General features: G+C 49.6%; 3 protein-coding genes across 7 annotated transcripts; all 3 read right to left on the minus strand.

Annotated features, from left to right (window-relative positions):
* Positions 1 to 832: 832 nt before the first annotated feature.
* On the minus strand, positions 833 to 15179 carry SNW1 (SNW domain containing 1). Its single transcript, XM_061579815.1, has 14 exons — positions 15067 to 15179; positions 14064 to 14217; positions 13096 to 13257; positions 12155 to 12250; positions 10935 to 11041; positions 9985 to 10089; positions 8598 to 8667; positions 7641 to 7706; positions 6785 to 6901; positions 5093 to 5234; positions 4134 to 4236; positions 3578 to 3698; positions 3029 to 3186; positions 833 to 1890 (listed from the first exon to the last, which is right to left on the minus strand). The coding sequence occupies exons 1-14, from the start codon at positions 15081 to 15083 to the stop codon at positions 1683 to 1685; spliced, it is 1626 nt and encodes a 541-aa protein (XP_061435799.1). The 5' UTR covers positions 15084 to 15179; the 3' UTR covers positions 833 to 1682.
* A 3737-nt stretch (positions 15180 to 18916) lies between these two features.
* On the minus strand, positions 18917 to 60645 carry LOC133360939 (endothelial PAS domain-containing protein 1-like). 4 transcript variants are annotated; one of them, XM_061579841.1, is made up of 17 exons: positions 60511 to 60645; positions 41612 to 41802; positions 35755 to 35894; positions 34953 to 35037; positions 32721 to 32833; positions 30442 to 30647; positions 29184 to 29290; positions 28043 to 28190; positions 27397 to 27620; positions 26954 to 27189; positions 26433 to 26543; positions 25620 to 25751; positions 24688 to 24843; positions 23788 to 24056; positions 22926 to 23025; positions 22132 to 22240; positions 18917 to 21665 (listed from the first exon to the last, which is right to left on the minus strand). In XM_061579841.1, exons 1-17 carry the CDS (start codon positions 60534 to 60536, stop codon positions 21514 to 21516), a joined length of 2505 nt encoding a protein of 834 aa, XP_061435825.1. In that variant the 5' UTR covers positions 60537 to 60645; the 3' UTR covers positions 18917 to 21513. The 4 variants fall into 4 exon arrangements, with proteins under 4 accessions (XP_061435825.1, XP_061435818.1, XP_061435828.1 ...); XM_061579834.1 differs by having other exon boundaries at positions 32721 to 32830; positions 41612 to 41805; positions 60511 to 60641; XM_061579844.1 differs by having other exon boundaries at positions 23788 to 24053; positions 41612 to 41805; positions 60511 to 60641.
* Positions 60646 to 99068: 38423 nt separating this feature from the next.
* LOC133360967 (homeobox protein six1b) lies at positions 99069 to 119269 on the minus strand. Of its 2 annotated transcripts, none has more exons than XM_061579854.1 (2): positions 118563 to 119269; positions 99069 to 100968 (listed from the first exon to the last, which is right to left on the minus strand). In XM_061579854.1, exons 1-2 carry the CDS (start codon positions 119126 to 119128, stop codon positions 100458 to 100460), a joined length of 1077 nt encoding a protein of 358 aa, XP_061435838.1. In that variant the 5' UTR covers positions 119129 to 119269; the 3' UTR covers positions 99069 to 100457. The 2 variants fall into 2 exon arrangements, with proteins under 2 accessions (XP_061435838.1, XP_061435845.1); XM_061579861.1 differs by having other exon boundaries at positions 100809 to 100985.
* Between the last annotated feature and the right edge of the window lie 24910 nt (positions 119270 to 144179).

Raw genomic sequence — 144179 nt, forward strand, 5'->3', positions numbered from 1 at the left:
TTTGCATTTGTTACCAAGCCAGTGGTGCAAGAATTTTTAAAATAAACTTGGAAGGAACTTGCCCCGAAAAAAGTGCGAGTCAAATTCTGATCGTTAAAACAAACGTTTGGTAAAATGTACCCACCACCTACTAAATGTTTGACTCGCGTGTCTTGTTGGACATTACTGCTGAGTCCACGAAGCCAAATCTGGCCTGGCACATTTTGAGATGGATTCACGGCCAACTTGACGACAGAAAAAAAAATACTGAAACATGCTGCCAGGGTGGCAACACGCACGGTGCGCGACTCCACCCAAGACACACCACGGGGTCTAACCCAACCACGACCCACACCACGGGGTCCAACCCAACCACGGCCCACAAACTTAAACTGCTGACAAAACATTCCGTCCTCCACAAACTCTCTCATCCCATTCTCGTTATCTGGTTACACCCCACACTTGAAATTGGTAATAAAAATATTTGCAGGCCTGTAAATCATCAATCAAAATGTTATTTACAATGTATTTCAAGGTAGATTGTATAAACATGCATACACGTCGCTAATTATTGTGTTGTAATGTCAAGAACGCGTTTCGCTGAGAATGTTGTTGCTGCGATAAAGCGTTTGCAGTGTGGCACAAGCACAAATAACTAAAAAACCCAACATCCGTCGACAGAACACTGCCCCCCCATCATATATTTTCCTTCTGGGGCAGTGTTGTTGATGCATGTGTAGAGTAGCTGAGAAAACAGTGACACAATTTTGACAAAAGAAGCATTTGATGCATGCAGCCGATACACTTACCGGGTATGTTTGTACAGTTACACAGGCCAACATTGTGAACAGAATTTACAATTCACGGTTTTATTGAGTAAGGGGCGATATGAACACACGAGGGCTTGTGAAAACAGACTGGGTTATTACTGACCAACCCATATAAAACACACACACACACACAGACGCAACGCCTACAAATCCAAAGAACTTTGAAACAAGTCATCAGGAAATAAAATACGCATCCGATAAAGAACAACGGTGGGTAACTTATGGACAATGGTTTATCAATACAAGTGTAAAGGTACGCATTTAAATGCAGTCGGAAATAGCACGACAATGCCGTCCGTGGCTTTTGCCGTCGCAAACGCCGCTGAAGCAGTGGCGTGGCTGCCGAGTACGAAGGCCGCGCCACTGCGCCAGGGCCAGTGGCCCAGCCGCCAGGCTACGAAGGAGGAAGGGAATTGGACAAGGGGGCAACCCCCTCATTTTATTTCTGGCACGAGGGCCCACTCCAAGCGTTTTAAGGCATCACGATTCGTTCGCCTGGATACAGCGACGAGCCTTGGGCGACTGTCGCCCGGCCGGCGCCGCAGCGTGAACACGCGCACCACCACGTTCCGAGCGTACAAAACGCCGACAAATATTGGGACCGCCGCATGTAATAAAAACCCCAGACATTTTTTTTTTCTCACCGATCGTTTTCATAAGCCGCTAGTCGAGTCTTAACGAAACCAAAACAACGGCGCCGGACGGCGGCGACCCCTTCGACGCGCCGCGCCCTCCATGCGGCACCGCGGCATCTCGGCACACGAACTACCGCAGGAGGAAGAGGTCCCCCCCCCTCGTGTCCCTGCTCTCTCTCTCTCGCTCTCTCACGTCTCACGCTTCATCTCCCCCCGGATCGCCGCGCCCGGATCGCCGCTACTCCTTCCTGCGCTTCTTGCCGTCGTCGTGGTCGCGGGAGCGCCCCTCGGCGGCGCGCTTCCCCCCGCCGCCGTGCTGCTTCGCCTCCTCCAAGAACTTGTCGAGGCCGAAGGGATCCTCCTCTTCGCGCTCAAACTGCACGGGGCCGTCGCGCCTCGACCGCCCCTCGGCACCCTCAAACTTCTTGTCGGGCACGAAGCGATCCCTGCGAACGTGAGACGCGCAACGCTGTCAGGCAAGCGAGCCGTCGACTCCAATAGCACAATCATCGCCAAAGGACACCAGTGACAGGTCCACCATCGTTGTCGTCATCGCCACCATTGAACTGAATTGCAAAGTGAAACGGCCATGACAACTGGAAAGGATGTCAACTGTTGACAGGGAGCTGTCCAGTTGAATAGTTTTCAAAGTGGTGGTTGGGTGGATCAATGAGGGACTACGAATAGCCAGATTGGAGCAAGCACAGAGCCAGAACTGCTGCTAAATTAATTGACTTGACAACCCATACCATGCCATGCAGCACCCTCCTGCTGAATAAGAGACTCCGTGAGGCTTTCACACATAAAAGGCCATATTGCTACGATTGGATTGGTGGGACAGTGAATTAGTAGACTGAGTTACAAAACAGTGACCTGAATCCAATTCCGGCTGCCATCAGTGACGACCGAAATCCTGCCCCCCCCCCCCGCCCATCTTCCCGAACCAGCATCAAGATGCCCAAATGGCCTGATGGGATGTCTTCATCCAGCAGTGGCATAATGGCTGATAACGATGACGACCAATGGAGACTAGGCTCTAAGAGAAGCTGTCTCGGGTGTGGACCAATCAACTTCAAGGGCAGTGCATATCATTATCAGAGTTGTTTATTTTTTGTTTGCATTTTGACTGCTTGTGTTGTGGTTATTGCAAACAATGATGCCTTGTAAAAAGGTGTCAGTTTTTGTACCAGTTGAAAGGGTAAAAACCTATCACTAGACTATGATGACATTATTACTCCACCATTGGAACCTCATTTGCCAGTAAAAATATAATTGGTTTTTTACCTATCTATCTGGCAACAAAACTGACACCTTTTGGCGTCATCTGGTCCAACCCATGTGAGACTAGGCTCTAAGGAAAGCTGTCTCGGGTGTGGACCAATCAACTTCAAGGACAGTGCACATTATCAAAGTTATGTTTTTTGTTTGCATTATGACTGCAGGTATTGTGGTCTATGTAAACATGACTCCTTGTAAAAAGTTGTCAGTTTTGTTGCCAGATAGAAGGGTAAAAAACCAAATGACATTATTATTATCAACTGACATTCAGACCACACAGCGAGGGACATCGGCCACGCGCCTTACCTGCCACTCTTCACCAGCGATTCCACGTCGTCCACGTACTGCTCCTTCTCCTTGGTGGGCCGGTAGATGCTGTTGCCCACCTCCTTGTGGCTCATCCAGGGCTGGTCAAACACATTGTAGGTCTCGTCCTCTCCGCCCGCAAAGCCACTGTCCAAACCCTGTGGAGAAGGGGCGGGGGGGGAGGGAGGATGATGCTGGGCTCACGGCGGGCTGTGTGACCGCGTGTGTGTGTGTAGATCCTGCCGTCAGTTACAGCTATATCTCACCCGGGACCGGGCACGTAACAAGTCATTGGTAGACAGATTCTTATGCTCACGATACTTGCGTTGCATCATCTATGTCTCAATCGCTTTGTAAAAGCGATCAATTTAATCTGCGATCGGGATGACGGTTCCGTGTACGAAACGATCATCTTAATTTGTAATCGGGGGGGGGGCGGGGGGGGGGGGCTGCCATTGGAGGGTCGTGGTAGCTTCAGAACCAGAATCTTCACTTATACTGGAGGAATCCGATGAGATATAAAGCTCCTTTTTCACAAATGCCCAGTACCTTGCTCTGGTTGAAGAGGCGCTGGTCATACTGAGCCTCGTTGTTGGCCCCACGCGGGTTCGGCACGTTCAGCGCGATCATCTCGCTGATGTCGCGGTCCTGGTCGCGCTGCAGCCGTGACCTATGCGAGCAAAGTGAGGGGGGGGGGGGGTGGCAACGGTGACGCGTGTGCCGTGTACGACTGTGCACAAGAACACGCTCGCGCGGTATGGTACACGCTCACGCAAGGGTACACGCGTGGGCGCACGATACAAGTACGCGCTCTGGTGCGGTACGCACGCAAACACACACACGCAAGAGGTACGCGTTCACTCACGTGGAGGAACACTTCCTGTCTGCGCGAACACACGCTTACACACGCACGTTCATGAATAGGCGGGACGTGCTCGAGCACGGAACACGCTAACCTGCGGTACACGCTAACCTGCGGTACACGCCAACCTGCGGTACACAACGTCATTGCGTGCGGTCCGACGCTGGCACCCAGCGGTGCACTGTTTACACGTGAGACCCGAGCCCGGTGGTGTTTCATGTTAAAATTGGTGTAAGAACCGACCTCCTCTCGGGCCCAGCCCTGGCGATGTTCCTGTCGTGCTGCCTCTCTTTCCGGCGGTCGATGCGGATCTCATCGCGTTCCACTACGTCCGGGGCGTTCTCCTCTGCAGGGTGGAGCAGTAAAAAAAAAACCACAAGGCCGTGAGCTTCACCGCAGGACGAACCCCACCACCACCGCCACCCTTGCGAAATTGTACAACAACCGTCCCCTGTACTGACGCGAGGTTTTGCAATACCACAGGCTCATTAAAGATGCAGTCCCAGATACAAAAGAGATCTTGTTTCAGGCACAAAAAGATAAAAATCCCCCATATAGCCTTCACAGACTTTTGGAGCAAGTGCTGTTAGCAAGCAAATATGAAGGGCGGCACGGCAAACGAGGGGGTGGGTAGCCAGCACCATGCCCGGCCGCCTTTGTCTCCCCAGTAGTGATGTTTACACACCGCACCAGGTACTCATTTGAAGCTGAGTCGACCCTGGAGAGGACCAAGACTGGTTCCAACATTCGCTGCTGTTATTGGTCATGAGTGGGAAATGAACTAGAGTCAGCGGATTTGTAGCGCAGCACGCTAACCAGTAAGCCACCGTTGCCCTTGTTCACATACACATATACACACACGCCCACGCTGTGCCATGGACTCTGTGACATGAGCCCGAAGCTACGTCGATGAGAGGGGAAACTTAAAAATCATAATCAGGCACTCCTTCATAACACACTACAGTGACAACACTGCACGGGCATATAATAAAAACGTGCACGCGAGAAACACCACGTTGTCACGAGAGTTCATTAAGATGTACCTAAGCCATATTATTAAAAGTGAAGCTTTTAGTACCAGACAGCCCGGTGTCAACGAATATTGGTTCCGCCCGCCCCACCCCGAATAAATGTATCCCCCGTGGTGTCCGGCACCGTTGTCGACACCGAGCGGTGACGGGTGAAAGGCGTTGGGGGCCGACCTTTCTCGACGTGCCCCTTGATGCCGGCGCGCTTGTCTCGAGCGAGCTGCGCCAGCTCGCGCAGCTTCTCCTCCTTCTTCTCCTTTTCCTTCTGCGCCATCTTGCGCTCCACCTGCGCTCGCATCTCCACAGCCTCGCGCGCCTGCGACACGGGGACGGCACGGCGACGACGACGACATCGACGATGAAGACACACGGCAAGTGACGTCGTAGAAGATTCATTATGAACATTTTTGGGTTAGGCTACACGTAATGATGTGTGGCCAGGTTATCGGTAGAAGACATCTCCACAACCCAAACAAATAAAACGGTCAAGCGTAGAAGTGTCGAATGCACCCAACTGCTGTTATTTGAACTCGCCAGGGAGTTTGGGAGAACGATTCTCACAACCATATTTAGCATTTAAGTGTGCTCGTTGCTAAATTGGCGCAACATGAACACAAACACAATGCAGCTCAAAGATAATTAAATTACAGAATACAACGTGAACGCAGTGCAGCATAAGAACAGGAAGACAGGAAAACAACACAGTATAGAACAGTACAACACACACAAATGCCGTGTAGCACAAGGGCAAGAGATTTAATTCACAGAATTGGATAAAACCCAAGCACGGTGCAGTGCAAGGACTAGAAAAACACAACAAGCACAAGAGAAGACAACACAACATACAACATGGTGCAACAAAAACACACACATGCAGTGCTGCACAAGAAGAATTTACATAACAAGATAAGACAGCGCTTCAATTCAAACAAATGCAAATCACTTCTCTAGGGGGAAGCCTAGGGATTGTTATGTGGGAGGAAACTGGAGTCGCCAGATAAAATGTACATAAGCTCAGGAATAACACTCAAGAGATGGGTAACGAACCAATATGCTGTACTGCCATCTCCTGGCAAGTCTGGGAGCTTCACAAATCGATGTCATCGATAAACCTTGGCCTCCACAGCGCTGGCTTAAGGGTGTAAATATAGCACCACACTCAAACTACAGAAATTGTGTGACTGCCCTATTTGCAATAATTCATCCCATTGTTTTGGTTATTTGATCTTACAATGTGCCTTTTGCTCAGCCTTACTGCCACAAAGTCACAGGAAATTATTACTGGGTTTTTTAAGTAGTAGGGTGCCAAAATGTTCTATTCCCTGCCAGGGGTAAACATCGGTGATGAGCGATATCTAAACCAGTCCTAGGCGCTCCACCCTTCCCAAATTCACACTTAACCAGCGTGGTGAAGTATGGTCAAACAACCCTCGCGACTGACACAGCATCGAAAGGGCTTCATCCAGCAGTGAATTGACAATTTTCCATAAATCTTGCTTTGTCTACATAATAACAGTCCGCCAATAAGAATGCGTTAACACGAGGGTTCCAACCTCGGTTGGAGTAACTGGTGGGGGGGGGGCAGTGGGCGCGGGGTCAGAAGGTCGTGGGTTCGATACAGACCCTGATGCCAGTTATATATTTGGAGTTTGCGCGTCTCTCCCCGTGGTCGTGTGGAATTTTCTCCGGGTGCTCCCATTTTTCCCTCCACACTTATTTAAGAGTACTAATTTCCACGTGCCAAGCCATTTCGTTGAGTATGACTTACGGCCAGGTCGCTTCTGAAAAAGATCTATACAGCTCAGTGGGCCATCGTTGATGAAAATAAAAATGTAGTTTTAGTTGACTAGTAACGGCGCGCGGCACCTTGCGATCGGCGATGTAGAGCGCCTCAGCCAGCTTGGCGAAGTTCTCGTTGATGTGAACCGTCTGCAGGCCTCGGCCGTCGGCAGCCAGGCGCTTGTCCAGAGGGATCGTGTAGCCCTGCAGAGCGAGACACAAAATCTCGGCGTGAGAAAAAGACACGTAGCACACTGCTCGACTCGCGGGGGAAGACGTGCGGATATTGAGGATAGCGGTTTGCATTCATTAGGATCTTAAACGTGGTAGCATCTCTTAAAAGTGCCGAACAGAAACATCACACCGTAAAAATACACACACGCATGCATCATTAGGGGAAGAGATTGGAACGGAGGGAAAAAAAATGTGTGAAAGAACGGCAAATGAGGGACATCACGGACACACGGACAAATTATCTAAACACACAATCAGGGGCATGACAGAAAAATGACAGCAGAGATGCCAGTTCAGCGCAAGCACCCCACGCAATCACCACCACACATCACCACCAACTCACACCACACCCAATCACCACCACACATCACCACCAACTCACACCACACCCAATCAACACCACACATCACCACCAACTCACACCACACCCAATCAACACCACACATCACCACCAACTCACACCACACCCAATCAACACCACACATCACCACCAACTCACACCACACCCAATCAACACCACACATCACCACCAACTCACACCACACCCAATCAACACCACACATCACCACCAACTCACACCACACCCAATCAACACCACACATCACCACCAACTCACACCACACCCAATCAACACCACACATCACCACCAACCATTAACCTACACCACCATCAAGCAGCAGTGGTAAAGCCCTGGGAAAAGGATTCTCACCTTTGCATTCTTCCAGTTGGAGATGCAAGGAGGGATCTTCCACTCCTGTTGCTCCTTGACAGTCATCTGTAGATGGCAAACATCAACGTGGATATGCGATCATGTTGCAAACAGCTCTGAATCCTGATTGTATTGACTTACACAAGAGACCCATAGATTGCAAAGAGGTTAATATACTCAGATGCACATACCCCCCATGAGGACCCCAGGACTTTCAATAGAATCCAAAGACTCACAAGAAACGTACAATCGGCTGCCTCTATAAAATACACCCACTGTTTCTAACACACAGTATCTTGAGATGCGGTCACATTTCGATACTATACAAATTTGATTGTACTATTCACCTTCCCACGAGTAACACGGAGTAGGAAACTACCGTCTTCCTACCGGAAAACAAAGCGTTCGCTCTCATAACAGTGGCCAATGGTTATGTAATAAAGGTCGTTGAAGCGACTTCTGGAATCCGGTCTTAATTCGTCTTTCATTACAACACTCCTTCACGCTGCTGACAGGCAGCGTGAGAGGGATAGAGAGAGACGCGCGCAGCCACGTGGCAGCCTGGACCCCACTCCAGCGTGGCCTCTACCCTTCGTTCGTTCCAGTTCTGACCACGTGTTGTTCGTCTCCACCCCTATTTAATACCCGGGTCACGTGGTACGTTTCCACCAATCCTGGTTAGCCTCTATGGAATCTTCCAGACTCCACCGTAGGCTCCCAGGACCGCGCCCCTGACTCGTCTCCCCATTGGCTGTGGCTAAAACCAGCAGAACCATTCCTCTACCTACAGCTGTCACCTTTCCATTACGTCAGGGCCACGCCCATAGACTTCCTCCCATTGGCTATGGACCAGGACCGGCAGAGCCAATCATCGTGACGAGTTGTAATCCGTCAACGACCCGGATATATCCTCACATTACAGTTACGAGAAGTCTGCCAGTGCCTGCGACGCGCTACCTTTCGGCTGGGCGAGTGCATGACGGGAGCCGGCGGGGACGGAGGGCCACGTGGGATCTTCTTGTTGATCCTGAGAAAACGCAAACACGGCCCCGGTTACAGCGGCACCCCAGGGTTCGACGCAGATCACGCTCACAACGCGCGACACTGCACGTGAAATAGGCCCATGGTTGTGTACACCACCTGCCATCATATACATACATACGTATGTGGAACTTGTCGTATTGTACATAGCCAACCATGCTAATTGGAGGTGCGGGGGAAGAAAAACTAAATGCACATATGGATTTTTTTACTATTTTAAACTATTTTTTATTTTACCAGGTAAGGCCCACTGAGCTATATAGCTCTTTTTCAGAAGCGACCTGGCCACAAATGATAGCTCAACGAAGTGGCTTATCACGTGGAAATGTATATCAGCCAAATACTCTTAAACGCACGTTTCTAAATGTGGAGGAAAAAAACCTAAGACCCGTAGAAAAATCCACGTGACCGCAGGGAGAAACATGCAAACTGTCCAAACACTCTCCAGCAGGTATCAGGGTTGGGATCAAAACCCACGACCTCCTGTATACCAGGCAAGGTATTTAACATTTCGCCAGTGTACATATGCATATTTTCAGCCCTTTTGTCAATCCGCCTCTTGATAAGGGCCTGTCCCACACCTGCGTGGGTCATGTGGGGGTGTTGAGCGTACTTTACGTACACACGACACAAGGGAATATTTTAAAATAGCATAACCAAGTAACTGTTTAACTACCTCCTTCGAGTGTCTAGTAGGGACCAACTCTGATAAAGTTTAGGAGTTGGAGCAATAAGGAATGTGAATCAATGTGTGCGTACTGAGTCTGTGTGTGCAATGTTTTACCTTTAGGTAATGTATCTGCGCACAAGCAGTTTATAGGTGGTGGACAATTGATTCATGCCCGAGAGTGTGCGATGCCAGAAAGTCTGGGTAAGAGTTAGCACCAGTGGTATCTGGTAAATTAACCTAAATAGAACTCTGTAAGCACTCCCCACTAAGTACCCAGTCCAGTGTGTCATGATACTGGATACGTAACTCCATTTGCCTTAAAACAAGCGCCTGCAAAGGTTATCCAAGAGTTTTTTGTCTTTGTGAAGACAGCAGCAAACATGAATGTGTGCATACGACGATTGGCTATATGAAATAATGGACTAATTTATAAATGCATTGCTTTGATTTACCAATTCATATAAAAAAAACTACCATGCAATTTGCAATTTCGTTAACACAAACACGGACGCCTGGCATAGGACATCTGAAAATGACTGCCAGGTAAGCGGTTACTGAACGTTCTTGCTTCAAGTAAACGCTTTCACAGTTTGTCGTCGGCACGAGCGTGCAAGTGCTGCAGCGCCGCTTTACTTGAATCTTGCAGGCTCCATGGGGTCCTTCTGCATCTCCACCATGCGGATGACGCGCTGCTTGGCGCCCGAGTTGTAAGCGACCCCCTGCTGGGCCGGTGTATATCTGCATGGGAAACAAAATAGATACGAGCGTCAACAGTAGGTAACATTGCAAGGGCAAAATAAAAACACAGAATGCTGATTAAAAAATATATACTGTACCCCTGTATTCCGCTATTTTAAGTTGCATTTTTATGTAACGCCGACCGAATTAGAAAAATAAACCTCTAGTCTCATTGGGCTCTTAATCACAGTTCTTTTGTCAATCCACTGAGGGATGCAGGTTTTCTCAAACCAATTGAGTTATGGAGGTTGTTTCACCATGCTTCACCATACTGGTCATTGCAGGTTGCTGAAGGGGGGAAGGACCCAGCACCAGTTCAGGCATCACTCGCCACTGACGTTATAGCCATGGCCGGGATTCAAACGTAGGTCGCCAGAATCATAGCACAGTGCACGAAGCATTGCCCCACCGCTCCACCAAAATTGCTCTAACCCAATTCAGAAATCAAGGACTTGATTGATTTATGCGAAAAGAATGTCAGTTCATAAGAAACCCAGTCAGTCGTTTATATTAATTAAGACTCGCGGCAGGCAAATTATGGCCCACAGCCTCAAGACCACATGAGGCCTACCACTTTGAAATGGCCCACAAAAGATGGTTTATATGTCATTGCAATCATCTTAGCTGCACTAATTGGGACACTAGAGAGGAATACATTCAAACCAGAAACATTGTTTAAAATGTTTACGTTTTCCGCCACTTCAGTCACTGAAACAAGTAATTCAGATGGGTGCTAAAGCGTGGACCACCCAAATGTAACTGAAAGTGATGTTTCAATTCTCAGTAATGAAGGAAAAGGTTCCCCAACCAGTTAATTAAGAAGACGGACTCGGAGAGGTACCCACCTGATGTACTGCGCCGGTGCCAGCTTGTCGGCGGCTCGCACTGGCATGGCAGCTGCCACCTTCTCTGCCACCTGCTTCTCCAGCGCCGTCCGCGTCTTGTCTGTGAGCTGGGAGGAGCGCAGCGCACGTGCGGGAATTCAGTGTCAGGCAGCGTGCAACTACAACACACAGCCCCGAGGATCGGAAGCAGTAGATAAGCTTTTGTGGTTTAGTTTGTTGTCCTTCCCCACACCTCCAATTAGTACGGTTGGCTACGTATGGCGCAAAAAAAGTTGAACATATATACGTACGAGCTTTGATGCCTCTGGCTTTGCCGATTGCTGGTGAGAATTGTGGCCCCCAAATAGTGACTTGTTGAATGATGGACAAGGAGCCGGTGTGGAATTGTTACGTACCTAATACTTAGACCTCCACATTATAAATATATAGAATTATAATATAATTGCACTTCTACTTTACTACCTTCAATATTATTCATACAAATTATCCTAAAAGCTTCTTCCAATCAGTGATCTAAATGTCCTAAACTGTGAGCAGGCTAAGAATATAATATAAAATCGGTGCGTGGTCTTCTAGCATATGAATCCAGAGTTTTCACCGGGTTCAGTATCCACACATCTCAAGATTAAGAAGTCATCATCATAGTAAATGCTGTCCGATGCCACCACACACTGCCATTGCTGTTTTTCCTTTTTCTAGTTCCTGTAGTTTTAGCAGAGTTGAACAATACCTTCAATGTCTACTCCACTCCACCATCAAGCTTTAGGTTCCTTAAAAAAACATTCTTTACAGTCTCATTACCACCACCATCTGGCATTTGATCTTTCCTTGGGTTGCCTACCTCTGGGTGCCACTCTCCCATGTCTATCCTGGTAACCTGCCCGCCTCCACCTTGCAAATGTGTCCAACCCCTCACAACCTCTGCAAGATTTCTGACTTACACCTACAATTATTTGCTCCCACTTTTTATACCCAACCTTCAAGGGGCTTACTCCATCCTCTTCCATTTTGCATATGTTTACAACTTCAACTCTTCTGAACAACTTCCAATCACTGTCTAGATTTGAAGCTACGTGACTCTACCGAAAAAACCTAAGAGTATGAATCACTGTCTATTTCGTGACATGCCACCATACACATTTTCAGCCGTTTTGTCAATCAGGTGCCTCACAAGGGCCTCCCCCACACCTGCGTGGGTCAATTTGGTGCACTGCACTCACCTCTTTGACCGATTCCTCGTCAGGGCGCTGCAGCTCTGGGTCTTCATCGTTCATCACCTCCTTTGGCAGCAGATCTGTGTACCGGCTGTACACCACCTGCCATGATAACACACACATTCGGATGCGTTGACATTTGCGAGCTTTATTTATAACCAGGTAAGTGTCTGTTGAGACTGCACGCCACTTTTTTGTGAGGGAGACTATGGTAAAAAAAAATTCAACTACAACACAATTCAACTAAATACGGGAATACACAAACCACAAAGGGACAACTAGAAAAGGAGATGACACAACGGGAGTCCAACCTCAAGAAAGGGTGAGAGGTAGGGTTACATAAAAGAGAGATGACAACCAGCTCTGCGTTTAAACGATGAGGTCCTAAGTGGTGACGAAGGGGAGTGAAGAGGAATGTTTAAGTCTAGCTTCAGAGTAACACCTAATTATTATTTATATTTCTCCCCAAATTTTATCTCAGTTCTGCCGTCATCAAGTCGTGAGTCAAATTATCCTATCGGATCTCTCAGCAGAGCAGTACAACCCATTTTGTTCGATAAATGCCAACACAGAAGCGGATATCACAGATCTATCTGAAAACCCATCATGTGTCCTCTGGTCCACACAGGAGGAGGACTATCCCATCAGCTCTGCCACTGAGAGTAATGTTCGCCGCATGAGTCAAACCGATATATTAATTATTCGTGCTAGAATTGATCCAATTAAGTGCAGAACCAAATGTAATGGTACACATTTGTTTCAGCGCCTATCAATGATAACCTCGCCGAGACCATTCACTCATTAGACTTGAGAAGCTGCTTTCATCAAACCCAAGGCCTAAGGAATGGCAACTCTGCTCCTCTGATGTCTGAGCCACCTGGCCACCTCTGAACTATTATTTGTGCATCTCAAATGGTGCCAACGCTTCGCTTCGGCCCCACGCCCACCTTGTCCTTGGAGGCTCCCTGACGTGCAATGGCATCGAACTTGACCTTCCCCTCGGCGTCCACCTGGAGCGCCAGAGCGTTGGAGGCCTTCTTCTTGCGGCCCATGTCAAGTGGGTACTGGGCCACGTGGATCTCGGGGAAGGCACCGCCATCGCAGAAATCCTGTGGGCAGAGCAGACGCGCACATGCACACCCACTCACTCAGTGCAGCCTCACAAAGTGACAGATCCCAGGCAAAGATGCTACGTGGTATGGCACTGTGTTGTATGTTTGAGGACGTAACAATGAATCGAGCCACGATCAAATTAATTGCGAGTTTGGTATCAGTGACTCGGGAATTGGTTGTGTTTTGTCTTGTTTGTACTTTGTACCAGATCTGGGGCTCGATTACAGCAGAATTACTGCCTAAAAATGTGTTACATTGTGCTTGCAATTAATGTGGAATTACACAATGACGTATAGCCTAAAATTATGAAACTCACAACATGCAAATTAATAGCATAATAACACAATCACCAATACCACTGTTCGAATAGGAAACATTTCGTGATGTTTGGGGCAAAGGCCCTTCTTCTACATACACTCGATTTAAAATAATTTATTTATAATCAATGTTTTGTGTTTAGTTTCTTGTCCTTCTCGGTTCTTTCGTTAAAGTCACGTAGAAGGGAAATAATAAAATAATAAAAATAAAACATAATAAAATACAATTCTCACGACGTTTCGGCCACAACGCAAGCAGCCGTCCTCAGGTGAAGAACTGCACCTCCGATTAGCATGGTCGGCTACGTACGATGCGAAAGTTCAACATACATACAATGGCACTTTTATAATAGCGCAATTACCTTAAACGTCGCCCATTGTACACACACACATTCTCTTTAAAGGCAGTAGCATTGAGGGATATGTTACATCTTTATATATATGTGTCGTAAGGGTAATAACATTCCTAGTGGAGAGTAGCTTACATCGTTGGCGCGAGGAATCCAGCCGCTGCGTTTGCCATACTGAGGCGGCTCTCGACGCGAGCCGTGCACGGCGAGCTGACGCGACCGCTGGGCGCGCAGTCGCTCCTCAGCTTCCACCAGGTCCTGGGAGATCTGCGTCGGGGGAGGCAGCAGCCTGAGGGGGGAGACAACGCGCTTTGTGTTTATCCACGAAAGCCTCTCGCTCGAGTCTCAAAATACTTTTTTTTTCCTTCCAGGAGCATCCTGCCAAGCCGAGATGAAGAGGTATACAATGGGGTAACACGTGCAGGCCCTTTGTTAATCGACTGCTGTGTGTAGGGACGTCCTCCCCCCGCTGTTGGATGAAAAGGCAGAGAGCCACGTTTAAGGGAGCGAGGTCGGTAACAATTGAGAGGACCACTTCGCCACTGATGGTCGCCGTGGTTCGGGATGCGACTGTAGCCTAAGCACATAACGCAGGAGAATTACTGCGCAAACACTTCCCAATATTCAAACTATGAACACAAGAAGAGCGTTGGGAAGTGTCCATTATCTTCCGAGCCGAGTTAAAGCTGATAATAATAATAACATACCAACCACAGGCTCACAGCGATATGACGCGCTACCGGCGGTGATACACATGGGAGGTAAACCGCGCTCACGTTCATCGACGCGCGCGAATCGATGGGCGGCGAACGCATTAACGAATGGCAATAACAACACGTCAAGAAGGGTTAAAGATGTGCTCGCCTCTGGCAGCGATGTTAGCGAACGGCGGCTTCGTCTTAATCGCGCGCCGCGTTCTCAAACACACGGGCCGCGGCCTAGTCTGGCCTAGAAGCCTCCTTTGGCCAGACGCGGAGGCCAACCCGACTGCCGACGCGCGTTTTAAGAGCGCCGGCGCGCGCAACCGGGCCCCGTGTCCCGGCGGAATTCGATGTTGTTGCCGTTGAAACCTTTTAAAGAAACGTAAACGGACAAGAATCTTCGACAAGAGGAAGCCCGCCACGGACACGAAACTCACCTCGCCAGCGCCGCCATGGTGAGTCGATGCGTGACGTCACACCGGCTTCCGCCTCCACTTCCGGCCGCGACCGGAAACCACGTGACAGCGATAATAACCCCGACGCGAATTATTAAATTCTACAACTCGATTTTAATACTGCGGCTTGGCGCGAGACGTGGATTCTTGTCTTGGATTAATACACGGCCGACGCGGAGGGTTGGGGGAGGGGGGAATGCGTGACGTCAGCAGGCACACTGCGTGACGTAGGCAGGCACACTGCGTGACGTCAGGCAGGCACACTGCGTGACGTCAGCAGGGACACTGCGTGACGTCAGCAGGCACACTGCGTGACGTCTGCAGGGACACTGCGTGACGTCGGCAGGCACACTGCGTGACGCCGGCAGGCACACTGCGTGACGCCGGCAGGCACACTGCGTGACGTCGGCAGGCACACTGCGTGACGCCGGCAGGCACACTGCGTGACGTCGGCAGGCACACTGCGCGACGTCTGCAGGCACACTGCGCGACGTCGGCAGGCACACTGCGCGACGCCTGCAGGCACACTGCGCGACGTCTGCAGGCACACTGCGCGACGTCGGCAGGCACACTGCGCGACGTCTGCAGGCACACTGCGCGACGTCTGCAGGCACACTGCGCGACGTAGGCAGGCACACTGCGCGACGTCGGCAGGCACACTGCGTAACGTCAGCAGGCACACTGCGCGACGCCGGCAGGCACACTGCGTGACGCCGGCAGGCACACTGCGCGACGTCTGCAGGCACACTGCGCGACGCCGGCAGGCACACTGCGTGACGCTGCCGCATGCGGGTGACATCACAGATGTGACGTCACCGCCCACTTGCCGTGCAAAATATGAAATCTATTATTGTGCCCCCCCCCTTCCCCAAAAATACAAAAGTCTATTTTTATACCTTTTGCATTGTGTACAGTCTGGAAGCTGCCCACATGGCAAATTTCAAGTTTGTTGCATGTCGGGAAGTATGCTAAGGGGCCGTCCATAAATGACGTCACGCACCTAGGGGGGGGGGGTCAGATATTTGTGACGATGTGTGACGGGGGGGGGGGGGGTTTGAGAAATGTGACGTCACATCAACATTTGCAACTTTAAATAAATATAGACAACGCGTTCTACTTTATTAAATAGACCTTTTAATACATGTTTCATCCTGCAACATGAGAGTGCAGCGCCACATTAAATACGCACTACAATGACAATAGTTTAAAGCGATTTGAAGCGTGTTTTATTTTGGGGGGGGGCAGAGCTTTGTGACGTCATATTTGATGGGGGGGGGGGGGGGTCTGACTTTTTGTGACGCTGTGTGACGAGGGGGGGGGGGGGAGTTCAAAAATCGTCCAAAATCGCGTGACGTCATTTATGGACGACCCCTAAACATTTCCAACAGACACACATTCACAAATTTCATTTTATATATATAGACTAGCCTTTTGGTTGTCCAAGGACGGGTGTATTTCAGTAAATCTGAAACCTGCAAGCGAAAAGCAGACCGCGACGTGATATTCATTGCATCAATGCGTGTGCAATTTCTAAGGGCGCGGTGACACAGACCTATTTCATTTTAAGGTTATAATCCCTTGTTCATCACGACGTCCTTTTTACTTAGATGTCTCAACAGCGTGACGGAGACCACGTGATGACGTGAGGGTTCTGCCTTTGTAGTGAGGGTTGTGAGTTGACGCCGAGGAGGGGGGAGGAGGCGCCTCGCCCCCCCATGTGGAGTGACGTCACCCGCTAATTATTATGAATGGAGGGGGGGTGTCCATTTGGAGGACGTCACCTGGTTATGATTATTAATGAGGGGGCTGGTCGACGTGGAGTGACGTCACACGCGGGACACACAGACATTCTTGGCTCATGATAGTAGTAAATAAGACGTTTTTTTATGGGTGAGATCGCGTAAATATGCAATTTGTGTCGTGAAACCCGCCACCACCACCCGACACAGTCAATTAGTAAGGTTTTTGTCACGTAAACTGAACGTGCCAATTCGTTACGAGTAGGTATACCCACGTGACTTTACCGAAAGAACCAAGAATATGAATCCCTGCAGTCACGAAAGCTTTAAATCTAAATCTTAAACCCTGTTTTATTGCCGGAAAGGGAAAATCTATTCTTATTTTTGATACTTTAATTCTCCACAACGACGCTAATTGTTTTTCTCATACATCAATTCAAGAACACAATTTGGCGTCTATACATGTGAAAACACATATAGCTTTTAGCATCCCATCAGTCGCGCAGCATTCTTGTAGTACACTTTCTTGTGTATTTCACTTCAGTGTATATAATCGCCCCTTAAAGGCCACGGTGGTTGTTGACGAATGTTTTTATTTTTAAATCCTTTATATTAAGTTCGCTTGCTTGCTTACGACCGTGCAAATCTTTCGGTCGTTTTTTAACCCACTTCCCGTGATCCAATCGAGCTGACATTTTACACAGACTCGTTGTGCGTGACAATTAATGTTCGTGAAAAAAGTCCAAAATTTTACACTTTTTAGGACAAAAATATTATATTTAATTACCAATTGCTTAATGGTGCAATGCAATCATCTGACCCATAGGTGGCAGTCATCTCAAGCCAGAGGACGGGAGGACTCTAGCCGCCACGCATATAAAGGATTGGTAATTAAATAACATTTTTGTCCTAAAAAGTGTAAAATTTTGGAATTTTTTTTTCACGAACATTGTCACGCACAACGAGTCTGTGTGGAAAATGTCAGCTCGATTGGATCACGGGAAGTGGGTTAAAAAACGAGCGAAAGATTTGCACGGTCGTTAGCAAGCAAGCAAGTGAACTTAATATAAAGGATTTAAAAACAAAGACCAGTGGTCCGTCCTGCCAGCCTTGCATTACTCATACCGCCCTCTTCTGTTCGAATGTGTTATTACAGGTCACTGCGGGGGTGGGCTGGTAGGAACGAACAAATGAATGGCTATAATAAAATGAAATGGCGGGGGTATGATACGAAGGGAGAGTTTGAGGCCTAGTTCTAGGCTTTAGGCCTAGCTGTAGGCTTTAGGCCGCTGTGAGTTAATTTTTTATTTAAATGTTTTAATTAAAAACTATCTCAGGGAATTATAAGGGAATGTTACACTTGTTTAGCCAGGAAAGCCTCACTTGAGTCTAAAGGTTTTTGTAGGGTCCTGCCAAGTGTTTGCAGTAGGGGGCGATGTTGCTACACCTAATCGGACATCGGACGGACGATATAATCTATTGTAGGCTGGTTCACTTCGTTCCTACCAGTAACAGTAGCACTTCTAACAATTAAGAGCCCTTTGTCAAGCCACACGCTGGATGAAGCCCCCCCCCCCTCCACGACTTGAGTCATTGTGGTGTTATTTGGCCATACTTCACCAGGGAGCATAGACATACAGGGCAATTATTTTTGGTCTGCTCCCTCCACAGCTCAAGCTATTACGATGGTTGTCCATCCAAGCACTCGCCCATCTCAACCCCGCTTAGATTCCGAGATCGAGCTTGGAGCAGAATGGACACTGACCGTACTCAAAGCTTCCTGTAACCACAGGGTGTTTTTTCAAACTTTGTTTTCGTTAAGCTAGCATTCACTGACTTTACTCGGAATGCTTCTGTTCATTTCACTCAAAAGTCCCAAGGCCAAAGAGACCAAACGAAATATGAAAGCACATTGTTACTTAACCTCTTTGCTGTGAACAATGTCCATTGCCCAACACGTCCGCCCATTATATATCCACACAAGTTTCCTTTTGTCGGAACGACTCGGGCAATGCATGACGTTGATATTGAACCGTGTAAATTGTGCCAGCAACACTTGCGGAACGGAGAAATAAGTTTCACAGAAATATGACTAAAACTATTCGTTTATTTCATTTTAAAATACAGATGACAACTAGAACGTACATGTCACAAAATTACGTCTCTTAAAGGTGATAGTGCGTGGAAGAGCTCGTGTCAAATTAAAACCAAGGAAACTTACAAGGTACAATACACGAAGTTAGGATTGTAACAGCCTGTTATTGCTCCCTAACAAGACCCAATAAACAACCCAACTAAATTTATATTGTGTGTGGCATTTACATACTAGTTACTATAACCAGCAGTCACACCCTAGTCACACCACAACACATGGCTGCTGCTCAAGACAGTTCATCGAGATATCATTTCGGGAGAAAATATTCAACGAGTGAAAAGAACCCCCATTGTAAATGGTGCGCGATGAAGCGAACATGACACTGGCAACCATAATTATCAAAATTGTGCAGCCTTGAAAATAAATTGCACTCAAATGAAAACAAACGCGCTCACTCCCTTTAACAATTACACTCACAGATATTGTAATCAGCTACAAATGGTTTGAAACCTTACTGCAAACAGTTCAGTATGGTTAAATTTTCAAGGTGCTTAGTATTCGGAAGGGAAACAAAACAAACCCTACTTAACGCATGCATCGTATCGAATGCGAACATTGTGAGGTAAAGTCAAAAGCAGAATCCTGGATTTCCACTCGGCACCCCGCACATAGAACCCTAATTTTCATCCCAATTGGTCGACGTTAACTTACGGTTGTAAAAATCTTTTGGCATATGAAAGATCCGAGCTCGGAAACGAGGTTTTATCGTTTCTCACGACTGCACTTTTGTGAGACCGAACCGACATTCCGCTCTTTGCTTTCTGTACTGGGCAGTGGCAGATGCCGCTTTTAGGGCGAGCACTGTCCCAGGTTGTGCGTGTCAGCGTTGGACAGCCCTTGACCACCACCACCCCCCCCCCCTTTTCCACTGGCACATATGAGCCGCGCCACCGCGGGGAGAACCCCCTCACACACCCATACACACCGACCGGTTTTCCACCTGCAACTTTACAAACCGAAGCCAGAACACAAAAAACCGTGATACGGTGAACTCGCAAAACACCGGAATTATTGTCGTCATACATTGCGTTGAAACGGCACGCTTCAACGCAAAACGCCGACGACACGCGTACAATTCAGTGCGTCCCACGTCGGCGGCATGGCTCCGGTTCTGCGCTAGAAAAACCTCTCCCGAGCTGCTCCGGGCTGGCTCAGCACGGGTGTGGCTCGGTTGTACAGTGGAAAGAGAAGCATTAGAGAAGCAGGCAGACGTGTGGGTTTCGTATTGCCGCACCCTGGAAGCCGGTTCGTGATCCTCGTGAATTCTCGATGTTTAAATGAACCATTATTATTCGTGGAAGCAATGGGTCGCCACTATGCCACTACTAAAGCAAGCATGGAAACTTAAAAAATACCACCTTGAAGGTCACCATAATATATATTTGAGCAGAATAACAATACACTCAATCAGGCATCTATGAAAAAATACTCAATCTAAATAAAAGCATTACTTCTGCGTATTATTTTGTAAAAATGTTTCCATTTGCGTATTGATCCAAATGGTGATAAATGACAGCACATACACTCAACCTACCCTGGTGTGTTTAAAAAAAGATTTTTTTTTCTCTCCCCCATTTATCTATTAGATTGTTATTCTAACTTTTTTTTATATAAGTTAACCATTATATTTTCTGGAGAAAAAAAAAAGCCGGTATTCATGAGTCCCTCTGGACTTGTCCATTCACGTCCTAAGAGGACGTCTGTTGCCACAAGACAAAGCCGTGCAAGACAGTACACGGACGCAAACACAAAATTAAAAACTCGGCCAGATCATCTGGTCTGCTTGGGTTTGAGTCACAGGATCATCTCCTCTGTCAATTGCCATACAGGCGCTTTGAAACGATACAACAAAAAAACGTGGAAATAATACAGGAAAATACAATTCATAGCTGCACAAACAAGGGGAAATGTAGAGATTCCAACATTTACATTTGCAGCGTTGCTGCCTCTGTCGGTTTGTACAAGCCTGGCTGTCGTCAAACCCCTGACCAAGTTCTGACACCCATCACAATTGTGGCAAAGAGACAAAAGGAACGGATTGTATGTAGGGGGTGTACGTATGTGTGTCCATGTCCGGGTGAGTAACATGCTCACATGTTTGTGCAAAGAGACAAATTGCTCGATGGACCCATCTCTAAAAGTTTACATAAGGCATTGTCCTGGAGGGATCGTCGGTTGAAATGTTGAACTGTTATGTTTTTACTTTCATTTTTCTCTCTCCGTCTCTCTATACTTGACGGCGGAAAGTGACTGTTGCCAACTTGTTCCGCCTGTGCCACGCGGGAAGGGGGGGGGGTGGAGGAAATCACACACCAACCCGTGGCGGGAATCACCGCCAATGTTTTTACGAGTGACCCAAATGACTGACAAACACACGGAGAGGGGGGCAAGGCGAGAGACACTTAAATGAACATTGGTGGGGGGGGGGGGGGGGGTCGAAAGAAAAGTTTGGATGGGGAGATATATTGGGCTGGTGGTGGTGGTGGGAGGGGTAGCAGAGACGTTATGGGGGTAGAGAGGAGGTGAAAGGTCGGCTCAGGACAGCTGGTCCAGGGCCTTGAGCAACTCCTCGCCCTGCAGGAGCGTGCGGCTGTCCTGCACCGGAGCGTTCACCTCGCAGTCGTAGCTGTTGAGCATCGGCAGCGTGATGTCCTCCAGAGTCGGGCCCAGCAGCCGGCTGACGAGGTCTGTGCATTGAACCACGGCGAAGGGAGAAACTTCAAAAACGCACGCACGCATAATATTGCACAGCGTCCATGGAGCTACGGATACATTTTCAGTGCTGGGTCACATTTTCTGCTTTTTATACGTTTGGTCTCTATCTGCTGCAGGGTGGGGGAGAAAGTGCTGCCCCTCTCAAGTGTAGATCAGAAGTAGTTCTGTGGTACCAGCTTTCACGGGCCGTGCGCTCTAACACCAAGTGGGAGTTTTGTAATGCAGCACAAGAGTTAATAATTGATTCTTCGACTATTTTTTTAGTTTAATTTGTTGTCCTTCCCCCCCACACCTCCAATTGATTAGCGCGGTTGGCTACGCATGTTGCAAAAGAAGTTCAACATCCATACACACATACGTGACGCCAATAAACAGCACAATTCGAGATAAAATTTGGGGGGATTTTTTCTTTAATATAAGACTATATAAACGGCTTACCTGACGTAAGTGCCTCCGCTTCCACGTCTTGCGATACCTTGCTCCGTTTCAACGGCAACTCCGCCAGGAACTGCGTCTTGTTGGCACCTTCCTGTTTGTTAATGACGACCTGGGGGCATCCGCAGAGGACAAGGAGATCGATTAGAGTGGCGGCAAGCGTTGATCTTCATCCGACGTGCGGTTAAAAGGTGCCGACCTCCTCAAGCGACGGTGCAATTAAGCCGAGGTGGTGCAATGTGGCCTCGTCCTTCAAGATGCGAGCCTGTGAATGTGTTCGATAAAATGGGTTGGCAACACTGAATTAAAGAGTACGTTCTTGTTCAGAATTTTATGCTTTTGGTGTGGCTTTAATTAGCCAGAGATTATTAAACGATCATTGATTCTTACACTTCTGATACATTGCATTATGCCTGTACAGACATGTATTTCTATTCGTAAGTATATGAAATATTGCATATCACAAGGATAATTATAACTCTAATTGTCAATATTCAGACCGTTGACTTGATTCTTTGATGTCTCATTTGTACCAGATCATGTTCACTGTTTCTCATTTTTAGTTTTCTACTAATGTATGGAGGTGCGGTTTTCGTGCTCCATTGAGCTTAAAATGTAAAACAAGCACATCATTGTCATATAACTTCTACAAAACCGTTAACGATCCCCACACACGACAATTGAAGACGCGTCAATCACGAGCGGAAGAATGCGTTTCAATCAAATCGCATCCACATCTGTAGGTGCGGGTGCCGCGCAAGTGTAGCAGCTGGTGCATTGTGGGCAAGTGCCGCCACCTGCTGGAGGAAGGGCCCCGTGGTGCCCGTCTGCCACTTGCGCTTGACGGCGCTTGCGATCGTCGTCAGCGACGCCTTGGCGAGACTCACGTCGCTGCCGCTGCAACATCGACAATCACCGCGTCAGCATCGTCATCGTCTGCGGCCGTGATTTATCCACCGCCGGATGAAAGCCTCCCCACAAAGCCGTCGCCCATCTGTGTCGCGATCTCACGACGACGTAGCGATCCCATCTGGCTTGTGTACACGAGCCGATACCATCGTCCCATCTCCACGGTGGGAGTACTGTGTGGCGTGTTCCGTTTTGGCTGTCACTGTTGTTAGTCTTGAGCACCAGCCATTATCACTTCTACTGTCCTGTCACAACCCAATCGCTCTCGAAGCCTGCTGAATTAAGAGGTTCCACGCCTTCCCCCCCGACCTACTTTCTATGAAATAAATGCATCCACTGTTTGTGTACGGCATCACAAGATGCGGTTGCGTGCAGACACTGTTTAAATATATTGTACCAACATTGTTTTGACTTGCGAAGGGACCATACAAACTCGCACAGACCCATAGATTCACAGTCTCGCATGCAGATAGACTCGCATAGCGACTAAAGGACTCACAGATTGACAGACCTATAGCTTCACGTAGTCTCGTTTAGGGACACACACTCGCATCTGGATCTACGACTGACTGAGTCTATAAAATAACATTCCCACCGTTTCTCTACAGTGCCGTGAGATGCAGACACATTTTGACACTCCATACATCCAAACTCTACTGTATCTAGCAGTGGACAGAGAATAATTCCCGACGATGAGGATCACTGACCATTCCATTGAACCCCCTTGCATAGGTGGTGGGGATCACTCACCTGACCACGACGGTGCTGGGCAGGGAGGCGACGGTCTGCGCACGTGGCGCCTGCTGCAGCAGGACAATGGTGGTGGGCGCGCTTACGACGGCGCCGGTTGTGGTGGTGGTGGTGCCGGACCACGGGATGGCCGACACGACTCCGCCGGGCAGCGTGGTGCCGACCGGCACCGTACCGCTGATGAGGATGTGCACCGTGGACATGGTGAACGGCGGCGGCGCTGTCGGCGCTAACTTGCTCTGGCTGCTCGTCACGATTAAGTTCGCCTGCTGGGAGGTTGTGGGAGAGGGAAGATGAGGATGTTGTTACCAAGGTGCAAGAGACACCATCTCAGTCTTTAATGGATTTAAAGGCCAGGGGTAGAGAACCTACAGCCTGATTTAAAGAGGTAGGCCAAACCAGGCCAACCTCTTTGAAACGGCCTGCAGACCACATTTTTTCAAATTGTTGTTGATTATTTGTAATGTTGTGGAGCTGACGACAAGCATTTCGCTGCACCTGCTATAACATCAGTTTAACGGTGTATGAGACCTATAAACTATGACCGATTGATTCATTCACCCATCGCTGCAAACATTTTAGCCACACTAAATCGGGTGCCCGAAGGTGCAATCTTTTCGCACACTTGCAAAAGGTTATATTCGCACGATGCAATCATTGCGAGAGAAAGTGGTCCACACGTGCGCCGACCTGCCTGTCAACTCACTCACTGCTGGACGACGGCCTTCCCACGCCCGTGTGGAAGCCCTCGTCCAGCGGCGGGCGAACAAAAATGGGTTCATCGCAAGCACAGCAAAAACAAATGTGAAATTACGCAAACGCAACTGCGCACCTGACCCCACGAAGGGTGGACACCTCAACGCGTTCGCGCGTCGCCGCCGTGCCCGCACAGCCTCTCACCTCTGCCGGCATCGTGGCCGTGTGCCGGCTTGACGGGGAGGCAGGGCCTTCCGGTGACCCCAGCGACGGCGACGGGGGCTGTGGGGCGGCGGGGGGCAACGATGTGGGGCCGCAGGCCGGGGTCGGAGCGTCCACCGTTGACGATGACCGCTCGCTCTGTGAATGCGTGCGGCACGGGGAAGGGGTGGGGGAGAGGAGGGATGTGGAGCTGAGTGGATTTGCTGATGACTCGTACCAGCGCTGTCAGAATCGGCCTCTGTGGAGGAGGCTAGTGAAGGACGCAACTGGAGAGTTGGAGGCAGTCGCCCTCCAGCAACAGTCGAGGGCAGAGGAGTGACGCTCACAACAAGCGGCTAAAACGCAAGAAGGGGGCACACAGGTGGTGCATCGGCCAGTCATCTCAGTCAGTCAACCCATGGTGCCTGGGTCTGTCCCGCGACCTCCTGTGGCCTCAAAGTGCACCAAGCCTTGCCTTAAAGAGAGAGGTCGGTCTGCTCGAGCAGAGAAATTAGCATGTAAATGAGAGAGCTGTGTGGAAATCCACCCCACGGCAGCAGGGGGAGAGAAAGACCCAGCAAGTCTGGTAAAACATTTTTAGAGAGAGTTGTATGGAATTCCACCCCGACACAGAAGCATTGGGTCTCTGTGTGTCTATGTTGTGTGTCTGTCTGTGTTCTCTCTCTTTGCTTGTGTGTCTGCCTGTGTGTCTCCGTGTCTGTGTTTTGTCTCTCTCTCAAATTTAGTTCTAACTGATGACTGCTTGTGTCGCAATCGAAACGTCGTATTCTATTATTCCATTTATTTTCTTTCTACGCGACTTTACCGAAAGAACCACGAAAGCTTAAAATCACACGACACAATGACATCCAAAAAACAAATAAGACAGTACAAAGTTCTAACGGATGACGGACCGGCCGCCCGGCGGAGCTGACCTGGCCGGGCGAGGAGAGGGTGGACCCGTCGGGCGGCAGCGTGAGCGAGTCCTGCAGGCTCAACGTGCACAGCTGGTAGTCGTCGCCATCCATCGGGATGTACGGTGCCAGCATCTCCAGGTCCATGTCATCCTAGTGGATGGGGTTGGAGGGGAGGGAGGAAGGGAGGGAGGGAGCAAGGGAGGACAACCTTGTTTACACAGGCCTCTTGGGCGATTGTCGCGTGTGTGCCGTCACACTCGCACATAAACACACAAGTCTTTTTACCCGGCTAACCCACAAGACAGAATTCAATAGAGGCAGTTCACAGTTGAATGACCGTTCCTGTACGTATTGATTGCCGCTCGTAGTTGCAAAGTCGCTTCCTTGTCACTCTCAATGTATGTTGAACCTCTTTTGCACCGTACGGAGCCAAACGTGCTAATTAATTGCCAGTAAGAACTAATCAAATAAATTCAAGTAATCATTTGTCCACACTAGGGGAAATGCATTTTGCGACGTGACTTGCTGTAGACATGTCCATTGCATGGCTGTCAAACCAATGCATCTTTTAATTCTCAGAGAGGAAAGATTGCCAAAATAAGTTAATAAAATCAATATCATTCCATTCACACGCGCTCATGACTAGACTGTCAACTCGCTACATTTGAGAACCCAGTTTAACCACAGCTGCCCGAAACCTGGATCCGAACCCAGGGCCTGGCCGGTGCTGTTTCAGTTTCTCCGACCCTCTCGAGCCACTCGACCACCTCCCGAGCAATGCAAGAATGCCCCCACGTGTTGCGAGGATCGGCGCGCAGGCGATTCACGTACGTGCTTGAAGCTGCCCTCCTTGATCTCCGAGTCAACGGCAAACAGCTTCTCAATCAGGTCCACCTTCAGGTCACCTCCGACGGCCGAGTAGTAATCACTGGGGCTGTTCGGCTGCACACAGAGGGAGCGGCGTTCCAGCGTTAATGTACGAGGCGGTCAGCGAACAAGCGGGTAAAATATCCCACCCCCCTCAACTCACAAAATACCTGCTCACCCACCCCAACTCCTGCACAAGGATTAATTTCACGGAATTAAGAAAGTCGCCGAACTGCGACTGCAACTTCACTGTGTGGCCTCCGAAACTCGGATCACGACTGGCGACCGTTGCCCGAACAGCACACGTTTTTGCAGGCGCTACAAATGGAATGCAACTGTTGACTCCAGAGGCCATCGAATGGCTTTTCCAAAACTCAACAATCCGATGTCTTGCATCACTGCCACGCCACCACACAAATGTAAGCGACCTTGCGGTCGTGCCGGGGGGTGTGCCGGGGGGGGGCGTGCCGGGAGGCGTGCCGTACCGCCGTGGACGGAGCTGTTGCCGGGGAGCCGGAGGGCGACGACGGACCGGACGAATGCTGCGGCGCCGTGAGGGACGAGTCGCCCGCGGGGCCGGCCTCCGTCACCGCCACAACCGCCGCAGGGAGCTCGGCGAAAGCCTTGGTCGGCGTCGCCGGGGACGGCATGGGTTCGGGCGAGGCGGCCATCATGACGTCATTGTAGAGCGGAACGTCGTCGAACGACGCCAGGCCCGTGCCTGCTCGCGTGACAAGGCGGCAACGACGACGGTGGCGTGGAGATGTGACGCGGTGGCCGATCGCGTGCGGGACGAGAGGGATCGGCAGCGATTGCAACGGAGAGAGAGCAAGCGGACAGTCGGGCTTAGCAATCTGTCGATCAAGCCAGGTGAGCGAGTGTGCGGGGGGGGGGGGGGGGCGCAAGCAAGTTAGCGAGCGCCGCTTACCAAAGTCGAGGGGCACCACGACGTCTCCGGCCGTGGGTGCGAGCTGTGCCAGCTCGTCGGGCTCGTTCTTGAGCTGCGTGTAGAGCAGCGCCATGTCTTCCTCCTCATCCGTGCCATCGCTCGCCGCTTCTCCCGCCGCCACCACTGCCACCGCCGCTTTGTTGGGCTTGAAGAGACGCTCGGTCTGCTCCAGCGAGAAGATGGTGTCGTTCTCCACGATCCCGCTACGCACGGGTGACACGCGTGACAAGCGAGCTTTGGCATCTCGTCGAGCAATTGGGAGCCACGATGGTCGGTTGGATCGATCGGCTAAAAGATTGTAATCAACTACTTTTGTTGTTGTTGTTGTCAATTACTCGAGAACATTTAAAAATGGCAGGGAGTTTTAGTCTTTGTGGGCAACAGCAGCAGCAGCAGAGAAGAAGTGACCTCCAATTTAGTTGGTTTACCTAAAAGGCTGACGGCTGGGACAGCAGCCACACGGCCATAAGCATCCACCACCTCATGGCCTGAGAGAGCATCCTTCCAACATCGATGCCACGAGTACGTACGCATGTTGAACTTCTTTCGCACCGTATGTAGCCAAGCGCGCTCATTCCGAGGCCGGCCACTCGCTGCCGACTATTTTGCCTCGCATTGGCCGAACCTGAGCACGTAGTTGACGCAGACGACGCACTGCGGCTGGGAGTTGCGGGAGCTGTAGATGACGGTCGCCTGGGTCTCCACCCACGCGTAGCCCCCGCCCTTGGCCAGTATGCGGTACTGCCCCGTCACGGCCTGGCCCTTGGTAAACACTGCGTGACATCACGGATACAAATAGATCCCCCCGTGTAGCCTTTAACAAGCTGCTGGGCAAAGCGCTGTCAGCCAGTACAGCACAGAAGGGGGCGTGCGCGTGCAGTGTGGCCTGTAGCATCACGCTCAGTCGCCTTCGTTTTCCCCCAGTGCTAAAGCTTACACGATGCACTGACGCGTTCTCAACATAGGGGGGAGTCCCAGGGCCTGTTCAGACGCCAATCGCCACTCATGTTAGTTACGTGCCGGGAATCGAAACTCGTGGCGCTCGTGGGCGTTGCACTGAAGTGTAACTCTTCTGGGAGGGAACTTTGCTGCTCTTATCAAATGTTGTGCAATATCATATCCTATGGTTCGTTTCGGTAAAGTCCTGATGATGACCGCTTGTGTTGCGATCTAAACGTCGTGATATTTGTAATATTTTTAATCACTTTATTTTCATTTTTATTATTTTATTGATATTATTTTTTCTATTTACGTGACTTTACCGAAAGAACCATAGAATATGAATTCCTGCAGTTACGAAAGTTTTAAGTCAAAAATTGTGCAATTTGTTATGCAAATGCCGCAACAGGAATTTCATGAACAGCCCCGACCCTTCACAGCCACGTCGCCTTCGGCTTCGTGTCACTCCGATGCCGTGTTGTGTGATTTACTTGTCGGAGAGCATCAAAATAAGCTCAGCTGTGCATTCAGTGCAGCACACATGCACCGTAAATATACAGCACCCAAGGCATTTTGTGTTAAAAACCACCCTTCCTACATTTCACACGTGGGTTTTGGAACGTTTCAAAGTTTAACGTGTTGTTATATTTATAGTCAATCATTTTGTTTAGGTTTCATTTACGTTGAGTGGCATCGACACTCATTGTTGCAGCTGCTAGCCGGACTTTCCAGCTCGCCAGACCAGGGACATTCCACTTTGCTGGTTCGTGCGTCTCGCCGGGGGAGTTCTTCTCTGCATTAGAAGTCAAACTTGATGCAACACTCACAGTTGTGGTGGCTCTTGGTCATGTGGTCCGAGTCCAGGGCGTGGTAGTACTCGTAGACTGAACGGCCAAGCAACTCATCGGGGTGGTAGCCAATCAGCTCTGTGATCCTGTGCGGCACATTTCAAGCACAATTAAGGCCAATAATACAATATCGTCATGAGCATCCATCAAGATCATCCTGTGGCTTGGTATTGCCTTCATCGTCATCATCATATCTTGATGTGGATTGCTATTGTCTTTTATCGGCATCAGCAATATAAAAATGATCATCATTATCCTGAAATGGACTGGCAATGCTTTCTTCATCAGTATGGTCATCATCCTGATACAGACTGGTATTGCCTTCCTCGTCATCATCAGCTTCATCATCATTATCCGGATCTATTAGAGTTCAAATCCTATTTGGGGGTTCACTCGACCCATCATCCCTCAGGGGTCGATAAAATGATTCATCACTTTGTGGAGAAGTCAACGGTGGTTCCCCGATGCAGAGACTTGACCCCACCATCTCAATGTGGAACTTTCACCACTGAGCTCAGGGCTGTGAAGAGGAGATTAGCACCACCTCAATGCTCTTGAACGGGAAATCACTCTTACAAAAACTATTTCTCGGATTTCAGTTCCTGCCAAATGCTGAAATCCTCAGAACTTGCAATGACGATGATGGTGGTGATGCAACTCCAATGTAATGTAATGAGATGCTTTATTTATTTATTCCGTACGTAATGTGGCAAGATGAAAAACATTTCCAACAAGAATGATTATGCTGAAAGACGGTCGTGGCAATTATGACGACGATTGTTATGACGAGTGACAACGATCGTGATCATGGTGATAAAGAGGACAACGATGATGATGACTACAACAAGGGATACAATTCTAATTACACTGGTGACGACAACGATGAAGATAACTATGGCGATGACGAGGACAGCAAAACCGATGCCAGCTGACGACGATGACGACGGCTGTAACAGCACTTACGACTGCGACGATGACTACAGCTATTCCGACATGGGACAAGAGTGATGGTAACAACGGTCATGACGACGACGACAACAACCAAGGATGAAGACGACCTTGGCGACGACAGTCGGCGGGGCACAGCGAGCGAGCGACGGCACCGACCGCGGCCAGCTTGACGCGGTCAAGCGCCGCGCACGCACAGATGCACGTTGGACTTCCGTTGCATCGTACGTCGCCAACTGTGCTAATCGGAGGCGCTGGGCAAGAGGCAGCCGCTGCCGGTCCCCGTTACCTCTCGTCGCAGTAGGTGAAGCGCATGTCCATGCTGTGGCGGCTCAGGAAGGTCTTGCTGTCGAGCGGCACCTCGATATTGGACGGGTGCGGGATGGGCTCGCAGGTCATGACGAGGCACACGAGGGGCGGCTCCCGGAAGCCGCCGCCGCCGGCGCTCGCCGCGCTGCCCTCGTACAGCTTCATGTGCCCGCTGCAGTGCAGCACCTGCGCGCCACAGCCGCAAAGACAAAGATCCCCCGTATAGCCTTAGCAGACCTTTGGGACAAGCACTGTTGAGGAGCGCCTATGAAGGCCGGCAATACACACGATGGCAGTGGTGGGTGGACAGAACCGCGCCCGGCCGCATTTGCATGCACCCGCAAATGGACAAGGGTGTACATGCTTGGCATGTATGCATGCGTCTTTAAGTGGTTAGCGCACTGTGCTATGGAACCGGCGGCTCGAGTTCGATTCCCGTGCTGGGCCTCCCCTAGGCCAACTCAGCCTTAAATTAGTACCTGGTGCGGTAGGTCATCATCGGCACTGGGGAGACAAAGACGGCCAGGCACAGTGCTGGCTACCTACCCCGTCGTGCCGGCCTTCATAGGTTGCTTGCTAACGGCACTTCCCCAACAGTCTGTTCAAGGCTATACGGGGGATCTTTGTCTTTGTGTGCAAGTGGTGGTATTGTTTGTGCAATAACCTGGGTTAAATTCCCAGCCATGGTTTCACATGCACACCGGGGGACGAACAGAACCCGAACCTGAGATTGGCATCGTTTGGGTCAACTTGGTCTAAAATGAGTCTTTTTCCGTGCTCGGAAACAAAATGTGGCTGGGAATATTTATTGGGGAAAACCTCGCGTAATGATGCTAATATTTGGTTTGGGGTTATGGTGTCGATCCTATCTCCCGTTTGAGTTCAGGACAAAGCCTTAACAGGCGACGGCTAAAAAAGACTTAAGTGTGGATTTCCTGGTTATTGTGCGTGGATGTGTGCTTATATGCGAGATACTTGGTAGACTCCTGCCGAATCTTGAACACACGAGCGACACAAATACGCACACTGTCACGCACCGTCGTAGTAACCGGCGACACTTGACAGCCGGGTTGACAAACAGCCGACGGACAGACAGTTGACAAACAGCGTGCACACACACGCTGGGCTCGCACAGATTGCATCATCACTGACCAGCGGCAATAATGCAATTCAGCTCAGGGAGACTTTAGCTGGGTTGCTTTTTTATTTATTTTATACGCAGGAAATGACCGTGCGTGGGAGCATATTGCGAACAGTCAAAACACTGCGCGAATTTCTACACAGCCATCATCCTTTACTGACGAATCTAGACTGAGATAGCAGTCTGTAACCGTAACGTTTGTCACGGTGTTCGTGATTTGTACTTGCGTTATTTTTTTCTAGAATATTTTTTTAGTGATCTTCAGCAGCACATGACAGAAGCATATGCAACAACCACAGCCTAGATTATTGGCAAATATTTCATCTTATCACATCTAAAATCTGCCCAGTTAAGGAGTGTTTTACAACCCCTTTTAATGTAACGATGCCAATACACAGGAAAGAGATGTGTCACCCTCACCTCCCTCACCCACCCCCCCCATTTAGCATTTCAGGCTGAAAGCGCAAGTGCTGTTAGTGAGCACCCATTAATGTCGGCATCGCGCATGCGTGGGCGAGTGGTGTGGCTAGCACCACGCTTCCCATTGCTGACAATTACTCACCGCACCAGGTACTCATTTGAGACTTGAGTAGACCTGGGGCAGGTGCCGTACCGGCTCCTATATTCACCACCGACGTTAGCCATGGACGTGAATACAACCCAGCTCGGCAGATACATTTCTCCTCGCATTCACCAAACCATGCGAACTCCGCATCTCCCAAAGATCTTCACCGGATATCAAAACTTACATCGCGCAGTAAAATCTGTCTTAATCGTCCATACGACATCATCACGGCTCCACCCTAACCGGGTGGGTGAGTTTTACGCACTACATACACACAAACACAGGAAGAAAAAAACCAGGCAACATCAAGAACAGCCGCCATTCGTCACCAAGTGCTGGTAATGTCATCACAGCCGTTGCGCCAGGCTCGGTGCACCTGGAGGCCATGTGAAGTGTCGATGGCTCGTTGACAGGAGGACACGGGACAGACCCAAGAGTTGTGTGTTAACTGCCTGAAATGACTCAGAACAGATGCACCACATGCTCCCCACTATGCCAAATACAGACGCACCTAAATACACACACACACACGAAACAATGAAATGCCCCCCACCTTCCACGATGCGGACTTGAGGTTGACGGTGCGCCCGCGGTTCGTGAGCGTGCACTTCATCCTCATGAAGAAGTCTCGCTCAGTGCTCCCCTCCTTCGCTTTCTTTCCCGCTGCTGCCGAGCACCGCGCACACACACGCGCACACGCACACACATGCACGCACACGCAAACACGCAGAGCCGGTGTTACGTTTGCCGTCGCTCGATGGCTGCAGTCAAAAGTCAGTGCTGCATAGAGTTAACCAAACACAAGCATAGCTGCAAAGTACACAGCTAAGTGCGTGTTTTTCTTTTCTTCCAGGTGGCTCAATGGTTCACTGCGGGAGCCACCGCTGTGTGTTAGAGGACTCCTTGGGGATATGTTCACACCAAAGCTGTGTATTTTCGAGACAATTTTGATCACTCGGTAGTATACAAGTAGAGACCTTTCGGTAATCCACTGCTGGATGAGGGCCTTCCCATCCCATACTGTGTCGGTTATTGGTATTATTTGACCACATTTATCTACGTTGGTCAGTGCAGGTTGGGAAAAAGCTAGGTAGTGGCCCCATGGCGGGTTCAGATATTGCCGATGTTAGCCGTGGCCGGGACCCGGGTAGCCAGGTTCATGATGCGGCGCATGACCCCGCATGCACCTACGCATCCCAAGTGTGGCTTTCCACCACAGGAATTTTCACCACAGAGATCGCCACAGCAAAGAGAGACGAGCGCCTCCCTCGTGCTCATTGGAGGACGGGCACCATCCCGAGTTTTAGCGTCGACAGGAAACAAACCAGATGTTCCGCCCACGTGTTCGCCCAAGTGTTGACACATCACAACGTACAGAAACGTGATTTGAAGCTTTCGTGACTGCAGGAACTACTCTTTGGTTCTTTCGGTAAAGTCACGCAGAAAGAAAATAAATTAAATAATAGAATACGACGTTTCGATTTCAACACAAGCAACCGTCATCAGGTAGAACTCAATTTGAGAGACAAAACACAGAAACGGAGACACACAATCTAATTTCTCTGCTCCAGCAGCTGCCCCAGCAGACCCACCTCTCTCTCTGCTCCCCCCCTCTCTATTTAAGGCCTCGACAGAGGCATTGGGTCTCTGTGTGTCTATGTTGTGTGTCTCTCTCTGCTTGTGTCTCCGTGTTGTCTCTCTCTGCTTGTGTCTCCGTGTTGTCTCTCTCTGCTTGTGTGTCTGTCTGTGTGTCTATGTTGTGTGTCTCTGTGTGAGTCTCTCTCTGCTTGTGTCTGTCTGTGTCTATGTTGTGTGTCTCTCTCTGCTTGTGTCTCTGTGTTGTCTCTCTCTGCTTGTGTCTGCCTGTGTATATCGGTGTCTGTGTTTTGTCTCTCTCTCAAATTCAGTTCTACCTGATGACGGTTGCTTGTGTCGTAATCGAAACGTCGTATTCTGTTATTTAATTTATTTTCTTTCTACGTCACTTTACCGTGAATAACCAAAGAGTACAGACACGTATTTGGTCACATTTCTTTACGACGCTTAGAACTGAATTGTACGAGGGCATCGTAAACGAGATGTGTGTGCAACTCGTCTCAGTTGCGCATCACCAAAGTGGCTACGTAATTCAATTTGTGTTTAAAGTTCATTCTCTATCTTTACGGGAACGGTAAACACAGTTTGATAAGCAATTTTTTTTACTTAATGTAGTTAATAGAACACGACCTTCTAGAACTTCCCACAGCATGCATGCAATTACTACGTGACCTTCTGGAATGTCCGGTTAATTGAAGACGTTCATCGATTCCATGGGGTATTGTGCAATAAATTTAACGAGTGAGGAATTTGCCAGAACACGTTCCATATCACGTTATTCATTCTTTTTTTTGCATCTGCAAAAGAAGTGTGCAGCATGCATTTCATTCAATATCACACTACATTTATATTCTCAAGTGAAAGTATACAAATAAATATTCGGCTCACATCTTCGTAACAGTTTAACAGAATATTTTACTTGAACCGTTTTGTACAGTTTCGTTTCTGCCGTCAGACTACATTGTAACCCTAATTTACCATCAATTTCATTTGTATAACGAACGGATGGCTTGTCGTGATGGCACAATTGAATGCATTTACAACGAGCGTTAAAACTCTATAATTGACGAATTGCTGCGCTGTTGCATGCGGGCATCAGGCATGTTCTGAAAGCAAGGTTTTCGTGTTGCCTCATAGGGGATGCCACTTCACTGGCAGACCTCCGAGGGAGGGGCTTTCGCCGACGCACCTTGTCTGTATACGAGCATCTCCCGCACCTCCTCTTGGTCACATGGGTGAACAAAGTCGAAGATGCTGTGACCCATGAGGTCCACCTACAAGATGAGAGAACAAATCATGACCAGTGTCACGGGGCGATGTCTTTAATCGTCCCCGCGTGGCCATTCGCTCGTGAGCTCATTGCAATTATTCAGTCTCTCATTCAGTCGCTCGGTCGATGGCTCAATCACGCAGTTACCAAGTGACCCATTGCTCTTTACTTCGGTACATTAATTGCGTTTTCAGTTTCCCAATTGCTCCGTAAATCACTCCTACCTTCACTCTCACCAACTCAAGACACTTCAGCCCTTTAACTACTCGTCCACTCAATCGTTCAACTACCCATCCATCCAGCCAGCCACATACTCCGTTATTAACTCCTTCACTCACTCACTCACCCGCTGACACCATAAATAAAATAAAAATATCCAATGTGTCGCCTTCAACAGACTGTTGGGGCAAGTGCTGTTAGCAAGCATCTATGAAGGCTGGCACGGGGCACGAGAGGGTGAGTGGCCAGAACCACACTCGGCCACCTTTGTTTTCCTTGTGGAGATGTTTACACACCACACCAGGTACTCATTCAAGGCCGAGTCAACCTAGGGGAGGCCCAGGACCAGTTCAGATAATCGTCACTGGTGTTGGCCATGAGCAGCAATCGAACCCTAAATCACACACAAACACACACTCATGCACTCGTGTATTAAGCCACCCACTCACTCAGCCACCCACTCACTGTTCATACAAGTCACAGCAAGCCACAGTGATCGCACCTGGGCCAGGCCCACACACTTGTTGACACCGTCCGACAGGAACACCATGTCGCCCTCCTCCGTGAGGGCCATGACGAAGCCCTCCAGGGCCTTGCCGAAGAGGCCGTCCATCTCTTCTTGGCAGTCCTCAACCACCGCTCCTGCAAGCAAGCCGGGGCAGAGAGAGGCCAAAGTGAGATCTAAAACATCGTTTCCACGAGCACTGGGAACCGTACTTCGTTGGCCCAGGAACAGGCCAGTTATAACTCCCAGGAGCAGTAGCACAGCCCGTATTAATGTTCCCCAAACACCCTGAGCCTTCGTAAGCTCGGCACCTCCCGCTCCATACAGTGATTTAGTAACTTCACAAAACAAATCGGAATTGCATTTTGATTCTAAAATTGTTTTTTTTTTGCTGCTGTTGGTTGGCTTCGCAATGTCTCATTCGTGTTGCTGTGCGTGCGATTCTCTATCTCGTTTGCACGGTCATCTAGCCAGCAGCAGCAGCCTCCCATTTGTTTCAGCCAATTTGGTCAAATTTAAGCACTAATCCCGCCACCACCACCACCCCCCATTTATCTATCGTCTGATCCTACAGCATCAACTGCCACTGCCGCTCGCGACCCCCACCGCACCTATATCCCCCCCCTCGTTGCCACGGCAACTCCCCCATCACCTCGAGACCGGGATAAGTGCATGAGACAGCGCAAGAAACGCGGGAAGCGGCTGCATATTCAGTCATGTCATCGTGATCAAAATGATGAAATAAATTGACGGACAAGAGCGGGTTGGGGTGCTTTTGAAAATATGAACTTGATAACGAAATGGAACACACCGAAAGAATGGTTTTAATAGGTGCGAATGACCCGCTTTGGCGAATGGATCAGAAATACAAGAGACAGTGAAGAAGAAAACGGAAACAAAATCTGAAAAGTGCACATACAAGCATGGGTAAGTGCACGCTTGCAATTTACTTTGAGAGACAGGAGGAGGCACATAGGCAAGTTAGAGACGTCACAATATTGACCGCTAAAACAAGTGGGGTTGAGCAGGAAACGCCGTTAGGAGTGATGGCCGTTGTTTCCGAGATTAACGTTGGGAGTGGCAGCCAATGGAGGGAGAGCACGTTGCGTCGTGGCGATGGAGCGACGAAATCGTCCAATGCGTGGGTGGCAGATGTGTCGTTACATTGCAGGGGGGGGGGGGGGTGTTGATTTGGGGAGGCTTCTATGCAGCAGTGCGTTACTCAGCGCCGATTGTGATGATGATTACGAATTCTCAGGCGGGTGACGGGTGACACGCGCCTGGCGGTTATCATCGCTGACGCGACTGGCACACGCGTGGGGGAGACAGGGTGGGGGACTGTGTGGCACGGGTGCAGTGTTCATATTCAACCCCCCCCCCGCCGCCCCCATACCGACGTGCGCCAAATTCCCAAACTGCGTGGCGGTGCAGACGGTGGTCCTCCTGACACGCAGGCAAGTAGCCGTTTAAATATAGGACCGTTAATAATGACCTTTCCTTGATGGAGAGGGAGAGTGCTGGGGTGGTGAAAGCAGCGGCAATGATGAGTATGAAAACAATACAGCCCAGAAAGGCGAGGGGGGGGGGGGCAAAGTGACCCAGAGGTCAGTGTACAGAATCTGGCACCACTAAGATCCTGGATTGGATTATAAACTGGGTTCTAAAGTCTTGCAAGTTTGTGTGTCAAGCCCAGTCACCACGTTAAATCGGATTGTGCACCTAATTTGGCCAAATTCGAGCTCCGAGAATTAAAAATATCGACTTTCAGTGCCACAAACATTACTCGCAAATGGCAGAGCGGGTGGGGAAGTGCTGCTCACTGCTTTGTGTCGAGCAGAGAGGTAACTTGAAGAAGGGATATATGCTTATGTTGGCCATTCTCTAACAGGAAGAGGGCTGCACTGCTCAGTGAAAAAAAGATGGATAATAATTCATCTCACAATGCAACCATCCGGACAAAACTGCGGGAGGACAACAACATAAACCCCACAAGGGCAGACGCTCAGGGCAACGGCAGTGAACTTACAACGGTTTAATGCCACTATGTCATATGTAACTGCCATCTGTAGCTGGGGTGATACAAGAAAGTTCTTAACCATAGAGTTTTACTGATTAATTTTTTTGGTTGCCTTGTTAAAAGCTCTGCAATCCAAAGTGCAGAGGGCAATGAACATTTACAGCATCTCAGGTGACAGAGCATCATCTCTTAATGTTTGCTCTGATGGGGTTCAGGTTCAAATGAGCTGCCCTGAGAAGGCCTGCTCATATGTGGAGTCATGCATTTTGAGACAGTCGGTGGCTAGGAAATGTTAACTACCCCACCTGGTATACACGAGGTCATGGGTTTGATTCTGACCCTCACGCCTACTTATTTGAAGTTTGAATGTTTCTCCCTGTGGTCGCGTGGATTTTTCTCCGGGTCTTCACGTTTTTTTCCCTCCACATTTAGAAACGTGCGCTTGAGAGTATTTGGCTGATATCAATTTCCACATTAGCCACTTCGTTGAGCTATCGTCGCTTCTGTAAAAGCTATATAAGCTCAGTGGGCCTTACTTGGTAAGATAAAAAAGTTTAGTTTTAGTTTTACGAGGGGTAAATAAATAGAATCTCTTTCCTTGGTCCAGTTGGGATTCTGAGTCTGTTTTATATGAAAAATAATGTTTAACATTAACCTATTTGCACTGGCTTTCCCCGTAAGGTAAGATTTTTTTAATCATTGGCCTTTCCTTTTGTCCGATTGGATTACTGTGCAATTATTATAATTAATAATTATTATTCGTTTTCATCATAGTGTGTTCTTCATTTCATTAGTATTTTGAGTGTAGTGCCATTGATATTGTTATTATCAGCTTTCTATTTCGCCTACATTTTATCTATACTTGTGAGTGTAGTTACAATTTATTTACATACAGCGCTTTGAGATATTTCGATCGGAAAGGCGCTGTATAAAATAGAGCTCATCATTAAGGGTTTGGGTTAAAGTTAAGAAACATGTATTCGTTTAAGCAAGTGAGAGAACTTAAGAAGACCAGGATAGTCTCATTTGCAAGAGTGTCAGCTTCCGGGATAAATACGCAACAATTAATCAACGCACACACTGAAATTAAGCTCAAGATCCATGCATCCAATTGTGCATTGAAGAATCTATTATTTATCGCTGACGCAAACTATAGGCGGTGTTTTTCTTCAGATGAATGAAACTAGAGACAGACTGTACGCGACAAAGCGCGTGCAAAGGACAGGGCGACGACAACAGCCGCCAGTTAGCCACTAAGTGGCGGTGATGTCACCAGGGCGCTTGTGCCACGATAGGCGTGCATGTTGAGGCCACATGAAGTGCGGAAGAAAGCTTGCGACTTGCAAGGGGGTCAGAGGACAGAACCTGGTGTTACAAGTTGACTGAGATGACTGGCAAATGGGACAGCACAAGCCAGATGACAAAGCAAAGCCAAGCATCCGTTCCTAAAATTCGAATCATGCCCAGGCAATGATCACCATCTATTGTAAATGGGCCGCCTTGCACGGTTGCCCGCGCTATATCTGAGCAGGCCCTACACCCTGCCTAGGATCCGACGATGCTCAGCTCGGGCTCCATGTGGGCACAGTGGCGCTGACCCACTCACTGCTTGCTTGCCATTGCGTCTAAATGGAGCGATTGTAATGAGCCATCCTTCAATGGAATCTTGACCATGAATTGTGGCAATTCATCTACTTTCTTCGGGTTACTCATCGTACAAATCTATGCCAGGACGCACGCAACGTAATCCAGCAACGTGGAGATCGTGTTGGCAAACCACTCCGCGATGGAGCCCTTCACTCGAGTGAGAATTCTTACAGCACCACGCAAATGCAGCCTGGATCCACGATTTGGAGTGGCTCCCATCCAGGATAACCCGCAGCTGAATAACCAACATTAATTCCATCATTCAGCGGCTGCCCACCCCATTTCTGAACAGATCCTTCCCTGCCCACCATCCGTTGGCGCCCAGGCTCGGGATCCAAGTGGGCACAAGAGGCATTTGCTCGCCATTGCGTATAAAAAGGGGAGCGATTGAAACGCGCGATTCCGTGGACAGTGAGTCACCGCTGTTACCGCGGCTTGCGCGGTACAGCAGCCACAAGCCGGTCTGTATCTGTGGGCAAGGTGCCGACCACGGTGAATGTGCTCAAAAGCAACAAAACTCATCTCCACCGGCTCCTGGCAAACCGCTTTCATGGTGTCAAATATTTATTTCTACTGACATAGACGTCATCAGATCATCTTCTATCGGCCAGCATGAAGCCACGTCTCACGGGTCCTGTGATGCAACAATCCACCAGACAAGCGCTTGAATACGAGTGGGGAAAAAAGTAATGGTCGACAAGGAATGAAACGCGTCTGAAAGGAGGAGACGGAGCGATTAAATCAGCTCGAGCAAAGGTGCCAGGTGGATTATTACGTGGTCGGCTCGTGAGAGGTGGTGACGGCTTGGGGAGGCCTTCATCCAGCAGTGGATTGACCTATGGCTGATGATGATAATGAAGAGGTTTATGTATATGGACGAATTGTGAATGCACTCCTGGATGAGGGCCTCCCCATGTCGTGCGGGTGGAAAAGTTACAGTGCAGGAATATTGTAAAACAAATATAAAACCCAGACTTAAAGCGTTCGTGACTGCAGGAATTCATATTCTTTGGGTCTTTCGGTAAAGCCACGGAGATAGAAAAAATAGAAATATCACGAAATTTCGATCGGAACACAAGCAATCTTCTTCTTTTTTCACCCGAAGACGATTGCTTGTGTTGCGATCGAAACGTCGTGATATTGTATCATTTTTTCTATCTACGTGGCTTTACCGAAAGACCCAAAGAATAAAAATATAAAACCCTTAGAAAGTGAAATGCTGTCTGTCGAGAATACTTTGACATGACTCACTGGCAGGGAAAATGACTGCCGGAGCAAAGTAATACATAAATATACAAGTTAAATACTGCGAAACCGATCATAGAGGCCAGCAGTGTGCACGCAAGCAGCATCACGGTGTCCAAAGCAAACGATTACCAGAGCACGGAGTTGGGTGCCGAGCGAGGGAACGGACTGCGCGCCTACTCCGTTTCCAGATTTTGCAAGTTAGCCACACGCATTCCTCTTGTGTCACCGTGACTCTTCGCTACCTCCACCTGCACCGGCAGCAGAAGCAGCGCCATCATCACCTCGATCACCACAACCTCCAACACTACACTACCAATTAAAACAGCACCACCAGCAGAAGCACAGGTGGTAGCAGCACCACCACCATGACCACCACCATCATCGCCACCACCTCTCTTGCAACCAGCATCACCACTTTCACCACCACCCTCATTCAACCACCACGATTTTCACATTAAAGCACTGGAATGCTCTTCCTTCCTATATTAGGAAGCCACTGGAGCTATGCACCTTTAAAACCAGATTGAAAACTAATTTCTTTATAACTGCTTTTGTATTTAGTTTGTTGTCCTTCCCCGCACCTCCGATTAGCACTGTTAGCTACGTACGTTCGCGAAAGAAGTTGAACATAGTTTAAACACGTAGGCTTTCGCGACCAATATTATCCACCATAAAGGTTTTACGGTTAGATCGCATAAATATGCAGGCAAATAGTAAGATTTGTCACATCAACAAAACGTGCCAACTACTTACTAGGGTGTGCTGGAGAGTTAACTCACAACATTTACAAATGGAGTACGACATTTCGCTGGTGATTACAACCAGCTTCATCAGGCGAATTTCCAGAATTGTGAGGAAGTCCTCAACACGCAGACACAATCAACGATCGGAAGAGCAGTGGTGGGGAGCGGGGTCGGAGGTCACGGCGGCGCCGTCTCTCACCGTTGTGCAACAGTTTGCGCATGCGCAGGTAGCTGATGGCGAGCCGCATGATAGAGGCCTTGTCGAGGTGCGAGGTGACGCTGTGGGGGAGAGGCAGCTCGTTGGCGAGCTCGTAGAACACCTCCGTCTCGTTGCTGCGCCGACATCGCGCAGCGTCGCGAGACTTCTCCTTCCGCCGCTCAGAGTTCACCCTGCTTGGGAGGGATAAGGTCGGCGGTGGCGGGGGGGGTGGGTCGGAAGGTGGAGGAGGAAAAAGGTCTTTTTTAAAATAGAGTCGCGATTACGAGCATCTGTGACTGGTCACGCGTGGCTCTGATCGGACGGGATCCGTCGCGCGTGTGGTGTGTCCCAACCAAAGTAAAGCTCTGTTCAGTGCAAGGGGTGCGCCCGGCTAAACGTCGTTCTCCTATCACGAGTACCAAGTCAGAAATAAGTTGGCATAACTTGGATTTTATTTCAAATGAAACTCGAATCGCTGACTCAATGTATGAAATATAGAAACATTCATATTTATTATAATCAAATGAATAACATGCTTTTGTTATTAAAAAACATTGTTTGGAATGGGGGCGTTAAATGGAAACTGCGCCTTTTCCCACCCCTGGGCTTGCGGGTGTATCTCTGATAAATGTATCGTCACCAGTACCGACACGTTTAACACGACAATTTCTGGGTTTCCAATTTTCACATTTGTTCCTATTGAAGTGCTGTACATTCGTCTTAAAAATGTGTTTTTTGGCAAGTCCATTTAACGAATAAAAATGCAAACGTCCTTTCAAAAACGTATCCTCCTCTGGAACCGGATAACAATAGACGTTTTTATGAATGCGTTGAATAAATGCATTTTCACATTCAGACCACTGCTGGTTTAACTCTCCTTTGTCGATCAACGCCGTGCAAGACCGGTTTACTGCCGGCTGTCGTGGGGCCACGACGCATGATTAGCAGAGGATGGTGCAGACAAACCCACTTGTTGTACTGCAATTCCACGCCCCGGCACCCATACATCCCGCACTCTCCAACCATCTCTGGCCGGTGTGGCGAACTATGGTCAAACAAAGCCGTCGTGGGGGGGGGGGCCCTCATCCAGCAGTGGATTGACATGCAACTCCTGTGACCGCGGCGGTTTGTAATTATAAGCCCAGGGCGTCACCGCGTGAAGCTGGTGCGGTGTGGCAGAGCACCTTGGTAACGCGCGCGGTGGTGCAGTGCAAACGAGGAGTGCCATGGGGGGGGGGCAGGTGGATGGGCGGCCAGTGGCCAAGCCTGTGTTTGTCAAAACAATGCGTACTAAATAACTGTGGAAAACTCAACAAGTGAATGTCTCCGGGGTGAATTCCAAACGACAGTGGTGGCCCGGGTTTCTGACCCTCCAAACAACTACCGCCACACACAGTTGCAAGGAAACAAAAAGAAAAACATCGTCGAGAACTGCAAACTCACCCCGCAGCAGCCAGATCTTTATCACTGTGGCCAGATAACAATGTACGAGCACGGAGAACAGATCAAACAGATTGTGCTGTAATGGTGTCTCAGCTTTATTGCAGATTCCATCCTTGCACAGCCGAAAACGATTAGAGATGAGGACACTGGACTTGCAATCCAGTTCACCAGTTCGATTCGATTATCCCGGGGGTGTGGCAGTTGAAACAACGCTGCAAGTTTATTACAACTCTCTGCCTCTGTCCACCCACCAACATTAAGAGCTAGGTTTATCGGCGGGTCTCGTACGCTGGGGTAAAGTGCGAGTACGACCAACTTTTCCAAGACGTCCTCTGGAGGGGTTCTCTAAAGCTGCCCTCTCAGGGAAGCCCTTCTGCTAGCAGCGGCATGAGTAAGTATTGTCAGGGCAGCGACTTTTAGATTTTTTTTATTAAACAGCAAACAGAGCCTTGAAAAAATTAGGTTATTAGCACGGTTGGCTATACATATGGTGCGCAAAAGTAGTTCAACATACATACATTATCGAGGTACACACGGAATGCCAATCAGCTGCCTGAATATCGCATAAAATACAACCAAGTACAAACAACAATAATCCTACTATGGGTTTAACGACACATACATTTCAATTGATTTAAAAATCGATTCTTACACTCACTATATATGCGTCAAATCGTGCGTGTGAAGCATATGTCTTCAGACCATTGATGTCGTAAGTAATTAGCATTGTGTGACCCCTGTAGCCACAAGAGGCACGAGCTTTAACCCGACGCTGTCGAGATGTTACCTCGTTGGCCAGGTATACAGGTGGTTGTGTGTTCGATCCTGACTGACGCCTGCTGTATGCTGTATATTTGGAGTTTGCGCGTCTCTCTCCCCGTGGTCGTGGATTTTTCTCCGGGTCCTCCGGTTTTTCCCTCCACATTTAGAATCAACGTCACGCGTTCAGAGTATTTGGCTGCTATCAATTTGCACGCGATAATAAGCCACTTTGTTGAGCTGTCCTTTGTGATAGCCAGGTCACTTCTACAAAAAATTGCTATAGCTCAGTTGGCCTTACCTGGTAAAAGAAAAAGTTTTTATAGTTGAGTAAAAAAAAATTCGATTCTACAGTCGAAGTGACTGCAAATCGTGAGAATTCAGCGAATCGATGAAGAGGCCCGAATCATCGCTAGTTAGTTCATGTGACCCTGCAGCAACAAGGTGCCAACTACAACCCACCACCATCATGTAAAAAAAGACAATTCTAGAGTTGAATCTTGACCCCAGAATCGGGCGAATTCATCAATTCAGAGACGCACGAAATCGTCACGGGCTAATTGATCACCGTGTCTGGGTGGAAACTAGACATGGGAGACCACATAGGCAAGCTTGCGTTTGTGCGCAATCCTCTGAAATGTTTCCACCTTATATATTTACTTAACGCACCCCTCTTTATTATATATAAAGTTATAAACCCTTCCAACCAACCCAGCCAGGGCTGCAGCAGCAACAGCCGGCGAGCGAGCAGCAAGGGGGAGGTGTGTCTCGCCACCGCAAGGGAGATACAAGGTCACGTTAAGGTCGCGCAGCTTACAGTGAAGCCCATCTCGCTTTTTTCTCTCTTTCGCGTAACAGGAAGTGGTGGAAATGTCACAAAGCCCCCTCGTGAGCAACACTAGTGACGCACGCGTTTGTGGTAACAGACACGCACACAATCGTGTGTCTGTGCGCGCGAGGGAGCCGTCGTGCAGTAGGCGGCACGCTGCGCGAGAAACACGGCGACCCGAGTTCGATCCCAGCAAACGGCCAACACCAGTGACGATTATCTGAACCGGTCCTGGGCCTCCCCGCCAGGGCGACTCATTCTTAAATTAGGACTGTGCCCGCTGCAATGTGTAAACCATGCCACTGGGGCGACTAAGGCGGCCCGGGCGTGTTTCTGGCCACACCACTTCGTCTGCCGTGCCAGCCTTCATAGGTGCCCGCTAACAGCACTTGCCCCAACACAGTCTGTTAAGGCTACGAGGGTGATAGTTACTGCCCGACTATGCTGATGCAACTCGGCATGTCGAAACCAGGTCAGAGTTTGTTTGCCTAAACAAAATACTGCTGGGTAACTTTTGTCTGGAAAGCCAATAGGTCCGACAGGCCATATTGTTTCCGACCCGCCCCTACTGGACATCAGTGAAAGAGCTTTATAGATCATCGGATTCCTTATATATTCATATATTGATTCTGCTTATTCATTCATGGACAGTGAGAGTTCCGTTTATGAGATATGCTTGTACCCACAATGCTCTATAGCAACGCACTCCGAACCCAGGTCATATGGGCTGGATTCCCAGCCATGGCTGACATGAGAGAGTGGTGGTGGTGGTGGAATGTAGGGTGTGTGTATATGGTGCGGAGGAGTTTGTGTGTGTGATCAGTTTAAGTAGATTAATTATGTTTTGTTAATCCAGGTGAGAACTTGAGAGACAAGGATAAACTCCTTTGCAAGTGTGAACTCGTTTGCGCGTGTATTTAGCTCGCCCACTGCTCTGCAATTTCGGTGACCTGGGTTCAATTCATGGCCAGAAGATCAAGTGTCATTATCCGTTCCGTTCCTGGGCCTTCACCAAGTCGAATCAGCCTTAAATGAATATCTGGTTTCAGCCACACCATCCGTCCGTGCCGCCACGCCAGGCCTTAAGAAGTGCTTGCTAACAGTACTTTGCCCAACTGTCTGATAAGAGCTATATGGGGGATATTTATATTTTGCGCGCGTTTGTGAGTGGTGGCTTAGTAGTTAGCGTACTGCGCTAGGAACCCTGCCATCGATGTTCCTGGCCCTAGCTAATGTCAGTGGCTTGTGATTTTTTGAAGTGATCCTGAGCCCTCACCGAGTTCAAAATGAGTACCTGGTGCGGTGTGCAACCAGCACGAGAAAGACAAAGGCGGCCAGGCTGGTTTCTGGACAAACCACACCTCTGTGCACTGTGTCAAGCTTAATAGGAACTCATTAAGAGCGCTTGCCCCAACCACCTCGTAAAGGTTACGTTTGTATGTTGAACTTCTTTCGCGCCACACATAGCCAACCGTGGCCTCACGGAGGTGTGGAAAAGTAGCCAAACTGCGACACTTGTTATCCGGGGAGGGGATCTCTGCAAACAAATTGACACACGCGCAAGTCTGGTCTGCCAGGTAGCCCATGCAGATCCAGAAATGGCCGTGTCCGTCAGGGGTCAACGGAGCCAGCATCGCGTAGGTCCCGTGCTTGTACTTTGGCAGCAGCTCACACGAGATTAAATTAAACTACGTTCTCAAGTGCAGAGCTTGATGGGTCTCAGCCGAGTTCCCTCCCGATGGTATTTGTTTTTTTTCTCATGAAATAAAAAAATCTTATTAAGTAAGACAAAAAGGTGATTGTTTTTAATGCTAATATATATTCATGGCACTTTATCAATCAATTACTGGACAAGGGCCTCCACACACAAGTGCCGGTCATATGGGGTTATGCGAGCACATTTCACGGCGGTGGTCGGTGCGGATCGGTGCAGGCAGAGAGCATAGACGTGGGAGAATGGATGTCATGACGGTCCCCACTTTGACGACGTTAAGACCGTCGGTGTGGTCTTAGCATGGAGTACGGTTTATACGGTGCACTGTGGTCTCTATCACCCATTACGTGAAGCGCACAAAAATAAGTCTGTAAAAATATTGTACCCTGGTTGAATTTTAACCTTACTTACCAGAGTTGCCCTGACAGTGTACACGCTCACAGCTTCCGAAAGGTGTGCCAGCCTTACACAGCTACACACATCAGTTCACACTACTGAGCCTCGTCTGCAGTGGTTAGTTCACTACACTTTGAACCCGGTTGACCCCAGTTCAAATGCCAGCCACAGCCAACATTAGCAGAGGCTGATAACCGAACCAGTTACAGTTCAGACCTCTTCATCAACACGCACCGACCAACGGAGCAATGTGTGGTCAAACAACCCCCAAGAATGACAAGGTGTGGAGTAAGCGTTCATTCTCTCGTGGCTTGACAAAGGGGATGTAAAGAATAGAAATCACGTGAACCAGAACTTGCTTGTACACCTTACATATGAACGAGGGTGTAACCGAGATTTAAAAGATACAAGCCCCTGGCAGGCAGATGAGGTAATGGGATATTAAGGCAATGGCGTGTGGGGTGCGAATGCAGGGCATCCAGCGATACCCAACCTTGCTGGCGATTTGACAAATTATGATGATCCCAATCAATAATCAATTTTAGTTGTTTTGTTCTTGTTACGCTTTCCAACCAAGATTCCAAGTGTAAATGCGCACCAGCGCTGTCCATCTGGTCTGCCTGTAACAGGTTGGGACGCACTAGTTCTCGTAAAGGATGAGCCAAGACGGAACGAAACCTTTGCGAAAAGCTGTGTTTTTCGATTAGGCAGAATGCCCCCTCTAGAAAAGCGGCCAAACTGATCAAAGGGGGCTGCCAAAAAACACAGCACAGAAAAAAAACCGGGAGTAAAAACTATTCGCCCTGCTGGCCAAGGCAATGACGTCAAACGTCACACGTGCCACAGTAACCTTCAGCGTTTGCCTCGATGTTGTTCTCAAGTCACGTCTGTTGTCCGTCTCCAGCATTCCTTCTCCGTTGCTTGCTCGGCTGTCATTGCTTCTATTATCTTAAAAGGATGCACTCGCGTGCAACCTGCATGCATCGTAGACGCCGGTGGTGCTGCAGCGTGCATCGCTAGTGTAAGCATTGATATCAAATTGAATAATAGTTGCATTGCAAGACGCAAGCAAAACATAGTTATGCTTAAAAAAAACACGTTTGCCTCCCTTCACCCGCGGCGCTGTTTGACCCAATAACCACGTCTAGAATGTTCTTAACTAAAGCAACCTCATGAGGTCTGATCTTCCATTGTCACTTAACAAGCTCCAATTTTAAATCATATACAAATGAAAGGTGAGGCGAGCGTTGGCGTAGTGGTGCAAGCGCTGCACTATGAACCTGGCGACATAAGTTTGATTGTGGTCGTCGTCTCCCGATCACCGCCACCCACCCTCTCCTTCACCAATCCACAGACCAGCGAGGTGCACACAGACCAGCTCGCGAAGTATGGTCAAACAACCCCCACGATTGTCAAGGTAGCCTATATCCAGAAGTGCATTGAAAGTGCTGCAAATTAATGACATTCCGGATGAATCTCAAGGCACTTTTGCTCGAAGGGTCCTGCATTGTAAACTATGTCAAGTGAGTTCAGCGAAGGCGTTCTATAAATATATATAAGATTAGGACGCCTTTAAATAATATAAACGAGTATGCTGCACACGGGAAAAACCCGCAGCGCCTGGAGAAAACTCATGGCCACAACGGGGTACGGCAAAGCACAAAACAACCCTATTAATTTCACCAGACCAAATCGCTCTTAAAAATAATCACAAATCTACACCCCCCACCACCACCGCTACCTGCCCACCCGCACAGTCCGTGTTATTGTCCCAAGCGAATGAGCCTTGGCAATAAACCCCAAGCGTGTGTCACTTCCTGCAAAAGACGACATCTCCATTTTAACCCCAGGCAGGATGCGCAGTATTATTGTGTCTCGCACGCACCTACCAAACAGAGCCACAACTACCAAGGTTACTGGGCACCCCCCCCCACCCCACTGAAACCAGTGTCCCTCGGGCTGAAGGGCCACAATCCGCACACCGCCCCCACACCACTCCACGGTAGAGCTGTCCACGACTACCGACAAAACGCGCAGGAAACGGGCTTTAATTGAAGCTTCGTGACTTGCGTAGAAGCGGCCAGCGTGGAGAGGTAACGCGAGCGCACATCCGATTTCCCGCACACCTCCGACTGGCACGGCTGCCTACGTACGTGCGGTGCGAAGGAAGTTCATACAACTGACAGGCTGGTTTGCACCCGAAGCGATAAACACGCGACCCACCACCGCTAATCCCCCCTTTTGCTGTGGCACGGCTAACATCAGTGGTGAGCGATATCCGATTAGATAGGGGGGACTGACCACCCACCCAACTTCTCCAACGTGCAGCGACCAGCGTGGTGAAACATGATCAAACGAACGCCCCCCTAACCCCCACCCCCCATGACTGACGTGGTATGGGGAGACCTCCATCCAGCACTAGATTGACAAAGGGCCGTACACATTATATATTTTTTATTATTATTCTTAATCCTCCACAGCAGCGTATAATGAGTTTTTTTGTGTGATGAATGTGTAACTTTGTTTTGGCGCCATGGCCCCGTGCGCAGTGGCAATGAAACCAGTGCTCTCTCTAACCTTGGCCTCAAAAGACCTTGACAGTGAAAAATATATACATACACACACACACAACAAGGCGAACACACCAGTGGCGAGTGATATCTGAACCGGTCCTGACCAGAGAAGCAATGTATGGTAAAACAACCGCCTTGACTGACATGTAGCGGAGATGACTTCATATATACAGCAGTGGATTGGTAAAGAGCTGTTTATTATATTACACAAATAAAAAGATACCCCGTGTAGCCTTTGAACTGTTTTGGAAAGTAAGTGCTGTGTGTGAGAGCACTATTTGAAGCCGGAACCGCAGTCGAGGGAGTGGTGTTGCCAGCACCATGCACGGCTGCCTTCCTCTTCCCAGTGCGGTTGTTTACACAGCTACTCAATTTTAAGGCTGAGTCGACCTAGTGCAGGGCCCACTCCAATTCCGATAACTCGCCGCCAATGTTAGGCAAAGTTGGGTATAGAACCAACATCTCTGGGTTCGTAGCGCAGCGCGCTAAACAATGCACTACCGCTCCCCACGCTACACGCGCACACATGGTTAACACCAGCGACAAGAAATAACAGAAACCAGTACTGGGGCTACACCACTTCACCAACCCGCACTGACCAGCGTGGTCAAGAATGGTCAAACAACCCCATTGACCTGGGGAGGCATTCGTCCAGAATTACATTATATCCAGACACACACACAGGGCCGGGCCGGCGCTCACGTTGGCATGGCCAATAAAGCCAGCCGTGAGTGGCGTGGTGGCAGTCGTGACCACATTTGACCGTGCAGTCGTGGGGGGGGGGGGGGTAATGGCACAGGCGTTTAAAATCGCATGGTCACGCCACCGTGGCTCACTGCCACCTTCGTATCCCCACCTCTAGACCCCGACCCACCCACGCCGTGCCAACAGCTCTGCGCTATCCTCGTGCCAGATGACTGACAGCCCGGTCAGGTTCGCTGGAATTTGCTCAACAGGCAGAAAGAGTCACTTGTCAGAACAGCGGGTGAGTGGAAATATTTTTCTGAGGTGGCTAATACATTTTTGGGGGGGGGGGGCGCATGGGAAGTGGTGACCTTGTACTCTATCCAATTTGGACATTAATAATCTACGTAGATTTGTTTACAGGTTCTCGGATAGCCACAGTTTGCCAGATTTAGGGAACGACCAAATGAACACGAGCGTTCCAAATCGCATCGGGACCTTGAAAGCCAAGCGAGGTTTTAACTTGTTAGTATTTGGACAGGTGACCAAGAAACTCCCACTGAAGACTCAGCGAGGCATTCCAGGGTAGAATAACTGAAAGCTCCCAGCACATTGAGCGAAAACGTCGCTAGTATTTCATGCCGAACAACACGCGGCAACAACTCGCAGACAAATCCCGAGTGCTAAACCGGCACAATTATTATTTGAGGCTAACCAAGTCCGAGTCAGAAGTGAACAAACCACTCCACCAATGCCGAGAAGAGCGAATGATGAACAATGCAAACGAGGCGGGTTGAGACAAAACAAAGAACAGGAATCACTTCTTTAAATCGTCGAGCGATCCTATGTCACGATGCGAGTCGTCCCCGCCATTGCCGTGGCGGGAGGGAGCAGGGAATTGTGAAGGGCAATACTTGGCCCAGCCAGTGTGGGGTTTTTGTTGCTGCCGTTTGATTTTTCGAGAGGTAGACGCCACCCCCCCCCCCCTCCAACTGTTGACTGAGGCAGGCGGGTGACAATGGAGAGAGAGGAGTGCGACTTGGCGGGGGATATGTTTGTCTGTGACTCGAAGACAATGCGTGAACAAAGGTCAGTTGTAAATGTTTGAGTACATCATTGTTGCACTGAATTTCATTACTGGTCTGGAAGAGTTTACCTTTTATGTTTTGGTTTTTGGCCGACACATAAATGGAATCGTGTCAAGTGCAAAGTTGTGAATGCAAAAAGCCACTGGACGTTATCTTAAAAATATAATATTGGACCAGGTACAACCCTTAAAGAGGTATAGTCTCAAAAGACCATGAGATTATATATCATTCATTCATTTAAATAATGCAGAACAAATGTCGGAGTTCACATGACCAAATAAAAGTTGGCAAATTCAGCACAATACAAATAATGTCGAAATGGAAAAACGAGACATGTTAATTAAATTATTATGAAATTAATACCACATTTCATGACACCCATTCGTCGCTGCAGGATGTTGAGCCAAATATGCCACGCGAATTTCAATCCCAGCCACTGTCAAAACGCCAAATGGATAAAGGCCAACTCATGCTGCGTAGGTCAGTTGCTTTGCTGCCAAACTTAACCACGCTGGTCAGTGGAATTTTTTTTTCAAATTCGATTTAAAAGTGCATAGCTCCAGGGATTTCCTAATATCGGAAGGAAGAACGTTCCAAAAAATATATAGGAGGGAAGAGCATTGAAGGGGAGAGAGAGGCCAAGGACTGGTTCTAATATCACTCGCTAAGGCAGTTAGCCATGACCAGAATTGAACTGGGGACGTCAGATTCAGAGCACGGGGCGCCAACGCTCCATCCGCCACCGCATGCATTAGCAGATCCACACATCTAATTTTAGCACCAATCAGCCAACACGATGGACCAGCCAACATCATAGACCTCCGCCAGTTTGCGTACCGCCAAGCACTTAAAAAAAAAGCATTTGTTTGTGTCCACAATGGGAAACATTTTAGGTAACTGGCGATGCCTTCAGGCACCGCTGCAGTGCTGGTATAAAATTACAGTAGCGCCAGCTGCCATCCACTCTTTCTCTTCTCCATCACCATCACGGCCATCATTGTTTTCTCTTCTCCCACATGTATGAAGTCGCTCGCCATAATACATTATCAGGCTGGCCCCCCGCCACCACTGCCATCACAGTTGGGAGCTTTTTATAACGTGAACTTGGGAGGGAATGGTCAAGTTGCTATGTAAACAAACCCACTTGACTTCACTGAAATGACCTTGCCGAAGGTCTTTGCTATTTCGAATTCTATCGCCATGCACAGCAAATTTGAGTTACGGTGAAAAGCCTCTTTTTTCGCGCCAATATTGTGCGATGCTATTTGAAGATCAAATTAACCGTGCATTTTGCTCTTCTGAAGGCGTGTGCAGGTGCTCAGAGAGGGTGAATTTTTCAGCACTGCCGAGTTACTCAGCCTGCCAAACAAATGAGAAATAAATCGGGTAAATTGTCACCACTGTCAGGTTGCTCTCTCTCTCGCGCTACACTCGAGCATAGATAGTTGAACATATATGTACCCACTTCAGGAGGTACTTATCCACAAATGATCCCTTATCAGCGATTGGGCCCGGACAAAAGGGTGAATGATGGACTGTCGATTGGCCCAAATATGAGCAGAATTAGTTGGTTACAACTTTCAGATAATTCCTCATATACACACATAAGTGAGTAAAAGTACTGGTATCTGGATACACAATGCACATAACAGGGGGGGGGGGGGGGGAGGAGGGGGCATTGGTGAAGTTGGCGGTGCGGTTAAAAAGAGTTGACGGTGGGAAAGACGAGAGAGGCCATTTTATTTTATAAGAGGGCGATTTGATTAGTCGCATTTATTCCAAACGGCTTTGTTAGCCACCTACATTCACAGGAGGAACCATCTGTGCAGACGGAGAGCGTGAGCCGTTTATAAAATGAACGCGCTTGGATGTTTACAGACTTATTCGCGAACCGGGGCAACGCTGAGGCTTACCAATCACGCGCGGATCAGCGGATCAGCTCGTAATGCGCCTGACTTTCTAAATATAAAACAATAGGGGTGCTGAGGGTGTGAAAGCGTGGACCCAATTAAACCCAGCGTGAGCTGTGCAACTCGACAATTTTTTGCCTACTTTAACTGTGTTGGTTTAACGAGCAATAGAAAATAAAACGGTGAAAACCGCAGGGGTGACATATTCGCGAGACGATGAGAAGTCAGAATTACATGGAAGGGGCACATGTTGAGAAGAGACAAATAAGATGCAACGAGGAGGACTATGGAAATTGCCAGCCGTGCAGGGCATGAGGAGAGACCGAGGGTGAGATGGAAGAATGTGGTGGAACGTGATGCCGAAGATTGTGAATGCGAGTAGATAAGAGGCAAAGAATAGAACGGAGAGAGAAGACTGAGACTATATGAGCAGCTGACCTTATGCGAGTCTGTGGGTCTCTGTGCAAGCCTATGATTTGTAAGTGAATGCATCTCTATTTAAGGTTAGTAGAGGTAATTCGAGGATCGCAGAATAGAAGTACTAAGACAATCATCTGAGCAGCCAACCCCATGCAATAATGGGCCATGTGGCTTATGAGAGGAAAAAGGGGCAATCCACCCGCTGACGTGATAATTCGGATGATCGCAATACCGAGGCTCATCACAGGTATGACGTGGCATGGGTTCAATGTTTCCATAAAAATAACTTTCTAATTTTTCGGGCTGGGCGACACTGCGGCAGAAAAGTGTCACGAGAGGCATTAAAAGGGGTCGCACAAAATGACGGCTGCTTCACAATCTGTCAACGGCATCGATCCGACGTGCAATATCGTTTGAAACAAGGTGGAAATTTATAAATGATCCTGACCTTTGTATCCACTTCTACAGCTGCAACGGTCGGATAATTCTGCTGCAGTTATCCTCATCACCACCAATCATCATCTATTCGCTGTTGGATGAAGGCCTCCCCCTTGCCATCATCAGCCACGATCTATCCACTGCTGATGGGAATGGTGTGCAGATGCCTCCCCAAGTCATCACCAGCCTGCAAGCTCTCGCAATGCAAGTCCACCCCCACTTCTGCACACGAGTTGATCGGATCGCTCCACCTCTGCATTCATTGGAAGTTAAATTATATACTTTGTAAAGATCAATACCGGTTCTCAAGCTCAAGATACACGCAATGAATGGTGCTTGTAAAAATATCTTTTCATTTGTATATTCTCTACCGAGGTTGCATTCGCATATGCACCAGGGACCGTGCCAACGATTCTATGCCACTGGGTGCCCTAGTAAAACAGCATGGCTCATACACAGTCAGACGAAGGCTACACAGGGGTTCAGCGTTAATTACAGAGGCTCATGGAACCGGACTACGACTCTCCATACGTCCAGTGCAATAGCGTCGCTTGAGTGTGCAGGGGGTGTGGCAATTGCAGGTAGTCCCAGGCTAGAGGGTGGAGGTTAAATTGGACATAGTGGGGGAGCGGGATAGGGTCCCATTTCATACACCAGGGCTCATGCCCACCACTTCTACGCCACCGGGATTCAGAGCGTGCTTGTCAAGTTCTGAATCCATCCGAGATGTCACCTCATGCCCGGCGTGCCCTTCCTAAACATAACGGACATGTCAACGAGTTTATTTTTACTTTTAGCCCTGCTAAAAAAAGCCTGTTATTATTATTGTATTACCGCCCTCATCACCATTATTATGACTGTGTTATTATTACATATTCAATGTATTTTTTTGTCAATTCAATGCTGGATGAGGGCCTCCCCCCCCCCCCCATCATGTCCATGCGGATTGTGGGGCGGTTATTTGGACCATACATCACCATGATGGTCGCTGCAGGTTGGTGAAGGTGGGGGAGCATTATACGCCATTGGGGCTACAATGGTAAAGTATGGTCAAACAACCCCCATGACTGACAGGCACGAGGAAACATTAATCCAGCATTGTTATTGATCATTACCTTATCAATGATGAGGTGTTTGACTAACGTTGCCTAATATTCGGAACTGCCCAGCTACAGGTTCGCAGCTGGATGTGAAATAAGCCCGGCGAATGGTTGTGAGAATTTTAAGCGTTTCTGGCAGGACCCATAGCGTAAGAGATTTGTGTGTCCTCATGGCAGCAAGGTATCTGTCAATTTATGAGCTTAGTACTTATTTGGACTGAAACCATAGACTGCGGTCGGCGTATAGAGAAAGGAAGCCTGTAATTATGTGTCCCCTTCGATGAATTGTCACAATGTAAGGTAGCATTCCATTCAAGATTTAATTCCCTTTCACTGCAATAAACGTAGCATCTCCAGTGGCTGCAGGGAACGCATGAATGTGTTACGTGCAACAAACACGAGTTAAAACATATTGATCCAAAGACAAGTGATTTGAAGTGCAAGTCGTGAGCATAGAAATAAAAAAAATGATTAATCAATGCAGCATTAACGCGGCTGGTAAAGTGTAACACTGATGTCACCACAGTAATTCTAAATGTGAAACAAAGAAGAAATATTTACTTTTACTTCCTCAATGAAGGATTTAAAAAAAAAAAATTAGACGTAATAATATCCGATTATTACCAACAGTGCGTGTTTGGCTCAAACCAGAGCCATCGCAACACCAAGTGGGGCTCTCCGAGGACTGTGGAAAGATGGAGCTTAGAGAGTGATGCAGAGGGAGACCGATATAGACATAGCAGGACAGACACAGACAAATAGACAGCGGTAACAAGGACAGAGACACAGATGGAAAAAAATGGGAAGAGACACAGTGAGCAAGAGAGAAACATAATACTAATAGGAACCTCCTGGTTACACCAGCCCACAGGGGATTATTGTGTCCGTCCGTCGTGTAGGGAGGGGCTGGGTGGGGAGGGTGGGGCTGGGTGGGGAGGGGCTGGTCACCCCGTGGTGCCCTTATAAAACTCAACGTTTAACCTACTCACGCCGGCTTGTGCCCGCCCTCACAGTCGGGCATATTTGCGGAATACACCACGCCGCCGTTGACCCTGGCCATTGACCGAGCAACCCAACGTTCCTACCAGCTCCCTCCGCAGGAATGTGTTAAACAAACACAAAGGGAGATGGAGAGGAATGAAGGGAGACAGTGAGACAGACATGGAAACAACCAGAGAGAGAGATGAGACACACACACAGAGGGAGACGTTTTTTTAAACGTAACAGACAAAAAGAGAGACGGACAGAGACCGAGAGGACACAGATTTAAAGAGAGTTGTGGGAGGGAGTCTCTAGGGAAGTTAGAGTGTGTTTTAATTGGGTACCAGACCAAATCTGACTCCATCAAGGCACAAACTGACCATTTACCAGAATTACACGTGGCTCCAAATTTAAGAGTAAAACTGCTAAATCCCAACTACATCATGACAAAATCACGTGGCTTAGTCACTCCACATTTTGCACTCGTGTGACGACTGGAAAGTTAGCTCTTAAATTAGGTTACACCACAAACTAATTATCCAGGGATATAATGTGATGCAGCCCACCGCTTTTGCTAATTACAGTGTGCATGTATGTATGCAGGTATCCATAAAGCTATCAGCCATTACTAAGGAATGATAATTAGACAGCCAAGGAATGGAACGTCCCGCAATCAGAACGCTGTGCAGGTGCTAAGCGGATTGTTGCATGCAGAATCATGACAGGTGGTACCACGACAATTTGGAATAAACGTTGAGCAAAATATTTTTTTTGTCAAAAAAAACCGCACTTAGATGTGGTGGTTCAGTGGTCAGAGTGCCTAGCTTGGCACCACTGAGATCCTTGGTTCAAAACCAAGTGATTCAACTGGGTTCTCAGAGTGTAGCGGAGTTTATGATCTCATACCGGTTATCAATGTATGCGCAGAAAAAAAAATCACTTTTTATTTGGTTGCGTACATAATTTGGCTGCATTTCCAGCTCCAACAATTAAAAGGATCCATTGGACGGAGGTATCTCCACTGATATCTGCTTCCGAGGGCTGTTTCTCTGAACACCCAGGATCGCACTCCTCTGAGAGATTTGAATGGATACTTCGTCTCAAATGAGTCCATATGAGCCCAATGGAAACGTATCATGCCATGACAGTAAGAGCAAAATTAACATAAAAATGTACGTTCAAAGTACATTTTTGGCTTAAAGCTTTCGTTGGGTCTTTCGGTAAAGCCACGTAAATAGGCAGGAAAAAATATAAAAATATAGCGGTAGAGCTGCTGAGGCAGGAAAAAATGCTTTTCCTGCCTCAGCACAGAGAGAACAATGGTTCTCACTTTAATTTTATTTACTGTTTAAGGCTCTATTAAACGAAAATAAACCGCAATCTAATATTTTGAACATTTTCTGAATGACACCAGGCACAAAAACATGTGTATGGGGCACTTAAAATGTAAAAGATAAAATTAAATTCCAGCTTTCGAACTGGTCGGGAGATACCCTAGAGGTTTTTGAGACAGACAGATTAAGGTCTTAATTCATACAGACGATAGCTAATTTGCTCCCAAAGTAAAGCTGCATCATGACAACTGCATCTGTCAGACGTGTACCAGAATAATTCGAGAAAATCCAAACACTACATTCATTCAATTATTTACTGCAGCCCAGTACATTAATTACCTATTCTGATCAAATTGAATAGTAACAAAACCATTAATCGTTAACCTATGTTGACTGATAGACAACATTAATGACTGATTTTCATGCCTAATCTACCCCTCGGACCGTTTGGTCTCAACGGGCTCTTAATATTTTGATTTAAAGCTTTCGTGACTGCAGGGATTCATATTCCTGGTTCTTTCTATATTTTTCTTATTTTATTGTTTCCCTTCTAAGTGACTTTACCGAAAGAACCAAGAATGTGGGCTCTTAATAATCGAAAATAATGCCAAGCTCATTCTCAGTTAACCGCCGAATAAAGGCCACCCCGCACGCCATGTATATGCCACGGTACCCGATTTATACATTTCCCAGGTAAGAAGACAATAATATAAAGGCCAAGATCCCAGTTTAGAGACATGTACCAAAGTGAGCGAGCGCTGTTTGCGAGCACCTATTGAAGCTCTTAGGTTTTTTCGGTAAAGTCACGTAGGTAAAAAAATAATGATGGAAATAAAATAATAAATGAAAATAAATCAATTGATTTATGACAGAAATAAAATAACAAATGAAAAGAAGATAATTGGTTCTTTACCCTTCTATCTGGCAACAAAACTGACACCTTTTTTGTTGCCAGATAGAAGGGTAAAGAACCAATTATCATATTTTTACTGGCAAATGAGGTCCCCATAGTGTAGAAATGAAAAGAAATCAATTGATTCATCTTATAATTGATTTATTTTCATTTATGATTTTATTTCTATCATTATTTATATTTTTTATAAATAAATTGATCCATTTTCATTTATTATTATTATTTATATTAATATTGTTTATTAATTTATTTCCATTTATTATTATTTTATTTCCATCATTATTTCTATGTTTTACTTACGTGATTTTACCGAAAAAACCTAAGCGTATGAATCCTTGCAGTCACGAAAGCTTCAAATCTAGAAATAACACCTATTGAAGCCAGCACGGTGCGCGATGGGGTGAAGCCACACAAAAACCCATCCGTCTTTGTTTCCCTTACTGTTGTTTTACACACAATCGAGGCCCGAATCAAAGCTTTTGGAGCCGCCAGGACTGACTGGCCGAGGCCATCACCACCGGTCACTCATCTCGACCCTGGCCAGGAATCAAACTCGAGTCAGTCCGGCTTCATGGCGCACTACGGGACCCACATTACAGCACCACCGCTCCACCTTTACACACACACAGTCTATTAATAATAACACCAACAATAAACAGCCGGTTGTGTATCCACTGACGGATGAATGTTGTCGATCATCGGGGTTGTTTGACCACACAAAACCACGCTGGCCAATGCGGGGTTTGTGACGGTGATGGTGGCCTTCGATCACAATCGATTCAGAAATCACTCGCTCACTCTTAACCGTGACCGGGAATCGGGATCATATTGTTGGTGTTGCTTGCCACTACTAACCTGTGTACACACACGCACACGTGGACTGTGGTGGGACTGCGAGCTATGGATGATACACTGCGTGGAGGGCAACACTCCTGCAACTGCTTCCTCACACGCCACTTGCCAGCAAACCACAAGGGCCCTCTGGGAGGAGAGTATTTGGCCTACTTTTCCAACGTCTGCCACGGCTGTATTGTGGAGCGGTGCGAGTGACCCACACACTTTTATTCCGCTAGAAGAAGCCACCTGCCCTATCGATCGCCTGCACGCGTGCCCCACGTACAGATAACGAGGCAGGTGGGGGGGGTGGGAATTGACGAATAAATGTGGCTTTGATATCAACTGCCGCGCCTGGAGATAGACTCGAGGCTGCGGCCTCTCACGTGCCCATCACACACCACCACCAACAAACAACCACTGTGGCAACAACAACAACAGCAGCAGCACCACCACGCACTGTACAGTACAAAATGGCGACGCGTTTGTGAGGCAACTCTTGACAGAGAGAGAGGGGGGGACGGGAGATCTTCTCCATAGTTCCTCTCCGATAACTATCGATCCTTTCCGCCCCCCCCACCACCACCACCCCCTCTCCCCTGGACTTTAACACATCGCAGATTCGACCCGCGACCGAGGAGCCGCGTTAAATCGCACAACTTTTGAGGGTAAATTCGTCGGGCCCCCCCTTTCTTCACATTTCCTCCCCGTGGGCGGCTCGGGCGAGTGGTAGGAGACCCCCCCCCCCCCATCCGACCCCCCCCCCAATCCGACCCCCTCATCCGACCCCTCCATCAGACCCCCCCCCCCAATCCGACCACCCCCCCCCAGACCCCCCCCACATCCGACCCCCTCATCCGACCCCCCCACCAGACCCCCCCATCCGACCACTCCCCCCCATCCAGACCCCCCCCCAATCCGACCCCCTCATCCGACCCCTCCATCAGACCCCCCCCCCAATCCGACCACCCCCCCCCCAGACCCCCCCCCACATCCGACCCCCCCACCAGACCCCCCCCACATCTGACCCCCCATCCAGAACCCCCCATCCGACCCCCCCCCCCACATCCGACCCCCACTCGACCCCCCCCCCCACACCCGACCCCCCCCCCCCCACCGGACGCGCCACGCCGCCACAGCGACAGCCAAAAAACTCTCTCAACGAATCGACGTTCAACATGCGCGAGAAAGGGGGGCAGCGGGGGGGCAGCCGTTTCCGATTGACGTTCGCGCTGCGAGCTCGCAGCTCCCCTCGCCACATCCAACAAACTCCGCGGGGGGGGGGGGATGGGGGGGTGACGATCTACGACTCTCGACGAAGCTGCCGGGCTAACCACTTCCACAAGAAGGCCCCCCACGACTCGTCGGGCCGCGGCGGCTTCACCGCGTTAAAGTTCGACTCTCGCTGAGGTGTGGGGGGTTTGGGGGGCCCGCCGCCCGCCTCCTCCCCAAGCCACCGCGTCGTCGTCAGCCGGGCCCTCACCTCTTTTTCTCTTTATCCGCCGACATCGCCGCGAAGACGCGAGGCGCACAAAAGGTTGCGGCAGCGACAACGCTGCTGCTGCTGCTACTGGCGAGGCTTTGACGAGTGGCGTGGAGGGGGGGGGTGGAAGGGCTGCTCGCGCGTAATGACGTCACTGCGTGCGCGGTGACGTCACGTCGGTTTACGACGTGTGGGTTGCGCGATGACGTCACGCGCAAGGCGTCGCGTCGTTGCCGACATTACGTTGCGCGCGATGACGTCACGCGCACGGCGTCGCGACGTTGCCGACATTACGTTGCGCGCGATGACGTCACGCGCACGGCGTCGCGTCGTTGCCGACATTACCTTGCGCGCGATGACGTCACGCGCAAGATATTCGCGTTCACGATTTTACTTTGCGTGCGATGACGTCACGTGCAAGGCGTCGTGACGTCGTTGCCGACATGTTGTTTATATGCCATTTATTGTGAAAATTCCGTCACAGTTGCTATGATCACTGTTTCATTGCTTTCATGACTTTATTTTGGTGATTTCGAAAAGTGTATTGGTTTAGCCATGTTTGTTTGTTGTAGTACGGAGTTAGACTGATGGCCTTAATCTAAGTTGTCTTGTGGTTGTTGTTGTTGTTTTTGTTTGTTGCGGTTGCACCCGATTCAAGAGCCGAATGGCTCACAGGGCTACACCTAATACATGAACTTGAACCTTGCGCGCGATGGCGTCACGCGTAAGGTGTTCGCGTTCCCGATTTTACGTTGCGCGCGATGACGTCACGTGCAAGGCGTCGCGTTGCCGACAATACGTTGCGCGCGATGACGTCACGTGCAAGGCGTCGCGTTGTTGCCGACATTACGTTGCGCGCGATGACGTCACGTGCAAGGCGTCGCGATGTTGCCGACAATACGTTGCGCGCGATGACGTCACGTGCAAGGCGTCGCGTTGTTGCCGACATTACGTTGCGCGCGATGACGTCACATGCAAGGCGTCGCGTGGCTTACGACGGAACCCTTGTGCGTGATGACGTTGAAGAATAACAAGGGGCCGGGGGTGACGTCACGCGTGTGCAGCCTGGTTTATTTATTTATCAAAAGCAGGCGAGGGTAATGACGTCACCCGGAATCTGTTTCACATTTCTCCCACGTCAGCAACTTCTGCTGCAACGCGATAACAATCGTAGATCATTAGACGATAAAAGCAACAACAGCAGCACTCGCTTTCGTCAATAATATTGGCTTAAAAGTAAGTTATGAACATTTTGCATGGCACGTAGGGCTTGTGGATATTGACAAGAGTTGGAGAATTAGATTTGCCCAAAATGTTTTCTTGACCACCGATCTTTGAGTCGACATGTCAATGTTATATACTCTTAGTTCTTTCGGTAAAGTCACGTAGGTAAAAAATGAAATTAATAAAAATGAAACAATAAAAATCACGACGTGTCAATGTTAGTCACCAAATGCTGCGGCAGACATTTGAGTTATTTTGTCGATTGTGTATCACTGCCAACGCATCAGCAGCAGCAGCATCGCCAAACACAAACATGGGCAGTAACAGATCGTGAACGCATGACAATTGTATTGACAAAGGGGCCGTCCATAAATGACGTCACGGGATTTTGGACGATGTTTGACCCCCCCCTCTCTCGTCACACGGCGTCACAAAGAGTCAGACCCCCCCCACTCAAATATGACGTCACAAAGCTCTGCCCCCCCCAAAACCATATTTCCATTTTGAAAATAAAACATGCTTCAAATCGCTTTAAACTATCATTGTAGTGAGTATTTAATGTGGCGCTGCACTCTGATGTTGTAGGAGAAAACATTTATTAAAAAGTCTATTTAATTAAGTAGAACGTGTTGTCTGTATTTATTTAAAGTTGCACATTTTGATGTGACGTCAAATTTCTAAACCCCCCCCCCTCGTCACACATCGTCACAAATGTCTGACCCCCCCGCCCCCCACGTGCGTGACGTAATTTATGGACGGCCCCAAAGCGCTGTACATTAAAATAATATTAACAATACAGTATTAGTATGGCAATATCATTCACAGATTTGTATCGATCCACTGCTGGAAGAAACCACCTCGCCACGTTGTGTCCGTCACGTTGCATTGTTCGCCCAAACAATAGAACGCGGATTTGTATGTGTGTGTGTACATTGAACTTCTTTCACACCGTACGTAGCCGGCCATGCTCATTGGAGGTACGGGGGAAGGCCAGCAAACCAAACACAAAAAAGCAGTTCTAAAGAAACGAGATTCAAATCTGGATGTAAATGTGCATAGCGCCCAGTGGCGTCCTAATATTGGACGGAAGAGCGTTCCAGACGGCCGCAGAAGCGCATCTGAAAGCGCCGCGCGATGTGGTGACCGCCGCCTTTGTTCGACGGTGAGCCAAAAGCCGCTGCGAGTACGACCGCAGTTTTCTCCTTGATGAGATCAGCGAGTTCCTGTGGTTCATTTGTGCCGAGCACTTTGTGTGTATGTAATGAGTGCGACCCTATGATGCATTCGTTACGAAAACGGACGGGGACACGGTCAGATTTGCAGAGCAGAGTCGAAATGCGACTGCGTCTAAAAGACGCTGCACAGACACACGGGGTGTATTTACATTGTGCGGAGAGAGGCACTCGGTACTGAACTTGAACTTGACCAGGGGTCAAGGATCCATCGAGTCTGTGACCTGAACCGCCTTGCTGTACTGCCACCTCCTGGTCCGATCGTAAATTGACTTGAAATGTTTTAACTCCAAACACGTTACAAAGGATGGTCTCGGAGGAAATGCAAAAGTACCTGCAGCCCTGTCGTGGCGGCTAGCAGACATTGCCGTTGGCATTCATCTGCTGAACATATTTGCTGTCATCAAGCGCAAGAATATCGTCTTTGATGGTGCCAGCCGACTATTGACTGCCTTCTGAATTGAACTGCGCTGCTCCCTGACGATGATATAACATTGCCTTCAGACTTTCCTGCTCACTCCTGAGTACGGGTGACATCCATGATGAAACTCCTCGAGTCTCTGTGATCTTGACCTTTGGTGCAATACTTAGGACACTGGACATGCAATCCAGAGGATCGGAGGTCTAGTCTGGGAGCATAGACGTTGCAGCATAGTACGGTACAACAATTGGCTTTGCAGTTGCACTGTCCTCTACTACAGTACTCACTTCGCCGTGTTTAGCTCGTCATTGCAGAGCCATTGCCTCTAATGCTGGGCATGGCCCATTGCCTGAAACGTCGGGGGAATGTGCCAATTAGGCCTGCATACTGCTCCGTGCACAGATTAAATTAGAGAGAAGCGGAAAGAGAAACACGTGGATTAGAGAACATGCGCAAGTTGGAGACGTCGTGTCGACTGATACGAGGGGGGTGGGGGGGGGGGCAGGAGGCGTCGCCAGAAGAGAGGGTGGCCGATGGTCGAGACTAACTACAGAGTGGCCGCCAAAGGAGAGAACGAGCTCGAGATGACATCCGGCGCGGAGATGGAGCGATGAGATCAGATCGTGCGCTACGAGCTACAGATGGAGCGCTCAGAATCAGAATCTGTATTTATAGTGGAGGAATCCGATGAGCTGTGAAGGTCTTTCTCACAACTGTCCAGTAGGGCCGGGTCATATTCAGATTCCAAAGAACACAGGATGAGATGTTACAATCCTTTGTGCAAGCACTTCCAAGAGTTCATGAACAGTGAGCCTGGTGAAATTTGGGGAGCGCATCGTCAGTAGTGACCCTTTGGTTCCTAGGGTGTTTCGGCCTTTCATACTATACACCCTCCCCAAAGGCGGCCAGCGACAGGGTGATCAATCCTACGCTTGCGTCCCATTCCCAATTAGTCATAGGAGTTGCCTTGTTGTTGGTAGCCAACATCCCATGGGACTATGCATGGCAGGGGCGTCCTCCTCCCTGAGTCAAGCATTGTTGACTGCATACCTCCTGGCCCTCTCACTTTGGGGCCCAGCTGGGGTCTTTCCTCTTCATCCAGAGCCACTGACTGCTGCCTTCTGCCGCCTACAACAACAAACAGTACAACAAACACGATAGGAGTGCAGAGCATAGGATAGGTAAAACGAAGCACTTAAAAAACATACCATTAAAAATGAACTAGATATATTTTTTTATTTAAATCTTTCGTGACTGGAGGGGTTCATATTCTTGGTTCTTTCGGTAAAGTCACGTAGAAGGGAAATAATAAAATATATATAATATAATAAAATTCTCACGACGTTTCGGCCACATACACAAGCAGCCGTCATCAGGTGAAGAAGACAGCGTCCAGCGTCATTAAGACGCTGTATTTCCTTCAGCTCTGTTCTTCACCTGAGGACGGCTGCTTGTGTTGTGGCCGAAACGTTGTGAGAATGTTATTATGTTTTATTATTGTTTTATTATTTCCCTTCTACGTGACTTTACCGAAAGATCCAAAAATATACTTCCAGCGTGTCTTAAACACGACACTGTGGTCCAGTTTCGATCTCCCTGGGTCTCATCAGCAAGCCGGACTTTTAACATGACGCTGCATCGCAGACATCTGGCCACGAGGTGGCGGTGTGCGTGCGTGTTTGAGTACCTGCGTGCTCTTGTGGAGTTGTAAACGTCAGCACTGGGGAGACAAAGACGGCCGAGCGTGGTGCCGGCCGTCGCGAACAGCAACCTCTCCCAACAGCACGTTGAAGGCTACTTGGGGGATCTTTGTCTTTGTGCGGTGTGGGTGTGCCATTCGTCATGTGCATGGCGGTGGTGCAGTGATTTGCACCGTGCATGCTATGAACCGGGGCACGGCAAGCCGAGCTCTAATACCGACCACGGCGAACATCAGTGGCGAGTGATGTTTCAACTGGTCCTGGGTAACATTCACAAACCCCGCACTGAGCAACGTGGTGAAGTATGGTCCGATAACCCCCTATTGCCGACCCTGCATGGAGATAACCTACTTTAGATTGAGGAAGGGCTGTTCAGTCATGTATTTTTCAGTACTATTCATTTATATTTAATGTCAAGTATCAATAACTGGGTTTCCAATAGAACTACATGTAGTCCAATTCACACAAAGTAATGTATTGATGAATAACTAATCGATGAAAAGTCATCCCATTGTGCTCTGAAGGGCTATTGCATATAAAGTCACTCATTTTTTATTTTCCTCCTGCGGGCTGTGTTCTTGAGATTTGTTTTCAGTTTCTCTACAAACATAAGATCGATGACGTCAAATTCCCAGAAGAGGGTTGCTTGATTAAACAAAAACTTACTCTTAGGTTTTTTCGGTAAAGTCACGTAGGAAATTAAAAAAAAGAATTAATAAAAATAATAGAAATAAAATAATAAAGCACGCGAATTATTATTTAATTTCTATAATAATTTCATTTATTTTTATTTTTATTTATTTATTTTTTACCTACGTGACTTTACCGACAAAACAGCACGGCGAAGTCATTGATTGGTCGCGATTACTATTGGCCACGCAAACCCATTGCATACAACATTCACGTCTCACAATCCATGCAACGGATCTTACGCAATGCCACGCATGCGTGCGTTCAACGCCCGCGTCTCATCATAAGCCATGATCTATCCACTGCCGGATGAAGTGGGAGGGGGGGGGGGTCCCTACACCGTCGCCACCACAATCCACCCTTCGCACCTGCACACACGAGCCCATTTCATCGCTCCATCTCCATGCAGAATCAGCATCTCTATTTTTATCCCAGAAGAATCCCGGCTGACACTCCGTCACCACGCCTCGACCATCGGCCATAAACCCTTCCCAGCGACGGTGTCCTATACCCGATCCCCTCTGAACAGTTTGCACGAGGCCTTTAAGCTGACAGGCCGCTCTCTAATCCACGCGTTTTGATTTGAACTTCGAATTGAACTCTGCAACCGTTCGATGGCGAGCCGCTCACGTGTACCGCTAAACCACATTGCATGACCGAGGACTCAAAACATCGGAAGGCCGCTAAAGCTGGTTGAGTAGCGGCGAGGTGGGGGGGCTTGGGTCTGCGTGGCGGGCGGTGGGGGTAGGGGGGGGCGTTGTTGTTCACGATCCGGCGTAAAGAATTACAAAAATTCCGGCGTCACACGATACCTGCGGAATAGTCGGGCTGTGTACATGCTCTACAGTAATACGTGTGTGTGTGTGTGTCGGATTAGGGAGGTATGTCTGTGTGTGTGTGTCTGTATGCGTGCCAAGTTGGCATAGTAGGGGGCACAGGTGGTGCATCAGCCAGTCATCTCGGTCATCTCAGTCAGTCGACCCGTGGCACCTGGGTCTGCCCCGTGGCCTGCCGGCGGGCGTTCGACACTTCACGTGGCCTCAAGGTGCATATGGCCTGGCACAAGCGTCGTGGTGACGTTACCGCCTCTTAGTGGCGAATGGCGGTTGTTGTTGTCTGTGTGCTTGGGTGGGTGTGTGTAAAAACATTGTCACTGGGGAGACAAAGGCGGTCGGGCGTGGTGTTGGCCACCCACCCCTTCGTGTACCGTCGCCGCCTTCATAGGTACTCGCTAACAGCACCTGCCCCAGCAGCATGTTAAGACTGTACGGGGGATCGTTGTCTTTGGGTGGGAGGGCCTTCATAGGTGCTCGCTAATAGCACTTGCCCCAATAGCCTGTGAGGTTATACGGGGGATATTTATCTTTTGTGTCAGGGGTGGTGATTGGCATGCGTGTGGGGTGTGTTTACGTTGGGAGCGGTGGCGCAGCGGTTAGCTCACTGCGCTACACGTGGACTCCCCCCCCCCCCCATTCCTCGACTCCCCCCCCCCTCCACACACCTGCGGGTTCCCATGAATCGAGGCGACGGAACGGAGCGGCGGTGTCGCCTTTCAGTCGCCGCGATGACCCATTGATTTTTGTCAACTCAGAGCCGGGCTTTTAAGGGGCCCGCGTGGAGTTGAGAGAGTCGGAGGGAACACAGAGGAATTGGATTACGCCGCCACTGAATGCCTCTGTAAGCGATACGATGAGCCGCCGCCTCGACGTACCAAAGCGAGGCCCTGTGCGTGTGTTGGTGTCATGGACATTCAATTCGATCCACTGCTGGATGAGCGCGGTGCGTTCCGTAACTTCCGTCCCGCGCGCGGAACGAGGATGAGTCGCTCCGTCCTCTGCTTCCTTTCAAATGCTTTTACGGCTGTCTTCCTCGCCGCCCCCCGCCGCCGCCACCGCAATCCTCTCATCCACGCGGTGGTTTTTGATAGATGATTGGACGATGAGATCATTGGTCAAGGCGAGCACGTGCAGCGGGACGATGAACGTGCGTAAAATGCCACGTGTCGCGCGCGCCGCGATTTCGTTATGACATCGGCGCCGTTCATTGGGCGATGAGAGACGCGGAATAACTCATATAACGAAGATAGCATGAAACAAAAAGCACTCGTCACGTTCGTCAATAACACCGTGGCTTTAAAAACAAAGGGTATGTATAGGACGTGGGTTCGATTCCGACCCTGACGCCTGTTGTACATTTGAAGTTTGCGTGTTCTCCCACGTGGTCCTTCGTTTATTTCCCCTCCACATTGAGAATAAACACGCCTTGGGATGAATTGGCTGCTATACATTTCCACGCGATAAGCCACTTCTTCGTTGAGCTGTCATTTGTGGCCAGGTCGCTTCTGAGAAAGCGTTATATGGCTCAGTGGGCTTTACCTGGTAAATAAAATAGTTTTTTTTTAAATACAGCTCTGGGCTTCCCTCTTCACCAACCAGCAGGCGCGGCGAAATGTGACATCCGATGAGCACGATTAATTACGTACGGTGTGAAAGAAGTTCAACATACATATAATCTAACCGGCAACGGATACCCATTGTAATTATCCCCCCCACCCCCTCTCGCACGAAGGGCTCACAAGTAACATCATCACATTTATCCCTCTTTTTAAGGAACGAAACGGGAGGATTTCTTCAGCAACTCTGGCTGTCCGCCTGATGAAGCTGGTTGTAATTACTGGCGAAACGTCGTACTCAGATTGTCAATGTTGTGGATTTGCTCTCCAACACACCGGCGAGTGCTGTACTAGTGACGCATTTGCACATTTATATATACGCGATTTATCTAAAAAAAACATATATTATGGATTCATACATGCATACATGACCACACAAACCCACATCGGCGACACGGCGTGCGGAAGACCTTCATCCAGCAGAGAGAGAGAGAGGCTGCTGCTGGTGATGTCCCCGTGGATGAACGCGCGTGCGCGTGACGCGCGGATTATGGGTGACGCTGCATGGGTGCTGCTGAACTCCGAAGCGGAACCAAAACAGAATGTTTCGCGTTCAATCCGATCCTGGGATGCGTCCCGATCCTTTCGAGATGAAGACTCCTTTCCAGCCGCAACGAACCCTGACCGGTGTCGATAGGAGGCTGGAAACCAAATTTAATTAAGCAGTTCACCGTTGCTCGTAACAAATCAACAAACCCTTCGACACATTCGTCAATAACGATGCTTTAAATAAAAATATATGTGTACGTACGATCGACGTCGTTTTTGTTGTTGATGGAACGTATATATGTAATGTGTTGTCGGTCAATTAGCCCACGCGTGCGAGGGGTCCACACTTGTATGCCATACAAACGGAACAGGTGGAGTCCACACTCTTTGCTGTCTCGCATTCTCCGGAGCGCGACAGAGTATGGCAACTCCACGACGTCCACCCACGGGGAGGGAGTTTCCCCAACGTTTCTGTGATCCACCAATCCTCGCTGATGCCTCCACAAGTGCAGCATCAGAGGACGCACGCGTAGCAGCCACCAAGGCCTGGATACTATCTGCAGCGGCACAATTTCAACCGCTCTGCTACAGAGTAATGTTCGTCGCATGGCAATCAACCCTACATTTTTTTCTGCATTGATAGAGCTAGGATTAAGCCACATTTGAGTGAAAATACATATTTAACATGGCTGGGTCTGCATTCGGTACGGTTATACTGGTAGGAACCTCCTGGTTACACCAGCCCACAGGGGATTATTGTGTCCGTCGTGCAGGGAGGAGCTGGGTGGGGAGGGAGGGGCTGGGTGGGGAGGGAGGGTGGGGAGGGGCTGGGTGGAGAGGGTGGGGCTGGGTGGGGAGGGGCTGGTCACCCCGTGGTTCCCTTATAAAACTCAACATTTAACCTACTCACGCCGGCTTGTGCCCGCCCTCACAGTCGGGCATATTTGCGGAATACACCACGCCGCCGTTGACCCTGGCCATTGACCGAGCAACCCAACGTTCCTACCAGCTCCCTCCGCAGGAATGTGTTATGGTCATTGGTGATCGGGCTTGGACCATGGACTCGCTGCACTTGAATCCCCTGTTGAATCACAGGCGGATGAAAGCCGGTTTCGACTCCACTAGTGACGCATTTCTATTTCCGACTGCTGACGGTGAAATCCGTCGGAGCGGTGGCGCGGTGGTTAGCGCACTGCGCTATGGAACTTGCGCACTTGAGTGCGACCACTGAGTGCTGCAAGTGCAGCCTCTGTGTGTGTGTGTGGTGTCAGAGACGCCTTTCCAAACCGCGCGTGACGAACGCCGTGTTCTTCTCGACGAACCGTTAAATAATGCAAATGTTATACGTGCTTAATAAAAACTTACTCCCCCCCCCCACCCCTTTGCCTGCCCCCCCCTTTCCCCCCACATCCTCCGCCTCCCCCCCCTTCAACCCCCTGCATCTCGGATGACCATATGCGCGTGGCAGATGGAAACGCGAAGAACGAAGCGGTTTTTTTTCTCCCTTTAAGCAATTAATCGTAAGGCAAGAACGCTTCAAAGAGCGCGAGGTGCACGCTGCTTAATGCAATAACAGCGAACCAGTGGCCAGCCAGCCAACACAGCCTCGTGTATCCTCTTACCGCCGAGCCTGCAGCCTCGGCGTGCGTGGGTGCGTGCGCGCGTGTGTTGCGTGTGTGTCTGTGTGTCTGTGTGTATGCTGAGCGTGGGGAGTGGAAGCGTAGCGGTTTAGCGCGCTGCGCTTAAACCTGGCGACCGGAGTTCGATTCCCGCTCACGGCCAACACCAGTGGCGAATTTCTTAACCGGTCCTGGGCCTCCCCTAGGTCGACTCGGTCTAAAATGAGTACCTGGTGCGGTGTGTAAACATCGACACGAGGAAGACAAAGGCGGCAGGGCGTGATGCCGGCCTTTAAATGTGCTCGCTTACAGCACTTGCCCCAAAAGAATGTTAAAAGCTATACGGGGGTTCTTTGTCTTTGTGACTCAGGCCTAATTGTGACGGCGAAATGCCTGGTGGATCATTCGTGTGGTAGAGGCGGTATTGCTGATTCGGTGGTGATGATGAAGATGAGGTGTTGGTGTCGATGATGATGATGCGCGCCTCCGCTTAGCACGGTTGGCTACGTACGGCGCGAAAGAAGCGGGGTTGTGCAGGGAGAATGGAGGTGGTGGTGTAGAGGGAGGGAGGGAGTTGGGGTTACACACTGCTTCAAGGAGGAACCTTACCCACGTGGAACGCGTTTCTCGTCTTCACTGCACTTTGAAGGAGGAGGAGGAGGGAAGGAGAGAAGATTATTCCTTGCGGCAAAACGTCGAGGCGCTCGACACGGTGATTTATTCGCCCGGGTTGATGCGGATAATTGGGTCAGTAAATCGGGTGTTGATTTTTATTTTATTTTCATTGTTTTGCTTGTTAAGATGTGATTGGTTTTCAACGCAGGCCTCGCTGTAAACAAATACACGTGCCTTTATACTAGTTACATTGCGAATTCACATCCTGGTTTGATAAGGGAGTGGTTGACTCCGCCCATCATCCACCAGGGGCCGATAAAATCAGTACCACTTTGTGGGCAAGTCAAGGCGGTTCTTCTGTGGACGGATCTGCTCTCACCATAAGAACGCGGGATTTCCATAACTGGCTTATCGCCGGCGATGAATGTGTTTTAATTCAATATAAGCAACACATTATGGATTCTATGAAATCACAGTTACAAACCCACATATTACATTTGGCGATGCTGCTAGCGGTGCACAAGAACAATTCACAAGAAGTGCCATTACCCGAAACATCACCTTTGAAATATATATTTTATTTTAAATCGGTGTTACTGACCAATTGTTTGACCTTGCAGTCGATTGTTTGCACGCATTCGTTTGAAGAATAAAACAAAAGTGAATTTCATATTATACTAGAATTATTTGCAAAAAAAGTTTTGCTGGCTGGCTGGATTTCTGGCTGGCTAGCAGGACGTCACGTCCGGAAGGGATGAAGGTGACGGACGGAGAAAGTGAATTACAGCTTCGGCAAAGAACGGCGAGCGGAGTGAACGTGAGGGGTGCACCCTCTGGGTCAACTCCGAAGGTGCCTTCGCCGCCACGAGACTCGTCGTTATTCTTGCTAAGTGCAAATACATTTCGGAAAATCGCTTCCAAATGGCTCCTCGCGGAAGGAAGTGCCCGCCACGTGCTGTTTGGACTTTTGTTGTTGGGAGCCGATTCGCTCTCGTGGCGCGAGGCACGCAGATTACGCATCGAGGCTGTGTTTTTTTTAAGTAAAAAAAAAAATCATCACCTTACTTTCCGGTGCGGAGCGGTGGCGCAGTGGTTAGCGCACTGATCCCGACGACCTGAGTGTCGGCTGACATCGGTTGGCGAGTGATATTTGAACCGCTCCTGAGAGTGCATAGCTCCAGTGTCTTCCTAATGTGTGTACGTTGAACTTCTTTCGCACCGTACGTAGCCAACTATACCAATCGGAGGTGCGGGAACAAACACAACACGCTAATTCTAAAATAACGAGTTTTGAAATCTAGATTTAAAAGTCAATAGCTCCAGTGGCTTCCTAATATCGGAAGGAAGAGCGTTCCAGACGGCTGCAGAAGCGCGTACAAAGCCAACCGTCCTAATCGGACTAAATAAACAAATCGAATGGGACCCGAATCGTGACAATGCATCAAAGGACGGAGGAGGAGGAGGAAGAGCGATTGGATGGTGGTGTTGTGTGCGATCATTACTCAGAGGTGGTTGGTCCCATTGACGTCTCAACCATTCCATGCGAGACTCCTGGTAAGAAAGCCAGGCTCTCCGATGCGTCTTGGTGCTTCGAATGATGTCCGACGTTTCGCTCCACCTGCTGTGAGCCCCTTTCCGCAAACACATCGCACAGCTGAGCTATACGGCGCCACCGCAACAATCTTTCAGGAAATCGTAACTACTGCCTGAATTTTCAGCCAGCACGAGCGTGTAACAAAAATCAGGCAGTCTGTCCGTTCATCCACTCAGTCACTTTCAGCCGTCCTCGAAACAGCCCGAAGGCAATGCAGACGATTTCCCGAAATTATATTTTATTTTATTTTTGGTCGAGGGTCCACATACCTCGAGTGATGACGAGAGTCATCAGTGGTGTCTGTGGCTCCGGGTTGAAGAACGCGTTGACAGCTCGAGGAGTCCTCTCAACTTTTATCCTCTCCGCGTCTCATTTTTAAGCCCCCCACCTCTCTCTCTCTACCCCCCCTCCCTTTCCACCTCTCTCTTCTCTCTCATCTCGGGAGAGTCTACAACCTCAGGTAGTGAATTCCTCCTGAGCGGAATGGAGTCTGTAATGAAATCCGACAGAAGTTCGCGTCTCGAGACGGCGCCTCGAGCGAGGATGCGGTCACACTCGGATGCGCTTGTGTTCGTGTGTGTGCACGTTGAACTTCTTTCGCGCCGTACGCAACCAACCGTGCTAATCGGAGGTGCACGGTTGTGCGGCGATTAAGAGCGCTGAGCTACGAACCCGGCGGCGGACCCGGGTTTGATTCCCGCTCAGGGTCAACACAAGTGACGATTATCTGAACCGGTTCTTGGCCTCGCCTACGTCGACTCAGCCTCAAATGAGTACCCGGTGCGGTGTGTGAAATTATCGCCAGTCGGGAGATAAAAGTTGGCCGGGCGTGGTGCTGGCCACCCACCCCATTGTGTGTGCCATGGGGGGGGGGGGGGGGGGGGGCTCACGGACAGCACTTGCCCCAACAGTCGTTTCTAAGGCTATTCGGGGGATCTTTGTCTTTGTTTGTTTAAAGGTGCCACGGTCACACGTGGCTTTACTTTCTCTCCGGGCTCCTGCATCCACACGAAGGCAGAGAGGGTGGGCGGCCGAGTAAGGGTTCAAGTTGTGCCTGTCGGTGAAGCACGTGTATGTGCGCGTGTGTGTGTGTCTGTGTTGGTGTGTGCGCGTGTGTGTGTGTCTGTGTGTGTCTGTGTTGGTGTGTGCGCGTGTGTGTCTGTGTGTGTGTCTGTGTTGGTGTGTGCGCGTGTGTGTGTGTGTCTGTGTGTGTGTCTGTCTGTGTGTGTGTCTGTGTTGGTGTGTGTGCGTGTGTGTGTGTCTGTGTTGGTGTGTGCGCGTGTGTGTGTGCGTGTGTGTGTGCGTGTGTGTGTGTGCGTGTGTGTGTGTGCGTGTGTGTGTGTGCGTGTGTGTGTGCGTGTGTGTGTGCGTGTGTGTGTGTGTGTCTGTGCGTGTGTCTGTGTGTGTGTGAGGGTGGTGTGGCGCTGGCCACCCACCCCCTCGTGTGCCGTGCCGGCCTTCATAGGTGCTCGCTAACAGCACTTGCCCCAACAGTCTGTGAAGGCTATACGGATGATCTTTGTCTTTGTGTGTGAGGGTGGTGCAAGTGTCTGGGGAGCGGTATTGTAGCGCTGCGTTACGTCCCCGGCCACCCCAGTTCGATTCCCGTTCACGGCCAACATCGGTGGCCATTATCTGAACTGGTCATTGGTTTCCCCTAGGTCGACTCAGCCTCAAATGAGTACTTGGTGCGGTGTGTGAAAACATCGTCACTGGGGAGACAAAGGCGGTCGGGCGTGGTGCTGGCCACCCACCACTTGTGTACCGTTCCGGCCTTCATAGGTGCTCGCTAAAAGCCACTTGCCCCAACGGTCTGTTAAGGCTACACGGGGGATCTTTGTTTTTGGTGCAAGTGGTTAGCGCACTGTGCCTATGAACCTAGCGCCTTGAGAAGGAGGGTGTGTGTGTGGGGGGGGGGGGGGGCAGCCACTGTGGGTGTCTGTGTGAATTAGAAGCCGGACGAGTGTTGGAATAACGAAAAAATTTTTTTTTTTACAAACAACAGCAGCAGCAAACAACAAGCCCCCTGTTGTGGAGGTTGGGCCGGTGTGGGACGTGTACTTCGGGAAGAGGCGTGGGCTTTTTGCTTGGGCTGGGTTCAGGGTCGTTCTCTCTCGCTCGCTCTCTCTCTCTCTCTCCCGGCTTCGCTCGGCCTTCTCGGGGTGGAAACCCGATCTCGTTTCCTGTGCACTCCGTGCGGCGTGGAAACGCGATCGGGTCCAGAGCGCGCCGCCTTTTTGCAGAAGGGACGCTTTGAAAGCAGACGCACACGCGCGCGCGCGCGCACGCACACAAGGCAAAGATCCCCCGTATAGCCTGCACAGACGTTTTGGGGCAAGTGCCGTTCGCGAGTTGCACCGATGAAGGCCGGCACGGGCACACCAACGACGGGGTGGGGTTGACCAGCATCGCGCCCGACCGCCTTTGTCTTCCCCAGTGGCAATTATGAACACGTAGCAATGGGTACTCATTTGAGGGTGAGTCAGATCAGAGTATTTATTTACACTGGAGGAATCCGATGAGCTATAAGCTATTTTTTTTACAGATGTCCAGTACGGTGCATGTCAGAACGTGACAACAACACACAGAAACGCGATAGCAGTGTAAAGTATGGGAAAGGAGGCACAAGACCGGTTCAGATACCGATGATTGACGTCGGTGGCCGTGAGCGGGATTCGTCCTCGGATCGCCGGATTCGTAGCGCAGCGCGCTAACCACTGCGCCACCGCTCCACCCGTGCAACGCCCTAAAATTGGCCGCAGTTGCACGTGGTCACGACAAGGCGCCTCTGTCGCTGAACCCCGCCCGCTCCGAGAGAAGTGAGACCTGGATGGCACTGCACCCCCTACCCCACCCACCCACCTCTGCCACCGCACATCTCACACAAACGTGTTTGTTATTTCAGCAGTCTCCTATACACGGCAACTCCGCGTTCTGCATCGCAAGGCCCGCGGGCCTCTGGTGGCCTCTGGTGGCCTTCAGTGCGGCCCCTGACTCGCGGCCGCCAGCGACAACACACACACACTGAACACGTCCAGCCCCCATCATCATCGTCACCGTGCTGCTGTCAAACACACTCCCCCCCCCCCCCAGTTGTTTCAAATGAGTGTCCTAACGTGAAGAATAAAAGTTACGTAACTCCACCAGTATGTGCCAGTCTACGAAAAAAAGGCGTGCGCTCGCACAAGCCCGTCAAGCCACTCCGATGATAATGGGAGAGAGTAGGCGACATTGCCCCCCCACCCCACCACCACTTCTGAAACTGAATGAAGACCACCGCTGTGGACCAACCTTGAATATGGCCGTGAATTGCCACGTGAATTGCCACGTGAATTCGGGGAACGCGCGCTGGAGACGTGTCTTCTTCTACTTCCTTTCTCTTATTCCTCCTCCTCATCATCTCATTCTTATTTCGTACGGCTGCTGATGTAGATGGCAGAGCAACAACGAACAACGATTTCACATCGCGGGTGCTCAAAGCCCAGATGACGGTGTCAGGAGCAGCGCGCTGCGATGTCTCGCTTCGTGTCTGCGGACCGGCCGAGACATTGCGTGGGTGGTCTTCGTCTAGCAGTTGATAGATCATGGCTGCCGATGATGATGATTGACGATGATGGTGGTGGTGGCGGCGGTGATTATGATTGAGTGTGATGCTCAAGGCCGATCAACCGCCGGAAAGAGCCCGCGGTGCCGGACTTGATTGCGAACGCTGCGCAGGACCGAGCCACGTCTGAGTGTGCGGCGTCGATGCAATGCAAGGAATCAGCAGTATACTCTCGGTAAAGTCACGTAGGTAAAAAAATGAAATTTAAATTAATAAAAATAAAAAATAATAAAATATTTTTGTAAAAATTAATTTTATTAATTTTAATTTCATTTTTTTACCTACGTGACTTTACCGAAAAAAACTAAGAGTATGAATCCTTGCAGTCACGAAAGCTTCAAATCTAGAATCTGCAGTAGTTGACAGAGAAAGGAACGAAAGAGAGAGAGAGAGAAAGAGTTCCTCTCGGGCTGGCAGTTCATCAAGGTCGCAGGAGCTGCCGTCGGCAGTGGCCAATGGCACGGCGACTTGCGCATTGACCAAAGTATTTCAATACAGTATTTGAATTTTTCTTCTTGGTTCTTTCGGTAAAGTCACGTAGAAGGGAAGTAATAAAATAATAAAAATAAAACATAATAAAATCATTCTCACGACGTTTCGGCCACAACGCAAGCAGCCGTCCTCAGGTGAAGAACAGGTCTGTCGAGGCGACAGCGTCATTCAGACACGTAGAAGGGATTCAAACGCTGTCGCATCGACAGACCTGGTTTCACCTGAGGACGGCTGCTTGCGTTGTGGCCGAAACGTCGTGAGAATTATTTTATTATGTTTTATTTTTATTATTTTATTACTTCCCTTCTACGTGACTTTACCGAAAGAACCAAGAAGATGAATCCCTGCAGTCACGAAAGCTTTAAATCGAAAAGTATTTGAATTTTTTAAATTTTGTTCCAGCAGTGGGTCCCCACTGCTTTGATGATGATGAAGATGATGATGATGCCCACGGGATACTCCATCGGGGTCAGGAGCTTCCCTCCCATCCATCCTCCCCTCCCCCAGCCACTTTTGACACCGCGAAGAGCAGAACAAACTCAGGCAAGTTCATCAATAATGATCAATGCGGCCTTGATATAAGACATATACAGCGTGGCCCAAAGGCTAGGACACATCGGGCTATTTAATTTATTTTCACACTGGCATTAACAGAGTGTCATTGTTTTTTTCTTTAAGTTAATATTGGATCCATTATCATTATTAACGTAATTTTTTATATATTTTATATATTTTACAATGTAAATGGATGCCCCCCCTCCCCAACCGGTAGACTCCCCCTGGAACTCTACCGGGCAGCAGCAGCAGCAACGTCCCACTGGGCGAGGACCCCCGGGGCCGGCCCAGGACCACGCTGCTGCTGCTGCTGCTGCTACTGGCGGTGGGACGACGTCGCTCGGCTGGCCTGGGGACGCCTGGGAAGTCCCCAGGAATAGCGAGGAGTATATGTATAGTAATGTATAGTGTAGTGTATAGTGTAATGTATAGTGTAGTGTATAGTAGTGTATAGTGTAGTGTATAGTGTAGTGTATAGTGTAGTGTATAGTGTAGTGTATAGTAGTGTAAAGTGTAGTGTATAGTGTAGTGTATAGTGTAGTGTATAGTAGTGTATAGTGTAGTGTATAGTGTAGTGTATAGTGTAGTGTATAGTAGTGTATAGTGTAGTGTATAGTGTAGTGTATAGTGTAGTTTATAGTGTAGTGTATAGTAGTAGTGTATAGTGTAGTGTATAGTAGTGTAAAGTGGAGTGTATAGTGTAGTGTATAGTAGTGTAAAGTGTAGTGTATAGTGTAGTGTATAGTATAGTAGTGTAAAGTGTAGTGTATAGTGTAGTGTATAGTAGTGTAAAGTGTAGTGTATAGTGTAGTGTATAGTAGTGTATAGTGTAGTAGTGTATAGTAGTGCAGTGTATAGTGTAGTGTATAGTAGTGTAGTGTATAGTAGTGTATAGTGTAGTGTATTGTAGTGTATAATGTAGTGTATAGTAATGTAAAGTGCAGTGTATAGTAGTGTACAACGAACAAAAAACCCCGTGTCCTGACTTTTGGGCCACCCTGTGTGATAGGCGACGTTTCGGGAAATGGCCCTTCCTTCTGCATAACACGTAAATATGAGGTTCAATAGAGATATAGAGTTGTTTGTAAGGGTTAGCGATGATCATTTACACCTTGGGACCTGATGAGAAATAATTTTTTGAAAACCCTTTCTGAAAACCAGTTTTTAAATTGTCGTGTAAATAGTTACACTAATAGTTAGCTATTGGGTAAAAAACAAACCCTTCCATAATCTAAAAACATTGCTAGGAAACGAACCCGTTTAGAATGAAAACTAAAATGATAAAAACGTTGCTGGCACATTGCATTGTGGGATAGATGTGTTCTTGTGAGCAGCGCATTCCTGGGACCCTGTTACGATTTCAATAAAAATGATTTTAATGGCAACCTGCATTCCTGCGGTTGAGAAATCTGAGAAATCAAAGTGAGGTTGTGCACCCATTGCCAAGGCAGCGTCACCAAATAATTTGTATAATTGCGAAGGGCGGAGTTGATTTTTTTCCCAGTGTGCCAACCGGAACTACCTCCTCTTCAACCGATGCGATCTCATTCCTGGGCGATGTGCGAACGGTTTCTCTTCAGGGATCTTCATGGATTTCCTTCGCTCGGCCATGTGCCAACGACTCCGTGAGACGCCCACGTTTTTGTGTGGATGTACGTTCAACTTCTTTCGCACCGTACGTAGCCAACCGTGCTAATCGGAGGTGCGGGGGAAGGACAACGCCCTCTATGAAATATCTCTCTCCTTAAATTTCGATTTAAAGCTTTCGTGATAGCAGGGATTCATCTTCTTGGTTCTTTCGGTAAAGTCACGTAGAAGGGAAATAATGAAAGAATAAAAATAAAACATAATAAAATAATTCCCACATAATAATTTTTTTATGCTTTATTTTTATTATTTATTATTTCCCTTCTACGTGACTTTACCGAAAGAACCAAGAAGATCTCTCTCATTCTCTCACTCGCTCCAATCTTCATCCGATCTCTGTCTCTGTCTCTTTGTGTTCGGCTCCTGGACATCTGTGAAAAAGAGCTTTATAGCTCATCGGATTCCTCTAGGAAAAATACATATTTTTATTCTGATTCCTATACATCTTCCATTTCCCCCCCCCCCCATCTCACCCCCATCTCCCTCCCTCTCCCCGATCTCCCCCCTCTCCACTCCTCCCTCCCTAATCCGCGCTTTCTCTCTTCTGGAGTCGGGTTGCGAATCTCATTTCCCCGTGAGTTTGGGGGCCGGGGGTGGAAAGGGGGGGGGGGATTGGGGGTAGGGGGTTGAGGCGGGGGGGGTGAGGAAGAAGGGGAGGGGTGGGGTGGGGGTACGATGAGGGGGGCGGGGTCAGTGGCCCCGCGGAGCAAAAAGTCTTCGGTTTCAGCTGCCGCCGCTCAACCGCTTCGCGGAGCGCGACCCGGAGCCATGAGCGACGCGATAGAGCGAGAGCACGTTCGTTCCTTCGTCTTGAAAGCGCAGTGACGTCGATGAGTTTGCGAGCTCCTCTCCCTGTGCACGGCCACGTGTGTGCCCCCACATCGGGCGCGTCACCGTCTCATACACAAATCCACCACCACTGCCACCACCTCGCTCTTTCCCTCCCCATCGCCAACCCCCCCCCCCCCCTACCTCTACCCCAGCCCGCACGATGATCGGGCCTGCCATCACGTCTCATCACGTCTCGCTGCTGTTTAAAGTCACATGGCCACGCGTTTGACTCGTTTGCGTTGGTGGTCTCGACCGGGCTGCGTGCGTCACAAACACACACGTGGTGACGTCACCTGACGTGCAAGGCGGCCACGTGGCCCCGGATTTTATCTCGCATCGACTGTCTAATGAACGCTCATCGTTAACATTCGTATTGGAGGTTTTGGGGTTTAGATCGCGGACGTAGAAAATGTGTCGTTAACCCACCACCGCCCGGCACAGCCAATTCGTGTGGATGTTTCTTCACGCGAACAAAACATGACAATTCGTTACCAGTTAAGCACACCGATGTGTTGAAGAGTAAATCCACAACATTTACAATTGAAGTACGACGTTTCGCAGGTGATTACAACCAGCTTCAGCAGGCGGGTTGCCAGAATTGTGAAATAGTTTTCCTGCTTCCGATCTGGATGATGACATCACTGTCATCATCCAGAACGACACATTTCTATTTACGCGATCTAACCGAACACAATCCTTTATGATCTTGATTTGAAGCTTTCGTGACTGCAGGAATCCATACTCTGTGGTTCGTTCGGTAAAGTCACGTGGGTAGAAATCAAAAAAATAAATCACGACGTTTCGCGATGTCTGCTGCGGATGTCGCAATTTGCACCTGAAGACGGGCGCTTGTGTTGCGTTCGAAACGTCGTGATTTATTTTGTTTTATTTCTACCTACGCGACTTTACCGAAAGAACCGAGTAATCCTTTATGACGTATAATATTTGTCGCGAAAGCCTGCTACGTGTCACATCGATCGTGCAAAATTGTCTGAAAACATCTTAAAGATGTAAAAAGAAAACACCCCAAATGTAGCGCAAGATCCTCCTGCACCAAAAGTGCCACGGCTCAGGTTGGCTCTCGTGGATAACGAAATCAAGAAAGCAGCACGTGGTGCAGGTACAAACAAGACGTGACTCACGGATGCATTTCACGACGAGGTGAAAGTCCGGAGCACGGATGAGCTAAAATGTAAATAACAAAAAAACTAAAATTGACACTAAAAATATCAGTGCGGACTAGAAAGAATTAAAAAAGTACACGAACAATAGACTCTCCCTAAGAGCCCGAGATACCGACGAGAGCTGAGCGTAAGAGATGCCATTGTACAACATTTACATTGGCCGAGCGAGGCGCGTGCGAGTGCAGTGTGGAGTTGAGTGTGTGTCTGTGTGTACGTGCGTGTGGGGAGCGGTGGTGTAGCGGTTAGCGCGCTGCGCTACGAACCTTGCGACCCAAGTTCGATTCCCGCTCACGGCCAATACCGGTGACGATTATCTGGACCGGTCGTGGGCTTCCCCCTAGGTCGACTCAGCCTCAAATTAGTACCTGCTGCGGTGTGTAAACATCGCTACTGTAGAGACAAAGGCGGCCGGGTGTGGTGTTGGCCACCCACCCCCTCGTGTGCCGTGCCGGCCTTCATAGGTGCTCGCTAACAGCACTTTTCCCAACAGTATGTTTAGGTTATACGGGGGATCTTTGTCTTTGTGTGTACACGTGTGTACACGTGTGTCGTGGGGAGCGGTGATTAAACCTGGCCACCCGAGTTTGATTCCCGCTCACGGCCACCGGCACCGGTGACGATCATCTGAACCGGTCGTGTGCCTCCCCTAGGTCGACTCAGTCTCAAATGAGTACCGGGGGATATAATCACCCCCTCGCTAAGTACACTCTACCTAAAAGTATGTTGAGGCTATACGGTGGATCTTTGTCTCTGTTTATGTATATACGTGTACACGTGCACACGTGTGTGCGTGTGTGTGTTGGGAGCCTATATCGCGCCAGGCTCCGTACAGGTGAAACTCGACCCCAGCTACTTTGCGCAGTCATGCAGGCAGGAGCCGCGGCCGTGCTGAGTGGCTGGGGGGAGGAGGAGGAGGACGAGGAGAGAGGGGGAAGGAGGTGGCTGAGAAGTCTGCGGCTCCAGCAAGACCGCGTGTGCTGTGGAACACAGAACCAGAATAACAATTTAAAAAAACAAATTTAAAACTGGAGGTATCCGATGCGCTATGACGCTCTTCTTCACATATGTCCAGACTCATGTGCCCGTCGATGGTCGGGGTTGGTTTGGATTTCTCGTCTCAAACTCCCACCTACGTAATCAACCAAGTAGGGTGTTGACTGTTATGTTATCCGACTCTCTGTTGTATTACATTACATTTCTAAGTACACTAGATTTGTGTTTCTATTTAATTTATACCTGATGACGATTGCTTGTGTTGCAATCGAAACGTCGCATGCTAGTATTTAATTTAATTTATTATTGTATATTTATACGTGACTTTACCGAAAGAACCAAAGAATAATTCCTGCAGTCACGAAAGCTCCAAATTAAGTTTTCTCCCACCTACCCCCAACACCTCCCGCTCCCCACCATCAGCACCCCCACGCCGCCCCCAACCCTCGTCACCTCAACGCCCTGCTGTGCCGCTCAACACCGCCCCAGCGATGAGTGACTCCGAGTCGCCGGGGGCCGTGACCCCTCGAACCGAGAGCCGCCACCCGCCGACGGAGCGGCGTCGAGTGATGGGAATTAACGGCGGTGTCGACTGATGACGCTTTTATGAGCACTTCTCGTCCGCTTGATTGGCGCATTCGCTGCGCGGTGCCATTGGTGATGAGTCAGTCCACCGTCCGACCGCTGCGTGTGCTGGTCTCTGTGTGTGCTGGTCCCTGTGTGTGCTGGTCTCTGTGTGTGTCTCTGTATGTGTCTCTGTGTGTGTCTCTGTGTGTGCTGGTCTCTGTGCGTCTCTGTGTGTGCTCGTCTCTGTGTGTGTGTCTCTGCGTGTGAGTGTCTCTGTGTGTGTCTCTGTGTGTGTCTCTGCGTGTGTGTGTCTCTGTGTGTGCTCGTCTCTGTGTGTGTGTCTCTGTGTGTGTGTCTCTGCGTGTGTGTCTCTGCGTGTGAGTGTCTCTGTGTATGTCTCTGCGTGTGCGAGTCTCTGTGTGTGCGAGCGGTCGTGGTAGCGGTTAGCGCGCCCCGCTACCAAACCTGGCGGCCCGAGTTCGATTCCTGCTCATACCAGCAGCAGTGACGATTATCTGAACCGGTCCTGGGCCTTTCTCTAGTTCGACTCAGCCTCAAATGAGTACCTGGTGCGGTGTGTAGTAAACATCGCCACTGGGGAGACAAAGGCGGCCTGGCGCGGTGCTGGCCACCTACCCGCTCGTACGCCGTGTCGGCCTTCATAGGTGCTCTCTAACAGCACTTGCCCCAACAGTTTGTTAAGGCTATACGGGGGATTTTGTCTTTGTCTTGTTGTGTGTGTATGTGTCCCTGTCTTTCGTGTCTCGAGGTCGACTCATGGCATGATTATAAATGAGGACCTGCTTACTGTACGGTGCGTAAACATCCAGCATTTGGGGCGGGGTGCTGGCTGACCCAACCCAGGTTCGGCCTCAAGAGGTGCTCGCTAACAGCACTTGCTTCAACACTCTGGCAAAGACAATGTGAGAGATCTTTCGCTTCGTTTCAGTGTCTGATGTCTGCTCGTGTTTTCGCGTGGAGAGCGGTGGCGCAGTGGTTAGCGTTCAATTTGTCCGTAGGAAATTACCTCCTTTCGCCAGCGTGAGAAATCACTTCGGTTTGACACCATTTACCCGTCACCGCGTTTTCACCTTCGCATCAACACCTTCGGCGGTGCCGTTTGTCGCTGGCCCCTTAGCAGTCATCGTCCTGCGCTCAGCAGCCACCGTGACTGGAACTCAAACACAACTTAAAGCAACTAACAGAGGAAGCCTACGCACTCGCTTCGTAGCGGACACCCCAAACAGCTGTCTTGCTGATGCCGGCGTATAGGCATCGTCGACGACCGGCGGTGGCGACTTTTCCCGAGCGGCAATGCGTGAATTGTGAGCTCAGTGTTATAACAACATAATAATAATAATCTTGATTTGAACATGATAATAACAATGATGATATTCCGTGGGTCTTTCGGTAAAGCCACGTAGATAGAAGAAATAATAAAATGATGATGCTGCAATAAATCATCGCGACCAACATTTCTTGTCGCCAGCCTCGTCCTCGTTCCGTCACTTTGATCCCGGACCGCCTTCGACAACCGCCCCGAGGTTTGTAGTCGGCCACTCCGTGTTTTACATCCCCCCCCCAACCACCCCACCCCCCCTCCCCCGTGTTGTAATGGGAGGACGCGGGGACAGCGATGACGCGGAGCGACCCTGGAGAGGCACCCAAAGGAGCGTGGAGAGAGAGAAGGGGAGGGGAGGGGATATGCGCACTTTGGAATTAACACCGAGAGCCAGCAACAGGGTGAATAATGGGCATTGTAATAGTGGGCATTGTTTTAACTGGCATTGTAATTGTGGGCATTGTAATCATGGGCATTGTGATAATGGGCATTGTAATTGTGGGCATTGTTTTAACTGGCATTGTAATTGTGGGCATTGTGATAATGGGCATTGTAATTGTGGGCATTGTGATAATGGGCATTGTAATAATGGGCATTGTAATCGTGGGCATTGTAATCATGGGCATTGTGATAATGGGCATTGTAATAATGGGCATTGTAATAGTGGGCATTGCTTTAACTGGCATTGTGATAACGGGCATTGTAATAATGGGCATTGTAATAGTGGGCATTGCTTTAACTGGCATTGTGATAATGGGCATTGTAATAATGGGCATTGTAATAGTGGGCATTGCTTTAACTGGCATTATGATAATGGGTATTGTGATAATGGGTATTGTAATTGTGGGCATTGTGATAATGGGCATTGTAATAATGGGCATTGTTTTAACTGGCATTGTAGTCATGGGCATTGTGATCATGTGCATTGTAATTGTGGGCATTGTATAATGGGCATTGTCGTTGATTTCCATGAGACCTACAAGGGTTAATATACCCAGCACAAGTGCGACCAGACTTCATTTGTTTTAAATTATAGCTTTAATTAGTATATTTAAATAATCACACGAACAAGTGGTTTTACAAACGTGAAGTGTTTATGATAAACACCTATATACACATATAGATATACCAATATATTGTTACAGGGCCTATTTAAAAATGTTGATCGAATTTGATTGCGTAGAAGCAGAACTGAGGCCTTAAAAAACGTCCTGGTCGAGATTTTTCATACGAATATGTCACTTGAATTGGTAGATTACACCCATGGCTTGAGATCGACATAGATGCGTTTAACTAGCTGTTGTTGTGTGTATATATGTGTGGTTTAGCACACCGCACTTGCAATTAGGGCTGAACGATTAATCGATTTTAAATCGATTAATCGCAATTTTAAACAATGCGATTAGCAAATCGCAAAGGCTGCGATTTGAAAAGTCATATTACTTTGTTATTGAATTGTTTTATTATTTATTATTATTACTTTATTTATTTAACTTAACAATTGTTCTATGTTTGATTGTTCTATTTCAATGACAACATTTTAATAAATACATGTTGGAAGCAATTAATATATTTTAAGTTCTCATCCTTGCATTAGAATATATAGAGCAGCTCATATTTTTTATGGTATCACGTGGCAATGCTCCATCGCATGCTTTAAATCTATTACACGGTGAATATTGAACTGAAGCTTGACTTACAAAAAATTGTAATCGTAAATCACATCGCAATATCTGTCAGAAAAATCGCAATCAGATATTTCCCCCAAATCGTTCAGCCCTGCTTGCAATCCAGAGCTCGCGCGTTCAAATTTCGATCTCCCATGCAGCGGCGCGGCAGGCGGAAACAAGGGTTGCACGTTTTCATAACCCCCTCCCTATTAATGCAACTGTCTCACCCATCATCGACGTCAACACGCACGGCACCCACCAGATAGCGTCTGGTGGGGTAAAGCGTGGGCCACTACCACCTCTTCCCCAAACACAACGTGGCGGAAGAGGAGGCCCACAATTCATGCTGTAAGTGGCGGCCCCCACGAGCTAGAGACTTCCAGAAACTTCTAGCTAGAGACTTCCAGAAACTTCTAGCTCGTGGGGGGACCTTCCGCCTGCAGCGGCGTGAGCAAGCAGTTGCAGGGCTGCACCTTTATCATTACCGTGCCTGTGTGTATGTACGTATGTTTGTGTGTGTCTTTGTTCCGGCCTTCATGGGTGTCCGCTAACAGCACTTGCCCCAACGGTCTTTTAAGGCTATACGGGGGATCTTTGTTTGTTGTTGTTGTTGTATATACATGCGTGTGTGTCTGTGTGTGATACATCATGTGTGTGAGATGTTATGTGTGTGAGACTACGTGTGTGTGTGAGACTTCATGTGTGTGTCGGTTTTCAAAGGTGCTCGCTAACAGCACTTGCTCCGACAATCTGTTAAGGCTGAGGATCTTTGTCCTTGCCTTGTGTGTGTATGTTGGTAAAAAGTCATCTATTATTGCAGACCGTTTACCCGACATGGCTGCCAATGCGCTGGCGTGAATTGTGGTGCCGGTTAGCGGCTTGTTCCAAAAAGTAAAACCAAATAATTACGTGGGAAAACACAGAGAGGTTTTGACAACAGCAAAAATGTGTTCTAACCCTCAGGGCAGCCCTGGTTAATTCCGCCAAAATAAGAATTCCTCCCACTTTCGCCAACTTAATAAAACACAAATTTCATTCAGCACATTCGGAAATAGCACTGCCTTAAGAGATGTTATAAATATAAAACAGTACGTACGTATTTATGTTCTACTAGCGGTAAGTACCCGGCGTTTCCCGGGCGAAAAAGGCAGACACACACGTGGACTTACACACAGACATCGACCCACACACATAGAAACACATCGACTTAGACGCACACACACACATATGGTTAAACCCAGGATGGATCGTTAGCAGGCCAGCCGAAATGTTTGTAACCGGCGAAGATGTTCCATTAGGAAACAGTACGTACGTATTCTTGGTTCTTTCGGTAAAGTCACGTAGAAGGGAAATAATAAAATAATAAAATATAAAACAATACAATGCTCCTGATGATGTTTGCTTGTGTTGCAGTCGAAACGTCGTGAGAATTGTATTGTTTTATATTTTTATTATTTTGTTACTTCCCTCCTACGTGACTTTACCGAAAGAACCAAGAATATGAATACCTGCAGCAAATCAAAATTTAATTACGTACGTATTTATGTGCTGTGTAGAAGGGTCATTGCCCGAAACGTCGTTGATTTTTTTCTTTGAAGTCCAGAAATTTGTTACGTTTGTTGTTGTTTGTGCACCACTGCCGACGCAGCAGTAGCAGCATCGCCAAAAAAGTGTTTGCCTTCGACGCCAGGGTTCTCATCATAGCGCACAGAGACTGCCACTGAGTGCAACGGCGCTGGTTAATATTCATTTAGCCCAGAATGAAACGCTCGCGATCTTTCAACAGCTTCCTACAACAACAACAACAACCACGCAATTTAGACTTCATTCCATTATTGATTTGAAGCTTTCGTGACTGCAGGAATCCATACTCTTTGGTTCTTTCGGTCAAGTCACGTGTAGTTGGAAATAAAATTGTTTTATTTTATTTTTACCTACGTGACTTTACCGAAGTAACCAAAGAGACTTCATTCGATTCGTTTGCTGCCCCCCCTCCCTCGCACACTCCGATTAGCACGGTCGGCTACGTACGGTGCGAAAGAAGCTCCGCATACACACGCACATTTTCGTTTGGTGCAAAGCTAACCGTTGCCACTGCTTTAAACACGCAGCTTCACAACTTGTGGCTTGTAAACCACTGGTAGTTGGACAATAATGTAACTTGCACGTTGGAGTTGCGTCGTTAACGGGTCCGTGTTTGGGTGAAAATAGGTCCGAATTCATGCTGCGATGGACATAAGGCGAATAGGAGCGAAAGGCCTTAGCATGCATTGCGTATTGTAAAACAAACAATTTTATTCCATTCAAGGTAATTTAATCAAACATAAAGTCACTCACTACACTAATTTCTTGCCAACATTAATTTTTCCGGTGTTCGTAGCGCAGCGTGCTAACCACTACACTACCGCTCCCCCCACACACACACACGCAGTATACACACTGCACACACACACGCAGTATTTACACTGCACACACACACGCAGTATATATACTGCACACACACATACACATCATTATACATACAATGACATATTCTTCCGTATAGCCTTGACAGACTGTTGGGGACAAGTGCTGTTAGCGAGTAGCAGCAACCGATGAAGGCCGGCACAGGACATTCAGGGGTGGGTGGCCAACACCACGCCCGGCCGCCTTTGTCTCCACAGCGGCGATGTTTACACACCGCACCAGGTTACTCATTCGAAGGCTGAGTCAACCTAGGGGAGGCCCACAACCGGTTGAGATCACCGTCAGCGGTGTTGGCCCGTGAGCGCCAATCGAACTCGGGTCACCACGTGCGGAGCGCAGAGCGCGCGACCCGCCACGCGGCCGCTGCCCACGACGCACGCGCACACACAGAGACAAAGATCCCCCGTGTAGCCTTAACAGACTGTTGGGGACAAGTGCTGTTCGCGAGCACCTACGAAGGCCGGCCACGACCGCACGGCGGTGGTGGGTGGCCGACACCACGCCCGGCCGCCTTTGTCTCACCTAGCGGCGATGCTTACATCGCCTGCCACACGAACCACACAAATCACGCGGCCCGCGCTCCAGAGCCTCCTGTAATTGTAGAAATCCTCTCCTTCCTGTGGCAAGAGCTCGCGTCAAACAGAATCCGTGAGAGTGCGCTCTGCTCGCGAGGGCGGGAGTGTTTGGATGGGGGGGGGGGGGAGAGAAGAGGTGCGTGACGAGGTCGTTGTGGTCGGTTTGGGAGGGAGGTGGGGTGGTTGCTCTGTGTGTGTGTGTGTACGTGGAGGGAGGTGGGGTGCGGTGGTGTAGCCACTGCCCTACGAAATCCGATCACTCGAGTTCGATTCCCGCTCACGGCTGAGACCTGAACCGGTCCTGGGCATCCCCTAGTTCAGCGGTCGGGAACCTATGGCTCGCGAGCCATATATGGCTCTTCCAGTGACGGCATATGGCTCCCAGACAATTTTGAGTTGAAAATAAAAAATAAATATCAGTTTGGAACTGATTTTAAAATACTTGTGATATTGCTTAATTATACTGTGTCATTTTAAAGTAAACAGAAATTAGTTTTGAAGATAAATTTCACGGGTCACGTCTGCATGAAGCTCAACCTCACCACGTATGAACCAGACTACAAGACCATCAGCAAAACCATGCAGCACCAGAAGTCGCATTAAAAGTAAGACATATTTAATTTATTATACGTTAAAAATACTATATGGCTCTCAATGAAATATATTTAGAAATATTTGGCTTTTATGGCTCTCCCAGTCAAAAAGGTTCCCGACCCCTGCCCTAGTTCGACTCATCGCCACGAGGGAGACAAAGGCGGCCGGGCGCGGGCGCTGAACACCCACCCCCTCGTGTGCCGTGCCGGCCTTCGTAGGGTGCTGCTCGCAAGCAGCACTTGCCCCAACAGTCTGTTCAGACTATACGGGTGCTCTTTGTCTTTGTGTGACTGCATTACGTATATAAGTATGTGCGTGATGGAGATTGATCTGCGTGCGTGCGTGCGTGTGCGGCGAGCGTGCGGTGTGCGTTACGACTTCCCGTGCTGTGTGAGTGGCCCCAGGTGACTATCGAGGAGGTGAGGGTGGAGGCGGTGGTCGTAGCAGGAGCGGTGGGGGAGTGGTGGGGGTGGTGGGGGTTGGTGGTGTCGGGTGCCCAGTCGGGGTCTCACCGCGCGTCTGTCCGCGGGGCCCTTTCGCCAAAATTGGCTGGAAACTCCACACTCACCGGCGCAACACCCAGAAGGCCAATCTGTGCCAAGGTGCATTTCATCAACACAATTACACACAGCATGCCCGGCCCGTTGACATATGCAGTACACATGTTTCCCCCCCCCCACGCCACCGCCCACCTCCCCACCTATAGCGTGGTGGTACAAGCATGCGACGTCGCATTGTGTGCACGAGTCCATGCGGCAAGGCCGTAGCCATGGAGTCAACATTGGGGGGGACCAAATCTTCCAGGGGGTCCCAACCCAGAAAAAAAAAAATCTACATTTGAAAACTCATTTCCTGCCATTTCCTGCCTAAAATAAAAAAAAATTCACTAACACATGGGATGGACTTTTTTTTACGATATTGTCTAATAGTGTATTGTATTACATTGCTCTGTTTTAACTTTTTTACATATTTCTTGTTTCATTGTATGTGATGTTTGAGATTAGGGATTAGTAAAGTACAACCATAACCACAATCATATAAACATAAATCCATGCATTGATTTATATGAAGACAAGTCCAGATATTGTGGCCAAGGTTTACCAAATTGTTCTTTTTATTTACATAGAATAGCAATTAACTTAATTTTTTATAGCAATATATATTGGAGGCGGACATTTTTGAGCATATTTGAATATTGGGGGGGGGGGGGGATGTGTGTGTCCCCCCAATATTTATTATAATTACGGCCTTGCCGTGCGGAACGCAAAGGCACCGCACGGGAAGAAGGAATGGAACGCGTCCGAGGAAGGCGGTCCGCCCTGCAGGAGATGGAGCGACGAGAACACGCGACCCGCGTGTACGTTGATGATTGGCTGGTCACGTTGCAGAGATCGTGGGTGGTTCGCTGGGGCTTGGGGGAGAACGTCATCCAGCAGCGGATTGACCACGGATGATGACGAGGACGACGACGATGATGACGATGATGACGATGATGACACTTTGTATGGTTGGCAGGAAACACGAGAATTCTTGGTCAAGAAGTTGGGGCATGCGTGAGACGTTTGGTCTGGAGCGAGGAGGTTAAAGGATCATCATCAATATCCGCCCGCAACGCCGCCGCGGTCGGTAGCAATTGGCTTGAAGTGTGCACGGGACCCAATCGTGTGGGGAGGGACGGAACGAATCCGCACGGCGTCAGCAGGGTTATCATCCAGCAGTGGATTGCCACTGGAGGTGTTCCCCCCGTGTGTGCCCGGCTACCCGAGTTCGATTCCCGCTCACGGGCCAACACCAGTGGTGATTATCTGAACCGATACCGGGCCTCCCCTAGGTCGACTCAGCCTCAAATGCGTTACCTGGTGCGGTGTGTAAACATCGCCATTCGGGAGACAAAGGCGGCCGGGCGTGGTGGGAGCTACCCACCCCCTCGTGCACCGTTCCGGCCTTCGTAGGTGCTCGCTAACAGCACTTGGCCCCTACAATCTGTTAAATCCTATATGGGGGATCTTTATCTTGTGCACCGTTTGAAATATGTCCGCTTTAGATGACAAATAAAGTCATTAGCGGAGTCGGCCGTGGTGTCTGTACCCTAGCGGCAACCGTTTGACGCCCAGGGGGGTTAACAATCACTTTGATGGCGCGCTTACACAGTGAGTGCAGTGTTTAAAATGTTGACCCTTTATCCGCGAGATTAAGGGCGAATTGAGTGACGTGATGGGGTCTGTGTGTGTGGTCGTGTGGGGAGCGGTGGCGCAGTGGTTAGCGCCGCTGCACTACTAACACGGCGACCCGAAATCGATTCACGCTCACGGCCAATGCCAGTGACGAACATTTGAACCGGTCCTGGGCCACCCCCTAGGTCGACTCAGCCTCAAATGAGTATCTGGTGCGTGTGTGTAAACATCTGCACTGGGGAGACAAAGGCGGTCGGGCGTGGTCCTGGCCACCCTACCCCCTCGTGTGTCGTGCCGGCCTTCATAGCTGCTCCTTCCGCCAGCAGTGGCGTGAGCAAGCAGTTGCAGGGCTGCACCTTTATCATTACCGTGCCTGTGTGCATGTACGTATTTTTGTGTGTATGTGTCTTTGTTTCCGCCTTCATAGGTGTCCGCACTTACCCCAACGGTCTGTTAAGGCTATACGGGGGATCTTTGTTTGTTGTTGTTGTATATACATGCGTGTGTGTTTGTGTGTGAGGCTTCGTGTGTGTGAGACTTCATGTGTGTGTGAGTCTTGATGTGTGTGTGTGTGAGTTTTGATGTGTGTGTGTGTGTGAGTCTTGATGTGTGTGTGTGTGTGAGTTTTGATGTGTGTGTGTGTGTGAGTCTTGATGTGTGTGTGTGTGTGAGTTTTGATGTGTGTGTGTGTGTGAGTCTTGATGTGTGTGTGTGTGAGTCTTGATGTGTGTGTGTGTGTGAGTTTTGATGTGTGTGTGTGTGTGAGTCTTGATGTGTGTGTGTGTGAGTTTTGATGTGTGTGTGTGTGTGAGTCTTGATGTGTGTGTGTGTGTGAGTTTTGATGTGTGTATGAGTGAGTCTCGATGTGTGTGTGTGAGTCTTGATGTGTGTGTGTGTGAGTCTTGATGTGTGTGTGTGTCTTGATGTGTGTATGTGTCTTGATGTGTGTGTGTGTGAGTCTTGATGTGTGTGTGTGTGAGTCTCGATGTGTGTGTGTGAGTCTTGATGTGTGTGTGTGTGAGTCTTGATGTGTGTGTGTGTCTTGATGTGTGTGTGTGTCTTGATGTGTGTGTGTGTGAGTTTTGATGTGTGTATGAGTGAGTCTCGATGTGTGTGTGTGAGTCTTGATGTGTGTGTGTGTGAGTCTTGATGTGTGTGTGTGTCTTGATGTGTGTGTGTGTCTTGATGTGTGTGTGTGTGAGTCTTGATGTCTGTATGAGTGAGTCTCGATGTGTGTGTGTGAGTCTTGATGTGTGTGTGTGTGAGTCTTGATGTGTGTGTGTGTCTTGATGTGTGTGTGAGTCTTGATGTGTGTGTGTGTGAGTCTTGATGTGTGTGTGTGTCTTGATGTGTGTGTGTGTGAGGCTTCGTGTGTGTGAGGCTTCATGTGTGTGTGAGTCTTGATGTGTGTGTGTGTCTCACGTGGCCGTCGCTCTACAAACCCCCGTGTGAGCTGAGTTGCACTGCGATTCGCCTCCTTCATCATATCCCTGTCCCGGGGCTCCGCTCTTTAAGCAATTTTGGAGGCTTTGGCAAGCGAACTCTGCCGGTGAGTGGTGCGGTGGTGACTGCGGCGGTGTGGTGAGTGTGGCACGTGGCGTGTGAGTGCACGTGTGTGCGTGTGTGTGCAGTCGTGTAGCGATAGCGCGCTGCGCTGTAAGTCCGGTGACCCAAGTTCGATACCTGTTCACGGCCAACACCAGTGACGATTATCTGAAACAGTTCTGTGCCTTCTTAACCTCGGTGAGTGCCAGTACACTCACCAAAGTTAAGAACCAGTTTAATAACCATTGCTACAGTCTACATTATAGACTGCCAGTACGCTCACCAAACTTAAAAAACAGGCTACAGTCTACATTATAGACTGCCAGTACACTCACTCCGATCAAGAACCAGGCTACAGTCTACATTCACGTTTTTCATTTCATTATTTTTATAGAATTTTTATCATTTTATTTTTATTCACTTTATTTGTATTATTATTTTTCTATCTACGTGACTTTACTGAAAGAACCAAAGAATAGTTATGTGCATCTCCTAGGTCGACTCAGCCTCAAATGAGTACCTGTTGCGGTATGTAAACAATCCCACTAGGGAGACAAAGACGGCCGGGCGTGATCCTGGCCACCCGCACCCTCGTGTACCGTGCCGGTCTTCATTGGTGCTCGCTAACCGGACTTACCCGAATAGTCTAAGGCGATAGAGGATTCTTTGTTTTTTGTAGTTGTGTATACGTGTCTCTCAGGTCATTGGCTCTGCGCACCTATGTGTGGGTGGATGTCTGTGTTTATTTATCTGGGCGCGCACGTGTCTGTGTGTGTGCATATGTGTGTGTGTCTGTGTGTGTGTATCTGTGTCTGTTTGTGTGTGTATCTGTGTCTGTGTGTGTCTGTGTGTGTATCTGTGTGTGTGTATCTGTGTCTGTGTGTATCTGTGTCTGTGTGTGTATCTGTGTCTGTGTGTGTATGTGTGTGTATCTGTGTCTGTGTGTGTATCTGTGTCTGTGGCTCTCACTCACTGCGTGTCCAGTGCTGTAGCAGGGGCGGGGTTGAGGGCGGGGCGGTGTTGGGGTCGGGGCCTATCACGAGGGTGGTGCCGCTCGAACGTGTGGGCCAATTATCGGCAAAAGGCAGCGAGCGAGTGGCTGCTGCTCAAACACATTGGTGGTGGTGGTGGGGCGGTGCAGGCGCCTCAGCAGCAGCAGCATCATCAGCGGGGCGAGGGAGGCGCAACGGAGATGCGAGGGAGGATGATGACACCTCGCCCCGGGCGCCTCAATGTCTGGCTACGGCTCCCTCCCTCTCTGAGTGTGTCTGTGTGTGTTCTCGCACACACACACGAAGGGGGGGGGGGGATGCGGTGGTAATTGTGTTTGTGGTAACGTGGCGCGGATAATAACGCGAGCGATGCCATGGGGGGATTGGGAAGCCGCAGGTCGAGCGCCGTTCACCGGACACCACGGGGGAGACGCGGCGATTACAGCCGTCACTCACACACCTGTGCGCGTGCGTGTGACTAGGTGCAAGCGTATGCGAGGAGCTCGCAGGTTTTTTGAAATATATGGACATGGTCCCATCCCATCGGTGAGCTCCTCTGGCAGGCGAAGTTGGGTTGGCTGGGTCATGTGGTTCGCATACCCAGCCACCGCATGCCTAAGCACCTTTTGCTTGGCCGGACAGAGGAAGCTAAACGGGCTCGGCACGGGCTCGAGAAGAGATGGGTCGATGCGGTCCAGGAGGATGTGGAGCTGAGTGGACTTACCGATGGATGACTGGTACCAGCGGTGTCAAGATCGGCCTCTACGGAGGAGGCTCGTGAAGGACGCTACCGTGCAGTTGGAGGCAGTCGCCCTCCAGCAACAACAAAGGATGCTCACAACAACGAGCGGATCACCTGGAGTTTGAAAACTCAGCAAGTTGGCACAGTGGGGAGCACAGGTGGTGCATCTGTCAGACATTTCAGTCAGTCAACCCATGGCACATGGGTCTGTCCCATGGCCTCCTGTCAGCGAACCTTCACATTTCACGTGTGGCGAATGGTGCCTCTTGGTGTGAGCGTCTGTGTGCATTTGCGTGTGCACGTGTGGAAATGCGCGAGTGTATGGGGAGCGGTAGTGTAGTGATTAGCGCACTGCTCTACACACCCGTTGGCCCGAATTTGATTCCTGCTCACAGCTAGGCTTTCCCTCCTTGAATGAGTACCTGGTGCAGCGTGTAAACATCGGCTCTGGTGAGACAAAAGCGGCCGGGCGTGGTGCTGGACACCCACCCCCTCGTGTGCCGTGCCGGCCTTCAGAGGTGTTACTCGCTAACAGCACTTGCCCCAAAAGTCTGTTAAGGCTACACGGGGGATCTTTGTGCTTGTTGGTGTGCGTTTGTTTGCGTAGTGGTAAGCACGCCAACGCTACGAACTCGGCCACCTGAAAGTTCGACTCAGCCTTAAATGAGTACCCGTTGCTGTTCTTTAAATCTGCAGGTCAGAAATTTTGTTCACTTATTTTGCCTCCTGTCCTGCCTCTTTTGCCCAGGCTCGCATAGCAACCTTGCTCGATCATGGGACCTCCTTTGCCAGTTGGAAAATATGATAATAGGGTTTTCCCCGTTTTTATGGCAACACAAAAAACCTTTTACAAGGAATCATGTCTGCATTAACCACAACGCTTGTGGTCAGAATGAAAACACAAAAAATACTCTGATAATAAATGCATTGTCCTTGAAACTGATTGGTCCACACCAGAGACAGCTTTCTTTTGAGCCTCGTCTCAAAGGGTGTTAGACCAGAGGACGCCAAAAGGCGAGGCTCAAAAGAAAGCTGTCTCTGGTGTGGACCAATCAGTTTCAATGGCAATGCATATATTATCAGTGTTTTTTTTTTGTTTGCATTCTGACCACAAGTATAGTGGTTAATGCAGACATGACTCCTTGTAAAAGGTTTTTTTGGTTGCCATAAAAACGGGGAAAACCCCTATTCTCAAACCTTGCTCGAGTGTAGAAACGTGTTTACTGCTTTCTATTCAAACGTCGATGATGCCTCTTTATTAGCTGACCGCTTGACGTTTTGTCCCCTTGTGCTCAGCAACGATGTTTTTTTTCAATTTAAAGCTTTCGTGACTGCAGGGATTCATGTGCTTGGTTCTTTCGGTAAAATCACGGAGAAGGGAAATAATAAAATAATTGTGGCCGAAACGTCGTGAGAATATTTATTATGTTTTATTTTTATTATTTTATTATTTCCCTTCTACGTAACTTTACCGAAAGAACCAAGAATATGATGTGTGTTTTAGAGCATATAGCGAGTCCTCGTTTAGCGCGGTAGACGTGTTCCTGAAAAGCGACGCGTTAAGTGAAAAACGCGTGAATCGAAAATAATTTCTCCATAAATAATGTGGTAGCGGCGAGTTTGACGATATATACAATTTACTGCGCACACGCGCAGTGAGATGGCGCGTTACCGTATCACTCCACGCACTGCGTCATACCGCTCAGCCACACTGCCCAAGAAAGTAGTTTCGTCATCGGCCGCTCAGAAACCGCGTTATAACGGGGCACGCTCCACGTTGTGCGAGAAGTTTTCTTAAATGGAAAAAGCACGTTATTGTGAAAACGCGTCGTGTGAACACGCGTTAAGCGAGGACTTACCTATTTAAAATATGCATGTGTGCGTCTACGTGTCCAGCCGTGTGCACGTGTTGACTGCAGTATGTTCGCGTGCCATTATTTTTTTTGTTAAACACCACGAATATTCACTGCGGATTTCACAAGGAGACCGGCTGTATTTTGTTGTTGCATGCACGGATAAACACAAAGACACGTACATGGCCACACACACTCACAAAAACACACAGAGATACACACAGCCTGGCGCGGGATGTCCCCCCGGTACAAGGTACGCACAACATTAGAGAAAACGCAACGATCTCGGCACGTGTGCGATCTGTCTTATCAATGTTTTATAAATACGCATTCAATGCATGCAAAAGCTGACTCGTCGGTTCTGCCGTTGAATAATAACACTAATAACAACAACAACAATAAAAAACGGTTTCAACTTGGAACAACGCGCTGTTGCCACTGCACAGTAGTCTCCCTCCTCGATCTCGAAGGGAGAGAGAGAGACGAGAGAGATATAGAGAGAGAAGGCCACTCAGAGGCGCGAGGTTGGTAACCACAGACGGGTGGAGGAATAAGCAGCATGAGCCACGCGGTGGTGAGCCGGTGCCACATTCTCAAACCCAAGCTCTGCGGTCCTCTGCATATCGAGGTGTTATCGGCCAATGAAATGAGTGCTTATACGTGGGGCAACAAAAAACAAAACATCGGAACACCCGTAGAAAACTTCACGCGTGCGAGGGAGGGGGGCGGGGAGGGGCGGGGGGGAGAAACGCTCGATCCCCGTACAGATGGAACAGCTGGAGTCCACGTGCTGCTCTATCACGGCTCTTCTCATTGACGCACACAGGAAGCGACTTTCACAACGGGCAGCGTGGGCTCCACTAGCCCTCGCCGCTACCTCCGCAGTGGCTGGATGACGCGAGGCGAGCCACGCGTGGCGTAGACACCGCCGCCGAGTATCAGGACCGACGGTTGGCCGTAAGTCCTCGCTTGGCCACACGTGTGTTTTGACACTCAGCGGTGCACGATCACATATCACGCAAGTAACAAAAACATATCGACGCATTCGTCAGTAACACTGCCTTATGGGGGGGGGGGGGGGGTGGGGGGAGAGTATTTAATAGGCGACGTTTCGGGCAACGGTCCTTCTCCATGTTGTATAAAATCCCCTACTCACACACACACTGACTCGCACGTGCGCGCGTGAGCAGGGGTTCGTGTGTTTGTTCTTCCGAATGCAATTGCGGCCGCGCTGTCGGCACGCGACCTGCGGGGTGGCACGTGGCACGCGTTTGCCTCGCCGATGGCCTTGGAGGGGAACTTTTAAAATATCCCTTCTCTTTGCAGGCAAACCCACAGTCAGTAGACATTGACACGCAGGCGCGCTCGCCTCCGCAGACGTGAGAGGTGCGGCCGAGCGCGTTAACACGCGGAGCTCGGCGTTGTTGCACGGTAGAGGGGAAAAAAAACCAAAACAATAAACAACCATTCCCCCTCGAGTGCCCGATTGGTGCGGCATAAGATGCTCGCCTCGACGGATACATGCCGTGCTTAGAACGTCTCGAAGCGAAATACAATCCCCCGTTGTCCGCGGGGTGTACGGAACGAAGCCACGGCTGTGTTTGCTGCCCCGCGGGCTTCAGGGGCCAAAGGTTCCACACCGCTCAGCTGAGCGTGCGAGGCGGCGACGGCTTGGGGAGGATCTTCATCCAGCAGTGGATTGATGACGGCTGGTGATGATGTTGATGTGCGGCGAGCGTCAGGAGACGAGACGAAGGCGTTTTGTTTGTTTAGGTTTTTTTGTGAACTCTCGCAAGCGAGCAGTGCGCCGTCTTGCAACGGACAACGGCTCCGAAGGACGATGGCCACTACAGAACTAGTTTCGAGGTCGCTCCAGCTGCCCGTTGTGTCCGCACGTTGGGTGACTCCCCGTCGTTGTGCTGCACGGAGTCGTCGTCTCGTGGTAGTCGTAACGAAACGTTGAATTTTGAAGGAGCCGAATTTATGGTGATGAAGTTAAAGCGACATGAACAAACTTTGACGCGACGGTGGATTTGTGTGTGTGCGTGGGTGCGTGCAGTCATTGGTGACCGGGCTGAGCCCACCACCGTCACGGCAACTTGAGAACGCCGTTTAATCGGAGGTGGTTGAGACCCCGGATTCGAACCCGTGGTCACAGCGGTGCCAGTTCTGTGTCTCTGCCACGGTCATTACGAACCCCCTGAGACACCGCACCACCCGCACACACGCACGCGCGTTTCTGATCACTACAAACAAGACGCATTGCCAATACCGCGCGGTCGAGTGGTAATTGTGTGATGTGATCAAAGGTCTGGCTTCAACAACATGACGACTCCTCTCGCACTTTTACAGTCCCTTTCTCGATCCACTGCTGGATTAAATCCCTTCCCCACGCCGCACAGGTCACGTGGGCTGATTGTGCATACTTCACCACGCTGGTCAATGTGGGTTGGTGAAGAGGGGGTGGGTGAGGGGCGGTTGGGCCCAGGCCCAGAATCGGTTCAGATTTCACTCGTCAGTAATGTGAGCCGAGGCTGGGGAATGGTGCTTGTGTAGTGCCCTAACCACTGCGCCACCGCTCCCCCACGATCTTCTCATAGTACACTGACGGATATTGAAACGCGTTTGTTATTCCGATTTTTTTGACAGGTAACAGGCGCGCGAATAATAATAAAAAAACAACCCATAACCGTGGATTCAAGATTATTGTTTTCAAGATTATTATTTTATTTTATATCCGAGGTGCAAATTTGCCGAGATAGCTAAGCAAGTTATTATCCAACTTAGAATAAAAAAAATATCAATAAGGATTTGTTTAACCTAAATAATGTCCGCGCGCGTGCATCGTGATGTGATAATACGCAGTCACAAACACAATAACAACAGCAACAACAACAACAACAGCGATAACGATTAAGCGTTTGGCAGTATCGTTTCGATGCATGGCACAGGCGTCAACACACAGGCCGGGGCTGACCTGACCGCCGCAACGCGTTCACGCAACTTGAACAACCTTCGCTTCCACACAGCCGCAACGGAGATACACAGATTCTGGTCGCCTCGACCACCCCCACCCACCCACCCTCCCACCCTCCCTTACGTCGCTGACAGCCTCGTCCGTCCATCCTTTCTCGTTTTACGTCGCTTTTCAGCCTCCACCACCACCACCGCCACCTTACCCCGTAAATCGCTTTGATTTACGCCGTTTGGATATTCAGGAACGCATCCTCGACGTTAACCGGGGAACTGCTGTCACCGCAGTTGTCTGCCCCGTATACATTACACGGAGCGGGCCTCGTAGCGGTTTGACGAACGGGAGGACCAATCAGAGAGCAGCGCTGTGAAGGGGCACCGAGAATATACAACGGGAGGGCACCAAGAGACAAAGACAAAGATGCCCGTGTAGCCTTGACAGACTGCTTGGGCAAGTGCTGTTAGCGAGTAGCACCTATGACGGCCGGCACTGTGGCATACGAGGGGGGTTTGGGGGGGGTGGCCAGCACCACTCCCGGCCGCCTTTGTTTCCCCAATACCGATGCACCTGGTGCTCGTCTAAGGCTGAGTCGATCTAGGAGAGGCCCAGCACCGGTTCAGATAATCGCCATTGGTTCGTTGGTAGAGCCGTGAGCGGGAATCGAATTCGGGTGCTGTGAGGTCGCTTCAAATAGCCAACCGTGGGTGGAAAGAGAGACACACAAGACAAAGATTCCCCATATAGAGCTAACATATTTTGTGGCAAGTGCTGTTCGTCAGCACCTATAAAGGCCGGAACGGCTACACGAGAGAGAGAGAGACACACACACAAACATAGAGGTACAAACACGAACAATGACCATCACCACCACCATCACCTTCTGTCTGGTGAGCCGCCACGTGCTCGTTTCACGATTGCCGTGATGTCGAAAAGCGGCGTATCCCGAGTCTAGCAAATCCGACAAAGCGATCCCACGTACAGACGCGATTACTGAGCGAACAGATGAAAGACGAGAGAGAGAGAGACGTAGAGACCTCATCAGAGTGCACACACACACACACACATTTAAAAGAGTACATTTATACAATACTGTTGACCCAGCCTCAATCAATTAAGAGCCGATGTTAACAATGCCAGACGACATTGGACTTAACAGAGAGTCTTGTAAACCGTGGTGCAAATGCTGCTGCTGATGGTGCTGCTGCTGCTGCTGTTGATGGTGGTGGTGATGATTGTGCTGCTGCTGTTGCTGATGATGATGATGGTGGTGGTGCTGGTGGTGGTGCTGCTGCTGCTGCTGGTGGTGATGATGGTGCTGGTGAAGAACATCGGCGCCGCTCAGCAGAACCGCCGCCGTCGCCGGAGACGCTGTGGCCCCCAGCCCGCTCAGTCCCGGAAAGGGGATTGAACCGGGCCCACCGGCCGCGTGGTGAGACGAGCCCGAGGAAACGTGCGCTCGGTCCGGGGTGCCCACTGGGCTCTTGTCCTCGTCTGAGCTGGCCAGGAGGTGCTTGCTCCCGTTGAGAGACGGGGACGTGAGTTGGTTCTGCTGGGAGCCGCCGCCGCCGCCGCCACCGCCACCACCTCCGCCCGTGTTGGAGTTGGCGTTTTCGTTGTTTTCTCTGCGGAAATTCACGCGCTGGGGGTGATTAATCAATCCCATGTTTAGTTCGACGAAGGGAGTGTCTGTGGCGTGAGAAGGGCGATGGGGGGGGGGGGGGGGGTGCGTCTTTAGCCGAAGGAGCGACGTTAAAGACCTCGTTTACCGTTCGGCGTTGTCTCTCAATTTGGAGAACGGGTGGCCAGACCTGTCGACAGGAGGTCGCTCTTCTTGCCACATACTAACTGGCCAATGTGCGAGACTGGTGACGGAATCGCAGTCAATGGGAGCAAATACTGAATAAAGAAATAAAAGTTTATTTTTTAACCAGATAAGGCCCACCGAACTATTTAGTCTTAGCGGCCAAAAACTACGAACACATTGTTCATTTTAAACGTGGAGGGAAAATTCGGAGGACCAGGAATAAAAATCCACGCGACCACGGGGAGAGAGAGACACGCAAACTCAAAATCGACGGCAGGTGTCAGGATTGGGATCGAGCCCACGACCTCCTGTGTACCAGGCGAGGTACGTAACATCTCACCACAGTGACGCCCTATATCTGACATTGGGGTCCAGACGGACCGCCATCACCAATGATTAAACTCGAACCAATGGAACAGGGATTGAACGAGCTAATTTAAATAGAAATGTTTTTTTTATATAATGCAATAAATATGGGTCTATAAAAACGAGTTCATGTTGGACTTCACGTGTGCCTATATCGGGTTTGAAACGGACAGTCCGGGTGTTGGCATCTGTGGTTGGGTGGCAGGAATTGATTTGTACCCGAGATCTGGTATCGTGTTGAAATGTATCCCAGTAACACTGCACGGCTATGATAGTCCCATTGCTGACTGAGAAATCAGTCCGGGTTGGATCTACAGTGGGGAAAAAGTGACGACACTGATCAAGCACGGTGCTTATATAACTCTGCAAAGAAGGGCATCCTCAAACTCTAATAACTCAGTCAACACATCACACTTTATCCAGCGGTTTAGGCGGTAAGGTGTGCTTCATTCCAGCATCTGCCGTACATAGACAAATATCCCCCGTATAGCCTTAACATACTGTTGGGGCAAGTGCTGTTAGTGGGTAGCACCTATAAATGCGGGCACGGCGCACTGGGGGTGGGTGGCCAGCACCACGCCCGTTCGCCTTTGTCTCCCCAGTGACGATGATTTTAAACACCGCACCAGGTATTCATTTGAGGCTGAGTCGACCTAGGGGAAGAGGCCCAGGACCGGTTCAGATGATCGTCACTGGTGTTGGCCGTGAGCGTGCAAGCCGCTACACTAACACTCTAAACACATACACATATATATACACACACACACATATATACACACACACATATATACACACACACACATATATACACACCCACATACAACTCTCGCCATATCGGCCCGCTTTTTATCAGCTCTCGCGTCAAGCCCTTCAAAATAATAAGCCAAACAAACGGGCGTTTAACACGTTTATAGGTGCGACCAATATCATCCATAATAAAGGTTTTTTTGGGTGAGATCGCGCAAATATATAAATGTGTCGTTAAAACCCGTCCACCACCCGACACAGCCAACTAGTAAGGGCTTGTCACGTTAACGGAACGTGGCCAATTCGTCACTAGTACAGCACTAACCGGTGTGATGGAGAGCCAAGGCACAACAGCAAGAGTAATATGGTTATAATATTGTCTTCCTCTGTTGTTGTTCCCAATTACAGAGCCATTCAGCAGGCGAATTACTCGGTTCGCTGATGATGGGGATGCCGACGTGCAATGACAAAGTTCCCCCGTGTAGCCTGCGCAGGCTGTTTGGGACAAGTGCTGTTAGCGAGTAGCATCGATTAAAGTCCGCACACACCCACACCGTCCCATAAACATATAACAAAACAAGGATCCCATACATACATACACTCACATAAACACATCATAGACCATACTCACATATATCATAATCACAGGCACACGTGACACCCTCACAAAGACACACAAAGACAAAGATCCCCCGTGCAGCCTTTAAACAGACGCTTGGGGGAAAGTGCTCTGAGGACCGGCACTCGATGTGGTGAGTGGCCAGCACCACGCCAGGCCGCCTTTGTCTCCCCCTCCAGCGCTGATGTTTAACAAACCGCAACAACTACTTATTTAGGACCGAGTCGACCTAGGGGGAAGAGGCCCATGCCCCGTCCAGACATTCGCCCGCGAGCTGGACTCGAATTGGGGGTCGTCGGGTTCGCAGGCGCGCTCACAGCTCTCCTCGTCTTGCTGTGTGGCCGGCGAAACAGCTTCCCCTCTACACCACCACCACTACCACCACCACCCACCCTCCCATCACCCCTGCACGACCCCCCCCTTTACCCCCCCCTACCACCGCACCCCCCTCCCCCCCGCAGACAGGAAACGGATCGGGATTCCGCAGAGCAAAGTTTAGGTCGGCGATGGCGGCGCTGCTGCTGCTGCCCCCCTTGATTGATGGCTGACGAATGCGACTCCCGGTCTCGTCAGGGTATTATTGGCAATGGCCCGGGGTCGCTCGGGGGGGAATGGGGGGGGGGGCGAGGAGGGGTCCCAGTAGGGGTCCGCAGTAGGGGGGGGGGCACAGGGAGAGAGGGGGGGGGACCCAGAGGAGGGGTTCCAAGTAGGTGATGGGGGTTGCCCGTGGGGACTCACACAAAGAGGAACCCCTGGGAACGTTTAGTCAGGGGACCAGACCCGCTCGGGGGGATATAGAAAGGGGTACCCCGAATAAGGGTTCCTGTAGGGCTCTGGTCGGACACGGGGATGAACCCCGTGAGCGTCGGGAGGAGGTCGCGGGAGTTGTTGGCAAGGGTTGCTGGATCACGTAAAGATTGGTAAAGTTCCCAAACGCGCTGCTCGAGTGGTTGCGTGATGAGCAAGGGGTGGCAGTAGAGCAAGCGGGTTTGAGGCCCCATCTGGCGTGGATCGCAGTGTCATCATCTCCCCGTGAGCCTCCCGAAGGTGTCCTCCGTGTTCTCGGCTTACCAGCGAAACGAATCGAAATCCTCTTTTTAAATATTATAAAAGGAACTTGCCAAACATGGCAGCGTAGCAGAACGCCTCCTTGACGAGCCTTGAGAATCGGTGAGATTCTCCCCGGATAGCTACAAAGTATGATGATGATGATGATGGTTATTATTACTACAGCATTATTCTTACACATGCACTCAGTGGTAGATAGATTAGTATGGATTCCTGCAGTCACGAAAGCTTCAAATCTAGATCGCATAGTGACCGCTTTCACGCAAGAACGTGATCCTGGGCATACCAGCACCGCACGTGTGGTGCCGTAGCGGTTAACGCACTGCGCTGCGAACCCGGCCACCCGAGTTCGATTCCCGTTAACGGCCAATACCGGTGACGATTATCTGGACCGGTTGTGGGCCTCCCCCTAGGTCGACTCAGCCTCAAATGAGTACCCGGTGCGGTGTGTAAACGTCGGGCGACAACATCGGCCGGGCGTGGTGCGGCTGGCCATCCACCCCCTCGTGTGCATGTTCCAGACTTCATAGGTGCTTGCGAACAGCACTTGCCCTAACAGTCTGTTAAAGGCTACACGGGGGATCCTTGTCTTTGCCTGCTTGTCTCTGCGTGGGCAGGATTTGGATGTGTGTGTGTACGTGTCTATATATTGCACACTGGTCAGGGTGTGTAATACAATACTGCGACACGTGTACGCGTGTAAATACACACGCGCACACTCTGCTCGTGAATAATTTACGGGGTATAAAGAAGATATTGTAGGCTGTATAAATAAATTAAAACTACATAAATACGGTACGACTGTTCAATGTAAATGACATATGATACGTTGAACTAACCCCCCCCCCCAAAAAAAAATCGACTTGTAAACGCAATAGTGCAGGAGGCCGTTTTCAATCCACTGCTGGATGAATGCCTCCCGCAGGCCTTCCTGTCGATCGCGGGGTTTACTCGAAACATACTTTGCCACGCTGGTCAGCTCAGGGTATTGGGGAACGAACCCAGCGCCGGTTCAAGGTGTCACTCGCCACCCACGAGTGCCGTGACGGGTAATTTTAACTCGGGACGCCGGGTTTGATAGCGCAGTGCGCCAACCTAATGCGCCACCGCTCCCCCGTGCACACGCGCACATGCGGCTATAACCGTTGCACGTACAAATGGCATCAGATGCATCACAACAAACGTGGCATCAGATAAATGCACGGAGTAATGTAGGGTGTGTTTGTAACTGTGAGTATGTCTATGCAAAGACAAAGATGCCACCGTTCCGTATAGCCTTATGCAACTGTTGAGGGCAATTGTTGTTTACGAGCGCCTATGAAGGCCGACAGGGCACAACGAGTTGCCGTGCTGATGTTTACATAAAGCATAACCGATACTCAATTAAGGCTGAGTCGACCCAGGGGAGCCCGCTGGACCGGTTCAAATATTCGCCACTGATCGTGAGCGCGGGAATCGATCTCGGTTCGCCGAATTCGTAGCGCAGTGCGCTAACTACTGCGCCACCGCTCCGAACACACACACACGCGCATTGGCATACGTATATATAAAATATATAAAGACACATACTCATGGGTATTGTTCCCCTAATGAAGACGAAAGCCATGCATCTATTAACTTGTACATATACTTTAAACATTGCCCACCCTTAATGCAAACACTCACTTCGGCAATTTTTTTATTATTATAATTGGGCCAACATGAACATTTGTATGAATTCAACTTATATTCATGTAAATGCATGATTTTGGTTTTTATTAAGTAACGTGACACTCAGAAAACAAGTAACGTAAGTCGTCGTTGGATATAAAATGTTGAGTTTTAAAAAATGCCCCCGAGTTTTCATGGTCCACACGTCCCGACTGCGGTGCAACATTCGTCACGCTCGCGCGGGCGTTCACGCGCACAAAGACAAAGGTCCCCCGTGTAGCCCTGCAGAGATTGTTGGAGCAAGTGCTGCACAAATACTCTACATATATGCTCTTTCTGCATTGAAAATGTCGCACTCGTTACACACAAAGCGCTTGCCGCAAATGAACCACAACACCTCCCTGATCTCGTCAGGGAGCATAAACCAGCAGCAGCACGCGAACTCGGGTCATCTTCCTCGCAGCAGCAGCAGCAGCAGCAGAAGCAGCAGCAGCAGCAGCAGGAGCAGCAGCAGCAGCAGCAACAGCAGCAGCAGCAGCAACAGCAGCATGAGCAGCAGCAGCAGCAGCAGCAGCAGCAGCAGCAGCAGCAGCAGCAGCAGCAGCAGCAGCAGCAGCAGCAGCAGCAGCAGCAGCAGCAGCAGCAGCAGCAGCAGCAGCAGCAGCAGCAGCAGCAGCAGCAGCAGCAGCAGCAGCAGCAGCAGCAGCAGCAGCAGCTGTGGCTATCGAACAAAGGCGGCGGTCACCGCATCGCGCGCTTTCAGATGCGCTTCTGCGGCCGTCTGGAACGCTCTCTTCCTTCCGTTATTAGGAAGCCACTGGAAGCGATGTGCACTTTTAAATCTCGATTGAAAACTCATTATTTTATAATTATATTTTAGTGTTTAGTGTTGTTGTCCTTCCCCCGCACCTCCGATGAGTACGGTTGGCTACGTACGGTGCGAAATAAGTTCAACATACATACATATAGTCTACATACACACACGAAATAAATATAGAACACGTACGTTTACTGGAATATGCATCAATCTATGCTTACGCATATGTATGCCGTTAACAGATTGTTGGACAAAGTGCTGATGTTACTCATATATACATACACACAGTATATGAAATTACAGTATATCGCACCTAACAAGTTTAAACATACTTCCTTAATACTCAGATTTAAATTTGCTAATGGAATCATTACTCGGACAATGTCGTGTACTCTTGAAAAATATATTTTTTGATTATTATTTCGCTCGTTTACCAAGAAAAGCCTCGCCGAGTCTCATGACGCTGTTTGCAGGAGGGTCCTGTCACGTGTAATCACAACCCAGTCTTTTTATGGGATTGAATTTGTCAAATTTGAACTATGACGTCAACTCTTGAGTGGCTGTGGGCTCGGTGGTGAGTGGTGGTGAGTTATAGGGGGTTCGGTGTTGAGTGGTGGTGAGTTACAGGGGATTCGGTGGTGAGTGGTGGTGGTGAGTTTCTGGGAGGCTCGGTGGTGAGTGGTGGTGAGTTTCTGGGGATTCGGTGGTGAGTGGTGGTGAGTTACAGGGGATTCGGTGGTGAGTGGTGGTGGTGAGTTTCTGGGAGGCTCGGTGGTGAGTAGTGGCTTTTAAGGGATTACATCTTGAATCATTGCCTCACTTGATGCAGCAAATCTGGCTGTGACGATCCAACCTGATGACGGAGACTTGTGTTGCCTCCGAAACGTCGTGATTTTTATTTTATTTTACTTTCATTAATTTTAATGTTTTACCTCCGTGACATTACCGAAAAAGCCTAAGAATATGAATCCTTGCAGTCACGAAAGCTTCAAATCTAGAGTAGTGGTGAGTTTCTGGGGATTCGGTGGTGAGTGGTGGTGAGTTTCTGGGGATTCGGTGGTGAGTAGTGGTGAGTTTCTGGGGATTCGGTGGTGAGTGGTGGTGAGTTTCTGGGGATTCGGTGGTGAGTAGTGGTGAGTTTCTGGGGATTCGGTGGTGAGTGGTGGTGAGTGGTGGTGAGTTTCTGGGAGGCTCGGTGGTGAGTGGTGGTGAGTTTCTGGGAGGCTCGGTGGTGAGTGGTGGTGAGTTTTTGGGGATTCGGTGGTGAGTAGTGGTGAGTTTCTGGGAGGCTCGGTGGTGAGTGGTGGTGAGTTTCTGGGAGGCTCGGTGGTGAGTGGTGATGAGTTTCTGGGAGGCTCGGTGGTGAGTGGTGGTGAGTTTCTGGGAGGCTCGGTGGTGAGTGGTGGTGAGTTTCTGGGAGGCTCGGTGGTGAGTGGTGGTGAGTTTCTGGGAGGCTCGGTGGTTAGCTGTGGTGAGGAGCTGCTGGTATCTGGCTGGCAGTGGCCCTGTCCGCTTGTCCACTAATTTTAGGCGACTCCGCGTGCGCGCTGCCACCTCTGGGTGTCAGTGACCGCGGCAACTTCACGACTCCGCGAAACGAAATCTCCCTCCCCACCACCACCTACTCCCCCCACCTAATTAGACGAGCTGGGGGTGGGGGGAGGGTGGGGGGCGAACTGCGTGAACCTCGTGTGGAGGTGCGCGTATTGGTAGCGGTGGTGATGGTGGTGTTGATTTGTGATGGTGGTTGATTGTGCGTCGGTAGCGGTGATGATGGTGGCATTGATTTGTGATGATGTTCAATTGTGTGTTGGTTGCGGTGGTGATGGTGGCACTAGTGGTGAGCGGTCGCGTCGCGGTCGGCGACCCGAGTTCGATTCCCGTTCAAGATCACCAACATCAATGAAGACTACATGAACCGGGTGTGGGCCTCCCCTAGGCCGACCCAGCCCTCAATTGAGTACCTAGTGCGATGTGTGAAAAGCATCGCCACTCAGCAGGCAAAATCGGCCGGGACGTGGTCTTAGAAAACCACTCATTCACTCTGGGGCCGTGCGGGCCTTCGTAGGTGCTCGCAAACAGCACTTGCCCAAAAGTCTGTTCAGGTCATAGGTGGAGAGGGGGGAGGATCCGTTGTCCCTGTTTGTAGGTGATGGTGGGAGTGGGAGTTTCCGATTAGCACGTTTGGCTACGCACGGTGCGAACGAAGTTCAACACACGTGCGTTTGATGGTTGCGTTGGAGGTGGTGTCGGTTTATGGGCGAGGGTTCAAGACATCTCTCGCCACCGTTGTTAGCCATCGCCGGGGATCGAACGCAGGTGGCCGGGTTCACATGGCAGCGAGTTAAGCACATCTCCCGCCCCCTTCCCGTTCGGATAATTATCACGAGCCCCGCTGTTGGTCTCCTCCACGCTTCGTCCTTCCTCCGTCGCTGTGCGCGGGGAGTTGATAGCCATCTCGAACCCACACGGACGGCACTTGACCCTCCCACCACCACCAACGTGCCCGGCCACCACCCGCCCTCCCAGTGGCGTAGCGGTGGCTCACACGGGCCCTGGTTGCAGGCAACTCAATGGGGCTCGTTGTCTTTGTGGCCCGAGGGACGTGCCCCCCCCAACCACCCACCCCCCCACTCACCCTACCCTTGTGCAGTTGCACCGCCTACACACATTTGAGAGCTACGCCATGCGGCACTGCCTCGCTCATCATCGCTTTAGGCAGTGCGGTACGAGCAAAGCCGCGCAAGTCATGGGCTTAAACATCGACTTTGAAATCGATTAATCGATGGACCGTAACCAACCTCAACCGTCTGCCATTGCCCGAAACGTCGCCAACTTATTTCTTTATTTAGCTCTCTCTTGTTAAATGTCGCAGTGTCATTGACGACCGCGTGGAGTTCGTTTTGATTATAATCGAGGCGGTTGTGTTGAGACGGGGATTGTTCACGGCTCGGATGGATCGTCGCATCGCGTGATCTCGAGTGACGGCAGCGCCCCGGTGGGGAGGCCTTCATTCAGCAGCGGATCGATCATGGTCAGCGGTAGATTACGCGCAGCGCATTCTGCGTTGCTGCGGACGAGTCGAAACGACGACCTTCGAATGGACGTCGCGCCACCCTCCACATGATCTCACCCTCCGCATCAATTTGCAGAACTCCCATCTACACAGAGCCATCGTCAAGAACCACACAGACCCGACACCGGCCCCCCAGAGATTTGCTTGAACTGAACCAAAGCTGCTAAAATTATGCACTCGCAGAAAGCCGGGGTGTGCAACACTTCACATCCTTGTTTAGAGACAGATGCGTGAAGCAGGAGGAGGAGGAGGAGGAGAGACGAGGCCCTGTCGCCTGCGTTTTCGCGTCGCGAGGATGACGTACGTCGAACTTCTTTCGCACCGTACGCAGCCAACCCGTGCTAATCGGGAGTCACGAGCCGTGAGTGATATGTGAGGAGAGACGGGGGCCACCAACGGACGCGCCGAGGAGACAGCCAGCGATGGGAGGAGTCGGTAATGCATCTCGTGACTCATACCGGACACGCCGTCATAATTATAGCTTCACGAGGCAAAGACAAAGATCCCCCGTATATCCTTAACTGGAGTTTTGGGGCAAGTGCTGTTAGCGAGTAGCAACCCTATGAAGGCCCGGAGCGGCACGTGTCTCCCATAGTAGCGATGGTTGGCACACCGCAGCAGATACTCACTTGAGGCTGAGTCGATCTAGGGGGGGGGAGGCCCGGGACCGGTTCAGATAATTGTCACTAGCGCCCTAACCGCTGCACTACCGCTCCCCGCACACTCACACACACACACAGACGCACATTCACATCGTGATGCACTCTGTGATATTTGTACCCACTCGAAGCAAGGCAGACGTGCAACGCGGATCGGGAAATTCCTCCTCGTTACTCGTGGGAGTTACTCAACACATTCATCAAAAACTGTCTTGACATAAAAATAATAATCGACGTTTCAGGTAACGGTCCTTCCTCTGATTTCCTGAATTTTGGCTTGTGACTTCTGTATTAGCATTTGCATTGGACATCTGTGAGAAGCTTCATAGCTCAACCCATTCCTCCAGTATAAAGACATATTCTGATTTGCAGTAAATCTGCATGAATCCTAAAGGTGATTCGGTGTGCCTTGGGCAATGCACGTTTATATAAGTTGAACTTGTTTCGCGTCGCACGAAGCTAACCGCGCTAATCGGAGGCGCGGATGTGTCGGAGCGACTCGGGGTTTCGAGAATCGTGGTTCGTCAATGCTCGATACGTCTTGTCGTGGTTGTAGGTAATCGGATGGCGACTTGACCACCCCCGAGGATCATTCGCTCGGCGGTGGCGAAGCCTCGTCGCGAACGCCACCAGCAGCAGAATCTCTCGGTCGCTTTTGCGTTCGCGAAATGTTTTATTTTTATTTTTTTCGATTTTTTTTCCATCTCTTTCTCTCTCTAAAATTTGGATGACAAACTAAATAAATAAAAATCACGCCCCCCTCCCCCAAACACGCACAGTTCGTCATTTGAATTTCCATTGATCACATCTGGAGGCCAGGAGCTTCCGTTTGGATATAAATCTGATATCATTCGATAATGCGTGAATGCAGATGGTCGGGCTACGTAGCATACAGACGGGCACTGCATCGCGCGCTGTCGGATGCGCTTCTGCGGCCGTCTGGAACGCGCTCTTCCTTCCGATATTCGGAAGCCACTGGAGCTATGCACTTTTAAATAATTTAGATTGAAAAGTAATTCTTTAGAACTGATTTTTGTGTTTAGTTTGTTATCCTGCACCCGCACCTCACGTACGGTGCGAAAGAAGTCCAACATACATACAGTATCTACGATCTCCACTAAATGTATACATGTACATACAGTATATAAATTGCTTGCGGAGGGAACTCTAGAGTACAGCGCTTCCAAACAAACCAATCATTTACAACGCTGGTCAAACGAGCTGAGTTCATATCCGTTCGCTGCCCTTTAGCCGATGGTGGAATGTACACGTTCCTATGGCGGGGACGAGTCTACCCATCACAACATTTCGCTATTGGCGTCCCACGACGTGGTACGTGCTTTATCGACCCGTTAAAGGGATGATGAGCTGGGCGACCCTTCGGCGGGATGCTCTTTGATTGTGCGCTGAGACACGTGGCGGGGTTCTGGTGGTGTTCCGGTGGACGAGACGAGCAACGGAATGACAGCCAAAGGAGGGAGGGGGGTGCGGGGGGAGGGGGGTGCGGGGGGGACACGCCTGAGAGTAATAATGGCACGGCGGAGATGGAGCGATGAAAACAGGAGCCGCATGGATTGTTGCATCCATCGCATAACCGCGCGGGATTGCGACGACGCATTAGGGGGCGGGGGGAGGCGGGGGGTAGGGGGCTTCGTCATCCAGCAGTGGATAGCTCATGGCTGATGATGGAGACGGTATCACGGTTGTGATTAATCGCCCGCTTTTTATCGGCTTCCCCGTCACACTCAATGAGAAAGCCATTCCTCGCCGGGTCTTTGATGATGATGGGGCATCGTGACTGCGAGTTACTTGTGTTCGTCTCGAGACGTGAACGCTTCGTCGAGGTTAAAACTGACCCGGCCTCACGACTTAAACTAATCATCGCCGTTCGCAATGTAATTCCCGTTGTACATTATTCGGAGAAGGAACGGGTGAGAGAGGAGGGGGGGTGGGCATCCACATTCCATGATGTGTTTTTTGTAGGAATTTTCCGGTTATATAAGCGCAGACTCCACTATGTCTGTGCCAAATTTCAGCTTTCTAGCCCTTTTCAAATACCGTATCTACTTATTGTATGCATCGCTCAGTGACGATCCGTCTGTACGTATTATATGTGTCCAGCCCTTCGAGAACATCAAAGCAAATCACGTCACTCACTCATTCGCTCACGGCCGTATTTTCTATGAGTGAATAACAATTACAAGTACACGGGTCCAGTGCAATGTACTCGACTGCTTCTGCACTCGCAGTCGATAATATCATAGGCGTGTGTATCGATACATTGATATTGTTAAATGTTCGGGTGAAGCGATGGCGTAATGGTTAGCGCACTGCAATTCAACTCCAGCGAAGTCAATGCGATTCCTGGCCACGGCCACCATGATTGGCGAATGTCAGAACCCGTTCTGGGCCTCGTCTTCCCGAGATCATCTCAGCACTAAATACATGCCGCCTGGCGCGGTGTCTAAGCATGAGCAGTAGGAATACAAAGGCGGCCGAGCGTGGTGCTATGGCCAAACCCCTTCCCTCGTGCGCAGTAGCGGTCTTCATCGCTGCTCGCTGTGCGTGTCGTGTTCGCTCAAAGCGCCTATTCCCCTACATCTTCTTGGTTCTTTCGGTAAAGTCACGTAGAAGGGAAGTAATAAAATAATAAAAATAATAAAAATAAAACATAATAAATAATTCTCACGACGTTTCGGCCACAACAATTCTCACGACCTGGTCTTCACCTGAGGACGGCTGCTTGCGTTGTGGCCGAAACGTCGTGAGAATTGTTTTATTATGTTTTATTTTTATTATTTTATTACTTCCCTTCTACGTGACTTTACCGAAAGAACCAAGAAGATGAATCCCTGCAGTCACGAACGCTTTAAATCGAAATGTATATTCCCCTACAGTGTGGTAAAGGCTACACGGGGGATCGTAGTCTATGATGGCGAACGTGTACTGTGCACGTTGTAAGCAGGGCCATTGTAATGTTTATGTGTGTATGTTGAACTTCTTTCGCACCGTACGTTAGCCAACCGTGCTAATCGGAGGTGCAGGAGAAGGACACTAAACTAAATACAAAAAAGCAGTTTTAAAGAAATCAGTTTTTAATCTCGATTTAAAAGAGCCAAGCTCCCAGTGGATTCCTAACATTGGGAGGAAGAGCGTTCCAGACGGCCGGAGAAGCGCACCCGACAGTGCGCGATGCAGTGACCGTCTTTGTTCAATGGCCAGCCAAAAGCTGCTGCTGCTGCTGCGTTCGTGTGATGGTTTATGTTCCTTAACGAGATCGGCGAGGTGATCGTGGTTTTTGTGTACGAATGTGACTTATCGGTTTGCGCGCAGAGGCAGGTCCGGTGATGATACCATCATCAGAATATGTATTAATACCGGAGGAATCCGATGAGCTATGAAGGCCCTTTTCACAGCTGTTCAGTAGACATTGCACACGTACATCACATTGGATAGAGACCCGCATGACTCAAAAGAACAAAGATATGTCATGTCATATGGGGAAGAGCCATTGTCCGAAACGTCGCCTGTTATATTTATTATTATTTTGGAGACACTGTTATTGACGAATGTGCTGAGATTTGTGTTTCTGTTAATTGTACTTGTGCATATCTGCCAAAGCAGCAGCAGCATCATCACCAGATATCATTTGTTTAACAAAGATGCACACTAGTTTGATGAACTATATTACGTATTATAAATGAGACGAGCCTCTATAAAACATGGCATTCATCAAGGGCATTAGAAGGGGGGTTAGGCAAAGGAGAACACGCCTTCACCGAGGTTATTCACTGCGACATCTCGAGATATTTTCTCAAAATGTAATTGTAAATAAACTGGGTTGCCCTCGCTTCACGCGGTAGTCGTAGTGGTGGTAGTAGATGCGTTCCAAAATAAAAAAGTGAAACCGCGCAGCGTGGACCTCACGCACGGTCACCCAACCCACAATGCACCGCGCGAGAAGACAGCTGCCTGCCGAGTAGCGCACACAGTACACACTACACACACCGTACACACACACACAGTACACACACACAGTACACACACAGTACACACACACAGTACACACACACAGTACACACAGTACACACACACAGTACACACACACATTACACACACAGTACACACACACAGTACACACACAGTACACACACACACAGTACACACAGTACACACATAGTACACACACAGTACACACAGTAACACACACAGTACACACACAGTACACACAGTACACACACACAGTACACATACACAGTACACACACAGTACACAGTACACACATAGTACACACACAGTACACACACAGTACACACACACAGTACACACACAGTACACACACACACACAGTACACAGTACACACACAGTACACACACAGCACACACACAGTACACACACACAGTACACACACAGTACACACACACACAGTACACACACAGTACACACACACAGTACACACAGTACACACATAGTACACACACAGTACACACAGTACACACACAGTACACACACAGTACACACAGTACACACACACAGTACACATACACAGTACACACACAGTACACAGTACACACATAGTACACACACAGTACACACACAGTACACAGTACACACACACAGTACACACACAGTACACACTACACACAGTATACACAGTACACACTACACGCACAGTACACACAGTACACACACAGTACACACACAGTACACATACAGTACACACACAGTACACACACAGTATACACAGTACACACACAGTATACACAGTACGCACACACTACACACAGTACACAGTACACACAGAATACACACAGTACACACACAGTATACACAGTACACACACTACGCACACAGTACACACACAGTACACACTACACACACAGTACACACATTATACACATTACACACAGAATACACAGTATACACAGGATACACACAGGGCACACACAGTACACACAGCATACACACTACACACACAGTACACACACAGTACACACACAATACACACAGTATATACCGTATATACAGTACACACACAGTACACACACAGTACACACATACAGTACACACACAGTACACACAGTACACAGTACACACAAAATAAACACAGTATACACAGTACACACACCATATACACCCTACACACAGTACACACACAATACACACAGTATATACAGTATATACAGTACACACACAGTACACACAGTACACACACACAGTACACACACAGTACACACAGTATACACAGTACACACACCATATACACACTACACACAGTACACACAGTACACATACACCACACACGATGTTGTCCCACGTCCGTCGGCATCGCCGCATATGAGTGAATTAAAACCGCATATAGCGAATTTTGAGTAGAAATAGGTTCGCCCCATCTCCACGAAATCGCACAAACCGAACCCGCATAAAGCGAGGGAAGCCTGTGCAAGTGTTAAGCTTGCCCGGAGAAAAATATTACCCATAAATCTCAGATGTACACATATAGCACATCACACGTTTACATATGTACATTACACACGCGTGTATTGACGGGCATGTAACGTATGCAACGTATTACGCAGTTTCAATCCTCGGTTAATCCACTGTCGGATGAATGCCTCCCCCATTCCCTGTTGGTCACGGGGAGGTTTTTGTTTATTTTAATCATACTTCACCACGCTGGTCAACACAGGTTGGTGAAGAAAGCGTGCCCAGGACCGGTTCAGGGATCAGTCGCCACTGATGTTAGCCGCGGCCGGGAATCGAACGCAGGGAATTGGGGTTCATGGAATTTCTGCACGGGTGCCGCACCGCCGATTAAGCACGGTCGGTTACGTACGGTGCGAAAAAAGTTCAACACGCATACATACAGACATGTGTAGCCGATACATATACGCGTGTGTACACATATCGATATAGGAAAAATTAGACGCACGCTTAGAATAATAGTTCATATTGCTACTGGTATACTTATACACACGCTTATACGATATAATAATGATGCGCTCACGTCACTGTATAAATTCTGTAATGTAAACATACATCATATACGATTCACGATTGTTTATGATCGTGTATCATGTATAGCATAATATAATGTATTAATGAATACAATGATTTTAGTATGACTGGTGTATTCACTCGCATAGCAGTACGTGTCTGTTGCTGTTATGATTAGCACGGTTGGTTACGTACGGTGCGAAAGAAGTTCAACATACATATATAATTGTATCTAGATAACATTAATCTCAAAGCATATAAAAAATATATCGGTATAATATATACATATGTAGCTTGGTTAAATTCGCAGTACGCACACACACACAACACACACCACTGCCTTTCTATGTATAAGTGTGTGTATATGTGTGTATGTATGTGTGTGTATGTGTGTATGTATGTGTGTGTATATGTGTGTATATATGTGTGTGTAGATTATCCGGAGCGGTGGTGTAGTGGTTAGCGCGCTGCGCTATGAACCTGGCGACCCGTGTTCGATCCCCGCTCACGGCCAACACCAGTGACGATTATCTGAACCGGACCTGGGCCTCCCCTCGGTCGACTCAGCCTCAAATGAGTACCTGGTGCTGTGTGTAAACATCGCTACTGGGGAGACAAAGGCGGTCGGGCGTGGTGCTGGCCCACCCACCCTCTCGTGTACCGTTCCGGCCTTCCTAGGTGCTCGCTAACAGCACTTGCCCCTACAGTCTGTTAAGGCTACACGGGGGATCTTTGTAGTTTATCTTGGCCTCGCCACGCGCTGTATTTTGCACGCAGCTATCGAGGTTATTGCTAAACCGAGCTCTTTCAATCATCCACGTGTAGAGCCAGGCTGCGTTTTATTTACGAGTGCGTTGTGTGTGTTCTTCACAAAGACAGATTACGCAAAGACACACACGCACAAATATAAACACAATTAGACACACAAAGACCCCCCGTATAGCCGTAACAGGCTATTGCGCGTAATGTGTTCGCATTAACATTAACACACGCACGTAACTTCGATGCATGAAAATATATGTTTTATTCATACAGTCGGTTTAAAGCTACTTCAAACGATTCGCTAGGAATATTAAAACGTGTTGTTGTCATTTTTTAAAGCTAGATTATATCCGCCACGTACCTTTTGGCTGTCGTGGAGGAATACATGAAATCGATTCTAATTGAGAAGAGTCAGCATCTGCGGAGCGACTCACGTTTTCATTCGTGTGGAATTCACGCCGCCGCGTTGCGATGCTATTTTCAGTTTGTCTCTTTAAATGCTTTTAAATTGACAATAATCAACCAGGTAATTTAATTTTCAAGTCAACTTGGGAATTATACGTATATTTAACACTATTCGGTTATTTTTGTACGAGCAGACGTTGTTACAGGACTTGGACAAACCAACGGATGGACACACACACAGTCACGCAGACACACAACGCTTATATGTAAACACACGCACATGAAGACAAACACACACCCAGACATACACACGAATATGGACACAATCAGATATGCACACGCAAAGACAAGGACCCCCGCCGCCCCCGTGTAGCCTGTAACAGACTGTAGGGGCAAGTGCTATTAGCGAGCACCTATGAAGCCGGAACAGCACACGAGGGGGTGGGTGGCCAGCACCACGCCCGGCCGCCGAGTGGCAATGTTTTTTCACACCACACCAGGTACTCATTTGAGGCTGAGTCGACCAAGGGGAGGCCAAGGAGCGGATCAGATAATCGTCACCGGTGTTAGCCGGGAGCAGGAATCGAGCTCGAGTCGCCGGGTTCGTAGCGCAGCGCCCTAGCCGCGACCACTACCGCTACCTCCATATTCAAGAACGCGCACACATCGGCAATGTCAAGTTTCAATACTGTGTTCAACTACCACCGAGGCATGGATTCTTGAATTCATCCGTGCGGAGTTTCGAGCGTCGTTGCCACCGGCAAATCATTTGTGCCGTTCTACACGAAGCCAAGCACCCAATACTTAAATTGGCCAATCGGTTCAACGCAGGATTCCCTGGAAAAAAATGCTATGAGGGCATTATTATTGTGGTTTCTACCACCACCACAACCACCACCACCACCACTGTCATTATCATCGCCACTATCATCATCATCACCAATGCCATTGTCAGCACCACCGCCACTACTGCCAACGTTGTCACCACCACTGTCATCATTATATCACCACCACCTGCACCATCACTGTCATTGTCACCAACACCAACACCACCACCACCACAACGGTCATAGCCAACACCACCACGACTGTGACTACCAACCACCACAACTATTAGCATTATCATCCACCACTGTGACCACCACCACCTGCCACCAGCTATCACCATCACCCACTACTTTGACGCACCGCCACTGCGACTACCACCACCACCCCACCGTGACCACCGTGACCACCCGCCCTCACCCGTATCGCTCCTTGGCCTCCGCGGCGCGGTCGCGCTGTCGCCGGTTCTTGAACCAGTTGCTGACTTGCGTCGTGGTCAACCCCGTCGCCTCGGCCAACTCGCGCTTCTCGCGCGGGGACGGGTACGGGTTGTGCGTGTACCACTCGCGCAGGATGCTCCGCGACTTCTCCTTGAAGCAGTAGCTCGTCTCCTCGCCGTCCCAGATGGTCCTCGGCAGCGGGAACTTGCGCCGCACCCGGTACTTGCCCACGGCTCCCAGGGGCCTCCCGCGCAGCTTCTCAGCCTCCATGTAGTGCGCCTTGAGCCACAGCTGCTGCAGCTTGGGGTGGTTGTGCGGCGAGAACTGGTGACTCTCCAGCGTCTTGTAGAGCTCGCGGAAGTTGCCCCGGTGGAAGGCCACCACGGCCTTCGCCTTGAGCACGCTCTCGTTCTTGTGCAGGTGCTCGCACGCGGGCAGCGACCACAGGAAGCGGCCCAGGCGCTCGATGTTGCCTCCCTGCTGCAACACCTCGCACACGCACGCCACCTGCTCCTGCGTGAAACCGAACGTGGGCAGCATGGACATGCTGTGTGCGCGCGCGCGCGCGCTGTCGTCTGCACGTGCGCGCGCGCGTTGTTCGCGAGCGTGGGGACGGTGTCGTGCGGCTCACGCTGGCGAGCAGCACCTGTTCCTTTGACGCAGAGCGTGTGTTGAGCTGTGCGGGGCCGGAGGGTGGAGTGGGGGGTGCTCCGGCGTTCTTCCTCCGTCTGTGCGCGGTGCTCACTAAACCGCACCGCACTCGCTCACCAAATCGACAAGCCTGCGTGGCCTCTGCTGGGGGGAACCCTTCGCGCGCGTGTGGGACAGCGAGACGACGCGAATTCAAAGTTTGCGCAACGCTGAGCGGAGGGAGACCACCCCTCGGGTCTCGCGCGAGCAGCTCCTGAACGAACTCCGCTCACTCAACCTCGCTGCGCAATGATCGCGGTTTATACGCCGAAGTGGAAACCGCCTCTCTCCTCCTCCTACCACCACCAGCACCACCTACCCACTCACACTCCCACCCACCCGGCTACCCACGCCACCTATGCACCTCCCCCCCCCTTTGCTGCTGTAGCTAACAGTCTGTCCGTCAACACCAAACACTGCACACCCCCCTTTCCTCCCCTGCATCATCCCAGCCGTAACTCCACACTAACAACCTCCTCCTCCTCCTTCTTCATCTTCCCGGCTCCTCCCCGTGTCGTCTCACGCGTCGGACTCTCTCTCTCTCTCTCCCTCACTCTCATACTCCGTCACTCCCTCTCCCCCTTCCTCGCTCCATCACTCACCACCCCTCGATATCCACCCCCCCCCCATTCCTGTCTCCCTTCCACACTCTGTCACTCCCTCCCTCCTTCCTCCTCCCTCCCTCTCTCTCTCCCACTCTCATCCGTCAATCATTTCCTCCCTCCCCTCCCCGTCTCCTCCCTCTCTCTCTTCCCCATCCGTCCCACCCACCCATCCACACTCGCTCTCTCGTGCCCCTCTCCCAGCCACCCACACTCGCTCTCTCGTGCCCCTCTCCCAGCCACCCACACTCGCTCTCTCGTGCCCCTCTCCCAGCCACCCACACTCGCTCTCTCGTGCCCCCCACCCCGCCCCCCCACCCTGCGCCCTCACCCCACAGGAGGGAGTGAGATCGCGGGCCGCTCCAAAGACTTCGATGCGCGGCGTTCCTCGGGTACAGCAGCAGCAGCGGACACAGCAGACACAGCGCACGCGTCTCGGTGTGCTTTTGCTGCTGCTGTTGTTGGTGGTGGTGGTGGTTGCCTTGCTACTGCTGGGTGATGGTTGTGGCATCGTAGGTGTTGCTGGTGGTGTTTGTGGTTGTCTTGTTCAGTCAGAATTGTAAGTGGTGGTGGTGGTGCTGTTCATTTGATGGTGGTGATGATGGTATTAATGTTGGTGGTGCTATCATTGTTACGCCAATTGCTGCTGTTGTTGTTGTTGATGATGGTGGTGGTGTTGGTAGTGAGTGCTCGTGGTGGTGTATGTGTTGTTGATAGTAGTATTGTATGTGTGGGTGTTGGTGGTACTGTATGTAGGTGGTATGTAAGGTTCTCGCTAAAAGCACTTGCCCCAACAGTCGTTCGAGGCTATACGGGGGGGTCTTTGTCCTTGTGTGGTGGTGGTGTTACTGCTGCTGCAGGGGAAATGGTATTGGTTATAGTGTAGTGTATTGTAGTGTATTGTAGTGTATTGTAGTGTATTGTAGGTATTGTAGGTATTGTAGGTATTGTGTATTGTAGTGTATTGTAGGTATTGTGTATTGTAGTGTATTGTAGGTGTTGGTGGTGGTGGCCGAGACGTTTGTATTGGTGGTGGCGCTGTTGGTGGTTGAGTTTAAAGTTGTGGTGGTGCGATTATAAATATGTTGTTGCTATTGGCGGTCGCGCTTACGTTGATCAGTGGTGTTGCTGTTGGTGGTTAGGCTGTAGGTGATGTGGGTGTTGTTGGTGGTGTTGTTGGTGATATTGTAAGTGCCGGTGGTGTCGTTACTGCTTGTAGGTTTCGAGAGTATTGTTCGTGTCGTGTGATTTTGGCTTTGTATCGAACACGCGATTGTCACGTGTCGTTTGTAAACTGCTGATAAATTTAATATCTCATTGGAACCTCATTTGCCAGTAAATAATATGATAATTGGTTTTTTACCCTTCTATCTGGCAACAAAACTGACACCTTTTTTTTACAAGGAGTCATGTTTGCATAGACCACAATACCTGCAGTCATAATGCAAACAAAAACATAACTCTGATAATGTGCACTGTCAACTTCAAGGACTGTGCACATTATCAGAGTTATGTTTTTATTTGCATTATGACTGCAGGTATTGTGGTCTATGCAAACATGACTCCTTGTAAAAAAGGTGTCAGTTTTGTTGCCAGATAGAAGGGTAAAAAAAAACAATTATCAACTTAATATCTGATTTGGCAAATGTACTGGACGGTGCCTCGCCCGGCAGTGGATTGACCGTACCGCTGCACTTTCCTCCGGGTGGCTAGCACTCCTGCCTCAAACGTCAGACAAGCAAGCGGCATCTGTGTGTCGGGCCGCACCCTGCTGATGAGACTCGAAACGTGGAAATCTGCACCGAGACATCTGCTTCAGACAACAGCCCCCAGGGAATAGTTGCCCCGTATGGTTCATAGGTCGATGGACTTGCAGAGTCGTTTAATTACAATTTATATCATTCGACAATCCGCCACTCTGCCACGTCAAAAGCAGGACAGCTGTCATGCAGCAAGCTCTGCTCACAATCCTCCTGTACTCCGAGCACTAAAAGTTTTCAGCTTTCAAAAAAATGTAATAATACAATGCTCAGATAATATGTACTGTGAGGTTTTAAAAAAAATATTCTCTTAAGATCCAAAGAATATTCTGGCGACAGAATGACAGTTACATTGATAGGAGCACAAATTTAAAAGTTCGAGTAATTTTAAAGGAGCCGTGTTCCTGTAATTCGCTACTTCCACCTCTTCGGTGTCGCGATCTATGATTGGTATTATCATTAAATTTCTTCCGAAAATCTTCTTCCACCTTATCAACGCAATTCAATGTTTATTTGTTACACGGGAAATCCCGTGTAGCCAGTTACCCAGCTAGAATCGGTGGCAACGGCCTGCAGCAGTCGCTAACAACAATAACAACAACAGAAGTACTGTTTGTGGTGGTGAGGAGCCTAGCCAGCAGCCAGCCAGGCAACTCGAGGCACAGATGAATGTTGATTGTATAATACAGAGACAGACTCGTACGTGTTCATAATTATGATGTAATATTTGTGTACATGCCAGTATAGAGTGTTTTTTGTTCGATTCTTCGTTGTTATTTGCGTGCTTTAACAGAGATAGACAAAGGGGTTATACAGAGCCGTGTCTCGGCTACGGCGAATCGGGTCGACCGCCCCGGGCCCCCACGCTTTGGGGGACGTCGCAGCGTCGGATGTAATACTTCCAGTTTTATTTGAAAGCGTAGGGGGCGGGAGGGAGGAGGTGACACAGTGGAATTTCTCCCCGGGCTCCGCACCCTCCTGTGGACGGGCCTGAAAATACATACCGTATAGCAACGATGATCATAACACCATGTTCTATCAACCGTTAGATGAAGACCAATCTCTCCCCCCCCCCTCCATGCATCGTTTTTGTCGCTCAATGCCTGGCTATGTGTGTGTGTGTGTGACATACACATGATCTATGTGTGACATACACATGATCTATGTGTGACATACACATGATCTGTGTGTGACATACACATGATCTGTGTGTGACATACATATGATATGTGTGTGACATACACATGCCGCGTGTGTGACATACACATGATCTGTGTGTGACATACACATGATCTGTGTGTGACATACACATGCCGCGTGTGTGACATACACATGATCTGTGTGTGACATACACATGATCTGTGTGTGACATACACATGATCTGTGTGTGACATACACATCACGCGTGTGTGACATACACATGATCTGTGTGTGACATACACATGATCTGTGTGTGACATACACATGCCGCGTGTGTGACATACACATGATCTGTGTGTGACATACACATGATCTGTGTGTGACATACACATGCCGCGTGTGTGACATACACATGATCTGTGTGTGACATACACATGATCTGTGTGTGACATACACATGATCTGTGTGTGACATACACATGCCGCGTGTGTGACATACACATGACATCTCGCTTGCTGGCACCAGCTGGTCTCGCTGTTCCGTCTCCGCGGTGGTCGCCCCCTCGCGGGTGCCTTCGGCACTGCCGTGGCGAGATGTTGACTACCTCGCCAGGTGCACAGGAGGTCGTGGGTTCCATCCCCAAGCCCGACGCCTGCTGCTGCTGCTGTATATTTGGAGTGCGCGTGTCTCTCTCTCTTTTTTCTCTGGGTCTTGTCTCTTGAATTTTCCTCGCTTCATACAGTAAATTTAGCTGTGACGGTCCCACCTGATGACGGAGACTTGTGTTGCCTCCGAAACGTCGTGATTTATTATTTTATTTCTATTATTATTTCTATTATTTTTTATTTTTTACCTACGTGACTTTACCGAAAACAACTAAGAGTATGAATCCTTGCAGTCACGAAAGCTTCAAATCTAGAATATTCTGGTTATTTTGCCTTCACTTTTGTAGTTAAAAAATAAAACACGCGTTTAGAGTATTTTGGCTGCTATATACATTTTCGCATGATGATAAGGCGCTTTGTTGAGCTGTCATTTGTGGCCACCTCTGAAAATTATAAATATAGTTCTGAAAACAGCTACATAGCTCAGTGGGTCTTACCTGGATATTTTTGTTAAAAAGTAGTTAAAAGAATAGTTTATTCTTTCCGTCGTTTGACTGCCATTCCGCGACCAGTCTCGCTCATTGGTCATCTGCCCCTCTGAGCGACGTGTCCTGCCACGAGCGCGCAACTGCGGCGTGCCTGACCGGCCTATGTTCTCTCATCCGCGTGCTCCTCCGTCCTACCTCGGAATCAGAATCTTTATTTATCGCCGAGAAATCCGATGAGCTATGAAGCTTTTTTTCCCCACACACGTGTCCAGTCGTAAGGGGGCACGGCCTCACAAAGTTACAACAGCAAACGACGAAAGACAACCACGATAGGAGCGTGAAAGTACAAGATTTACAATTTTTGAGTACGACGTTTCGCTGGTAATTACATCCAGCATCATCGGGCAATTCGCCGAAACGTCGTACTACTCAAAAATTGTAAATGTTGTGGTTTCACGCTTCAACACACCGGTGGGCTAAAGCAGTGAACTATTTGTCTTTTGTCAACGTGACACTTTTTTGCTGTTTGGCCGTGTCGGGTGGTGGAGGGTTACGACACATTTATAAATAACGCGATCTAACCCAATAACGTTTATTATGAATAATATTAGTCGCGAAAGCCTACGTGTTAAACTGACGATAGGAGCGCAAAAAAAATATGAAAGCAAGCCAATCACTATGAACAGATTAAGTTATATAAGTTCACATTGCACAAGTACACACATTCATTCGCAGGACGTGCATCCATCTACCCGTGCCAATGTTCACACTCGTCAGATGTCGTTCCATTGTTGTTTGGCGGTGGTGCGTGACAGCAGTGGGTGAACACTGAGGTGACGAACGCGTTGATAGGATATTTAGAAGTTGTTGTTGTTTTAAAACTATCAAATAAACATTTTTCAAAGCACCCCAAACCTCCTGTCGCTCACACGTCTGATCCAGATCCGCCTTCAATGCCTCTCTTATGGTGTATAATAGAAACTCCGTTTTGTTTGACCAAACTATGCTCCTCTGACAGTTCAACGTTCCCTTCGTTTGAGGGAAATCGCCCGAGTTCTACGATTGCTAAACACGTGACACGTGCACGCAGAGAGCTCCGATTTAAATTGACTAATCATCAGGCGCGTGCAGCGTGTAACACGAGCCAGTTTGCGTTTCCGTCCGATGTGACGTGACGAGCTGTGGTGAGTCACGGAGACCAGCGTTTGAGATGCCTTGGTTTAAGATGTTTGATACCATTGAACTATCACGACACACATGTACAATATAGAGACGCCACCGTGGCGAGATGTTAACTACCTTGCCTGGTATACAGGACGTCGTGGGTTCGATCCCGACCCTGACACCTGCTCTATATTTGGAGTGTGCGTTTATTTATCCCGGTGGTCACGTGGATTTTTCTCCGGGTCCTCCGGTTTTGCCCTCCACATTTCGACTCAACATCAGCTCGCGTTTAGGGCATTTGCCTGCTGTACATTTCCAGAGGATGAGCCAATTCGTTGAGCTATCATTTTGTGGCCGCTGCTGAAAAATACATATTTTCCTCAGTGAGCCTTACCTGGTAAAATAAAAAACATAGTTTAGTTTCATAGTTTATATAAATAAATGTATATATAATAATTGGTTTTCTACCCTTTTATCTGCCAACAAAACTGACACCTTTTTTACAAGGAGTCATGTTTGCATTGACCACAATACCTGCGGTCGGAATGCAAAAAAAACACAACTCTAATAATGTATGCACTGTCCTTGAAATTGATTGGTCCACACCCGAGACAGCTTTCCTTAGTCTCACATGGTGTTGGACCAGATGACGCCAAAAGGCGCACAACTCAAAGACAATGCACCATCAGAGTATGAGAGCTCGGGGTAAGCATTTACACCGTTGGAACTTCCTTTGCCAGTAGCTACTGGCAAAGGAGGTTCCAACGGTGTAAATGTGTATATACATAAGGCAAGTTATATGTTGATAGTGACTCAGTAGTGGTGCACAGGCAGAAATAACAAAAAAAATCAACACATTCGTGAATAACATAGTGGCTTTAAAATAAATGTATATACATATATCATAGGCGACATACTATACATGTGCTATGAAGAAGGGTCATTGCCTGAAACGTCGTCTGCTACTTTTTTTTCAATTGAAGGCCACGGTGTTATTGACGAATGTGCCGACGTTTGTGTCCACATGCTGTACACGTGCAAGTCTTCACTCGATATTTTCCCAAATGCCGCGAGGCCGGCTGGGAGAAGTCGGTGATTATCTGCACTACCACGAGAGTTTAAATTACGCCTGTCCGTAGTAATCCTCTGTTTTTGCATCCCCATGTATATATAGACTCCATTTTGGCATCCCGATATGTATCCTTGAACACTGTTTTGGACGTTTGCGGCTGATATTTAGCACTGTGTACATATACATAACGAACATGGCGTGTGTGTGTGACATACACATGACGTGTGTGTGTAACATACACATGACGTGTGACATACACGTGTGTGTGTGTAACATGAACATGACGTGCATATGAATTGAACGTGACGTGCGCGTGACATGAACACGATGCTAATGGCAAACACCCCCTAAAACCTAGAGCCGACAAATCGAATCGATTACAATGCAATCAGGCCTCAGAATACAACGCCTGTATACATGGAATACGTAGACGTGCGTGTTATACTGGTAGGAACCTCCTGGTTACACCAGCCCCCAGGGGATTATTGTGTTCGTCCGTCCGTCGCGCATCCAAAAATGGGAGGGGTGGGGCTGGGTGGAGAGGGGAGGGTGGGGATGGGCTGGGTGGGGAGGGTGCGGAGGGGCTTGGTGGGGAGGGGACGGTGGGGAGGGGCTGTGTGGGGAGGGGTGGGGCCGGGTGGGTAGGGGCTGGTCACCCCGTGGTGCCCTTATAAAACTCAACGTTTAACCTACTCACGCCGGCTTGTGCCCGCCCTCACAGTCGGGCATATTTGCGGAATACACCACGCCGCCGTTGACCCTGGACATTGACCGAGCAACCCAACGTTCCTACCAGCTCCCTCCGCAGGAGGAATGTGTTACTGATTATATATTAAGCGAGTACACGTGGTATATGCACAGTCCCCCACCCCACTATTGTCTATCCACTGCTAGATGAGAGGCCCGCTCTCCACGCCGTCCAGGGGGGTCGCTGTTCAACGCGGATGGTTTTGGTGGAAGCCGAGGAGCATAGACGTAGTACAGCACAACAGATGACGCGACTCGCGCCACGCTCTTCTGCACGCCCACGTAGCCCCCGTCCCCGCCCCCACCACGACGAAGGCTCCTGCAGCACGTGCCGTGCACGGCGTTCACTCGTCCAGAGCACCGGGCAGCCGTCTCAACCACCACCACCCCCCTCCTCGTCCTCTCCTGCCGAGCTTGTGACAAACTTTTGACTTTTAAAAAACTTTTATTGACGCCAGCAGCAACAGCACTGGAGGCAATTCCGATATGAAATACACAAAGTCACCAGCAACACAAATAATCGCTATAAATCCACGCGATAAATGCACTGCGCACAACACGAAAGAAAAGTCACGTGGTGGTGGTGGTCATCGTGCACGCCACGGTGACGAGCGAGTGCTTCAGAAGGTGAACACCACGAGGGTGCCGTCCACGCCGGTACAGAGAGGGGCTTGTCCGGCTCCCCAGCGTTCGAAGAAGACCCGCTGCACATCACCGGCACGCGTGTGTGGTACATGGCGTGCTCCAGCCGGAGCCGCGCCTTGAGCAGGCCCCTTGTGACAGAGACGGGGGCGCAATGCGCAGGTCGCGATCTCCGGCTGCTACTTGAGCGACGCCCCCCCCCACCCGCGAACCCCATTGCGCAGATAATAACAATCATGATGACAACAACAACAACAAGAGAGAGAGAGAGAGACTTGGTGGCGGAAGAAGCAGTACGCATCGTCCGAGACTTGTGAGCAATTCCCGATAGGGGGGAAGGGGGGGGAATTCCTGGGTGCGTTGCGTCTGTGTGGGTGTAAGGATGCTGATCGGCGGGGGGTGAGGGGGGTGAGGGGGGGGGGAGCCACTGCGGCGCTCGGAGAGCCGAATCAATAAACGGCGATCATCATAAAAGCGCTCAGGAAGAAGGGCGCTTCATAGTTCCGGAATAAAAGATGGAATAGAAGATGGAATAGAAGATGATGGAATAGATCGGGCGGCGGGAGGAGGAGACAGGAGGATGGCGCTGGGCTCCGGAGTCTTCGCGAGCGCGTGGCGCTGCAGGGAAGCTGACGCTGTGCAGACATCGCGCCGCGTAAACCTCCAACCCCCTCCTCCTCCTCCCCTTCTCACCCTATACCTCCATACCCCCTCCTCCTCCTCCCCCCCCCTATACCTCCATACCCCCTCCCCCCTCCCCTTCCCACCCTATACCTCCCCCCCCACCCTATACCTCCATACCCCCTCCTCCTCCCCCCCTTCCCACCCTACACCCCCTCCTCTCCTACACCTCCAACCCCCTCCCCCTCCTCCTCCCCTTCCCACCCTACACCCCCTCCTCCTCCTCCCCTACACCTCCAACCCCCTCCCCCTCCTCCCCTTCCCACCCTACACCTCCTCCCCTCCACGCCTCCTCCCCTCCGCACCTCCTCCACGCCTCCGCCATCCGCGCCCCGAGATGCGGGGAAGAGCCGCCCTCCCCGTCTTGTTTTCCGTTCTTCCTTCATCATTCATTCCTCCTTCATTCTCTCTCGCTTCATTCCACCTTCGTGGCACGTTCGTTCCTACTTCAACGATCGTTCATTTTTCCTTCAATGCCGCTTCATTCTCTCTCTCGATTCATTCCTCCGCCACTCATCGATCGTCCCTTCCACGCTCTTTCATTCCTCCTTCCTAACTCCTTCATCCCTCTATTTCTCCTTCGATCATTCTGCATCTTCGCAGTCGTTCCTAATCTCTTCCTCCTCGATCGCTCGTCCATCCATACTCAGCCACACACGCACACGCGCGCACACACACGCGCACACACACACGCACACACACACAGACTCACAAAACAAAGACTTTGTCGACTGTGAGCGGGAATCAAACTCGGCTCGCCGGGTTGGGAGCGCTGTGCGCTAACCATTACACTACTACCGCTCACCGACACACAAAGACAAAGTCCCCCCCTATAGCCTTAACAGACTGTTGGGGCAAGTGCTGTTGGCGAGCACCTATGAAGGCCGGCACGGCGCACGAGGGGGTGGGTTGCCAGCACCATGCCCGGCCGCCTTTGTCTCCCGAGTGGCAATGTTTTTTTTACACCGCACCAGGTACTGATTTGAGGCTGAGTCGACCTAGGGGAGGCTCAGAACCGGTTCAAATAATCGTCACTGGTATTGGCCGTGAGCGGGAATCGAACCCGGTTCTAAAGGTTCGTAGCGCAGCGCGCTAACTGCTACACCACCGCTCCCCATCATGAAGGCCACACACATATCCACACACACGCGCACACAAATGTCATTGCATCTACAGTACGGTATATCGCGTGATCGTAACTCTCTCGCTCACTGCCGCTTCTCGCACGGCGTCATCGTAAGAGTTGTATTTGCATGTGTGGAGAGACAGACAATTGAGTTTTGCTTAGATCTCGGTCTATATCTATACACGCGTGTCAACAGCTACTGTTAAATGCAAACTGTTATATATATACTGTATTGTCATACACGCGAGAAAGGAATGAAACTCAGTATTCATGTGCTGGTTTATAAACGGTTTGGTGATCGCCCCGTGCGAGTAACTGGTGCGGTGTGCAAACATCGCTACTCGGGAGACAAAGGCGGCCGGGCGTGGTGCTGGCCACCCACCCACCCTCTCGTGCGCCGTTCCGGCCATCATAGGTGCTCGCTAACAGCACTTGCCCCAACAGTCTGTCAAAGGCTACACGGGACGTTGGAATCTTTGTCTTTGCGAATACAAACTCAGCGGTTACAAACACGCCAATGCGTTATACTCCGTAGACCACGTTTGTTGCGGTACAATGCACACCGACTTATCTGATGCCATGCGTGCGTGCAACGAGTTATAGCCGCATTGCGCCTGGACGCGGGGGAGCGGTGGCGCAGCGGTTGGGGCACCGCGCTATTGAAGGCGGCGTCCCGAGTTCAAATGACCTGTCACGGCCACTCGTCGGTGGCGAGTGACACATTCGAACCGGTTCCTGGGTTCGTTCTCCACATCCTTAAAAACCCAGACGATCGACACGGCCTAGGGGAGAGAGTATATATGCTCAACTTCTTTCGCACCGTACGTATCCAACCGTTGCTACTAATCGTCGCGCGGGGGAAGGACCTGCATACGAGGCACTAAGCGCTCCCCAAGTCTGTCGAAGGCTACACGGGGGATCTTTGTCTGCGGCTCAACCCTGAGCGTAGCACTCGTGACATGTCGCATCAATTAGGGCGCATGGATTGTAGCGTACAACGGTGTAAGAGGACACGCCGAGTCCCTGCACGCATTTGCTCACAACTCGACACAGATATCTGCTCGGATATTAAAAAGACATTTAAACCGGCGCCTTTATTGGATCTTGAATAATACATGAATCGGTGACGGGAGAGAGAGAGAGAGACTGGTGGTGTGTGTGTGTGTGTTTCGGCGCGTGTCTGTGTGGAGAGCGGTGGCGCAGTGGTTAGCGCGCTGCGCTACGAACCCCGTGCCAGCGAGTAGCGGGCAGCAGAGGGCAGTTCTCCACTCTAACGCCATCGTTGTACCTCACTCCTATGCCCCCCCCCCCCTTGGACATCGACACGCAGAGCGGCGCGGGCTGACTACAAGCACGACCCGCACGGCGTGGAGAGGTGTTCATCCAGCAGTAGATTGACAAACCAACCGCTGTCTGTGATTGGACTTGCGCCTATCACATCGCTGCCAACCCACGCGTGTTCTTGAACAGGAGAATTGGGGTTGTCAGGTCCATACGGCGTACAGCCGTTTCAACACGGGGCAAAACGCTTTTGGTATCTATTTGTTTGTGTTTCTCACCTTGTGATGGGACTTGTCGGATGAACGTCGAAATTTATAAGCGGTACGGGGTGACCAATGCGGTCTGAATTGGTCTGTAATGAGGTAGGGCACTGATAAGGGGTTGACAGGTATGGTATCACTAAATCGCCCGCTTTACGACTATTTTGCCGCTGCTATAAATGTCCACACGACGGTAAGCCACTTCTTCATTGAGCTCTCATCTGTGATCGCCAGGTCGCTTCTGAAAAAAATTAACCCGTATAAACAAAGTTTTTCACTATAACTCCTTTATATGCGTGGCGGCTAGAGTCCTCTCGTCCTCTGGCTTGAGATGGCTGCCACCTATGGGTCAGATGATTGCCTGCCACCATTAAGCAATTGGTAATTAAATATATAGAAATTGTCACGCACAACGAGTCTGTGTGTAAAATGTCAGCTCGATTGAATCACGGGAAGTGGGTTAAAAAACGACCGAAAGATTTGCACGGTCGTAAGCGCGCAAGCAAGCAAGCAAGTGAACTTAATATAAAGGATTTAAAAAAGAGCTACACAGCTCAGTGGGGTCTTACCTGGTAAAATAAAAAAATAAAAATAGTTTAAAGTTTAGTTTATCTCGGAAGCTAAGGCCGTATTGTTGAGCCTGACAGTACTTGGATGGACGAACCCTCGCCCTGCGCAAAGATGTCAGGTGCAGTGGGCATTGTGGGTAGCGGAGAGCAGTGCAGAGACGGCCACTGTGGCTCTTACCGCCCGCATCCCCACCACCACCACCTTTACCAACTCGCACTGACCAGCCCGGTGAAGTATGGTCCAATACTGTATCCCGCACGGACCGCAAGGCGTTGGGGAGACAGGAGGCCCTCATCCAGCAGCGGATTGAATAAAAAAGGCCACACGAGTAGTTGTTGGGGTTCAACGGAAACCAACTTAAGCTAACGACGATAGGTCAAAATATATTACCTGATGGAAGAGCAGTCCAATAACCCCCACTGCTCACCAGGCGTGGGGAGGCGAACCTCATCCAGCAGTGGATCGGCAAAAAAGAAGTGGCTGTAAGTGTCCAAGCAAAAAAAAAAAACCACGAAAAACTAAAAAAACCCTCCACCACCTCCACGACCACCACAAGCCCCCCCGGGTGACTGAAAACTCAAGCGCCAGGGGCGCCTATGATGAATTAAAAATATAATTAATAATATCATCGAACGCGCTCTGTTCGGCGTAGAACAATATTTGTTTAAATCGGGGTCAGTGAGGGTTCTTGTTATTCTTTGTATTTCTCAAAAGGGGGAATTAATGGCGGAGGAGAAGCCGGGGGAGACTTGAGCCCGAGATTCGGAGCGGAGGAAACGTGATCGGCGGACCTCGCTCTCTGAGAAATAGTAATCATAACGACGCGCTGCGTAACCCGAGCTCCGTACACAGATTGCATTGTAATTGGAATCCGGCTCCAAATGCAGGGGTTGGGTGTAACACTAACCCTGGTGAGAGAGAGAGACGGGGGTGGGGGGGGGGGGTAGAGGAGCGGTGGCGCAGTGGTTAGCGCACAGCGATGTGAACCCAGCCCTCTCCGGTTCGATTTCCGCCCACGGCTAACATCGGTGGCGAGTGATTTGTGAGCACGTCCTCGTTGTGACACCCACTCACCCTCCCCCACGCAACCCCCCAACACCGCCGTTTCACAAACCCGCGCGAACCGGCGTGGTGAAGTATGGTCATACGCCTTCGTGGCTGACTCGGCGTGGTGGATCTTTATCCAGTAGTGGATTGACGCATGATCTGACATATCTTTGTATTATTATTGTTATATAACACTAATCACAGCGTTAACATTGACCCCAAATTCCAACCCCAATTTCCATAATTAGCCAATAGCTTCTCTGAAGCCATTCCCACTACAATTAAAATTTTAACCGTACGCATCATAACCACTGATGATGCTGTAACTACGAATGCATCTACAGACATTCGACACTGTCCTGAGCACTAGCTCTTAGCTCACCCCCAATCTTAAACCTATTTTAACCCCTCTCTCTAATCCATCCAATAGCGCTAATGTTGCTCCTAACACTCAACCTTACCTTCAATTGTACCCCTAAGCCGACCCTTAGCCCTACTCTTAACGATAAGACCAACACATTAAACCTTAGCCAAAAACCTACCAAGATCCCTAACCAGTGGCGGCTCCTGCAAAATCTCTCAGGGGGGGCAAATGTCTGGATGATTGATAAGGATACGGTCCACCCATGCAATGGATAAATTAACAGCTTAAGCATGTAAAGGCAACTTCACTTCTTTAATATTAATGAAAAATAAAGTGACTCTTACAATACATCTTGTTTGTTTCTATACTCACTATTAATACAATCCACTCAAGTTTATTTTATTAAAGATTCCACTAGGTGGCGACAAATTATATTGTTGGATGAAACGTGCTTACGTATGATGACGTAAGCACGTATGATGACGTAAGCATGTTAGGGCGAGCCCTCCCGGAAGCCATAGAGAATGCATTGCAGCGCCCCCGTTCGAAAAAAAATATCTTTGAATGTAAGTCTATGGGGCCACTCGGGGCGATTCTCAGCCGGAGTGAAATCTCCCAAAAAAAGGCGGTACTCCACAGAACGTGACATGACGCTGATTGGACTATATCCAGAGGCACAGTGACGGCTAGCGTGACTCTGTGGTTGAATGACATTGGTAGTGCGTCGCCCAATCGCCCTAATGAAGAAACCGCCCCTGTCCCTAACCATCATTCTAACATCATCCCTAAAACACTAACCCTTTGCACATTAAACGTCAGTAGTTGCATGTATAAACGCGCAACTCTGATCGCCTATGTTATCACGAGTACGTATCATACTAACGTTACTTCGAACACAAGTTTTAGACATCGCTTATGAACAAATCTCGAATTCTGACCCTAACTCGAAATCCTGACACCAATCCCCAGAAACCGTAGCCCCAGTCCGACCAGCAACCCCTATCGCATACCGAGCCCTACCCCTATCCTCACAGAAACACTCTCTCGAGATTTAAATACCACACTCGATATTATATGATTCTAGATTTGAAGCTTTCGTGACTGCAAGGATTCATACTCTTAGGTTTTTTCGGTAAAGTCACGTAGGTAAAAAATAATGAAAGAAAATAGTAATAAAAGAAAATAAATCAATTAAATCACGACGTTTCGGAGGCAACACAAGTCTCCGTCTTCAGATGGGACCGTCACAGCTAAATTTACTGTATCAAGTTGATACAGTCACAGCTAAATTTACTGTATCAAATTTAGCTGTGACGGTCCCACCTGAAGACGGTGACTTGTGTTGCCTCCGAAACGTCGTGATTTAATTGATTTATTTTCTTTTTTTTTACCTACGTGACTTTACCCAAAAAACCTAAGAGTATGGATATTATATGAATTCAAGCCGCTCAGACTGTTCTCCCTACAAGTGCCCTCGATGTTTAGTGTAGCGTGTGGGATGTGTGTGTGTATGTCTCTGTGTGTGTATGTCTCTGTGTGTGTGTGTGGGGAGCGGTAGTGTAGTGGTCAGCGCACAGCGGCTACAGACCCGGTGATCCGAGTTCGATTCCCGCTCACGGCCAACACCCAATGATGATTATTATCTGAACCGGTCCAGGGCCTCCCCTAGGTCATCTCGGCCTCGAGTACCTGTTGCTGTGTGTAAACATCGCCGCTGGGGAGACAAAGGCGGCCGGACATGGTGTCGACCACCCACCCCCTCGTGTGCCATGCCGGCCTTCATAGGTGCTCGCCCAAAACGTCTATTATATAAACAGCACACACAGTGTAGTGGCGGCCCGAGTTAGATTCGCACTCACGATCAAGATTTGAATCTTGAATGAGTAGCCCGTGTGTTGCGGCGTGCTTCGTGTGACGTCGTGGTAACGGCCACATCACCGCCCGCCGTGCAGCCCTTAATAGGCGCTCGCCGATAGGCACCGGCCCCGAAACGTCTGTTGAAGATTTCCACCGGGAGGTTCGTAGCCGCGGGAGGGCAAGGGCGACGTTATTTATTTAAATCTCAGCCTAACGCACCGTGACGCTTTCTAGACATTCTGTGACACCGCTTGAGACTCGTGTTTATTTGCGTTGCTGCTGCTGCAGACTTTATTAAATCGGTGGATATTTAAAACCATAGGCGCATGCAATCTGACCGCGTACATTCAATCATTATGAAGTCGGCGTGTTATTGTTTGCTGTATTAATAGTCCTGTAGGTACCTGCCTATTGTTATAAATTGTCTTATTCTATCCGATTAACGCGCGGAATATCCCGTGTAGCTTGCGACAGACTGCTGGGGCAAGCGCTGTTAGCGAGCACCGATGAAGAGCGACACGGCACACGAGGGGGCGTGTGGCCAGCGCTACGCCCGTCCGCCTTTGTCTCCCCCAGCGCTGATGTTTTACACACCGTATCAGGTACTCGTTGAAGACTAAGCCGACCATACACACACACGTGCACACACACACGTGCACACACACACACACGTGCACACACACACGTGCACACACACACGTGCACACACACACGTGCACACACACACACACGTGCACACACACACACACGTGCACACACACACGTGCACACACACACGTGCACACACACACACACGTGCACACACACACGTGCACACACACACGTGCACACACACACACACGTGCACACACACACGTGCACACACACACGTGCACACACACACACACGTGCACACACACACACGTGCAGTGTGAGCATGAAGAGGTAAAGGCGCAGGCCCTGCAGTTGCTTGTTCACGTCACTCCGCAGGATGGTGCTTGGCCTGAGCTCTCCCACGCAGTCGCCTTGGGAGAGGTGGGCGATACCCACACTTTACCCCACCGCCCACCGTCTGCCTATCAACTTAACCGGAGTTCACAGCACTCAACAACGTGCATTGTGAAACAGACGGCGCCTATCTCGTCCAGGGCAAAAACGCGCGACCCAGCATTGACCAGGGGCGGACGCCGGATCCGAACCGCGAGCCTTTGCAACGAGCGGCGAATGCGCTACCGATAGGCCGCCCACCGCCGCCCCCCTCTCGTGTTGCGCTCTGCTCTTGACTCGCACTGCTGACTGCACACGCGGCGTGTTCATACTCATCAGCAGTTCTGGTAGTGTCGGGGGGGAGCGGTGGCGCAGTGGTTAGCGCACCGCGCTATGAATTCCACAGACCCTGAGTTTGATTCCCGACCACGGCTGACATCAGAAGCGAGTGACGTCTGAAACTGTCCCAGGTGCCCCCCCTCCAGCTCCCTACCCGTACCGACCAGCGTGGTGAAGTATGGGCAAACAACTCCCATGACTAACGCTAGGTTAAGCAGTGGGTTGACAAAAGGGTGTTAACACTTTAAATATTATTCTATTGCACGTGGGTAAGCTTTGAGTAAATAAACAATATATGCAGCATGCATACAGCCCAGATACAGAGAGTCCGGATTATAATCACAAGAATCTAGCATGCATTGTGTATTTGTTGTTTACGATGTATAGAATTAATATGAATAATACTTGTTATGATTAACTTGATTTTGTTCTAAATAAAGACGCACCATATACGCACGACGTATACTTACACACAGGGACTACGTATGAAATGTTCTTCGTGGCTATATATTCTATACAGTACCTACATACACATATTTTAATTTTGAAATATGATTGAATTGCTTAATTCGTTGAAGCTATGTACACACGTGAGATACGGTGTAACACGAGGTGTGATTAAATGTCTCTGTACGTCCCTAATTATATTTACACGCGCAAAGCACAATGTGTCTCAACATTCACGCTGAAAATACACACGGCGTTCGCACAAGACAATATTCCTGATGACACATTTACTCATCTTAAGTATGTAATCAACAGAGGTGTGGACTCGAGTCATGTGACTTGGACTCGAGTCATGTGACTTGGACTCGAGTCAGACTCGAGTCATGAATTTGATGACTTGAGACTCGACTTGGACTTGCATAACAATGACTTTGTCCCACCTCTGAGGTGTGGACTCGAGTCATGTGACTTGGACTCGAGTCAGACTCGAGTCATGAATTTGATGACTTCAGACTCGACTTGGACTTGCATAACAATGACTTTGTCCCACCTCTGAGGTGTGGACTCGAGTCATGTGACTTGGACTCGAGTCATGTGACTTGGACTCGAGTCAGACTCGAGTCATGAATTTGATGACTTCAGACTCGACTTGGACTTGCATAACAATGACTTTGTCCCACCTCTGAGGTGTGGACTCGAGTCATGTGACTTGGACTCGAGTCAGACTCGAGTCATGAATTTGATGACTTCAGACTCGACTTGGACTTGCATAACAATGACTTTGTCCCACCTCTGAGGTGTGGACTCGAGTCATGTGACTTGGACTCGAGTCAGACTCGAGTCATGAATTTGATGACTTCAGACTCGACTTGGACTTGCATAACAATGACTTTGTCACACCTCTGAGGTGTGGACTCGAGTCATGTGACTTGGACTCGAGTCATGTGACTTGGACTCGAGTCAGACTCGAGTCATGAATTTGATGACTTGAGACTCGACTTGGACTTGCATAACAATGACTTTGTCCCACCTCTGAGGTGTGGACTCGAGTCATGTGACTTGGACTCAAGTCAGACTCGAGTCATGAATTTGATGACTTCAGACTCGACTTGGACTTGCATAACAATGACTTTGTCCCACCTCTGAGGTGTGGACTCGAGTCATGTGACTTGGACTCGAGTCAGACTCGAGTCATGAATTTGATGACTTGAGACTCGACTTGGACTTGCATAACAATGACTTTGTCCCACCTCTGAGGTGTGGACTCGAGTCATGTGACTTGGACTCGAGTCAGACTCGAGTCATGAATTTGATGACTTCAGACTCGACTTGGACTTGCATAACAATGACTTTGTCCCACCTCTGAGGTGTGGACTCGAGTCATGTGACTTGGACTCGAGTCAGACTCGAGTCATGAATTTGATGACTTGAGACTCGACTTGGACTTGCATAACAATGACTTTGTCCCACCTCTGAGGTGTGGACTCGAGTCATGTGACTTGGACTCGAGTCAGACTCGAGTCATGAATTTGATGACTTGAGACTCGACTTGGACTTGCATAACATGACTTTGTCCCACCTCTGAGGTGTGGACTCGAGTCATGTGACTTGGACTCGAGTCAGACTCGAGTCATGAATTTGATGACTTCAGACTCGACTTGGACTTGCATAACAATGACTTTGTCCCACCTCTGAGGTGTGGACTCGAGTCATGTGACTTGGACTCGAGTCAGACTCGAGTCATGAATTTGATGACTTGAGACTCGACTTGGACTTGCATAACAATGACTTTGTCCCACCTCTGAGGTGTGGACTCGAGTCATGTGACTTGGACTCGAGTCAGACTCGAGTCATGAATTTGATGACTTCAGACTCGACTTGGACTTGCATAACAATGACTTTGTCCCACCTCTGAGGTGTGGACTCGAGTCATGTGACTTGGACTCGAGTCAGACTCGAGTCATGAATTTGATGACTTGAGACTCGACTTGGACTTGCATAACAATGACTTTGTCCCACCTCTGAGGTGTGGACTCGAGTCATGTGACTTGGACTCGAGTCAGACTCGAGTCATGAATTTGATGACTTCAGACTCGACTTGGACTTGCATAACAATGACTTTGTCCCACCTCTGAGGTGTGGACTCGAGTCATGTGACTTGGACTCGAGTCAGACTCGAGTCATGAATTTGATGACTTCAGACTCGACTTGGACTTGCATAACAATGACTTTGTCCCACCTCTGAGGTGTGGACTCGAGTCATGTGACTTGGACTCGAGTCAGACTCGAGTCATGAATTTGATGACTTGAGACTCGACTTGGACTTGCATAACAATGACTTTGTCCCACCTCTGAGGTGTGGACTCGAGTCATGTGACTTGGACTCGAGTCAGACTCGAGTCATGAATTTGATGACTTGAGACTCGACTTGGACTTGCATAACAATGACTTTGTCCCACCTCTGAGGTGTGGACTCGAGTCATGTGACTTGGACTCGAGTCAGACTCGAGTCATGAATTTGATGACTTCAGACTCGACTTGGACTTGCATAACAATGACTTTGTCCCACCTCTGAGGTGTGGACTCGAGTCATGTGACTTGGACTCGAGTCAGACTCGAGTCATGAATTTGATGACTTGAGACTCGACTTGGACTTGCATAACAATGACTTTGTCCCACCTCTGAGGTGTGGACTCGAGTCATGTGACTTGGACTCGAGTCAGACTCGAGTCATGAATTTGATGACTTCAGACTCGACTTGGACTTGCATAACAATGACTTTGTCCCACCTCTGAGGTGTGGACTCGAGTCATGTGACTTGGACTCGAGTCAGACTCGAATCATGAATTTGATGACTTGAGACTCGACTTGGACTTGCATAACAATGACTTTGTCCCACCTCTGAGGTGTGGACTCGAGTCATGTGACTTGGACTCGAGTCAGACTCGAGTCATGAATTTGATGACTTCAGACTCGACTTGGACTTGCATAACAATGACTTTGTCCCACCTCTGAGGTGTGGACTCGAGTCATGTGACTTGGACTCGAGTCAGACTCGAGTCATGAATTTGATGACTTCAGACTCGACTTGGACTTGCATAACAATGACTTTGTCCCACCTCTGAGGTGTGGACTCGAGTCATGTGACTTGGACTCGAGTCAGACTCGAGTCATGAATTTGATGACTTGAGACTCGACTTGGACTTGCATAACAATGACTTTGTCCCACCTCTGAGGTGTGGACTCGAGTCATGTGACTTGGACTCGAGTCAGACTCGAGTCATGAATTTGATGACTTGAGACTCGACTTGGACTTGCATAACAATGACTTTGTCCCACCTCTGAGGTGTGGACTCGAGTCATGTGACTTGGACTCGAGTCAGACTCGAGTCATGAATTTGATGACTTCAGACTCGACTTGGACTTGCATAACAATGACTTTGTCCCACCTCTGAGGTGTGGACTCGAGTCATGTGACTTGGACTCGAGTCAGACTCGAGTCATGAATTTGATGACTTGAGACTCGACTTGGACTTGCATAACAATGACTTTGTCCCACCTCTGAGGTGTGGACTCGAGTCATGTGACTTGGACTCGAGTCAGACTCGAGTCATGAATTTGATGACTTGAGACTCGACTTGGACTTGCATAACAATGACTTTGTCCCACCTCTGAGGTGTGGACTCGAGTCATGTGACTTGGACTCGAGTCAGACTCGAGTCATGAATTTGATGACTTCAGACTCGACTTGGACTTGCATAACAATGACTTTGTCCCACCTCTGAGGTGTGGACTCGAGTCATGTGACTTGGACTCGAGTCAGACTCGAGTCATGAATTTGATGACTTGAGACTCGACTTGGACTTGCATAACAATGACTTTGTCCCACCTCTGAGGTGTGGACTCGAGTCATGTGACTTGGACTCGAGTCAGACTCGAGTCATGAATTTGATGACTTCAGACTCGACTTGGACTTGCATAACAATGACTTTGTCCCACCTCTGGTAATCAACCGTGCGCAGTGCAGTACCTCGATGTTAAACACATTCACGCGTGCAGATGCTCAAAAGGTTTGCATTAGTATCAGTGGCCTTCCAGAACTTAACTCGAGTACGCGCATCATTCGATGTGAATTCGTACCCCACCCTTGTGGCAGGCTCCCATTATTGTTCGGGAGCTAAATGCGCTGCCGAGGTCTGCTGCTGGTCACGACGAAAGGGCTTCGACAGAGAGAGAGATGGAGAGAGAGATAGAGAGAGATAGATATAGAGATAGAGTGGATAGAGAGAATTAATTCTAGATTTGAAGCTTTCGTGACTGCAAGGATTCATACTCTTAGTTCTTTCGGTAAAGTCACGTAGGTAAAAAATGAAATCAAAATTAATAAAAATAAAAAACAAAAACAATAAAATCACGACGTTTCGGAGGCAACACAAGCTTCCGTCTTCAGGTGAAACGGTCACAGCAAAATATCTCACTTGATACAGATATTTAGCTGTGACAGTTTCGCCTGAAGACGGAAGCTTGTGTTGCCTTCGAAACGTCGTGATTTTATTGTTTTTTTTTTATTAATTTTGATTTAATTTTTTATCTACGTGACTTTACCGAAAGAACTAAGAGTAGGATAGAGAGAGAGATAGAGAGAGATAGAGAGAGATAGAGAGAGAGATAGAGAGAGAGAGTTCGTGTCGTGTCGCTGTTCCTCCTCCTCCTCCGTAGAAGGAGCTGAGACCGCGGTGGGTTTACTGCTCGGTCCGTAGCTTGGGTTGCAAGGCCACAGCCACACTGGCTTGTGTCTCAAATGCATCTCTATGGGTCTCTACGAGTATCTCTGTGAGTATCTCTGTGTGTCTCTGTGAGTATCTCTGTGTGTGTCTGTGAGTATCTCTATGAGTATCTCTATGTGTCTCTCTGTGTGTCTCTGTGAGTATCTCTGTGTCTCTCTGTGTGTCTCTATGAGTATCTCTGTGTGCCTCTATGAGTATCTCTGTGAGTATCTCTATGTGTCTCCGTGTGTCTCTATGGGTCTCTACGAGTATCTCTTTGTGTCTCTGTGAGTATCTCTGTAAATATTTCTGTGTGCCTCTGTGAGTATCTCTATGTGTCTCTGTGTGTCTCTGTGAGTATCTCTGTGTGTCTCTGTGGGTATCTCTGTGTGCCTCTTTGAGTATCTCTATGAGTATCTCTGTGAGACTCTGTGAGTATCTCTATGAGTATATCTATGTGTATCTATGAGTATCTGTGCATCTCTGTGTGTATCTCGATGAGTCCCTCCGTGCGCCTATATGAGTATGTACACACACACATATATATGTGTGTATACATGTCTCTATGGGTTTACTCTGCGGTCAACAGTTTGTGTTGTATGACCACAAAGCCGCACTCCTGCTACTCGCTCGCGTCTTTCGTTTTCCATTCGCGAAGGGGGAGGAGGGGCGCGCATCGGGCTGCTGTCGTTCTGATGCGATTAGTTGATCCAGCGCGCGTACCTTCGAGGAGAAAGTCAAAGTAAAGCCAAGGCCAGGGGGTGCGGTGTGATGATGTTTGGGTCTCGAACGAGGAGGTGGCGATTCTTTGTGTGTGCGTCATCTGGACGTCTGCGCTGCTACAGCGGCACGATCTCAGACGGGGGATCGGAACTCGAGGGACGTTGTTGACATCTCCGTTTATGGGTAAACTCCGATTATGTTCCAGAGGGTTCGAGGCATACCAGCCTCCGATTAGCACGGTTGGCTACGTACGGCGCGAAAGAAGTTCAACGTGCACGCGCACATAATGCGCATAGACCATCGTGACTGAACGGTCGACGTGAATTCAAGTTACGCTCCGTCATTACAACTGTAGCAACACACGCGAGAAAATAAACACAACGTGACGGCGTGAAACTTCATTGGTTTCACTGCCAGGGTGGGCAGAGTCAGCCGGGCCAGCTGCTGCTGCATTGCCCTCCTCTGTGTCTCACGCCGACACACACACACTGACACACACACACTGACACACACACACTGACACACACACACTGACACACACACTGACACACACACACCGACACACACACACTGACACACACACACTGACACACACACTGACACACACACACTGACACACACACACTGACACACACACACTGACACACACACACTGACACACACACTGACACACACACACCGACACACACACACTGACACACACACACTGACACACACACTGACACACACTGACACACACACGTTGACACACACACACTGACACACGCTGACACACACAGACACTGACACACTGACACACACATACTGACACACACACTGACACACACACACTGACACACACACACTGACACACACACACTGACACACACACGCCGACACACACACACTGACACACACACGCTGACACACACTGGGGGTGACTGGGGGTAGCTGGGGGTGGCTGGGGGTGATTGTGGGTGGCTGGGGGTAGCTGGGGGTGGCTGGGGTGGATGGGGGTGACTGGGGGTAGCTGGGAGTGATTGTGGGTGGCTGGGGGTAGCTGGGGGTGGCTGGGGGTGACTGGGGGTAGCTGGGGGTAGCTGGGGGTAGCTGGGGGTGATTGTGGGTGGCTGGGGTGGATGGGGGTGACTGGGGGTAGCTGGGGGTAGCTGGGGGTGGCTGGGGGTGATTGTGGGTGGCTGGGGTGGCTGGGGGTGACTGGGGGTGGCTGGGGTGGCTGGGGGTGACTGGGGGTAGCTGGGGGTAGCTGGGGGTGGCTGGGGGTAGCTGGGGGTGACTGGGGGTGACTGGGGGGTTGCTTGTTTATACAAACTCGGAGCCCCCGCGAAGCAAATCCTCGCGTCGCGGCTTTACTTTCACCCCGCGGCGATGCGGTCACTTACACCCCACACACCTGCACGGATTCTCACACGGCAGCCCCCCCTTCCTCCACACCACCACCACGACATCTCCTCTGACCCTTGACCTCCTTGCACATGACCCAGCACCGTCTCCCTCCGCCCCCCGCTACACCCACACCGACCCGCATCGCGCTCACGGGTGGCCATGACGCTACGTTAGTTGCGTTAATGAAAAACCACCGTTGTGACGTATTTCACTGTCAATCTCGTCTCAAAACTACGCAGATCCTGGGCGTTGGTGAGCTGCCCGCTGGACAGAGGTCGCAAAAGGGGTTTTGATTCCTTACCGGTACCGGTACCTGGCCGCACCAGGGTCGCAAACGGGTACCCGTACCCGTACCCTACCCGTAGGGTACGGGTATCGGGTACCTGATTGCGACCTCTGGGATGAAGCCATGTTGCAGGCGCGGGTGGGTTGATTCTAGGAACTTGAATTGTGAGAAGAGACAAGACGTTGGGAAATGAGTGACAAACAGTTACTCACCAGTGACTCACGGCCTACCCGTACCCGTACCCGGCCACACCAGGGTCGCAAACGGGTACCCGTACCCGGCCGGGTACGGGTAGCCGGGTATCGGGTAGGGTACGGGTATCGGGTACCCGGTTGCGACTTCTGCCGCTGGAGTTACTCGGCGATTGGCTTCGGGGTGTTTTGTAGCGCTCGTGAAAATAATGAGTATTGTCAAAAAGAAAAACCGTTTTAAAGAATAATAATAATTATTATTACAAGATCATGATGATGAGACATACTTGATTTGTGGGGCAGTTCGCGTGAGTCAATTGTGTCTCGTAAAAACCCTCCTCCACCCGACACAGCCAATGAATAAAGTTGTCACGTGAGCGAACGTGCAAAACAGCGT

This window comes from Lethenteron reissneri, chromosome 8 (genome assembly GCF_015708825.2).
Source record: "Lethenteron reissneri isolate LAM-NWPU_2019-01 chromosome 8, ASM1570882v1, whole genome shotgun sequence".
Classification (NCBI taxonomy): Eukaryota; Metazoa; Chordata; class Hyperoartia; order Petromyzontiformes; family Petromyzontidae; genus Lethenteron; species Lethenteron reissneri.

Coding starts and splice junctions, on each gene's coding strand:
- SNW1 (XM_061579815.1), bottom strand. Junction 3,699..4,133: donor AGGGCTGGGCCCGAGAGGAG/GTCGGTTCTTAC, acceptor TTGCTCGCATAG/GTCACGGCTGCAGCGCGACC. Junction 3,187..3,577: donor GCCTCTTCAACCAGAGCAAG/GTACTGGGCATT, acceptor CCTTCTCCACAG/GGTTTGGACAGTGGCTTTGC.
- LOC133360939 (XM_061579826.1), bottom strand. CDS start 60,536: ATGTCGGCGGATAAAGAGAAAAAGAG. Junction 35,895..41,611: donor GCGCAAACTGTTGCACAACG/GTGAGAGACGGC, acceptor GCTTGCTTGCAG/GAGCGGTGGTTGAGGACTGC. Junction 29,291..30,441: donor TTCACCTACTGCGACGAGAG/GTAACGGGGACC, acceptor TGTGCCGCACAG/GATCACAGAGCTGATTGGCT.
- LOC133360967 (XM_061579854.1), bottom strand. CDS start 119,128: ATGTCCATGCTGCCCACGTTCGGTTTCACGCAGGAGCAGGTGGCGTGC. Junction 100,969..118,562: donor GAGGCCAAGGAGCGATACGG/GTGAGGGCGGGT, acceptor GAATTTCCGCAG/AGAAAACAACGAAAACGCCA.